Source organism: Eublepharis macularius, chromosome 9 (assembly GCF_028583425.1).
Source record: "Eublepharis macularius isolate TG4126 chromosome 9, MPM_Emac_v1.0, whole genome shotgun sequence".
Taxonomy (NCBI): domain Eukaryota; kingdom Metazoa; phylum Chordata; class Lepidosauria; order Squamata; family Eublepharidae; genus Eublepharis; species Eublepharis macularius.
In genome coordinates, this window is record NC_072798.1 from 43,922,186 (window position 1) to 44,051,205 (window position 129,020).

Here is a 129,020-nt window from a genome sequence, read left to right on the forward strand (position 1 = left end):
AACTCCAGCCCTTATATTTCTTTCCTTCAATAGAGCATGGGGTGGGAGAGGAGGGGTTTCCCACTAAATCTCCCTTGGTGTAATATAACTGGTTAAACCCTAACAAAGAAAAAAATCAACAGTGAGGGTTCTAATATAAGCATACTTCCATGAAAATTTAACTAGACAACTAGAATAACTACACAACTAGAATAAAATCGGTCATGGTATCAAGATATTCTAAGGGAAACAAGCCTGTTATATGAAATATTGAAATATTAATCTATGCCATATTTTCAGTAAAACTATGACTTACCTCTTATAGAGATCATAAACTGTGGAAATAAGATTTAGACTCGCAAGATGGTTATACTAAAATGGAAAAACGCTACCTCATATCAGGCCTCACTGATCAACTTGCTTATGATGTACTTCAGCTATGGTAAGATACAGCTAGTGCAAGTAATTCTGACTGATAGAGAGGGGTCTGAATACCTAACTACGTTAAGTCAAAAGCGTCTCAACGGCAGTCAATACAAAGCTGGCCAACCCAAAACATGACAGAATGTCACCATAAGGAAAGTGTGCTTAGAGCAATTACGGATCTACAGAAGTATTGGCCTTAACCAGTAAATCTATTTAGAATGGAGCTGAGGAGTAACTACATTTCAGCTCTCCTAGATGGAAAATTTAGAATTCATGCCTTTATGTTGTTAGTTCAATGAAAAAGAGCAAGTGTCCAGTAGCACCTATAAGACTAACAAAATCAGTGGTAGGTTATGAGCTTTCATGTGAAAGCTCATACCGTGTAACTGTTAGTCCTATAGGTGCTACCAGATTCTTGCTTTTTTCCACTGCTACAGACAGACTAACACGGCTACCCATCTTGATCTAGTTCAGTGAAAGCCATCCCTACCTTGTTACCTTTCCATTTCTGGGACCACAGACCAACACTTTTCAATCAGCTTATTGGAGGCAGCATGTGGAATCATAGTGCTTGATTAAAAACCTACACTTAGGAATTCATATTATATTATATACTACTATCCAACTGTAAGAATTTGCCAGAGAGGGACTGCAGTCTTGAAACAGTAGAACTGGGTGATTATTGATACATGCTTTCAAAAGGTAAAACTATCGATTGCAACCAGAAGGCTACATGTATATCCTAAATTTAAGAGTAAAGGTAGAAAAAGGAGCAGGGGCAGAGAAATCCCCAAATATGTTGGGCAAACTTATTGTAAGTCATGTGTGCCAACTGAATGGGTAATTTTTTCCCTGTAAAGTATGGATCAAATACTACAAATTTTGAACTTTAGATTACTTTTCAGTAGGAATCCAGGTTTTTAAAATTAAAATTTACTGACAACACAAGTGTATCTGCATATTTGGTGCATTGGGTCCTCAGACACTCAGGAGAAAGAAAGGTATCTACATATTTGAAATAAATAAAATAGTTTACATACATAGCTCTTGTATTAAAATCTATTGCTAGAATAAATATCAGTAATCTTAAATTACAAATACACTTGTGCTGGCAACAGATTTTACTAGAAAACTTGATTCCTACTAAACATACCTATGATCATTCACTGCTGAAGAGATCGATGTTAACTATAGTTTCAAATTTGTAGAATAGTTCTTAGTACTACAGCTGTATAAAGACTGTATAAGACTGTATAAAGACTGTTTCCAACTACAAATAAAGAATATTTTGCTAACCAAGTTTGTCTATTTTCAAGTTTTCCCCTTCTTCTCAGCTGGCAAACACTACATGTGCATGCTTAAGTAACACACTGGGGCAGCAGGTAACAGCCCTCTGGCTCTAGTACTGGGTATATTTTGTAATTATGTTTGAACAAAGCTACAGCACTTACACCTTTAATTTTATCAATTTTAATTTACATTTCATAAATTTAAAGTTTTCTGTGATTTCAAAATTTCTGGTCAGTTTTCATCTTTAAATTTCAGTACAAATTTAAGTTTTATTTACTGTAGTCGCAAAGAATTTTTATTCTAAGGCACAATTCACTGATTTTGGAGACTGCAGCTTTTGCAGCAGCTTCAATGCTTTTAAGTAGAAGATGGATCCCCAAAACCTGCCATTTTCTCCTTTGTGCGCAGCCCTCCTTGTCACAAGGTCCTTTCCCCCCCCAAGAGTGACTTTTGTGTATGGCTTGGGGATTTGAGAGATAAAAACCCTACCCTGTTTGCGAAATTCTACCATTATGAATATCCAAGTGCTTAAAAAAAATGTAACATGCCTTCTTAGTAGTATTACCCCATATTGCCGATGGGTGCAAAGCATGGGAGACAGTAGCTTAGTTAAGGCCATGAACGAACTCAGATTTCAATCAGAATTATGTTAGCTTTGTCGTCACTGTAACCGCATCAAGTTGAAAGATGCAAATAGTATTTACTCAAGAACAATTGCTAAGAAAACTAAATTACATGGTTAAGTCTCTTTGTGTATTATACAAACTGTGAAGACTGATTCAGAAGTAAAACTTTTAAAATGAGTGATAATTCCCTCCCCCCCTAAAAGCGCAAAAGAAGTTCTGTCTTCACTTGGTCAGCCTATATAAGCTACAATGTAAGTGATCTTTGCCATATATTCTTTCAATTTAGTACAAGCTGTTAAGAGATAGTAACCTGTGTTCTTCCACCTTCTGAGAATCCGCTATGGCTCAAAATCTTACTTAATTGGCAGTATAATCCTCCCAGCATCTATCCTATAGCTCTTAAATGCCTCCACTTTCTATTATTGTAACATTTCCATAGTCATACAGATGACAAAGCAAAAGCAAGAAGTCAGGGCAAGGCTGCAAAACTCATGACTTTCTTTCTTCTATGTGAAAAGATGGAGGTTCCAAGAATATAATCTCAGAAAGTTCAAGGATGTATCTATATAATATAAACATTCACTTGCTTCTATAAACCAAAGGTTGATTCTTCAAGTGATTTGAACCCTGCATGGTGAAAGGAATATCCAGGGACGCAAAGACACAAAAAAACCAGTTCGGAAGACTGAACTATTAATCCTGGAAAGAAAGCAATCTGTTCATTATATTACTCAGGCAGTGCTGGCTCTAATCTGTAATATGTTTACCTCCAGTTAGGAATGTAGGTAAAATGCACAATTTACTTTTTAATATCTGCTTAATATCATGTTCATTCTAATCTACCCTTTCTGAATGTAACATGATATTAATCAGGTTTCTATCAGACATTAATATTAGCCTCTAGTTTATACTGCTTTGGATTAAGAAGATGAGCCAACATGGTTACACAGAACTGGAACTTGGCATTACGGCTGTGAAAAACAAATGTTAGGTACAAGGTTAGATGTATGTGAACAGATTCTCAGTAACTAGAGATCGATAAGGTATGGGTTGGATGCAGTCTAAACTGTCAAATTTCCACTGATTTCCACTTCCTGCTGCAGATTATCTTCATGCTGTTACTGAGAGTCCCCTACTCCCCCACCCCTCCCAACAGCTTTTCATAGAGATCAGTGAGCTGCAGTAGGAGAGTGGAGGCAGGAATGTTCCATTCAAATGATGGAAAATTTAGTCTGGATTCAACACTTCGAATATTTGAAAATTATATAAAATCTGCTTTAGAAGTTTGTCTGAGTTTAAAAACAGTTAAAACTCAGGATAGAGTGGTGCTGAAAAAATAAAGGAAAAACAGAACGGGATGTGGCATATACTAGGAGTGTTGAAGGGAACAGCAATGATCCCTTACATCATGCATGGAAAGTTTCAAAGTTTACCATCAGCTGTATCACAGGTCCTGATAAAACAAAAACATGAAAACAAAACAAAACAGGAATAGTCGCCAAAAGATGTCATCAAGTTTTGTTTTATTTTAGATTTTAGTTTTTATTCTGAAGAAAGAGGTACATTTTCTTGGTTTTTTTTAGTTTTAGCATCAGGTTATAACCATGTTTATTTAAATCTGTTTCTTTTTTTCCTGTCTTTCAATACTGCACAAACGTCCAGAAACTACAAGGTTAAGTAAAAGCTGCAGGCAGAGGTCGTCAAAGGTTGCGCTCCGGATGGTGATCATGTGGCCCCAATGCAGTGCTATCCCAGAGTGCCTTAAATCAGGTGAATTAAAAAAAAAAAAAGAAAGAGAGACTGGCGAGGAGACAGAAAGACTGAAGTAAATATCACTCGTGTTTTAGCTGCTTATAATTATATTATGTATAATGCTAGGTATTAGATTTGTGAATATTTTTAAAACATTAAGTTTACTTGAAATCTAAAGCCAAAATTTAAAAATCCCCCTTTGCTAAACCACTTCTTAGCAACATGTCAGTTATTTCTACAGGCAAATTGTCCTTCAACCCACTTCATGACAAACCTGAAATATTGTTCCACTATTCCAAAAAACAAAACAAAACAAGGAATAAAAGAAGCTATTTCCCTGTATATTGACACACAGAATGCAAAATAAATGCTAGGCCTCTGCTTCTTTCCATATCCCGAATCTCTTGCTTAAATTAAATTGCTTTACATTCCCGCATTGATTCTGATTTTACATTATGTTTCCTCCTACTGTAGACTTGACACTTTTTTGCTAGGCTAAAATAATTAAGTGCAAAAGATTTATGAAAGTAATATTCTCTTTTTATGCATCAAGGCTGTACTTTGATTTCTCTCTCTCTCTCTTTTTTTTTAGTATGTTTAAAGAAAGTTTTTAAACAGTGTTTTAAACACTGGCTCAGCAGAAATTTAACATAAAGAGATATGACCCTGTGATTGCATTGCATTTGGGGGCTGGTAGGGAAGAAGTCTGATCAGGAACTGGGTTCTTCAGAAAGAAAGATATGAAGGGGGAACCACAGGAGGGTGTAGGAAGTCTGGGTGGGGCAATTCCTGCATTTCTAATGTTTTTAAACTCTTCCTAATGACGATCCAGCGTTGAGCTCTGTAGTAGATCTGTGGGGGTTTTACTGGGGGGTCTGAAAGCTGTCTGAAAACCTGGGGGAGGAGAGTGGAAACTGCCGGGGTTTGAAGGAGGAGAATAGGGATTCCAACTGGCTCTGTGCAGAGGAATCTGTGTGCTGAAGGGGTTATTGTGGGGGGTCTGTGTTGGGGCAGCACTGGGGCCATCCATCTCTGTTAGGGCCTGAAGAGATTTTAGCCAGTGTGGTGGATTGTCGTCTTGAAGGGACTCTAAACTGTTTCCAGCGGAGGCTGGGATACCTGGGAAGAAAAGAAAACATAGGGGGAGAAAAACGTTAAGTCAGAGGTTCAAAGACATGAAGTAGGTCAGCTTAAGCTATCCAATTGCAATGGCAAGAAAATATTAGTTTGTACAAATGCCTATCCAAACCATTTTTCAATACATCAAAAAGCTGATTTTGCAAGGAGGATTTTCCCCTTAGAAGATTTCTGCCAAGCCATTCATCCGCAGAGATTCACAAATCCAGTTTTACCAAATACTATGCTTTTCTTTCCTTCTCTGTCTTTCCAATTCATGCTTTAGCCTTTACAAGGAGAAACAAACAGCCTTATAAGAGAGAGCTTTATAAACAAGTGGAGTATGTCCCTTTTAAAGGTAGAAAAAAAGTCCAGTTAATGTGTGTCAGTGCCTTAGGAACTACATTGCACAAATTGGTGTACCTACTTAAACCTAAAAATATGCTAGGAAGATGGGCATGCAACAGAAAAAGGTTGTGGGAAACTAAGTCATGTTGGCTCTACAAGACCCTTGGGCCTCTTGAAAGTTTGGTGGATGGAAGCTGGAAGAGACCACCGCATAGAGTTGCTTTTTTAAAAAGGCATTAATTTGTGCCAAATACCCAATTTGATAGTTGTCAGTGGAGTTGAATGAGAAATTATTACCTGTGATGATTGCGGGGTCCATCCAGCTGCCAGGGCTGTCCCAATTCAGGCTGTCGGTGGTGGCAGTGTTGGACGTTGGTACACTGTGGTTGGCGTTGGAGGGGGAAGTAGCATTGGGCAGTCCACCAAAGTTGATGTTAATGTTCGGTAGAAGTGCCCTTAGCCCGTCCTGCCATTCCTTCATATTTAAACTCTCTACAGAACTGTTGTTGTCTGGGAGATTTATCAACAAAAAGAAAAAAGAAAATGAAAGATAGAAAATAAAAACCTGAAGTTAGAAACAGATGTTTTAGTGAAAGATGGTGGTTTTCTAAGCATTTAATACTGAGTCCCTATCAAGAGAATTGGGGCAAGGATGATAAATCAAGATGAAGCTTGAATGTTGAGCTACTATAGAGGAGAGCATTTTTAAGCAGATGAGGAAGAAAAATGTAACACTTTCTACATTATATTAAGATAGTAAACTCAAGTTAGTAACTCTTCTATTACTAACTTGAAAACTTGCTACATCTTTCACATGAAAATGCCCCCTGACCAGCAACAAATTCTCTAGTGGTACTGATGGCCAGAAGATTCTTCCTACTCAAATGAAGATGCAAGACCATGATATGGAAACTGAATAGGATTAAAGATTTGTGGAAATGTTACACATCATTTGTACTTCATTAGAGGCAAAGGTAGCAAGTGTTGGCTGAAGGTGGAAAGAACCCATTTCAGCAGAGAGCGCAAAGAAAAGGAAGAATTTCCTAAGCAATTTCAGAAAGAGTTCTAACATTATAATGTGCCCTACATGAATGACAATAATCTAATACACATACATACTCAGCCACTTGACATCAACGTTAAGTGGCTATTTTTAATAACATTGGGAATATTTCTATGCCTTTATATTAATAATGACAATAGAACATTATTCAGGATACAACTAACTTGTGGAATTTAAAATATGATTGTGGCGTTTATAAAGAATGAGACATTCCCGGAGAGTAGGCCTGTCAACTGCCAATCATGATAGTTAGGCAGATACTCCAATATTTACAGACTGTATACTTCCAACTACCAAACTCTCTAAACATCAGAAAATGGTCATTGCTTTTATTCCTACTTCTCAGCTTTCAGAGGCATCCAACCAGCCTCTGTTGAAAAATAAATGCTGAATAAATCCCTGACACTATATTTTATTCTATCTGCCACTGGAATCTACAAAAATGAACTGATCATTAGTTTAAAATGTCACCCTATAGAATAAATTTGATGTATTAGGTGTATTAACAATATAGTCTGCCATCTCAACAGCAGATATTTAACATGGCTCACAAAGTCACGTTTGCATAAGAGACTCTGACATTTTGTTTGCTTGATTTCCCATATGGGATCTAGTAACCTTTTGTTATTATAAAGACATGTTTAATTCTTGTGTGTGTGAGTGTAATAAATGACCTGTTTAAATAATTATATTTGATTTCAAGATAGAGATGTGAACTTAACCAACTGGTCATACACAACTTATCCTTTTAAATGTTTTTTTTCAAATGAGACAAAACTTGTTTAAAATGTCATCTATGAAGACTAGCAGTTATTAATTAAGTGTATTTTTAAATCTTCAAAGAATTCTTTATCCCTGCCCCTTCACTATGGCTCTCAGACTTTGTGCATGTGCAAGCAATAATATGACCCTCTTATAACTGACAGAACATCTTTCAAGTTTTACATTGCAACTTGAAAGATTTCAACCTGTTGGCAGTAACACCAGTTGTTAATGTAATATGAGATAAGTTTGACAAGAAGGGTTACCTTTGTTTAAGGGGGTCTATTTGTATTATGCACCATGGACATATTCTAGATTTTGCATATTGTGAAATTAATGTGAGTGTCCCTTCAGGCAATGAAAACTACATCAACACATATGTGAATAAAGAAATGGAAAAGGCATAGAGGAATGATGATTGTGATGTATATAATCTCTGCATTTATTGAAAGCAGAAAGCTGCAGTTACATCAAGCTTCTAACAGCAAACAGTTGCTCCTAAAAAAATTAAAATATTCAAAAGCAAAATCTGAATACAAAATGGACAGACAGATGCCCATTGTGAGATGAGCAAATATTCAAGATAAGTTAATTGCAAAATAAATGAAAAGGTCTGCCAGAGGAGAAGTAATTTTTAACAGATGCAGGCAACAATTTTTTAAAAGGAGAGATTTATCATGCAAATCACTCAGGTCATTCCCCATTTCACAGGAACAGGCGACCATACTTTAAGAAGCAAGCGGTGCCCCCATCCTGCCTAAGGAAAATAATTCTGACTTCAACAGAATGCTACATTTTAGTTTCAGTGTATGACCTTGAGAATTCCAGGTTTATCATTCTGACCCCCTTTTAGCAAACTACAACTAGTTGAGGAGAAACGCTTGCGGTCAAATAGATGCTCTTTCTTTATGACAGCTTCAAGGCTAAACTAAGGCAAGAATTTATTTTTGCAGGTGTTGTTGCTGAAAAAAAGGTAAGGTTAATTGGTGACAACCGGCCAAAGAAACAGACCATATGCAATGATTTAATTGAATACGTCAGAATGTTAAGAGTATTGTTTTTAAACATGAATTCTCCCCCTAGTCTAAAAAAGAACATCTGTATTTAAACATATCCTTCATTTTTCTCTTTTTGCATTGACAAGCAAGAAGTAACTTCTGTACAATAAGTTTAGTGCACAGCAAATACAAAAGCACAACTTTTAGGACAGACAAAGCATCAAAGCTTGTTTCCTCTCATGCAATGGATGGGATTTGAGAAGCCTGTGCTTCACAAATGGATGCATTTGTTTCGCATTTGCAACACTAGCGAATTTTCTAGGAAAAAGTATTTTGCCACTGTTCATAAGTTAAATTTGGGGAAATCAAGTTTTTGGGGGAGTTTTTTTTTACCCAGCGGCAAATAAAATAAAATAGAATTTATTAAATTGTAAAGACTTGCTGGAGATGTTTGAGGGCTGGCCGCTAAAGAATGTTTTGTCTCCACTGCTGCTATGGCTGCATCTATTCTCTGTACTCCAGCAGAAAGCAGCTGGAAGCTCACCATCACAATACATGTGAAAAACTCAAGGGGTACCCTGAACACACTTGAGATGATGGTTCTCAGTCTTAAAATTCACCTGCTTATATTTTTTCCCCCCTGAAGACACTGTCAGTTTGTTTCAGGCATATCACTTATCAATACAAAAAGGGATTTATTTTACAGGATATATTGATTTACATTATTTATACTTCACTTTTCTCTCCAATGGGGATCCACAGTAGCTTACATAATTCTTTCTCCTCTCCTCCTGTTTATTTCCACAGCAACCCTGTGAGGCATGTTACTAGACATAATCCTGAGTTTTAACATTTATTGAATCTAAAATGTTCAACACTTTTAAAAGATATTGTTGAAGAAAAGGGATTACATTGTATGATTTACTGTTACCAGCCTGTACCGCCAGATACTAAAAAACAGAACCAAATTCCTACTGTCAAGTAGTTTCACACAGGTAAGAGAGGGGAGACAAGGATTAACACTTTCACAGGACACATTTTATTTGTTATTAGACTGAAAGGAAAACACTGAAGATGGAATTTGTTTTTCTTCTTTGTAAACTAAAGGTTCTACTTATATATTGGGTTAGAGAGATAAGAACTATAAATGAACAGACTACTGAAACTTAAATTTTAGAAAGTATATCTTGTCTAACAACAGCCAACCTAGAACAAATACTGAAAAGTATAGTTGCTGCAGTACATTCATTAAATGAAAGTTAGTAACAGCAATGAAAAAACAAAGTGTTAATTCTATGCCCCATATCTTTAGTTGCATGTGTGTTTAGCACCTTTAAAGGATTTTTTTCTCTATAAATACCATTCAAATGTAAAGTGCACTGAGGTATATACACTGGTGTTACCTGTTTTAATCTATAAACAAACTTCACTGGACAAAATTTTGGAGCTGGACCCAAACAATGGAATGCACACCTTGCAATGGAATGCCAATGGAATATGCCTTGCATTCATTCAATGATGCTCCCCTGTAGATCCCTTGTCTTCCTCTTCAGTAAAATGAATGAACTAAACACAGAACTAACGGTGGAAACCTAAGCAGAGTTACTCCAGTCTGAGCCCACTGAAATCAATGGGCTTAGACTGGAGTAACTCTGTTTAGGATTTCACTGTAAGTATATCAAATCTGAACCTAGTCATCCCACAAGAATTGTTCTGTAAAGGAGAACCGTTTGCTATTATTTGTGTATGTTCAAAGTGGCTTGTGTAGTATATGAACACCTAAGTTAAATAAGAAGTTTATAAGAAGTTTCGTGCTGCTTCTTTTTTACTATAGTTTATAAAAGCAGGACACAAAAAGCTTTTCACCATAGGACCAAAATGAGTGGAATGAGCAAGTCTGTTTACCAATGAACCACAGAGATCTAAGAATAAAGGCAGAAATTCATACGGGAAGAAACAAAATGAAAGAGCATGTTTAATTAATGGCAGTCTGTACTTTGCTGGAAGAGAAGTCAAGAGAACAACTTTAAAAAGGATGTTCCTGATTAGGTTTTCAGCTGCAGACACTGACACAAAGCCCACTAAGACACTAAATTAAAGCTGGTATTAAAAGTAGCAATTTTTTGTATTTCTACCAGTAGAGGAAGACGTACACCCATACAATGTCTATATGAGTGTCACCATCATACCCTCAGAAGTTCTCTTTCAAACTGCCCCCCTTCAATGTGATGAGTTGGCATTCTTATTAGAATGAACTTCTCTTAATCTTGTTTATATTACAAGGTTTTGGAAACACTATAGACCATTTAAGATTTCATTAACTTTCTGACTGGAAACTCTTCATGGTCTAAAGGAATGCAGTAAAACTGAGGTGCCTAGTTCTAACAAACAGCCACTTAATTAGGTGGTAAACCTGCACCTGACAATACCACGTCAGACTGCAGGTGTCTGGAGTGACACGTGAATGTTCATACACCCCCCCCCCCCCCCCCGTAATCTGCACATAATAAATGAAGTCAGAGAAAAGTTATAGTACAGTATAGTCTCCCTGAACAGGATACTTTACTGCATGTGTGAAATTTTCTATGGAGAAGCATTATAATCATATGAACCTCCACATAAAGTAGTACTGGCTAGACACATTATCACTTATCTGGGATTCAGAACATGAGGTTTAAAATAACTCATAGTATACAAGATATTTAATGGAAAATAAACTAAGCTGGAAGAACTCTGCAATTCAAATCAGTGTGGCTTAAATTGCTTAGCTCTGATGGCAAGATTGCCACCAAAATTTAAAAAGGTATACAAGATGCTAGTTTATAATTTTGTATGCCCAAGGGAGTTTCCTGCAAGGCATACCAGCTTTATTCAAAGGTATTAAGTTCATTTATGTTCTATATGAATCCTATTTCATTTCTTGAATATGGAATGCAACCTCCCAAGTAAATAATTTAAAGAAAGAATGAATTAATAGGTATTCAGATCTATGCGTGCACGTATACTCATTTTTCATTTAGCATTCCAATGACTGCAGGGTGGCTAGGGAAAACATGACAGATTTATGATCCAGAGGAGTTAGCCGTGTTAGTTTGTAGTTGCAAAATAGTAAAAAGTCCAGTAGCACTTTTAAGACTAACTTTATTGAGGCATAAGCTATCGAGAACCACAGCTTTCTTTGTCAGTTGCATCTGACGAAGAGAGCTGTAGTTTACAGATTTATGGAGGACTGAGTAAAGTTTACTCAGGGATGAGGAAACCTCAGGTTATTTGCTTTTTAAGGAAAGGTTCGGACTTAGATTTGGGCTCACCGCTGAATGAAGTAGAAAAGCTTTCATGGAAATTAAAAGAAAGCAGGGTGAAACATATGCACAGATAGGCTGTTGTTTTAACAGAGTCTTAAACAGATGGGTTGAGGGAAGTAAAGTCCAGACATTTGAGGAATTGAAGCAAGTAATAGGCCTAGAACAGTTTTACAGACAAGTAAAAGTAAAAGCAGCAACTCATATCTGAGACTGCATAGTAGACTAATTGCCATTTTTCCATATTATATAATGATTTTTATCACATACTTTGCTGTAGAGAGGGGCACGCAATGGGAAAAAAACTAAACAAATCATGAACTTTCACGAAATTGTCCCTTTTCATGAAATGATTCGTTAGTTTCGTGATTCATCAGAATCCAGGGCACTCCTTCATACCCAGAGATGGCAAACTTGTAGGGAGACTTCAGCAGGCTCTCCTCCACCCACCCTCACCCAACAAGCCAGCAAGAAGAAATGCTCTAAATAAGAATATAAGCAAAGAAAATTAAAGAGAAAAAAAGGTAGGCCTCAGTCAAGGTAGGCCCCAGAGCCAGGCAATGCCCTGAGACTGGGGTTGGGTGGGGTAGAGGAAAGAAGGCACCCTCACCCAACAAGGCCAAGAGCTGAAAATAAGAAAGAGGCTTTTCAGTCTCTTTTAAAGCAGCAGCAAATTCAGCCAAAAGCTCCCAATTCCACTCTCTCATTACAAATCCCAGCAACGTCCTCCCTCTCCCTCTGTCTACTGGAACTGAAAAGCACGAGGCAGAGAGCTGCGCCTTATATAAGAAATGCTCACATAGAGCAGAACAGGAGGTCTCTGTTGGCAGACAGACCTGCCTAATAGGGTTTGGAGGGATGAGATTGGTGTTCCCACAGAAGGCCCATCTCCTCAGCTGCCTAAGGGATTAATCCCCCTGCTCCTTGCTGTATAGGGCAGAATGGAAGTTCTCCAGTTGGCGGGGAGAGCTGCCTATCAAGGTTATGTGGGCTAAGATTGGGGTTTCCAATGGCAACAAAAGGTCTGCACACATTCCGGGCCTATGTTGTGTAGGGAATCAATGGATCAGCACCATCCTGTCTGGCATCAAGAATCATTCACGATTCGCAAAATTAATATTGAAACTAATATAGTATGTATAGATTATAGAGTAATTAGGGCTTAGAGTAAGGATTGTTATGTAGGGATGCTTGACTGTTTAATATAGGATATGTTAAGTAATAAAGGGGATAGAGGGTTGGAAAGCTGTTGGAAGTCAAGGAGGGGGGAAAGGGGGGTTAGGTTAGATTTAATCAGATAGGGTTTAATTGAAATATTGTTTGAAATTATGCTCACCAATAAAAATTTTTTAAAAAAGAAAAAAAAAGAATCATTCACGATTCGAACGAATTGGCCCCAAAAGTCATGAATTTCATGAAAACCACGGCCCCACGAAACGCATTTCACAAAACACGAATCGGCCTGATTTGTCACGAAATTTGATTCATATTTCGATTCGTCCCCATGTCTACTTTGCTGTGGAGCCATTACAAATTCTTTGCCATTTCAGATACCAGTTTTTGGAAGGCAATTATTAAATTCCTATTAAATGTGCTGCAGTCCTAACTCCAAAATTCAAAAACCCAAACCAAAATCCAAAAACCTCTTACTGAACTGAGGGCCTGGTCATACATTCCAATATGCAAAAATCCATCCTCGCATAAAAGATCGATCACATGAACAGTGCAATGCTGGAGGCATTGCCTCCCCCATGACTAGAAAAATTCAGTATCTTTAATCACAGGAAAGAAGCTAGAATTTCATGCAAGCCCTCTTATACAATTTTTTTTCTTTGCTCAGGTAGACCACTGAAGTAGAACATGTTGCAAAAGTATGAAAACTGAGCCAAATATGACTGTTTAATGAGGAACATAATAAATAATGAGATAACTCAAAAATATGCGGATAGTTGTTCATTCTATTTACCTCTTCTTTGATACCTATATTAGTTATGCGATTCAGTGTTTCTTATCTTAATATGAAATTATAAAAGTTTAAAATAAAAGACAACTCAGGGTTGGTATGCAATAAAACAAACTCTATATGAAAGATTACACTTCTCCTCTGCATACTACAATAGATGGGCACAAAGAACAGGACCTGGGATGAGGATCTCAAGCAATTAGAAACAGGACAAGGGATTGTGTGTATGTAATGTAGTTGCTGGAGAGCCAGACTAGGATTTGGGTGACCCAGGTTTGATTCCCTGCTCTGCCATGGAAGCTTGCTGGGTGACCTTGGGGCATTCACATACTCTCAGGTGAACCTACCTCACAGGGTTCTTGTGAGAAAAATGGAGAGGAAATGATATAAACTACTTTGGTTCCCCACTGGGGAGAAAGGAAGAGATAAATGAAGTAAAATAGATAAATAAATAGTGCTTCCCCTCGTCTCATCTCCTTTTCCCTATCTTTCTGGAACGCAAGTTCTGCCTGCTCTTCACTAGAATTTGTGCTGGTGTGGGAAGAAAGAATAAAAGCAAGTGATTGTTAAGCTTGTTTCTTAACCATGGTTAAATCTTTAAGAGTGGGGTGCACCATCACCTTCTCTATTACTGCATCATTTTATTTACATCATGTATAGTTTCGCTTTTCTCACTAAGACTCAAGGCACAGTGTAAATTAGTACAGTCAACTTCAAGGCTATTTCAAGAAACAATGTAATGGGTATATAAATGTAAATTTGCGAAGATTTAAACCAGCAAAAATATAATACACAGAAAAGAAGAAAGAGTGTAACAGCAATGCTTGCTCCAGTGCATACTTAGAAACACTGGCAATTAATTCAAAATATTAACCAATTTGGATGGCATTTTGAATGATGTTCAGTTAGATGTATGTTACAAGCAAGCACTGTCTGGCATCTGATGCCTTCTCATCAATACACAAGGGCTGATTACCCAGAAAACATACCAATGACACTTGTATTTTATGCAAAGTCTAATGGAAACAGTCCTTCAAAAACCATACTAGGGCGTAGTCTCTCAATTTGAAAAAAACTAATACACGCCCACAGAGTTCTAAGCATGGTTAGTCTTCATTAGGCTGTGTGTGTGTGTTTTTTAAAAAAAAAACTAAGCCATACTTCCTCTTAGGGGGTGTGCGCTTTGGGTTCCCGGTTCGGGGGAAAAACCCGAACCGGGCCCGATTTGTAAAGATTTGGTATTTTCAAATCGGGGCCAGTACGATGGCCCTGATTAGGAAATACCAAATCAAAGCTTTCCAAAGCAATTAGGATTGCTTCGGAAAGCTTCGGGACTTTAAAGGGTGCCTGCCCTCCCACCACCACCACCCCACTTACCTGGAGCAGTCTTCTGACGGCAGTGCAAGCACCGGTGCTTGTTGCCGCTTTGCCGGCCGCCACAGAGGCATGCGCAGCGATGCTTGCTGCTGCCTTGCTGGCTGCTGCAGAGGCCTCCGCGGCAGCGTGGGCGCCAGCATTTGCTGCCGGCCGCCTCTGAGGCGGTGCAGGCAGCAGAGGCACCAGCTGCAGCCTTCCCCGCCACCCTGCTGGCCATGGCAGCAGCAGCAGACCAGCTGCAGTAAGTGGGATTGGGGAAGGGGGCTCAGGGGGGAGGTCTTTGGTATGCTCTGAATCATTTCGAAGCATACCAAAGCGATTTCCAAATACCCAAACCCAAAGAGGCTTGCCACTTCAGGTTTTGGGGTATTCTGGGTCATTTTCCTGCTTTGGGTAAATCTGAAGTGGGAAAACCTAATCTTTCCCCGCTGTACACCCCTACTTACTCTCCCTGCAAATATATATCTTTAGATGAGTAGCTTATCAAAAAAATTTCTGACTACTCTCCCTGGAAACTAAAATAATGAACCTGAGGCTATTGTACTTTGATCAAAAAATGAGAAGACAAGACTCATTGGAAAAGACAATAATGCCAGAATAGGTGGAAGGCAATAGAAAAAGAGGAAGACCCAAAATGGGATGGCTTGATGCAATAAAGGAAGCCACAGCCTCCAATCTGCAAAATCTGAGCAAAGTTAATGATACGGCATTTGGGGGGTCATTAATTCACAGGGTCACCATAAGTCAAAAGCAACTTGACAGTGCATAACACACACACACAGGTTTGGGACAAGGTATAACACAGTACATGATTATATCGCCTCCTCTCCATGTTGCACAGGTATGTTTGGAGGCAATGACAATTGGCAACACTCCTCAACTGTAATTTTATGCAATCTGTGACAGATTGCATTTTTAAAAGCCTGAAAGGGCTGTACACATACAGCTGCAGAACTGTTAAGGGTTAATCCCTCACAGAATCAGAGAGGTTTGAGTGACAGGCTACTTGAAGGGGTCTGATTGGGTAGCATGAGCAGGAAAGAGCAGGTTCTTTTTTCAGTCCTAGCAGAGAGTGAGTGTGAAGAGTTGGGAGATGAAGTCCTAACAGAGAGCAGTTTTAACACCAGCAGGTGAGGAAAGTTGGCAAGGATGTTTGGGAATTAGGTGCAGACTCCCAAATGGGCCGAAGAAAAGAAGATAAGATTTTCTAAGGAGAGGAGATTTTCCCTACCCAGTCAAATAGGGAGGCATCTCTGGAGAGTGAAGAGTTCCCTGGTCGGGTTGGAAACTGCCTGGGTTTCCAGATTCAGTTAACAAAAAGAAAGCACGAGGGTGTGAAGAGAAGGGGATTGGAGTACTAGAAAGTGGGTACAAGCATACCAGCAAACTAAAAAAAAGTATACTAGAGTGCTTGGGGAAAAACAAGGGAGCCAAAGCCTCAAAACAGAAACCTTTAACCATGTATGAAGAGCATAAGAAGTGAAGTCTGATTTTAACTCAGATATATATACGTGCTGAATTACCTCAGAAATTTTCAGCCCCTGATTTCACCTGATCTTTCCCCTCTAAAGTAAACAAACTAGTTAGTTATTTTTGGAATTTTAAAAATGCCTCTGGTACATTTATTTAATTTGTTTAATTAATATCATGATTAGTGGCAGCAGCATGATACTAAAGTAAAACCCACAACTAGTTTGTCCCACCACCGATACAAACTGAAATAAGAACATATTTTATAAATTTGTGAGGAATTACCACAAAATTCCTGTCAGAAATGGCACCACCACACAGACCAAGAGAGGCACATGAAGGTGAGGGAGAGGAAACATCCACTGAGAAGAATCCTAGTCAGGAGATAGAAATTATGAGGATTAAAACTGAATTAGCATAAATTGAAGCAGATAAAGAAAATGCCAGAATGGAAAGAACAGCAAATATAGTTGGCCAAAATTCAGGCAGATAAAGAATTAGCTAAAATGACACAGCAAGAGAGGGAAGCTGAGAGGGCACATGAAAAAGAAATGTATAATATGGAGATGAGGGAAATTCAGTTAAGGGCAGAATTGCTGCTTCCACTGAGAGGTGGGGAAATTACCTCAGTGGAACAAAAGAAATTTCCGCGTTATCCAAAAGGGGATGATATGGTGGCATTTCTCTTCAGTTTTATTTAATTTATTTTTATTATTTTACTTATGTCATTTATACTCCACCTTTCTCATTGAGACTCAAGGAGGATTACACAGTATGAGATTAGCAGAATCAGTATCGAGTACATTTCAATATATAGTATCAAGGACATTTCCATAAACAATGCCATAGGGTAAATAGATACAAGTTTAAAAGACATAGTATTAGCAAGAATCCAATACAGAGTAGAAAAAATTCTGAAACAGAACATAATCAGTTCCAGGACTGACATCAGACAACATAGAGCACAGGTGGTACATAGGAGTACATATTTAAAGCAACAGTTAATATGTAAGGCAAGATAGTGATGAAGTCTACAGTCCCTAACTCATTAGCGAAGTATCTGAGACCCCATCCCCACAATACAGTCCTCCCATTTGAGTAAAAAGGCTTTTTGAATAGTTTGGTTTTGCATCGTTTGTGGAAATCCAGGAGAATGGGGGCTCTCCTAACCTCCTCATGCAGGTCATTCCACAGGATAGGGGCCACCACAGAGAAAGCCTGGGTACAGGCTGCTCTTGATTTCATCCGTGTGCAGCCTGGCACCTGCAGGAGACCTTGTTCAGATGAGCAAAGCTGCAGTGGAAGAACATAGGGAGGGAAGCGGTCCCATAGGTATGCCGGACCAAAGCCATGAAGAACTTTGTATGTAATAACTAGAGATGGGCACGAACAGAAAAAAACCTGAACGTGATGTTCGTTGTTCGTTGCCATCCATGAACAGGGACTCATGAACTGCAAACATGGCCCTGTTCAGGAACATGTTCGTGGCTGGCTGTTCGTGGGGGCCAGCAGGCTCTCCTCCAGCCATCATCCAAGTTTGGTCAAGATCCCTACTGCACAACTCCCAGAAACCCTTCTGATGGCATTAGCTTTCTCGCTATAGTCGAAGACACCCACAATACGGTCCCCCGTCGTTCGTTCCTTTGGTCTAAGTAAATCTTCTCTGTAAGTAAATCTTTCTCGAGAAAGCTAATGCCATCAGAAGGGTAATCCTGAAATATTGGCCGCTTGTCAATGACATCCCGGGCTGTGGGACTCCCCCATTGGTAGCCTTTAGGAGGACTCGAAACATCAAAGACCAGATTATACATTCGGATTTAAATTATGATACTGACATTAGAAATACAGGACTACCAAGGGGTGTATACAAATGCGGGAGATGTAAACAATGCTCCCTAGTAATGACCACAGAAGATTTGAAACAGTTGGGATTGAAGACTACATGTGAATTCATCAATTGCGGTACTGAAGGGGTAGTATATGTTCTGAAATGCCCATGTGGTCTATTGTATGTAGGAAGTACCGTACGCTCCATCAGAACAAGACTTAGTGAACATCAGTCAAGAATAAAGAATAATGTGTTAGAGGCTCCTATAGTCCAACACTATTTAGACAAGAAACATAGTGATATGGAAATGTTATTCACCGTGCTGTTCAAGACTCGAAAGAGAGAACATATGGCTGCCACTAGGGAACTGCATCAAAAAGAAACCTATTGGATATATAAACTCAATACTCTCATACCTAATGGCTTAAATATAGCCAACGACTATACCTGTTTTCTGGGATAATTACTTATAGGAATACTATCACTTTAAGACAGAATAATTATGTGATTGGGGCGTGGATTGCTTTTGGAAGATAAAACGGTTACCAGTTAATGGGGTACAGATGGAAGTAATTGTAAAATTGGAAAGGGATACGGAAGGTTAATCTCAAGAATCTCTGAGTAAGTGCATTGTATTATGAATGTATTATTGTAAATATTAGATACTCGGGGGTTCTTTATGATTGTGTATGTTTTTCCAGCTACTGTGCTCTTTGAAAAAGAATCTTGGAAACGGACCCTATGAGGATCTGGACCGTCCGTTAGAGAATCCTGTCACAGAACTAACAACATATACCAGAAGAACATAGATCTACTCACGAGCTGTGACACTCACAGTGTCTGGAACCACTCTTGGACTATACCTATATTGTAACTGATTATAAGGCAAATTGGATTCTGTATATGAGAAATAGTGTCATAGGATGCCAGAAAGCAATTGCACTTTAATTGTAATAATTGTAGCACTTTGAGCATGCGACACTTTAATTGATTAATTACAGGATACTTGGAATGCCTATATGATTGAGGTCGAGGGAGATTGCAATATATGGTACAGTTCTTGAATGTGTTAGGAGAAATAAATTGGAATATGAAATCGTTTATCACATCCCTTATGCATTGTTAAATAAATAATTGTGGAAACAATATATTAAATAATACATGCTTTATTGCTAATTGTGGAGACATTATTATCACACGGGGATTTTCTTCTTGTTTGCCACTTTTGCTGAAGGCAAGTCTTAGTACATAGCTAATCTCTCTACAGGATAATATATACCTAACCCAGAGCAAAGCTGAAGGCCCTTTCAGGTTAAGCAGCCACAAGACCACGATTTGTTTACTATATTTATATCCCACCTTTCCTTCTATCATGGAACTCAAGAAAGTATACAGAGGGTTCCCAAGAGGTCTCCTAACAGGACCATTACCTGCTTAGCTTCAAAAACACTGTGTGTCTTCCCAACTGTTCGGTGGGCATTCAAGTATGTTGACATATATATCTATACACTCTCTCAATATCTTTTGAAGAAATCCAATTCAGCACACGGATTCAGCCTTAAGGATACATGTCAGATGAACTGTAAGGTAGCATACTATGAAGAACTGATACTTTCTTCAACACATACAGTTACTGAAGACCACCAAGAGGATAGTGGATATGAACAGCTGTTGTTGCTCTGAAAGAGTCATATACCTTCACATAACCTACACACATAATTTTTAATTCAGGCTCTTGTGAAGGATGCTCTGAAATATCTTCACTAGAGCCCAGAACAAATGAAAACATCCTGCCCTTGGTTTGTGCAATTACAATCTTACTGGTAGTCCACTGCAAAGCAAAGGTGGAAGTAGTTGGCTGTGCAGGCCCACTGTAAGAATCTGGATTCTTATGATTAGGAAGTAGTACTTCTTGCTGTAAACACTCCTCTTGTCAGGTTCTGTCTTGGGCGTCGTCCTGTGAGGTGCCGGCCCGCCTGACCTGGAGATGGGGATGCCATCAGAGAATATGCAGGTTCCCACTCTGTGGATGGAGGGTGGGTCTACATTACCCTCACTCCCTCTCATTCCCCTCACAGGCCTGCTCCACCTGAGAGTCCTGCCTGCCTTCCCTCCCTCCTCGCCTTCTGCAGCCCCCAGACTCCTTTCCCTTTCTCTCCTTCATCTTCCTCCTCTCAGCTTCTCTTGTTCTCTCTCTCCTCAACTCCAACTTTCCCCTATTCCCAGCTTCACCTGCTAGCCACGCCCTCCCCTGCACTCTAGCCACAGCCTTCGATGTCTCAGGCAGCTACACCTGGACTTTCTCTGCTGGCTGCCTTGATCAACCACAACTGTGCTCTCCTGGCTGGCTTCCAAGCTTTCCCTGCTGAGTGCCTCAGGTCGCCACACCTGGGATGGCTTTGCTCCCAGCTTTTCCTGGTCCTGGCTAATCCCCTCTAGCTTGCCTGGAGGCTGGGGCGTGGTCCTGAGCTGTCTTTGCGGCTGCTTTTTCTCCCCTGCCGGTAAGGTTGCTGGCTGGCTTGCTGGCTGGCTGACTGCCCTTGCTTTCTGAGCCTTCTCCCTTGGGGTTGTTCCCTCCCTGGTGGTCCTCACTCTCCTGGCCTGACCCTTGGGCCTTCCCCTGGAGGGTGCAGCTAGCTGGCTTCCACCTGCCCCGCCTGACTCTCTGGGGCTTGGGTGCTGCTCTACCCTCCTGAGACTTGGGGGCATCTCTTTTTCTCCTGTTGTTGGCCTGGTCAGGTCCTGGGTGTCCATTGGTGTGTCTGGGTAGCTGTCCCCCAGCTGCCTCCCATCCTCTTCTTTTGGCAAGTCTGGGGGCTGGGCCCCAGACTTTGGACACCTCTAAATGGGCTACTTGCCCAGTTGCCACCCCATCCAATCACTATGAGACAGTACACTGAATCACTGAGAATTGTAATAACTACTCACTCAGTACTTTTTTAAAAATCTGGAGAATGAGAATGTCTATGAAATAGGAGAGCTCCTCTCAGCCTTCAAAATATCAAATGGCAAATTTCACGACTACAGTTAATTTTAACTGGACAGTAGCCACTTGTTACATGGGAGTACTAAAAGGCATCATGTCCCAAGCAGAACTGCCACATGGGCTTCTTCTGCCTCTGGAATGTGAAGGGCTTTTAAAGCATCTTAGTTTGGCTTTGTTAACCTATAGGAAACCAATGTACCGTTTGTAAAAAAGGCATAATGTGATCCCTGCATGCAACCCTGACAACAGGTCAGCTGCAACATTTTGCACCAATTGCAGTTTGAGTCATTTTCAAGGGCTGCCCAGCATAAAGCATGTTACAACTAAGTGTGGCCCAGATCAGCAGTCCCCACATAGGGGAAAAGCTTACAGGTCAGTTGGCAAAAACTACTTTTGGCTATAGCAGAGACATGTTTTTCAAACCAAAGAGCTAGGTCCAATGAGACTCTCAAGTCCTCCACAGTATTCATAAGAAAAAGCTGAACTTCATAAAATGATGGGCGCGAACTTCCTGCAATGCAAGTGCCTGACTTACCAGCATCACCTCCATCTTGATAATTTAATGCCATCAGGGGGGTGTAAAAAGAAAGAATTTCAAAACTATGATGCAAAAGACATCACTAAATTGGGTGGTGCTGGTTGCACAAACACCTTTGGGGAAAGGAAGGAGAAAATGGCAGTCTCCATTTGAGATGATAAATGCCAGTAGCTCATGAAATGTCTCTCCAGCAACACAGAAGGTACAGATCCCTTAGAAAGCCAAGAATGAGGTACTTCTTTATACCAAGGAAACTGGACCTTTTGATTTCTGAACAAAAAGTTGCACTGAAAAGTTACTCATGAAATCAAATCATATCAGATTCTAAACAGGTAGCAAGGAGAGTTCCAAAGGCATTAGTTAAGCAGCTTATGTTTAGTTCCTGTAGCAAATGAACTGAACAGGCAACTGTGACAGATTGCATTTTTTAAAGGATTAGAAGTGCTGCAAAACAGCTGAAGGACTGTGGAGAGTTAAAGCTTCACAGAAACAGAGACCTTTGAGTGACAGGCTACTCTAAGGAATCTGATTGGGTAGCATGAGCTGAACTGAAAAAAAGACTTCTGAACTGGATGCTGGGGAGAGGGGAGGCTGATTTAAGCCCTAGCTGACAGTACTGACAGTTTCAAAATTCAGCCCTGACTGAGAGCAGTTTAACACATACAGGAGAACTGGGAGAAATCTGGCAGGGGAGTTTGGGAAGAAGGCACAGACTTCTTTATGGGCCAAGGAAAAGGGATAGATCTTCTAGTGAGAGGAGAGTTACCCAACCCAGAAAAACAGGGAGTTAGCTCTGAAGAGATCCCTGGTCTGGTGTGGTTAGGAAAACTGAAGTACTGGTATTTCTAGATAAGAGGTTTGGGTATTGGAAAGAGGGTATCAGCCTTCTGGAAACCAAAAAGAGTTTCAAAGAAACCAAAACTCAAAGAAAGTGTACTAGAGTGTTGGGAAAACACTGGAACAAAAGCCTCTCAACATAAAGATGTAAGTAACTGTGAAGAGCTTAAGAAACTCTCGAAAGTCTGAAACATTAGACCTTAAGTCTGTGCATGTACTTATTTTAACCAGATATCTATATTGAGTTACCTCAGAAACTTTCAACCCTGATTTCTCCTGACCTTTCCCATCTATGTAAAATAAAATATTTTGTTATTTTTGAATTTTAAAACGCCTCTAGTGCCATTTCAGTTGTTTAAGTCAAAAGTGGAGGGGGGCATGATAGTAACACTGCTTATCAAAATTCAGACAGCAAGCAAAACTGGGAGGGCTACAACTATATGAGCCTAACTGGGAGGGCTATATGATCACTCATACAGCCTTGAGGGTTATATGAGCCTAAAAATCCAACTGATCACAGAACAAAACCAAGTGTTCCTAAGTAAGTTTTGTAAAACTCTCATGTCTAAAGCCAAGGAAAACCAACATAGCACAAAACAGTATAAACAGAAAATTCTACTTCTCAGACCTACCTAAAGAAGAAAAAATTGATTCTCTGGGGGGGAAAGTACAAAATTAAAAACCACCCAGCTCAAAGTTTCTTGCCATATGAAGTGCCTTTATGCTTAAAGACGACCTTTGATGGGCCACAGTCACTTATTATCCTCAGCAATAACATGGTAGATGGTAGAGAGCGCTGAAAGCTATTAAATTCCTCCCAGAGCAAGTAATCTGGAACATCAACAAGCACATATCCTACCATAGGTATAGAAAGCTACAATATTTCTTCCAGAGTGTCAAGACGACAATGTAATGCATAGAAACTAAAAAAGATATTCTAACTACCTGAAAGCCATTCAGTGCAACGATTTCAGCATTTAAACATTATGAATACAGTAAGGGATGGCAACTAGGCAGAACTACATTCAACTACTGAATGAAGCTTTCGTTCTGCAATTAGATATTCATACAACATCCAAGGTGTATCAATTTCTCTTTTTTTAAACCTTTTAACCTACAGAACTGTTTGCAGAGGGAAGTTTTCCAATGTAAATTTCAATACCAAACCTACCAAAATCTGATACAAAATCTTCAGGAAGCTGTAATTAATGTTGTATCCTTTTTAGGCTTCAAATATCCTTAACAGCAACCATTTTAAATACAATATAATGATTGGTTTTGCTGCTAATTTCTTGCCTCAAAAATTAGGAATAGGGCAGACTAGAAATCAAAATAAATACATGAATGAATAGGTAGAGCACCAAGTTCAAGGCTGAAATGGGATATAATCCCTCAACTCCAACATTCCTCAATGAACAGTAGCCCAATATATTCTACATGTTCTACTCACAAGTATATATTAAATCCATGGAAAGATTTTTACATTTCACCAAGCTACACTTCAAAGCATCAAGATAAGTTTTAGCAATTAATGTATTTTCCTTCTTTAGAGGAGTTCTGAAATACTTGTTTAAAAGCATCTCTAAAGCTGAAGAACTAAGCATTAAACCAGAATCCAGATAGAGGTGTTTTAACCATCTTCTTCCAAGTGCAGCCCCCCCCCCCCCATGGTTTTCACTCAAAAGCACAGCCACAAGTCTCCCAGGAAGCTTTCATGGTATATTCCTTTTGGTGCCATTGAAAGAAGCATGATATTCTTCTTCCTTCAAAGAGTGCAGGCAGAATCATGCACACATATGGGTCTTTCTGGAACTTGCTCAAAGACAGTCTCTTAATTCACAGCCAAGAATGAAGTGCCAAACTAAATTGTACTTTTACTTTTAAGAAGACAAAATAAGCATTGTGACAAACTGCAGCTTCATAGCATACCCTAGCTTATCAGCAACATTAGCATTGCCAGCAAGAAAATGAACGAGTCCTTTAATAAGTTTGTATTAATTGAAAAACCAAGAAACATTAGAGAATTGAGACAAAGGAAAAAATGGAACCATCTGCAGTATACAGCTATAAAAGGTTCTAGATATTTTCAAGCTATTCTGCACATGATTTCAGTTTGTAATTAGCAGCCAAAAATCCCAGAAAAACAGTGCTCATGGAAGGAAAATGACCCAAAGTTTGTTCTAGACACACACAAAAATGGTAATATGATGGTGTATATACTACATTACCCCAACTTTTGCATGTCATTCCCAGTTGCTCATTTTCCTAGTACTGTCCTGGTTTTGTAAAACTAGTGTAATACAAGTAGTTGGGGAGCAATGACACAGGAAGAATAATTAAATTATTATTTTTTCTGGTCGCATGATGAAAGTAATAGTTCAACTGTCACTTGCCATCACGTTGGATCAAAGGATTTTTCATTTTCAGTGGTTACCATCATGTCACTGGTATTACAGATTGCACTGACAGGCCTGAAGTTTAAAATGTGTGTGGGGGGGGGGGGGTGAAGAGATCTTCCCTTCTTGCCACCCAGTTCATTTTAAAATCCATGTAATGGGAGACATAGATCCATTTTTTGTTGTTGTTTAAGCATTAAAATGCCCACTTCTTGGAGAAAAAACCTCTTTAGATATCAAAGCAAGAGTGCAATTACGGCTGATGACAAAACATATTATAAATCACTTTGAAATGTAAGTTAGTGGACACGGGATACTCCACCTGCCATATAAAGCTCAACATTACAAGGCTAAATGTTAAACTTATGCATAAATATTCCCCAGCATCATCATTTTATCATCAAGCATTCTAGCATCAAGCTACACCTTCTTGCTACTCAGGTTCAGAGAATCTAAAGCCATGACTGAAGTTCATATCTGAGTGCACCTACCTGGTATAGGGATCCCTCCTAGACCTGTGCTGTGTTGTGGTGGGAGGTTCAAGTCCAAGAAATTACTATTTGAAGGGGGATTTGCCGTGTGGTTCAAATGCATGATGTTATTGCGTGGGAAGGCCATCCAAGGATAGCGAGCTGCTTGGCCTGGAAAACTGAAGGAGTTGTAAACTGCTCGATGCTGTTGAAACTGCGGGAACCTCTGTGGCAAGACTGAAAATGTGCTACTGAGAGAGTTGGCATTTGTGGGCGCAGCAGGATGCAGAAATCCAGAGCCTGACCCTTTGGCGGTTGTAGTGTGTGGGGAAGGGTTCTGGAGAGACGTGGGCGAGAGGGAGGGTTGGTCTTGGACCGACAGTTCCTTCTCGATCAGGTCTGCTAAGGCTTTGCGGGTGATATCAAAAGGATCAAACCCCAAGTCATCTTCTTGTTGTTTGGAAGAACCAAACCCAAACGCCGCTTGCCAGTCTGTAGATGAGGATACTGGGATGGTTTCTGTGGAGTAAAAGAGTGATATTTGGATATGACAGTTTAGTGGGTTTTTTAAAAACATTTTACCTTTGTCAAAATACCTATTTATTAGCATATGAAATAAGGGGTTGGATCCAAAGTTTCATCAATGTATCCTGGTTGGAAGGTGCATTTTTACCAGTTTCTCCCTCTTCCACCCATCTACTATACCTCTGCAATGCCACTGCCTAAGGCCAGGAGAAGTTGATAACACTCATTTCCAGACTTGCCATATTCATGCAACTTTGGATCCAACCCAATTTCTTATCATCATGCTTGTAAGGCAATTGGTTTTTAGATTAGTTTCCTGTCCTGCATGAAGAAATATTTGTTCACCACTTTTCTACTACCAATAAAAATCTCTGCAGTGTATAGCTATCTTAAGATAAATAAATCACTGCCTGCAATTTTAAGCAAAGGTTGTTGTTTAAATCTTGACAATTACTAAAATCAAATTGCTTGCATCCAGGCAAAAATTAGGAATTCTGTATCAGTGATTCTCAACAAGCCCTTGGGGTCAATCTACAAAATGTGGGAAATAAATAGGGGCTACTTGAGATTTTAGGCAGACCCTTTTCCCTACCTGCAGTGGCTTCTGATAGCTAGAGGAGAGTTGTTTGCACTCTCACCCTGCACAAAATCCTAGCTCCTCAGTCTCCTCCCCTACCACCCCCCAGATTTAAAAAACTGATACTCAGCAAACAGGAATTACACTTATAATGAAGGATATTTATCAGGCATTTATCAGGCACAAGGGTCATTGAGATCTGTGTATCCTATACATGTAACATAAATATATCTATATGGAGCAGCCTTGTTCCGAATATTGGTTTTATGTCCTATTTTTTTCGGAAGAGGGGAATTCAATGGTAATACTGAGTGCTGGGGGGCAGTCGCAGATTAAACTTAAGAACAACTGTTCTACATTAAGCCATTAAACATTAACTTATTAAGATGTTATTATCATTATTAATTTATTATCAAGCTGCTATTATTACGCTGCTGCTCTGACATCCCCCCCCCCAGCTCCCAGGGCGACTCTGCTCGGGTTTTCCTCTGGGAGCTTGGGGGCAGGGACATGTCAGAGCTGCAGCAGGGCCAGAAGGATGGGAGGGAAAGAGTCAGTGAGCAGAGCCTGAAGAGAGCTGCGCCTAAAGCTAACAGGTAGCTAGCAGCGGCAGAAGAAGCTGCTGAGGCTGCCATTGCCGCCACCACTGCTGCTAGACTTAACTGCAGCTGCTATAGGGAAGTCTCCATCCCCTCTCTGTGAGAAGGAATGGTTGCGTCTAGCAGTTCCAGCGGCGGCAGGCTCAGCAGCTCCTTCTGCCACTGCTAGCTGCCTGTCAGCTTTGGGCTCCCTTCGCTGACTCTTTCCCTCCTGTCCTTCCGGCTCTGCTGCTGATGCTGGCCCGAATATACTTCCCAGGTAATCTTGCAGGAACCCGGCACATGTTGGGCATCTTGTGTAGTTTAGCTCTTTAACAAACAGAGCCCTACCCATGATGATACAACAGCTCACAAAAAGCACCTTTGCAATGAAATTACCAGGGTCTTTAACAGTTAGCTGCAGCACCAGACCACAGGCATTTTAACTGAAAAGCAGTACAGAGTGCACCATTAAGTTGACTCACTAAGTTGCAGGCATAGAGAAACTGAAGACAGCATATTATAACTTGAAATACAAGACATGGTAACAAGACTAGTTCCCAGATACCTGATGTGAAGAGGCTCTGTGGTTCTGGTGCCATGGGCCAGTCATTAGAAGTCTGTGGGGAGCTGGGAAATGGGGGGAGTCCACTTGGAATTGGGTTGGGATGTCGGAAGTTGTCTGAGAAGAGAGACTGTGACTCTGTTATCGCTCCTTCAAAGGGAGACCGTGCACTGTGATTGGATGAACTGATGGGGATGACTGGATTGGGTTTTGATAAACCGGGAGGTGGTGAAGGCGTGTCACTATTGGATATCTATGAGGAAGACAGCAAGACAATATAAGGCATGCTTTTCATTTAAATTATGTTTCAATTGTACAACTTAAAGACTTGAGTCAGGCTGTTCTATCAGCATGATATAGTCAATACAAAATTTAATTTTCTTTTAAAACAGACAACTTGGTTATTATGAAAAGTCTGTTTATACTACAGCTGATATAAGTTTTGCACCCAGAAACAAAATTAAGAAGCAGTAGCTGTCAAGTCATACCTGTTGCGAATTATCACAATTTCCTATACTGAGAGAATCTGAAGGTTTGTCGATAGGGCTAAAGAGAGAGAAAAACAATTAGCACTTGAAAGACAAAATGCAAAAAGAATTAGTCTGACAATCTTCACTCATTAAATTAAAATAAAAATCTCTTAAATTTATAGAGATTAAAAGAACTACCATTGACAGTTCACCTATTTGTCCCACATATACCATATTCCCTGTTGTACTTGTAAATTCTGTCCTACTTGTAAATTCTGTTCTTGCAACAAAGTATGGTTTGAAATGTGCAAACAGGCTTCTATCTATCCTCCACCCAAACAATCACAACTGCAACAGGCACCACACCAAGTATAATCAGAAATTGACATGGATGGAGCTCTCAGGAGACTCCTGAATTCAGTCTTGTACAAAGAGAGGCAGTAGAAGGAAGGAAACAAACAAGATGGCCAGCCTTCACCAAATAATTCACCACAGCTGAAAAGGAAACTATTTTCTTTATGCATCATTTCAGTTTCTAACCAGTGGGAATACTGAAGCAACTGCCACCACTTAAATACAACAGGAGACAAAATGGAGCTCCAGCAGTTTACATAAGCATCCACCAGTCAGATAAAGTCAGGATGACAAGAGAGTAACAGAAAGAGAATAAGACAAGAGCTAGGATGAGACCGTAAGACAGCAAAACCAGAGAATGGACTGAAGTGGGAATGGTGATAACAGGAGAGGCTCAAGATCAGGGGCTTTAAAAAGCTAGTGGATAAAGGGGGAGCAAGGCTAGGCATGCATGCTGCAATGCGTGGTTCTGGCTGGGGTTCAAGCATGAATGTATGCCCCCATCTCCACCTGTAATTCTAAACACGTTAGCATTTGAGACACAAAGAAATCAAGGTGCCAAACTCTGAACTGGCTAGCCTGAATGGTCAATTGAAGAAGAAGAACTTAAGAACAGTCCTGCTGGATCAGACCAGTAGTCCACTTCATCCAACCACTTGTTTCCCACAGCAGCCCACCTGTTGCCCTGGAGGGACAACAAACAGGCACAGAGGTAAAGGCCTGACATTGCCTCCTAGCATTGGTAGTCAGACTCTGCTGCCTCTGAACAGGGAAGTTCCCTTTACTCACCTCAGCTAGCAGCCACTGATGTACATGCACCCCATGAATCCACCTGTTCTCCACAAATCTGTCTAACTTCCTTTTAAAGCCATCATGTCTGTGGCCATCATGACATCCATTAGCAGTGAATCCCACAATAAAGTTACTCATGGAGTAAAGCAAAATTTCTTTTTGTCTGTCCTGAATCTATTGCCCATCAACTTCACTAGGTGCCCCCACACGCTAGTATTATGGAACAGAAAGAAAAAGTTCTCTATCCATTTCCTCTACCTGATGGATAATTTTATAAACCTCTATCATGTCCTCCCTCAGTTGTCTTTTTTCTGAACTGAAAAGTCCCAGATCCTTTGAGCCTTTCCTCAAAGGACAGGGGTGCCAGTCCCTTAATCATCTTGGTTGATCTTTTGTATACTATTTCCAGCTCTGCAATAATCTGCTTAAGACAAATCAGAGAATCCTGGATTTATTCAGCCCTTATTCCCTATGTGGAAAACTCTTGGGGGGCTATACAGAGGCCGGGATGGGAAGTCATTTTTTTAAAAAAAAACTTCACCAAATTTGCAGGGAACTTACTCCTGACTGTCTTCTAAAGACCATCCAAGTTTCAGGAAGATTGGACCCAGAGTACAATTCTATGGGCCCCTAAAGAAGGTGCCCCCAGCCACTCTCCGTTGTTTCTTACAGAGGAAGCATTTCCAAGCAGGCTCTCAGGCAGACACACAAGGGGCAAGGCTGTCAGAGGCCAGAGGCACACTCCCAAATGCAAGAAGAAACCCAACAGAACCAAACTGAAATAAGGGGATGGATGGCATCCCCCCAGAACTAAAGTGCATCAAGGGACCAACATCAAACCAGAGAATCATGTCAAAACAGAGAAATCCACCCAAACCAACTTGGAGCAAGGGATTCTGTTCCAACTTAGCTCAACTGAACCAGTGTTGCTCACAAAAGCCAGGCAGATAAGGAGAGCTCCTGCATGGATTGGCCACTCACTTCCCCCTCCCTGTCACACTTCCCTTCCCTTCCACCTCTGCCTCACTCCTCTTCCCTCTCCCCTCTTGGAACAAAAGCAGCAGAAGCTCAGGAAGGAGCTGGCCAGAGGCTGAAGCCACGTTTCCCAGATTTTCCTGTATTTATCCACGGGGCTGTATCTGGGTTCTAGATGGGATCCTGAATTCTCTGATTTGATTTGGGAAAACTGGATTTAGCCAGATTGGCAAAAATCTATTTTATCCTCAAATCCCAGATATGAATTGCACACTTCTAACATCTACTACTAAGCTTCAACTCCCAAGTAAGGAGGTACAACAGAAACAATTATGATTCTGCTGTGGTCAGTAAAGGTAGAAGAGGTGCCTGTATTATAGATATGCTTGTCCAACAAGAGTGGCCATATGGCAGCTATAGACACATTAATTTCTAACAAATTAATGTTAGAAAAGCATGAAGACTGCTACTTCCATTAATAGATAAGTGTTCAAGACACCAAACAAAATCCAATTGGGCTTAATAACTCTGAAGCGCCATTATTCAGGAAACAAAGAGTTCAGGTTTAAACAAGCCTAACAACAACAAAAAAATTCAGCCTGCAGACCATAATGTGAAGCTGACTTGCCAACAATATTCAAGGAAGCAGAAAGCCAGTGAGAGATGTACCATCTTCAGTTAGTAGTATCAGCTAAATTTAGCTATGATTTCTCTAGGCTCATTTGCTGTATTCAAATCACAAATGCCTTGACAAAAAGAAACTCCTGAAACAACTGTGGGAAGATGTTCCAGATAAACATGAAATTTGCTACCACACTACAATTACACACCAGCTGATAAGGACTGACTACACAGATTACTTTAAATTACAGTGAGATAGAACAAGCTTTTAGACTCTATTTTAGCCGTTTTTCATTTGCACTTCACCAAATATGCACACGCACACATATACAAGTACACATATACAATGTGTACACATATACACATATACAAGTACAATGTACACACACACCTGGGAGGCAGCAGAGGAAGAAATGAGCAATAGTTCTAACTGTTCTAATACTTCATGCCATGTTTCTCCAGAACAAGTTCAATATAACCGGCTAATAATCACCACACAACTTCATACCCATCTTCATATAGGGTGACAGAAAGGCCTGAAGAAAGGTAGCAGATTCCGAGGCCTTTGCAGTAACTCAGCAAAATGGCAAGTTCCTTTTCTTTCAAATAATGTCTGATATCAATTCAATAAAACTTAAAATTACACTAATTTAAGCTGAATTTTTAAAAACATACAGAAAACTGTATTAAACCATAAATAAGAACCAAAGTTATATACTAAAATCTCCTCACATATAATATTTGGATTAGAAGTAGTCAATAACAATCATTTTTCACTATCTTACTTTTCTCAAGTGGCTAAATCCATTCTTGAAGAGAGATAGTTGGGACCTTCGTACTTAGTTCTTAAGATTCTCCTTGCAGCACTCAGATCACGCATCTCTTCACATTTCTACCCTATGGTAAGCTACACAGAGGTATAATCTGTATCACTTCAGGATGTCCAGGACAATAACACAAGGATGAGCTTGGATACTTGGGAAAAAAGTTTTCTCGAGTCGGTGAAGTTGGCAGGAAGAATCTCCCAAACCTCATTTCAGTTCCAACCATCATTTCCATAATGATGCATATATTAAAAAACAACTGCCTGACTACCTGTTACATAATCTCTCAGATATTACTCAAAACAGAATGATAGTAAAATAAAACCCTTTGTCTTACCAGATAGAGGAAGATGATAGAGTAGCAACAAGTTACTATACTATACATAGATTCATGGCGGACTTGGAGCAACGCTTCCTCAGCGCCCATCCACTGGAACCACTGCTATACTTAAGATTCCTGGATGACATCTTCATCGTTTGGACCCATGGGAAGGAAGCCCTGGAGAGATTTCATCAGGACTTCAATAACTTTCACCCTACTATCAACCTTAGCCTGGACCACTCTACACAACAGGTACACTTCCTGGACACCACCGTACAACTACATAATGGACGAATAAATACCACCTTATACCGGAAACCAACAGACCGATACTCATATCTACATGCCTCCAGCTTCCACCCTAAACATACCACTCGGTCTATTGTCTACAGCCAAGCCTTACGTTACAACCGTATCTGCTCCAATGCTCTCGACCGAGACTCACACTTAAGAGATTTACAACAAGCATTTTTGAGACTACAGTACCCACCAAATGAAGTGAAGAAACAAATCAACAGGGCCAGACTAGTACCCAGAAACAGTCTGCTCCAGGACAAACCTAAAGGAACTAACAACAGAACACCACTGGTTGTCACCTATAGCTCCCAGCTCAAACCCATCCAACGTATCATCAGTGAGCTACAACCCATCCTGGAAAATGATACCTCTCTCTCAGAAGCCCTGGGTGGAAGACCTTTCCTTGCCTACAGACAGCCCCCCAATCTTAAACGACTTCTCACTTACAATCATGAATCGGCCAGCAGAGTCACCAGCACAGGTACCAGGCCCTGCAACAGACCCAGATGCCAGCTCTGCCCCTATATCTACCTAGGGAATACAATTACAGGACCCAATGGCATCAACTACACTGTCTCTGGCTCTTACAGCTGCTCATCCTCCAACGTGATATATGCCCTCATGTGCCAACAATGTCCATCTGCTCTGTACATTGGACAAACCAGCCAACCTCTACGCAAAAGAATAAATGGACACAAATCTGACATTAGAAATGGAAACGTCCAGAAACCAGTGGGAGAACACTTCAATCTACCAGGACATTCCACCAAAGACTTAAAGGTCGCTGTGGTTCAACAGAAACCTTTCAAAAACAAAATCCAAGGCTGCTGAATTGGAATTCATATGCAAATTTGACTCTGTCAAGATGGGACTGAATAGAGACTATGAACGGTTATCACATTATCACAGGTAACAGGTTTCCTTTACAGAGGCGTGGTCTGGGGGAGCCCAGGGTCGCCTGGTGTGGGCTTTCGGGGACCACAGTTCTCTTTGTCAGATGCATCTGGCAGGGAGAGCTGTGGTTATCGAAGGCTTATACTACATAGGAATTGGATACTTTCCAAACAAACACGGCAAACTGACTCCACACCAAAAGGAGATGTTTACATTTACTAGCAAAGGAATGTTTGGGTTGCCTCCACGCTAATTGCATCCTGTCCCCTTGTGATATATGTCCCCTTCTTTCCCTCTCTCCCCTCCTCTTCTGTATGTGGCCAGTTTGGATCAGGCATCTGACGAAGAGAACTTGATTCTCGAAAGCTTATGCTACAATAAAATTGGTTAGTCTTAAAGGTGCTACTGGACTCTTTTTGATTTTTATACTATACATACACATTCTAGCATTAAAATCTGATTTTAATGATATTAGAATTATTTAAAGCTTATATAATAGGAATAAAATAGTTTAATTCCATATTTCTTATTAGGACAGACACAGTAGATTTCCATTTATGACATCCAAAATCCATGGCCTCATTAATGAATTTTTAAAAAATACTCTTAAGTACCAAGAACAAGGTTTAATCAATGCTTGCTTTCAGGCAGTAGAAGAGCACTTCTAATGAGGGAGTCAATTTTTGCTAATTTCCTTCTCTCTCTGCAGAGTCAGACCCTCTACATCATGCTCAGGGTGCCCTGAACCCCAGACACATCACTGGGGAATGGGGTACAGTGAAGTGGGAAGTATACATTCCACAGACATAGCTCTATTTGAAGTTTCTTGGATACAACCTATAGTTTCTGATAACACTTCGGAGCCCGGGGAAGAGGAGAAATTAGAACAGTCTACAGTATACTTTCTAAAATATTAGCAGTCCACAGATAGAAAAAGATAAAAAACTGGGAATATTATGTCTTTGCAATGTGTTAATAATAGATTTAACAAAAGGTTGGAGCAAAACTTACAGTGCAATCCTGAGTGAGAGAGGGGGAAAGCACTTAGGGAGCAGACTAACTTGGACTTACATGGGCGTAACCCACCCAGTGCTGGCAGCTAGGCAAGGTGCACCCCCGCCACAGCCCAGTGGTGGTGGCGGCCAGGACAGGCAACCTGACGAAGTGTAAGTGCGGCGTAAATTCCTGTGCTGACGCCAAAAAGGGCAGACTGGGGTGCGGGCCAGGAGTTAAGTCGGCTCCCTAAGCCACTCTGGGCCTGGGCACGCCCCCTGCAGCGAAAGTTACACCACGGAAAAAGGTGACACAGCCCATAGGCACCCATTGAATGGGAAAACTCGGCTCCCCCACTCCAGCACCCAGCCCTGCCCATAAGGCCCAGCGGAGCATAGGATGGTGACTATCACAGGGATAAATCCATGTGTGCCCTTGTGGCGGCCAAGCCCCCCCTTCATGTGCCCAATCAGCTCACCAGGCACCCTATATAACTTCCGAGCAAGGTGCCCATAAACCCAAGTAAGTTGGCAGGCGGCCAGAGGCTCTACTTGGCTGTCCCCTACCGCAGGAACTTAATGCTGTGGGGACTTTGAGCATGAGGTGGGAGAGGGTGCTCTTGGTGGTGGGGCACAAGTGGACTTGGGGGACTTTGAGAAATCAGGGAGTACTTTGCACTCAAGGAAAGATGCGCCTAGTCTGGAATGTCATACTAACAAACTCCATCCAAGTTTCATTGCAGGTTATCTGACACCTGAGTCCCAGATCATGAAGGGGTGAGGGTGCTCTGACAGGTAAGAAGGAACTGGGGCGGCGGTGACCTAGCTCACTCGTTAGCACCAGTTGCCCCTCTCCCCTCACCCTCCTGAACACCAGCCTCTGCAGGTGAGGCTTGCTGGTGGGGGGAGGGCGGTGGCTGCCTCTGCCGGTCATGAAGGCAGTAGCCCAGGGAACCGTCCTCGACATAGCCATGGGGGGGGGGGCTCCAGCTTCCCATTTGGGGGCTCTGTTCAGACCCCCTCAGCTGGGTGCATCCCCTGGCAGTGGAGGAAGTGTGGCCGGAGGTCGGGGTGACTGGGTTTTCATAAATCCCTGTTGGTGGTGGGTGCTCAGCCTCTCAACTGTCTCCCTCACAGGATCAGACCATCCTGAGGCAGATGAGGAGTGATTTCTCGCCGGAGGTCTGCTCTTGCCCCCGCGCATGCGGACTGCAGGGTGGTGGGTGGCTGGGCAGGAGGGCTGCCTGCTCAGACTGCCCTGTGCTGCCGCCATTGGCATTTGCTCCCAGCCAGGCATGGAGGGTGGCTGGGGAGGTGCGTGTGCATCCTCCCAGCCCTCCTGCTCTGTGCATCACCCTGGACACCTGCTGCTTCCAGCCAGGGGTGCATGCTGGCAGCGGCGGCAGCACAGGAGGGCTGGGAGGCTGCACTAGCTGTGGGCCAGGCATGGCAGGCGGCCGGAGCAGCATGCGGGTGGCTTCCCATCCCTCCTACTCAGCCACACACACAGCTCTCCTGGTGTCTAATAGAGGACCTCTGCATGTGGGGAGCAAGGTGCTTTTGGGGGGGGGGGGGAGATGGAGCGATGTCCTGAGATCTTGGGGGCTCTTCCCCTGCGAGGCCATACCCGTCTCCTGTTTGCTCTTTATAGAGCCAGGGATGGACTCCGGGGATCTTGTACTGAGGAGTGGGATGGCAGCCCCCAGAGCAGGTTCTCTGTTCCCACAGACCATCATTCCATTCTGGGGGGCATTATCCTGGGACTGGAGCATGGCTCGTGAGGTCCACCTCGCATTCTCCTTACACCTTTTCGATGCGGTAACGTGTAATGGAGCCACTGCAAGTCGAGAGGCATTGGTTGCTCCCATCCCATCGAATGATCCTTCTCGTCTACTCAGCGGTCTCCAATGGGCAGCGGCGTCAGTTGTTGCAGCACCTGCCCCCACTTGCTTCTACATAGCTGCCTCTCCTGGACCTTGGGGGGGGGGGGGGCGGCGCTGATCCTGGGTGCTGGGCCCCTCTTCACTCTTTGCAGCCTTTCTGGTCCCACTTTTCAAGGAGGGGAAACCTGTTTCTCGTGGCAGCAGCGGGGTGGGAGGGTGGAATTTGCAGGCGCACAGAACTGCAGCCACCAGCCTGGCCCTCATCGGAAATGGGGACTGGATGGGTGAAAGAGTGGGTACCCTGTCTGCAGCTTCAGTGTTACTTCTGTCCTCCCCCCGGGCAGGGATGCCTGCTCCCTGATGGTGAGGGAGGGTGTTGGTGGGCAGGAGGGATTGCAGCCTTCCCACTGGCTGCACCGCTGCTCACCCCTCACATGCCTGTCAGGGGAGTGGTGCGGCCATTGGCTGGTGTGGGTGGGGTTGCCAGGGGAATGGTGGGCGGGTGCTCTTGGCAGCAGCCATACCTCGCTGAACTCAGACGCCAGCATGGCTCTCCCGCAAAAATCCATAGGGAGTGGCGGAGTGGCACAGCTTTTACGTCGATGTGCAGCCGCTGTTATACAAAGTATTTCCTCTAGAAATCAAATATTTTAAACCCAGTCAATTGAAACTTTTTTTTTAAAACAGTGGCTCTGACAGAGTAGTACTCAAATAATGTTCTAATCATGCCTTTTAATTTGACTAAAAATCCTAAAATTTGGATACAGGAGAATTTCACAAAAAGTTCTTCAGGTATTCAACAACCTTTAAAGACATGAGGCCAGAAACTGCTGCAGGTTGAAGCGAGGTCTGTCTCTGAAAAGTTAGAATTTGACCTAGGATACATTTAGAGGGTTTGTGATGCAGTATATTTTCACACACACAAAGTAGCCACAAAGCTTGAGTTACAGAGCACTATCACCTGTGAGCAGACATTTCCAGTTTTGAGGGAAAAGTGGTTCTATTTATTCTTCCACATACAGCCATGCTGAATCATGCCTGGGTGGGTTTGCTGAATTTCAGGAGCTGTTTTCAGGGATCACAGGGGACTGTGTATTATTTACTTATTAAAATATTTATATGCTGTCTTTCCCCTGTGGCTCAAGGCAGATTACTACTCCAAATTAAAACCAAACGTAATAAACCCCCACTTAACCCCACCACCACCACTGATGCTTTCAACTCAAACACCAGCAAATAAAATGGCCTTATAGCATCTTCTAAGGATGGCATGCTTCCCCTTGTCCAGGGAGTTAATGAAAAAGACCCAGCTCTGACAGGAGCTAAACAGACAACCTTAGGTGGGAGGACAATTAGAATGTGCTAGTAAGAGAACCATAGCCGGCATACAGAGACATATGCAAAGAGACTGTCCTTCAGAGATGTAATCCTAGACTTTAAGGGTTATAAATCAGCACCTTCAATAAAACTCTGAAACAAACTAGTACTCAATGTAGCTATTTTAAAATAGGTGAGATGCATTCACTAACCCCTGACAATAACTGGGCTGCTGCAATTTGGACTAACTGTGTTGTCTTCAATGGCAACCACATGTAGATTGTATTACAGTAGACCAACAACAATGTTACAGGAGCGTGGATTGGCGTGGTTGGGTCAGCTGAGCCTAAGAAAGGAAAAGCTAGTGAACCATACATAGCTGAATAGAAAACTAATATGCTTCTCTATCAGCAATGGTGGATCCATGAATGCTCTTAAGCTTTCAACTGTTCTGTGAATGCCAACTCTTCTCCACCCAAAACAAGTTAATCCTGTCCCCCCCCCCAGCCTTCTCAACCAGCCTTGCAGTAGGATGAGGGTCCAAAACCCTCCTCTGAATTTTACCCAGGACATACAATTTGCTTTGAAAGCATTCTTCATATTCTAGTAGCAGAAATATACATAAGGACCATCTAGCAGATGTGTGGCTAAATGAAATATAACGACAGTGTTTTAATAATGTCAAACTGATCTACTATGGCAAACCTAAAGCATATTACTCCTGAACTGGACTGCATAAAAAGTAGGGCACAATATATTTTGTTAGAAATCACCAAAGCTTCTTCCAACTGCATTAGACTTCCCATAAGTACTCACAATTAGAGATGGGCACGAACAGCAATACGAACAAAAAAAAAAAGCCACTAACAGCCCAATCTGCTGTTCGCAAACAAGCTGTTTGTGAGGCTCCATTCTAAACGAACAGGTGGTCGTTGCAAGCCTCGTTCGTTGCTGTTCATCAAGCCAGACAGTCTGGCACCTGTAATCAATTCCCTTGGCAACTTAGGCAGGGATTGTCTGAACTCTGTCTGAACCTCCTGCTGTTGCCCTGGAAACCCCAATCTAAGCACAATTTCGCTTGATAGGCAGGTCTTCCTTTCAAGTGTGGAGCTCCAAATTTGTTGCAACAAGGGAGCAAAGAGCAGGGGAGGGGGGCTCCCAGCTCTGACTTTGCAGACAGTTGGAGAGGGAGAGAGTTGCTGTTGGCATTTTGATAGAGTGCACTGGAGCTTGAATTTTCTTTGTGTGTGGTGGGATAGGGATCTACCCCTTCAAGTTCCAGGGCTGCTGCCAGGCTCAGGGGCCAAGTATTATTTATTATTGGTACCTTTCCTGGTGCCTGCTCAGGTCAGGTTTCTGGGAGTGGTGCAGTAGGGATCTTGACTAAACTTGGATGATGGCTGGAGGAGAGCCTGCTGGCCCCCACCAACAGCCAACCACGAACATGTTCGTGAACAGGGCCATGTTTGTGGTTGTTTGTGAGTCCCTGTTCATGGATGGCAACGAACAATGAACATCATGTTCATTTTTTTTTCTGTTCGTGCCCATCTCTACTCACAATGAGCTACAGTTGAAGCCTGGGATGTTAGCTCCATGTAAAAGCAAGATAAGGTATTAATTTGCTTCAATCATTTCCTATTAAGTTTGTCAGACCCAATTCATAAGTTACTAATGCAACACTGAAACGATTTCCTCATGGTTTGTTCCACATCAGCAATGTCTAAACACAAAGTACGTGAGACAGACAACTGAGAAGGCTACTTCCCATAGATTTACTTGGTTCTTTCTTATTAGACATTATTGATGTATTAGAGGACTGAACCACATGGAATCAGCTTCCACAATGCATATTAACCATGACTTAGAGTTTGTCTAGTTTGGGGCAAAACTGAAGCCAGCTCAGAGGTATTATTTAAGAGAAAATGTAATGTGCAATATGGATCTAACATGCAAAAAGCTCTCTAGTGATGTTTATGATGCAAGAGAACTGTTTTAGTATTAAACAAATCCAAAGACTTTAAGAAGGAAAATTTATTAGAAATATGTAGAGAACAGTTTGCTGCATTCAAGTGTTACTTTATCATTTAAAGTGGTAGTGCATATCAATTTGGCATGTTGCTGCAATACCAATGTATCTGGACAAAAGAACAGGAACGATTCAGATTTGCCAACCCAGTTCAAAGTATACAAACCAGTCAACTAAAGGCCTCCTAAGAATTACTACAATATAGGATTTTTTCCCTTTAAGAATACACTTGAAAGTTGTTTGTTGAAGTGAGTTTCTTGCTTAGCTAGAACACTGACCCAGAAGGCAATTGTTCAAAATCCTTACCTTTAGTAACCATTTGTTAGCCTAGACATGGGCTTTTCCTGAACAAACTGCCCATTGGGGAACAACGTGCAGTTTTTTTTAACAGGTTGAAGGAACTGCCTAAGTGGTTCAAGGCCAACAGTTTTCATTTGTAACCTTATAAAAATTTGAATCCAGCTCTCCCAATAGAGGCTAGAGAATCATCCCTCCACATCAGTGAGAGAGAAAGAAAGCTAACTAAAGTATAAAAGGCAGCACAATTACCCGAAATCTGAATCTGGACCATCTGGAGTCATGTGTTCTGGGTCTGTGCCATTTTCTAAAATAGGAGGCGTTTTCCTGTGTTCCATTGTTAAGCCGTTGACTGATTTACTTGAACTCTGTAATGATGGCCAGGCATCTTTGTTATTACTGTTGGGTCTGGAAAGAGGTGAGAGTAAAAGAGAGTTGAAGTTACGAAGAAAGTTTTAAATTGAAACACTGGGGAAAGTATTCCTCATGCCACATAGAAAGGTGAAGAGGAATAAAGAGGTCTTCAACACAAATTGAAGAGTCTGTAGTTAAGACAGTTGGAATAAACTTCACTTCTTGCACCAACTGTTTTTATCTACATTTGTGTAAATGATTCTGACCATGAAGACATAGGCTCCTAAAAACGTGATCTTTATCTGAATGATTTCTAGTTTTATGAATACTGTTATCCTTTTCCTTCCAGTTGATATGGTATATCACTTTGGAGATTTCCCCTCAAAGCATGGTAATTCAAAACTATCACCATACTGCAGTCCAACATTTCACAAAGGTAACCTGTGTTACTGGCTCCACTCCAACAATATACCCTTAAAAAATCAATACTAATATGTAATTTTCTCACTGCATATGGAGAAACCATTGAAACCAAAACAGGGAATTGCATTTTAATAGATTGCTTTATTTATGTATGCATACACTATTAAAATTAACCATCATCACAATTAGATGGTCCTTGATGCTCATTGGTCCCTTGATTTCATTATTTTGGAAAATACTTGCCCTGCAAGGAATGAAGGATATTTACTGCTTAAAAAGATAAGCTTTACACATTCTTATATTCTTTTGAAAAACAAACTTCTTTCTTTGCCATTCATTCCTTGTTAATGAAACAAATGTATGAATTCTCAAAATGGATCAAGACGAAATAAATATTAGGTTTGATCTTGCCAATTATTTCTACTTACGGAATGGGGCATTTTGGACAATTCCCCCCTCTCTCTACACCCCTCCAACTACCGCCACTTGCAGTTCTTGGGGATTCCCCAGGAGAAGTACTTTGGGGGCATTTTGGACTGTAGCAGGAAGGAGGAGGCAAGGAAGTTGTGCTCCACTGACAGAAATCTAAGTTTTTAGTAGGATCCAAGCCCTCATATACAATACCACAATATAAAGAAATTATATTTAATTTTCAAACATGATGCCGTTGTCTAACTCCTGAATATGTCAGTCAGTATGAAAAGGTAAATATGGTACCATGGTTTGATTCTTATCTTTTTTGATTCTTATCTTTTTTTCTCCCTTTCAAATATTCACAAACATATGGACTATGCTGTTTAAAACTTCTCAGATTTTAATGCAGAAAATGGGTAATTCAATTCACAGTTACTTTTTTACAACCCCTGTAAAACAATCTGCTTGCCACTTTCTGAAAGTAGGAATTTTGCCAATAGACTAATGGAAGATGGTCAACACGGAGGCTTTCTAAATACAGTAAATCTTGAAAAAATATTGATGAAATGTTTGTGGCCAGAAGTTATTTTCCCCCTTTTGACTGGAGAACTATTTTTCCTTGCCATCTAGATGTTACTGTTTTTAAAGAATAAAGCTGAATTCCAAAGCTTACATATTAAAAGCAGGATATTCACTCTCATTAGATTCACCACTGAAAGAGTAGCAAACAGTGGCAAACATCGAAACAGATGACATGAGTCAGGATGAGACAAGAGTAGTGAAAAGCTATCATTTTTGTAATTTTGTATTTAAGATTTCACGCAATTTAGGACCTTGCAATGTGTATCAATGGAAACTGAAAAAAACTTATTGAGGTAGCACAGATAGTTCAAATACACACCGATTCAAGCAGAAGTCAAGGGCAATCCTCACTTTGCTTTGCAAGCCAGATACAAGAACATATATACGGAGTCTACTTTCAGTCTTCAAAGATCCACTTGGGATCTTTTGGTTGAAATGGCCATAAAGCCCTAGATGAATTCCAGCAACTGAAACTGCTCAGCCTTAAACACCATTCTTAACTAGTAATAAACTATTTTCTCGTTTCTTCTCATCTTATGGTCTCAAACCACTCTCTCTGAGAAAGGTTTACTTCAATCTTATTGCATATGGTTTTGATTTGTTGCAACAGCAATACCCCTTTGAAACTCATACTAACCAAATAACCAGAGTACAAGGCATTATCCTCCAAATGAGATGACCCTAAAGACATAACTAAGTTGTCGTCCTGGTCATTCCATATCAAACTGTCCAAAGTCATATTTTTTGCAACAATGTAAAAAAGAAAAAAAATCTATGCCTTATGTAATGCTAGTTCTACTAGTCACTCTGCTTTTACACATGTCACTGTCAGCTTCACTGTATCTAAGATTCATTCATTTCTGGTGAAAGGATTAATGCTGCCTCATTAAATTTTAGTAGAAGGCAAGGTGGTGTAAGATCTTCCCTAGTAAGTAATCTTAAGAAAAAAAATCAGTTTGTTCCCACCACTTGTTCGGTATGGTTATCAAGCTCTGAAGCTGGTTTGTGGGCAAATTATTCTGTCATTAATTCAATAAGGTTTAGCTATTAAAGAGACTCAGAAATTATGGCAATTCCACAACATCTTAACTGAAGAAGTATATTGCAAGCAGCAACATATTTTCGTGTAGACCCTAACTACAGGCTGCTAACAAGTTAAAGATTTCCATATACAGAACACTACTTAAACCTGCAACTGGGCCTCTCTAGAAAGCTTTATAAAGAACAAGCCTCAGCCACATTATTTTTAACCAGACATATATGAACATAGTATCATGTTAAACTCTGCACCCTGCTTATTAACTAACACAATTAAACAGGAATAGCATGTGTATGATTCAATTAAAGTGCTGAAGTCAAACCTTCTATGTAAATGATTAACCTTGTACTTCAGTTGAGCCATTCATGGCATTCTCACCTTAAAAAGACAACGCTGAATCCATCTCTCCATACCTTAGTATTGCTTGCCTTTCATCCTACAGAGTTTCATATTTGAAAATAGGCCTCATATATTTCATAGCAGCAGATACTGTACTAAGTCAGAGATCATTTGCCAATAAATGTAATGCAAGAATCACACCATTTAGACTATTCCCATGATGTTAGGATGCAATATTTTCACTATGTACACAGTGTAGTAGAAGAGACAAGCCTTTCCTTTACATAAAGACATGCACAGAGATTTGACTGAAAATGCTGCATACATCTCTATAATGACACCACGATGCCAGAGAAGTAAGATGCTGTATGTGCTAGCTTAAGCAGTAAGGCAATGAAGCAGAGTGCTAAAGGTGAGGTGGTGGGGTGGAGAAATCTGATAGGAACTTTGAAAATGCACTGGCAGAGAACCTGTACTTACGCATCATACCTCTGCAGTGAAGTAACTTTGTTCTTGTTCTTGTCAACTGTATTTGTAGACAGCTGGAGGAAGTTGGGGTTTAACTTGTACAATTCTTGAAGTAATTTCTGTTCATACTCCTGATGCTTACCAGCCTGGGGTTTAAAAAAAAATTAAGAATCTAATGCAACCTAGCAATATAAAAAATACTTCCACCCAATGCAAAACAGTTTCCCAGCTCCAAATAATGTATTTTGAAGGACTCAACTGCATAATCAAAAAGTTTTTTCAAGGCAGCCTAATTCATGTTCTCTAAAAAACTACCATCATGGCAATAATGCTGCCTTTTACACAAATATCACATCACCTTTGTTGTGCCAGGAAACAGAAAATGAGGTTTGCTGTAAACTAGATAACACATTTCCATTTTAAATAAAAGCTTGTCTCAGTACAATCCAATGTAATGATCCCATTTCATACGTCAACTATGAAATGCCATAAAGAAAACTGTTCAGAAGATACTGAGTGATGAGCTGGTTATATTATCAGCCTACTTTTACTTCAAGATTTGGTGACTAAACCTGACAGACTCATAATTTGTGCCAAACAACCAATTGAAAGAAAACTCAATACAAACTCTTCATTTAACTTTTATTAAGTACCCTTACTGAGTACAGCTTTCCTTAGTGTACCAAAACAGAGAGACTTCACTTGGGAAGTGTACGGGGATGGATGCCAAGCTTATTTTCCACCAGAAGATGATGTCACTGGCAGAAGAGTGGAATAGTTTTTTGCTGTTTCCCTGCTTCACACTGCAAACTTATACATGGTACTCAGCACTGTTCTTGGGGTTCCCAAGACCTCAGAGGGCAATGAGAGATCCAGTTGTGGTACCTGGATACAGACAAAAGTCTATAAGTAAATAATATTACTAAATAATAATAACTATGCTTATATACTGCTCTTCTAGACAGATTAGTGCCCCACTCAGAGGAGTGAACAAAGTCAGTGTTGTTGTTATTCCCACAATACTCCTGGGGAGCTGGGGCTGAGAGGAGTGACTTACCCACGGCATCCTGCTGAGCTCATAGCAGTAGTGAGATTCCAACCAGCAGAGTGCTGATTTGCATCCCAACCACTTAACCACCCTGCTACAGCATGAAGATTCAAACTAATTAATGTTGCAAACCTAAGAAGAGTCACACCCTTATAACTCTATTGACTTCAATAGTCTTAAAAGGGAATAATTCTGCATACGGCTGATCGGTAAGTGCAACACCTAATACGCCTGTCTCAACGCTTAGTGTACCAGTGTTTGAGCCATCTATGTCTGCCTGACCTAGATGTTCTTCAGATGGCCAACTATGAACTCGCACAACTGCACAAATACAACAAATGCATCTCTGGAATTACCTGGCACACTAGTCAAGGAACAGGAGTTCTTGCTTCTCCAATCAGTACACTAGCTTTCTGAGGAGTGAGGCAAGCACATTCCTGCTCATTTCCTCCTGCCCAGCTATGCAAAAGCCAATTAACACACAACACCCACCAGAAGTTATAGATATTAACATATTCTTCCAAATTTTTTCATCAAGGAATGCAAGAAAATAAAATTGTGGGGAGAGCAGAATATAAATAAAATAAAAATAAATTAAAATCACTGATCCACCATAGCAATTCCATTGCTGATCTGTTGTGTGTAAGCAGCTGAAACATGGACTCTTAAGAAAGGAGACAGAAAAGCCTTCCAAACAGAGCAGGGCATACTCAGACATCTGATACAGAGCAGGATGTATAGTCTACATACACACAGAATTGTGACCAATTTACAAAGAATCAATTTGTCTATAAAGGCGCTCAACTGGGATGTATGCTCTACACCATAAGGCTGAAACATTTCATGGTAGGACACCATGGTGCATAATTCTCCCTTGATGAGCACTATGGGGAGAGGGAAACTCTAGATTAAAACAGCTTCACGAAACATGACTGATATAGATTATTCTGCTAGTTTTTTAAGCTGCTGTTTTGTTTAGTACATGAGCAATCCAAGACAGTGGTGGGAATGTATACACGAGGAGTGCTGCCCTAATGATCCTTTCGAGATTCTGCTCTGTTCCTGTCCGGCAGCAAAGCTTTTCACATAGTCATCACTTCAAGAGAGAGGCAAGATCTGTGAACTGTATTTCCGGGTTTCAAAGATTGTGTGCACATACGTTTCTCCAAAAATATGTATGGTTATCATATGTTTTCCAGTCCTGTTTAAGACACATAATGACTGCCTGTACTGGTAACATGGATTATAACTGGAGCAATGCGAGCACGTACAAAATAACCCCAGAGATACATTGGTTAAATATAAAGGATTCTGGAAGTTCTACCCCAGGCTTGTTCAATAGTATTTGATTGCAACATCCTTGACTGCAATCCACAAACTTTGGCATCTCAAGACAGCCAAAAATAAAATCAGTGTAAGTACTGCAGCCAATTCAACGAATTAAGGATGTAGACATATGAGATGCTGCTCAAGCCTCACTTATAGTGTCAACTCCAAAAATGGTCCTCAATCCAGGGAAGGTTGACTTAAACGAAGACTAACTTAAACAACTGAGTAAAAGACAAATCTGTTTATTTTTCACCACAGGGAACAGAGTACATCAGAAACGAGAGAGTACAGTGTATTGTTGGCCCTGATGAAACCACGGCTGCAATGAGAACCAGATTCACAAGCACTTCATCCTAAAATGAGTAACGTAAAACCCATGAACTCCATACGTCCTCTGAGGTCTGGTATTGGATTTTAAACATTGACTGTATTGGGTGTAGAAAGAAACTGGAAACAGTGTTGAGTACTTGGATCCACTGAAGGAAGGCTAACCTAGAATAGCCCAAATATTTTGGACATGTCTCATTCATCTGAAATTTGTCCCAGTGCACATAAAGATAAAATGATTCCAGTAAACAGAGTGCTATTATAAACTGTCATATCCAGGTAAGAATCTTCTACCAGCATCTGGAAGGCCAACGCTTTGCTGCAATTAAGGAATGCAGCTGTATCTGGCATTCTGTAAACACTCCTGGTTCTGAGAAGAGTATGAAGGGTAGTACCAGATGAATCATCTCTGATCACAAACAACAACAAAAAAGCCCCACCCATATTGTGAATAGATGGTCAAATGGAAATAAGTATCTTAAGATCTACAGATGCTAATCATGCAGAATTTTTGAGGAATGAAAACAAATCTATGAGACAGACCAGGCATGCAAGCTTGGAGCTGATAAAAGTGAGATCTCAAGGATTAATCTTTACTATCTTTCTCTTTCAGGACAGTGAAGCAGCAGCAGAACTTGCAATAGCATTGTAAGGCAGGATGGTTTTGACAGCTCTTTTGAAACTTCACTGTACTGATAGACCCTGGTATGAATATTTGAAACCATGAAACTTGATTGTGTAGCTTAGTCAAACAATAGTGAAGATTCAGCATTGAAGTAAGCAGTTCCTATCCCTCACAGAAACATTAGAGATGGCAAATGGAAAGAACTGTGATTTGCAGGAGGTTGCTGCTGCCAGAGGCCCATGTGAAGGTTGTTGATTTTAAACATGGAAGGCAGGATCTTGTGCTCGGGTTTTTAATACTTGGGATGAGGAATGATTGGGGTTTCATAAAAGGTAACTAAAGAGGTGGGTAGAAGGCCCTTATTGCGTATCACCCCAGTTCATAGGATAAATCTTAGGAAGTTGTAATTAGCTAGATAGAACAGGTATGAAGTGTATAAAATTAGCATTTGTAACGAGAGCAAAATGCTATGTTCTAATTCAACTCTTGGGGATACATTGTTTTGAATTTTCAAATATACTAAGTTTCAGTAATTTCTTGTTGTAATTTTCCTTTGAAGTTTCTCTGCTTGAGAATGGCTGCTCTTAGGTCATCAACGGAGTAGCCTGGCAGATTAAAGTGTTCTCCCACAGATTTTTGAATGTTGTGATTTTTGAGATCAGATTTATGTCCATTTATTCTTTTGTGAAGGGACTGACCTGTTTGTTAATATAGAGAGATGAAGGGCATTGCTGACACTTGATGGCATATATGACACTGGAAGATGAACAAGTGAATGAGCCTGAGACTGCATAGCTGGTGTTGTTAGGTTCAGTGATTGTGTTGTTGGAGCAGATATATGTCTGACAAAGGGAGCTTTGATTCTTGAAAGCTCACACCCTGGAAATCTAGTTGGTCTCCAAGGGGCTACTGGTCCTGAATCTTGCTCTTCTACTAGAGACCAACACAACTACCCACCTGAAACTATCTTAGGAAGCTGTAGGTGCAATTCTCAAACATTCTGGAGTGTAATCAGTTTGCAAGCTGAAAACGTTCCCATTTGACAGAGAATACATTTTCCATCTAATTGGAAAGTTTTGATCTTTAGGCAAGGGTCATGTATATAAGCCAGTGAGTCTGGAAATCAGCATTATATGGCAAGCTGTATTAGTCTTATTTGAAGCAATAATCCAAAGTCTGAAATATCTTCACCAAGTTTTTTCTGCCCTCTGGTAGAGAGTAGAAATAACTTTATCCCATAAGGAAATATTGGTATTACCATATATGACTGATAAATGGAGACATACAGTGCAAGGGCAGCTGAAGAATAAAATCTGAGTCATGACATGATTTTCTGTTCAGTGTATCATTCACAAATAATGGAGAATGCCTTATTTCTTTCCATGAGCACAATCCACCAACAAAGAATTTGGAGGTGGATGATGGAATTAAAATACAATCTAATTTCTGTACTCTGTTCAGATCTTCCAAGTGACAGAACATAGACTGAATAAGATTGTGGTTAGTCTCTTAAGTCCTCAGCTACTCGTAAAAATGAAGAGAGAGAGCAAGAGGAATTGCTGTATCTGAAGAGAGAAAGAGTTCAAAACTGAGTCAGTGCGGTTTGCCAAACCCAACGGATGATGCCATCTTTTAAATATTCTCTGAAAGGAATGGGAGGTCTTTAGTATGTTGGTTTAGTACGATCAGCATTTCAGTTTGGATTGAGTTCTCAGACAAGTTGCATATTCTTAAGAGAACACAGAGTCATCTTCACAGTTGAATTGGCAGAATCGTCAGAATACAGAGATTTATGTGCTTGGGCACTACTTATAACAGGTGAGCTGATATCTATGTTGGAACTTATGAAACAGATAATGAACGTAAGTATCATGACAGTAAAGTGAAGGAGGAGTCCCACTGCTTTTTTGGAACTGGCCACATGAGCTGTAAACATAGTATCTAATTGCAGGTTCAAAGTAGGATATAGTGAAAGACCTAATGAAGAGGCCACTAGAACTCATATTGGTGCTGAAGCAGGTAGGTGAAAAACAGTGAGTACGGTAAATTAAAAAGATAATGGAATTTCTCCAAAAAACAGGGAAATTGTCTCTATCATCTTGGAATCCTATATGCTGATTTGCAATAGTTATGATCAAGGGGTAACATAGTATCATCTAGGAAGAGCACGTCTTAGCTGAATTAAGTTGTGCTTACCATTCAATTTATCAGATAACTTCTATTCAGGAATGTGTTTCCAAATCCAAGCTTTGAGATTGAAGAACAGACTGGGCAAACAGAGTGCACCAGTCCAGAATATTGGCCAACTGCTACACGATTATTTAAAATAATTAATAAAGGCTTAGAAAGTATGCATACCTCTGGTTAGGTATGGCACCACCAAAATGTTAAAAGGATAGCTGTATGAGTAATGCTGTAAGTCAAGGAAACCATTAAAGGCAAAAAGTTTACCTGAATGAGGTATACAGAAAAGAGCAAAGATTCTGGGAAACAAATGTAAGTTTACAATAAAGCAAGCAAAGAAGAAGAATTGGATGAGCAGATGTCTTAATTTTTTAGCAAAGCAATAAGCATCTCCCCAAATGTATCAGGAAACCAGCCAAGTAGACAGTTGGGCTGTTGGATGCCAAAGTAGTGGAATTACTGCTTACAAAAGACATGGAGATGAAAGAGAAACTTTATGTATTCTTTGTGTTGATTTTCACTGCAGAACAAGTGAGAAAAATCTTCATACTAGGACTACTGTTTTCAGGAAAGGTGTCTGAAGAATTGAATCAAACTGAGGTGACAAGAAATGAAGCTCTAGCAGGCAAATGAAAAACAGCAAGTCTCTGGGTCTGGGTAACATATACCTAAGGATTATTAAGGAATTCCAGTGGGCAGTTGTTGATCTTCTTACCAGTGTATGAAACATCGCTAAAATTGGTCTCCACAGCACAAAACTGTAAGCTATTAGTGAGGATCCAGGAAATTACAGCCCAGTCAGCCTAACTTCTGTACCAGGTAAATTAGCAGAAACTGTTATTAAAGACAGAATTATTAAACACACAGAGGAACAAAGTCTGCCAAGAGAAATCAGCATGGCTTTTGCAAAGGAAATTTGCCTCATCAACTTTATGGACTTTTTTGAGACGACCAGTAAGTATGTGGATAAGAGTGATTTGAAAGACATTCTATACTTGAACATCTGTTATGTCTTGACAAAGGAACCTCATCAAAGACTGAGTAGACTTACATATCATGGGACAAGAGGACAGGCCTTCTTATGGATTAAAAAACCGGTTAAATTACAGGAAGCAGAGTGGGAATAAACAGACAGTTCTCACAATGGAGGGTAGTGAGCAGTAGAGTCTCAATTCAGCACTGGGGCTATTTAATTTGTTCATAACTGATCTTTAATTGAGGGTGAACAGTATACTGGCCAGTTTTGCAAATCCTATCAAATTATTCAGGATGGAATTTGGGGGTACCCAATGGCATTGATGGACAAAAGGAAATACTTTACTAAACAATTAATTGCAGAATTCACTGCCAGTGGACTTAGTGATTGCCACTAACACAGACAACTTTAAAAGCGGATTAGAGGATTCACAGAGGACTGGACCATCAACAACTACTAGACATGCTGACTGAAGGAAACCTCCACATCAAAACAGTAAAATCTATACAAACTAGTGCATCCGGAGGGCTGCTATGTGAAACAGGATGTTTAACTAGATGTACCATTGGTCTAATCCAGCAGGACTCTTCTTATGGCATAGTTTGAGCCACAACTGAAGTTAATGGAGAAGACAATTATCACTTCTGTCACAGAGCTTAGAATCTGAAGGTCTGGAGTAGGGGTATGTGATTTGGCTCACGAATATTGAATATATAACCAAAAACACATATTCTAAATTATTCGGGCATATCTGGATTTATCTGGCATATTTGGATATTCGGATAAACTGCTATTTACATTACTGAATTATCCTAATATATTCAGAAATATCTAGGAATCTCATTTTAAAGGTTGTAGCAGCTTGCCATTGCCAGATCTGCTGCCTTGGTATTACTAGATTGCTAGGTTGGATGCTGGGATTCTCTAGTTTGATGTTAGTTCTTTTTATAAAATTTTTTTATTGGATTAGAAATTATGTAAATATTCAATACAATCGTTTCCCTTTAAATACTTTCAATTCTAACCCCCTCCCTTCCCCCCTTTTATTGACTTCCAACAGTTTTCCAACCCCTTATCTATCTTTTTTCTTACTCATATCAAACTTACTTTATACTATTAAACCTACACTTTCATTCTCTTCTAAGCTTATATATTATATTATAACACAGTGCTACCCTTATTCCCTTCCCCTTTTACCTTATAAGACTAGCTATTACATTCCTAGCATATATTCTTTAATAATATAACATTTTATCCATTTACTATTCTCTTACTTAATCGCCCTATTCTCGTCAATATGGGTCAACCAATTTGACCCGTACTCCACATACTTCTAAATGCTTCTATGACACTGTATACATTCAATATAAATCAATCAATTTAACTTATATTCTATATGTTACTATATACTTCTTTCCCTTTTCCACATTTCTTATATTCAATCTATTTAAAATATAATTTATCTATTATACGGTTATCTGCCAGAAATATATTTAGTTAAGTTATATCCTTATAATTCTTATAATAACACCTCTATTATTTAATACTATATTTGGTAATCAAATAAAATAATTGCTTAGAACTTCTTGTTTAAATTCCCTCCCCCCGGTAAAGTCACTTCTCTCCTCTTTTATTGTATTTCAGTAATTTTCAAACTGCCACAGTTCTCCTCCCACCTCCCATTTTTTCCCCAGATATTGTTTCAGCTTCTCCCAATCCATGTTAAACTGTCCTGGATCGAGATCTCTCAGTTTCCTTGTCATTTTGTCCATTTCCGCCATGTACAGCAATTTATAAATCCAGTCCTCAATAGTTGGCACTTCTTGTACTTTCCATTTTTGCGCATATAAAAGTCTGGCCGCTGTTGTCATATAAAATAACAATGTCCTATATTGTGCTGGAATATCTTCCATTCCCAAGCTCAGTAGCAGCAGTTCTGGGTTCTTATTAACTTGAAATTGTAAAATCTCACTTATTACTTCTATTATTTTTCCCCAGTACTGCTTAGCTACCTCACAAGTCCACCACATGTGATACAAAGATCCTTCATGCTTTTTACATTTCCAGCATTTATTAGACATATTCGCATTCCCTAGCGCAATTTTCTTTGGTGTCAAATACCAACAATAGATCATTTTGTAGACATTCTTTTTAATATTGGTGCATGTTGTAATCTTCAACGTATTTTTCCACAGGTATTCCCACGCCTCCATTGTTATCTCTTTATTAAAATTTTTTGCCCACTTCACCATTTGAACTTTAACTGTCTCATCTTCTGTAAACCATTTTAACAACACTTTGTAAGTCTTAGAGATTTCCTTTTTATCCTCTTGCAAAATTACCTCCTCTAATTCCGAATTCTCCATTCTTATCCCTCCCTTCACACAGTCTGAATTATAAAGATCTCTAATCTGTCCATATTGAAACCAGTCATAACTTGGAGACAACTCCTCCTGCGTCTTAATTCTTAGTTTAGAAAATTCTGTTCGTGTTATCTCCTTATACGTTAAACACTGTTGTTCGTTATCGACAGTTCTCGGATCTAATACTTCATATGGAACCACCCAGGAAGGGATTCCATCCGGTAGGTAATTTTTATACTTCTTCCAAATTGTAAAGAGGCTTCTCCGAATATAATGGTGTAAAAACATAGAATCTGCTTTTACTTTGTCATACCACAAATATGCGTGCCATCCGAATATTTTTTTGTATCCCTCTAAGGCCAGTTGTTTGCGGTTTTTCAACTTCATCCAGTCTTTCAACCACACTAAGCAAATTGCATCATGGTAAAGTCTTAAGTTGGGCAGCTGCATTCCACCTCTCTCCTTTGAATCCTGCAATACTTTCATTTTCACTCGAGGCTTCTTGCCTGCCCAAACAAAATCTGATATTTTCCTCTGCCATTTTTCAAACTGCTTAGAGTCCCGAATAATTGGTATTGTTTGTAACAGAAACATCACTCTTGGCAACACATTCATCTTAACTACTGCAATTCTTCCCAACCATGACAAATTCAGTCTATTCCATTTAATCAAATCTCGCTCTATCTGAGTCCACAGTTTCTCATAGTTATTCTTGAATAGATCTATGTTCTTTGCAGTCAATTCAATTCCCAGATATTTCACCTTATTTGTTACTTCACAGTCTGTTATCTCTGTTAATTGCTGTTGTTTTTGTTTAGTCATATTTTTACATAATATCTTTAACTTCTTTTTATTTACATAGAATCCTGCCAAATCTCCAAACTCCTTAATTTTCTCTATTACCTTTGGCATATTCTCAATTGGGTCTTCCACAATTAACATTTTGTCATCCGCAAATGCTCTGACCTTATAGGAAAACTCTTTTATTTTTATTCCACGGATTGCATCGTCTTCTCGAATCTGTATCATCAATATCTCCAGAACCAAAATAAACAACAGTGGAGACAACGGGCAACCTTGTCTTGTACCTTTGCCTATAATCAATTTCTTAGTCACCTCGTCATTCACCACGATTGCTGCACTCTGGTCCCTGTAAATTTCTTTCACTGCTCTTATTAATCTTTCCCCCATTTGTAGCTGTTCCATAGTGGCAAACATAAAGTCCCAGTTCAAATTATCAAATGCCTTTTCAGCATCCACGAAGAAAAATCCAACCTCCTTGTCACAACGCTTGTCATAGTATTCAATAGCATTTATAACTGTCCTCAAATTGTCTTTGATTTGTCTATTTGGTAAAAAACCAGCTTGTTCCTCCGCAATAAATTCGGACATCCATCCCTTTACTCTTTCCGCCAATATTTTCACAAAAATTTTATAGTCATTATTCAGTAACGAAATAGGTCTGTAATTTTTAACATTAGTCGAGTCTTGTCCCTCTTTAGGGATCAATGATATGTTAGCTTCTCTCCAAGTATCTGGAGTCCTTTGGTCCTTCAAAACTCCATTGATCACTTCTTTTAAGAATGGCACCAGTTCATTAACCATTACCTTATAAAATTTAGCTGTTAATCCATCAGGTCCTGGCGCCTTTCCCAAATTTGTTGACTATATTGCCTTTCTTAACTCTTCTTCCGTCACTTCACTATTCAGTTTATCTCTCCATCCTTCCGAAATTACTGGGAGTTTCATTTTCTCCAAATATCTTGCTATTGAGTCTTTCTTCACTTCTTTTTTATTATACAACTTTGCATAAAATTTATAAAAAGCTCTGCTGATAGCAGTCTGTTCCAGGAGTACTTTGTTATCGTCACATATTTTATTTATTGTCCTCTTCTCCTTTCTCTTCTTCAATTGCCACGCCAAATATTTCCCAGGTTTATTTGCACCCTCAAACGACTTTTGATTCATTCTCTTAAGGTTCCATTCCAGTTCTTTATTGTTCATTGCCGTCAACTGCTCTTGAAGGATTCTAAAATCCTGATATATCTTCTTTTTCCCTGGTCTTTTCTTTAATTGTATCTCTTTGGCTTTTATTTTCTCCATAATCTCCTGTCTCTTCTCTTCTCTTTTTTTCCTGGCTCTTCCATTTAAGTCCATTAATATGCCTCTGATCACTGCCTTATAAGTATCCCATACCTTATTGGTTGGTACTTCTCCGTTCATGTTGTGCTGTATGAAGAACTTAGTCTCCCTTCTCAACGTCTCCATATTTTCTCCCTCTTGTAACAGATCCTCATTTATTCTCCATCCTCTCCTTTTAGTTCTTTTTCCGAACCTCCACATAATTGGGTTGTGATCTGAGCCTACCATAGGCATTATTTCCACATCCTTAGTCCAAAGCGCTAAGTCCTTTGAGGCCCAGATCATATCAATTCGTGATAACGTAGAATGTCTCGCCGAGAAAAACGTATATTGTCTGCATTTAGGGTTCTGTCTTCTCCATACATCCTCCAAAGTTTCTTGTTGCATTAATACAAAAAAAGTCTTTGGTAGTAATCCTCTTTTCTTTTGTACAGTTGCTGATTTCTTGTCCTGATCCAAATTAGTAACTCCATTAAAATCCCCAGCAAGAATTATCTGGTCATAAGAAAGTTCATCCAATTGCTTCCTCAAGTCCTCAAAGAAGCTTTCTTTTGCTCCATTAGGTGCGTAGATTCCAATCACCAACACTTTCTTTAAATTCCATATACATTCCACTGCTAAAAATCTGGCTTCCGCATCTCTCAGCGCTAATTTTGGCTGTAGCTCCTCTTTTATATACAGTACCACTCCCTTTTTTTTCTTTGTTGAGGCCGCTACAAAGTCATTACCCAATTTGTTCAATTTTAAATATTTTACATCCTGCTTTCTAATATGGGTTTCTTGTAAACACACAATATCACATTTTTGTTTTAATAGCCAGTGGAAAATGTTTTTTCTCTTATTAGGTGAGTTAAGTCCATTCACATTCCAAGATAAAACTTTACACTCTATATTCATGGCCTTATTGTTGGTAAGTCCTTTTCATTATCCCTAATGAACTTTTCCATTTCTAGTTCAGATCTAATGCGCTTTTTCACTCCACCAAATTCAAAGGACATTCCTTCAGGCATTTCCCATCTATACCTTATTTTCATGTCCTTCAGAATCTGGACTAAAGTTTTGTATTTTTTCCGGTCTAGCAGCACCAATCTAGGTAACTCCTTCATGATAATAACCGTCTTGCCATCAACCTCCAATGGATCTTGAAATTGCTTGTTCACAATCATTTCTCTTATATTTCTAGTCGTGAACTGCACAATCACGTCTCTTGGTAATTTCCTCTGGGTCGCAAACCTTGAATTTATTCTATACACCACATCTAGGATAGCCACAGTTTCCTCCTCCTCCTTCCCCAGGTACTCCGCCAACACCTCAGTGATCTGTTCTTGGGCCGTCTTTCCTTCCACTTCCAGCAAGCCACGAAACCTCAGCTGCTTCTCCATGTGTTTACTGTCCGCAACTGCCATTCTACCCCTCATCACCCTCATCTCAGTTCGTTGTGTGTCTGCTAGAGTCTCTACCGCATTTTCTACTACATTAACTCTTTGTTGTGTCGCTTGCAAGTCATTTTGTATCGTTTCCATACCTTTTTTCACTTCTGCCAGTTCATTCTGAAGTGTCTCTTTAAACTCTTTCACCAACTCGGGTATCATGTCCTTAAGTTCCTTAATCCCTTCTGAGAGTTTTTTGTCCAAGTTCTCTATCGCCGCTTGCCACTCTTTTTTCGACATCGTGGGGCTTGCTTTGCCTCGCTCCCACGAGTCCGCTCGCTTCCTTAGCTCCGTGGCGTTTAACTTAATATTCTCTTAGTTTAAATGTCCCGGTCTTGTTCCAAAAAAGTCAATTAAAGAGTCCAAAATGTCGGGCGTCTTTTCTCTATGGTTCCTCTATGGCTATTCCCCTTTATTTGTAATCCAATATGGCCTACTTCCTCTTCCGCTGAAGCCGCGACTCTTCCCCTTTCAAAAATGGCGATTCCCTTCTTCCTGTAGTCCAGAAAGGGCCGCTCCTCTCCAGCAACTCTATCACTGTTACGTACTTCCTGTTTCCCGGCCTCTCACAGCAATTCTCGCGATGGTATAACTTTCTCACAGCCCGCTATCTCTTTGTTACCACAGGTATGTAAAACAATTGTCCAATTTCCTTAATAACTTCGTTTTACTTAGTCCTTTTTTAAATACAGTTCTTGCCGGAACTTCCCCTCCTTATAATCAATCTGTTGCAGTTTTCCAATCTACTTTAATGTTTCTTTACTTTGAATAATCTGTCCCGTTTCAAGAGATAGTGATCTTTACCTTCTTAAACGCTTCCACGGGTTGTAATCACTGTTTCAATCTCCAATTCCCTTCAATTCTTCTTACCCCTGTTGAAGCTTGGGCATGTAGGTCTTATGCCAACCGCATTGGCTCCGGAGCTACTGCAGAGATCTTGGCAAAACCTGTCTTCGGGTGGGACCTCAAGGGACGGGAGAGAGTCTGTTGCGCAGGACCCCCCCTCACCCGAGATCAATGCGCCCTGAGGTTCTTGAGCGTACTAAGCCTGCTCTCCGCCTGAGAGCAGTTGGCTGCGGGCAGTTTCGGCCCCTCCAGCCCTCAAAACAGCAGTCCGGACAGCTCAGCTTTAAGAGCTGCGTTAGACCTCCATGGATCCCAAACCGGAAGTCTAGTTTGATGTTAGTTCTGTTGAGCTTGCAACAGTGTCCCTTGCTTCAGTTTGGTTCTGCTAGGATTCCCTGGTTTGACATTGGTTCTGTTGGACTTTGCTGGTTCAGCTTGCACTGGGACTGGCTTTTGGCCAGGGGTTGCGCCTATGTATTTGGTTAAGGTTTCTTTGCCCTAGAAAGCCTTGAGAATTTTTCCCCATAGGAAACAACGGAGAGTGGCTGGGGGGACCTTGTTCAGGGGCCCTTAGAACAGGACTCCTGAGTCCAACCTTCTTGAAACTGGGGGCGGGGGGGGGATGGACAGTAAGGACCCAGGTCCCTGTAATTTTGGTGGAGCTTGATGGATAGAAAAGTGAAGAAAATCTTTCCCACAGTTAAAAAAAATGACAGTACAGTCACAACTGTAAATGGTAAAAATTCCATATACAGAGATGATGAAAAACTATAAGTCTTTGTTTTCTAGTAAGTTCCTGAAAGACAGTATAAAAATACACTGGTGACTGAACCAATTGATTCTTGTGGTTACTCACATATTCAACTGAGTTCCCATTACCTAAATTCTAAGGCTTGGGTTTTTTGTTTAAAATAGAATTGAAGCAGAAGCTCAGAACAACTACATATTTATGTATATCTCGAAATTGATTCTCTGCTACATATCGATTCAACAGCAATGGTGCTGGGAGACATTTCTGACCAAATGGGACCACAAGGGCTATGGAATTTTATTACATTGTTACCAAATAATACTTGAGATTCACAAGTTTCTTCACGAGTGTCCAAGGTCTTGCGTAAGCTCAATCATATTCTTGACTTTTCTTATAATACTACCCTCCATGCCATATCACAAATAGCATCTGAAAGGCCTGTTAGTTTTAAAAAAGTGGCTTCCTAAGTGGTATGGAAACCTTCTGGTCATGAGAAGCAGAAGCCCAACCTTCTCTTGGACATGATACATTAGCAGAGCAATTCTTTGGAACCTAGCCAATGAGTTATTTGTGGTAGGTGGGAAGATTCACTCCATATATACTATAATGTTATATTATACTGCTATAAAACAGTATTAATACAATACTTTTATTCTAAGAGACAGCTTAAATACTACTTTATGGGAATAAGATTTTACGCTCATGGGGGGAAGGACTGCCCAAAATGCTTGGTTTTCTTTTTTCCAATGTACACAGTATAATATTATTCCCACTGTTTATCCAACATAAAATACCTTACCTAAAAACATTAGAATACAAGTTATTAACTGCTAACTCTTTATAAGAAATAATTCAACTATTTCTCAACTGCAAAGTGGATGACAATCAACACTGTTCAAGGAATTAGGTCATCGCTGTCCTCATTCTACAGACAGAGTGAAGTTAACGGTTTGCCCAAAGACAAGGTGAAATTTGAATCCTAGACTCCCAGACTCAAGTCTCCATCTGAAGAACCACACTGGCTGAAAAACTAAAGCCACTGGGAAAAAAACCGTAGGGTTTTAAAATTACCAGTTACCTGCATCTCCTCTTTTGTGAAACTAGCCGCTTCATCACCTAATTCATGTAGATACATACAGTCTGGTTTTGGACACTGCATATTTTTCAGAAAGTAACTGCAGTATTTTGTGGTACCTAGAGATGCCTGGTAAAAAAAAACAAAAGCATCAATAATTATAAAGGATAGCAAATTACAAATTACAGAAATGAACCCACTTTAATAGCTGTCTTAAGTTCATCTCTGAGATCAGTGACATATACTGAATTTGCACTTATTTTAAGTTACATGCAATCCATACATGTTACAGTTACTATAAATTTTATTCCTAAATTGTAATAAGAACACTGTTTTTATATTCCTGTAAATATTTGCAAAACATACATAAACCGATACTACCTTAAGTGTTCTTCCATCTACCACCACGTTATTGACACACTGTATGGCTCTGAGTGCATCTTCTGAGCGGATGTAGGTTACATATGCACTTGCACTTGGACCCTGGAATTTAGAGTAAAAGAAGCAAGCCTTTTTTTTACTTACAGGACTGTCAACTGCATATGTACAGAACTTCACAACATTCTAAATCACATTACAGGTTATTGTTCTTGTTATTATTTAATTATAGCTCACCCTCCTCGCAAGTGGGCTCAGGGTGGGTTACAACAGTGTCAAATGAAGATTTTTAAGGTTGCCAAATGAAGATTTTAAAAAATTATTTATTTATCCTGCCTTTGAATAGATTCGCACCCTACCCCTAGGAGGCATGCAAAAGATAAAATACTATGGATTCTGCTTCAGAACCCAGTTCTACTGATAAAGGATTTCTTGCAAAACATATGTTGGGCTATTTCACCCTGACCAAATCTCCCAAAGATGAGGGAAGGAGGAAAATCAAATGGGAAGGAGCTAAGGAGGTGGCCTGCTCAGGGCAGCAAGCTCCTGTTATCAGCTTGTTGCCCTGAGCAGGAAGGAGACAAGTAAAGGCCTGCTTAAGAGCAAGCAGAGACAGTATATTGGGCATGGCTAGGAAGCAGCAGATCAAAGACAGGGGAAAGGGGGGGAGTCCCAGAAGAAGGAGCTCCATGGAACTCTTGTCATAGAATGAACCATAAGCATAAAAGGAAGAGAAAGAGACAATGCATAATAGGAGCAACAAGTAACCTGCCTTAGAAATGAGGCTTACAAAGGCTTACAACAACTTTTACTTGAATGCTTTACACTGAATGTGCTCTAGTTGTACAATGTAGTTTCTTTTATTGATGGGTATTTTGGGTTGTAGAACATGTAGAAGAGAGTCTACGAACCCAGAAGAGTGAAACAAAACATCATCACAATATTAACTAGAACTCTTTTGTGCAAGTATGTTAACACTGAGTTGCCTACTTTCCAATGTAAATTACACACCAGCACTTATCTCTTGCTTAGGATTTGGAAAGCATCACTATCTCACCTGTGAGCCTGCATACGATGTGCTATTGTTGATGACAACTTTGTGTATTTTACCAAATTTCCCAAAATATTCAGGCCTTTTCAAAACCTGGATGGCAAAACAATTAACACAATATTAACAAGCTTCTCAGATGGAAATCACTTTATTATGTAAGAACTACTTAATTAAAACTAATGGTTTGGAATGATATTTAACTGAAGCTAATGAAGATACAGTTCTACTGCTACTATAAAAGAGAGATGGCTCTTGTCTTGATCAATTTAAGCAGACAGTACCTTGAATCCCATTACAAAATTTCTGCTAATGTTTATAGAGTCCCCCCTCCCACTACAGACCTTCACCACCACCACCACTACCCTTAAGCTGTTTCTAGAGCTTCCCTGCCCCCAAGAGAGACACTTTGGGGAGCGCTGTAGGAAACAGCAAAAAGGTGAAGAAGTCCTATTCTGCTGATGGAAGTGCTTTCCCTTAGCAGAGATTTACTGTAAGATTTACTTCTCCACTACCCTCTGTCAGCAAGGAAAGGAGATGGGTGAATACTTCAACACTACTCCTTACCAACATTACCTATATTTAGAGACAAATACAGTACTTCTTTCTTCTAAATCTGGCAATAAGTGCTTGCAGCAGCATTTACACGGACAAGAAGATCCACAGCCACTTGCTCCATAAGAAACAACATGTGACTATCCATACAAACTCGGTGCATGAACAAGATGCTCCGCAGAAATCAATTCAGTTGATGAAGCAGTGCTAGAAATGCACAAGTAAGCCAAAGCTGAAGCAAACGCAAATGCTGAATGATTGGAAACAGAAGAACCAATCACCACCTGACTTTATTTGACAACTGGGAGAACTAAAGCAAAGTTCAAATTCAGGTGAGACCACATTTGCTGTATATAAAGAGGAGGATTCCAATAGCTACTTACCTCTGGATCTGCTAGGCGCTGGGATAACCCTACTACAAAGACAAGATTCTTCTGTACAACCCGTACACTGGCCAGGTGTTTACGATTCTCTGATATCTTCTGTTTCCTCTCATTTTGCTTCTGTTTCTTTTCATTTTTTATCCTTTGCAGTTCTTCTTGAGAGAGTGGTTTGTACACTGCTGGGTCTTCTGGATATGGCTAGAAAAAAATTAAAACCTGATAAATTTCTAAGATGCAGATACGGAATTACGTCAATGCTGATTTCATTTCATTGGTACAGGAACACCATTTTTCTACCATGAAAAATGAAAGTCCTCGTTAACACCTTTAATCATTTTATATTTCCTCCAATAACTCCCTAATACCAAAATCATGTATATCTACGCACCTCAGTTGGAAGCTACATTCTCTCATATGCATTGCAATTACACCGTTTTCTAGTGTTCATTACTATCCCGCTCAGTAAACCATTTGCACATATTATAGAACCCCTGCCCATTTTAGCTAATGTTTTTTACGACTGGTGTAATGCCACATGTAATGCCACTGAACAATATACACAGATATTTTCAAAGAAACATAAACAAGAGGAGCAGGTCCCTATACTTCTTGAGTGCCTCTTTAGCCCTAAATTCATGCCAGTAAGAGCATTTAGACTTCACTGTCACCCTTCGCTATGTCCACTTTCCTGCAACTGTGAAGTTCAAATGAAGGTAAGTAATGGTATGCAAGCTGCCATTATTACTCATCTTTCCCCTGTAGAAGCTTCAGTACATTTCCAGAGAGTCCAAAGTATCTGTAGATCATAGTTTAAAAACTGCTTGTCATAAGCCATTAGCTATAAGCCTCTTACTGAAGTTGGTACCTAAAATAAGTTGTAGGAGGGTAGACACACAAAGCACAAATGAAAGCTTCTAGGGCAAAGATGGCATGCTGTAACAATATCAATGCCGCCACCTTAAATGAGCCTTAAAACAGCAAGTTTAAGGATAACTATGACAATTTCCAAGAAAGGGTCTTTTACAGCATTTCCTTCATGTATTATCAACAGAGGACTATGACCATTTTAGAAGACACAGAAGGCTCATTTGGTATTGTTACATTAAACTGCCAGTTGCTTTCATTATTATTGCAGAAGCTTCATAGCCAACTGAAGACATAGCTAACATGGCTTCAAGAATTCTACAGTTTGAATACTCCCTCTTCCCATACAGCAAAATCATTATTTCCGGTTTAAAGTAAACCCAGGTTTGCCATTACTCTTACCCTAAAACCAGGGTCCTAAACTGGGAGCAAACCATTGTTTGGAATCATAATCTGCAGGACAAGCACAAACCTTATTTCACTGATTTGGCTGTAATGACTAAATATGGTCTGCAACAAACCTGAAAACAATGATGTCAACATGCAAGGGGCAGGGGTGCAGCATGTGTGAGCCCAAGGAATGCCCCAAGTTCATTCTTGTAGTGGTAAATCTCAATTTGTTGTTAGAACAAGTTCTTCTAATGCTAAACAAACAAGTTTGTCAGACTCCACTGTGGGGGCATTGGAGCGTTTACAGCACCCTCACCTCCTCTCTTCCCTGTTGTGCTACTGATTCCTCGCTCTCCCTCCCTCCTGCACTCCACCCAGCTCCACAAACTACTTCCTCCCTGGCCTGCACAGATGTCCTGCTTCTACAGGGGACACACTGGGGAACTGCCCACCTCTGCAACTCCCCTGGTGACATTGGAGGAGGAAAGTCCAGGGGGAGGGGTTCCCATGTCCCTGGACAAAGTTCTTTACCTTCTCTTGTACTGTATACCAATGCAAAATTTAGGGGGGTTGATTTTAAATTCAGCACAAGCCTAAATGCCTGTAACAGCTTATAATTGCTTCAGACATCCCTATTGCTGACATAACAGATGTGGTCAACAGGGATATGATAAGGCATACAGCTACCATGGCATCCTCCCATACGCACTGTGACAGAAACTGCTATATTTGATATGTCTCGGGAGTGTCCCTTAGAGCATCTGGAATCTTGAAGCCCTAGGGTTTACATCAGAATAACCTCTTCATTTCCATTACACATTTGGCCATCTTGCCAAACTTAGTCTTTTATAGACAAAGGGCCAACCAGTTTGGGTCACATTCAGTATTACGGAAGTTTAGAGTCATTAACAGATAGTGTGTGGGATTTCTGATAATTTTCTAATTGGTAACAGTAACCTCTAACAGAGACAGGGGCTTTGCACTGGATTGGCTAAATAAGCTAGTCAATCTTACAGAGGAAGCTGGCTTAGGTCAGATTCTATTACCAATATCTGAGAATTTTGGACCTTTTTGTCTCCATTTGGAACAGCATGAAATCTGATGGCCCCAAGAACGATAAGCACAGGATAAGGACTTGTCCATCATCTTCGTACTGCAAGGACTATGTACATGCTTTGAGGACTCTGCTACAGTCTAAGTAATGTACTCTAAGATGAGTTAGATCAAAGATAATACTTTTTATTTGAAAGTCTGTGTACAGTGATAATGTATGTTCTTCCCTGTGTTGTGGTTGTCTCTTTTTTCAATTCCCTTTGGACTTGTATTAGACTTTAAAAAATACATTTTAGATTTTGTCTAGTACAGTGTATTTCTCTGGGATATTCCTCACAGTCTCCAAAAGGCCCCTGGAATTCCCTTCCAGCTTTATGATTCTACAATTCTTCACTACATGCCAGACTGCATGGGTGCAACATAGTTTGCTACAAAGTACTTTCCAAGGTTTACACCCAGTTACTTCTTATTGGTCTAGGACTGCACTACAAGGAAGACTTCTTAGGTCAATCTAGATCTTTTCCAGAAGTCCCTGAGTGGCGGCAGCCATTACCAGGTCCTTTTCTAAGGAACCCTTAGTCTAAGGATGGCCTCATCTTATGGAATGGCCTACTTGAGGTCAGGAAAACTCCCACTCCTCAAGATTTCTGCAAACTATGGAAAACAATTATTCAGGAAGGCTTTTTTACCTCAGGTAATACCACTGTGATGTAAGAAATAGCTCAGAGAGCTGCCTTGGTAAAGGGACCAGGACTGTGGTCTACTGGATATTGTCTTTTGATGTGGTCTACTGGGTATTGTTTTTTGATGTAGATATGCTCCTACTGGGTAGTTTCCACATTGTTAAAGATGTCATGTTTAATTACATGCTTTGTTTCAGTCATGTTTCATCTCTGTTTGAATTTATGCTGTTTTTCAAATTTCAACAATCTATTCCCTATTGTATTTGTTCAGTGAATGTCTTATCTGCTGATCTTATTGATTTGCATTGTGTATTCCACCTTGGGTCCCATTAAAAAAGGCAGACTATAAATAAATAAGGAAAAGGCACCCACCACTACACCCTCCAACCATCACATGTATGCTGTCTTCTTTAACAGCATTTTAACACCTGAACAGAGAACAAGTGCCGTAAACGCAGCCTATCTGCCCATGTTAATCAGTAATGCAAAGGCAAATGAGTCACATACATAAGACTGGAATTCAAAGAGACAGCTTGGACCATGATATGGAGGAAGTGCCATACAGTTCTACCCTCATATCAGAACAGGCACTTGATATGGTTTCAGTGAAGCAGGATAACTGCTGTTTGCTGAAGCACATGCAGAGGACACAGACAACTAGAACAGGGCTAGCCAAACCAAATTTATATAGTACGTTTCCATACTGTTTTTCCTTACTGCTCAAATAGTTCATGTCCAAACTATGTTTGTTTGAATATATGTACTGCCATTTCCAATGTGGTCTAGCATGATGACCTTAATATCATGCAATGTAGCATTAAATCTTCTTTGCATTCTTCCTTTTAACTACTTCTGGTGGATGATAAATATCCCACTTTAGGAAGGTCAATGAGTTCAAACAACTAAGGCGTAAGAAGAGCTCAAAAACAAATGCCCCAGTATACTACTTCATAAGTATTCATAACACAGTTTAATAGCAAGCCTCCCACAGATGACAGAAAAATTAAAGAGAAAGTTTCTTTGAGATTACACGAGTTAAAGGGGATGTTATGCCTCAATAGCAGAACACATGCTTTGCACACAGGGAGTTCCATGGTCAACTGCTGGAAACTTTGACTACAAGATCTCAGGTGGGTAGTACTGGGAAAGCTGTCTTGGTGCCCGAGACCCTGGAGAGCCCATCAGAGTAGACAACACTAAATGGACTAAAGGTCTGACTCAGTATGAGATGGCTTTATTATATTTTTTAAATGTATATTATACTACTGCATATTTATGCACCAAGTTATTTTAACCAGCTGTTTATAAAGCCAGACACAGTGGAGCAACTCCAGAATGGCTGGCATCACTTAAAATGACCTAACCATGCAGGCAGAGCCAATTGAACAAGTCCTGTCTACGGAGGGGACCCTTACCTCTCAACAGTGGTGCTTTGCTCAGTGAATGATTATATTGTATTTTCACTTCCAATATGTAATCCCCCTTGGATCTCAGTGAAAAAGGGGGGACGATAAATTAAATAACAACAACAATAATCCAAAAAAAAGGTTCACAATTGGTCCACCCTAGGTTTGTCAACTCCAGCTTTTGAAATCCCTGGAGATTTCCTGGAGGGGCCTGGGAAGGGTAGAGGGAAAGGCCTCAGCAGGATAGAATGCCACAGAGTTCACCCTCCAAAGAAGCCATTTTCTTCAGGGGACTGATCTCTGCCACCTGGTGACCAGTTATAATTCCGGGAGATCTCCAGACCCCACCTGGAGGATAAATTAAGGTATAATCACCGATCAGAATATCCAGATTTATAAATAAGCAATATAGCTGTACTAGTGTATAACGTGACATAGTGCATACATAAATATATAGCTACACTTAATAGTTCATACAATATCTGATATACAGCTAATAAATACAACCATTATAGTCAAAAATTCAAATTGCCTATAATACAAAAATCAGCCATGTAGTAACAGAGTCAAGTCTGTTCCTTTAAGAATTCTCTATTTCTTTTTGGTGCCGATTAGGAAAATGGAGCCTTCAGATTAGGTAAGAAGCAACCATACAGTCTATGTAAATAATACTGTGCTGTTTTTCTCTTTTCGGCTGGACCAAAATTAAGGTAAGTGGCAACCATATGGTTTTCGTAAAGAATTAATGCTGTGCTGTATTTCTCTTTTTCAGATGGACCAAGATAGAGGGGGTGCGGCTGGAAACCACACCTCTCTAGTCCAACAGGGGGCCAGCTATTTAGACCACTTGTTTAATCGAACACTTCTTCAGGGGCTTCAAAATAGATCCACAATCCTTCTCTGTCTGAAATAATAAAGCTATCTACTTAAAAACTTCTTCTGGTGCTTAATTAGTTATATAATATAGCCAAACTCAGGCACGCTTACCAGACTTCACAAGATGAAATTTACATGAATGCCAAGGTCCAGGCACCACAAGACACGGCTGCGTGTCTCTCCCTGCAAAACAATAATCTTATACACTAGTGGCCAAAACTGTAGAAACCTTTTGGAAAAAGTGTATTTTTGAGGTTTGATGGCTCATAACACCACTTTTTTTTTAAAGTAGTACCATAAAATTATATATCAATGGAAAGATAATTTAATCAAGAATGTAATGCAGTAACTTTTATGAAGGAATTTTTTTTAGAACAGTAGTTATAAAGAAAATTGAAACACACAGAAAAAATGAGTTATACAACAATTCTCACCATGTCAGTTAATACTTAGTTGGGTAACCTTTCCTTTTAATTATGGCCTTACGCCTTCCCATGGAGTGAACCAAGTTTTTTAGTTCTGCAGCTGTTATAATGTGAAACCACAATTGAGTTATTGCTTCCATTAACTGCGTTTTATTGCTGGGTTGCTTCTCACTAACCAGTTTCTTTAGTTGGCTCCATAAATTTTCGATGGGGTTAAGGTCTGGGCTATTCCCAGGCCATTCCAACAGTGGAATATGATTATCTTGAAACCACTTTTTGCACACAGCAGCAACATGACATGGAGCTGAATCTTGGAAAAGATCACGTGCGGAAGGCTTCAGTTTGGGCTCAAGTATTTCATATATGTATTTTTGGGCATTTATATTGCCATTTAGCATGCAAATTCTGCCCACACCTTTTGATGTCATACAACCCCATATCATAACACTAACTGGGTGTTTCAAGGTAGGTGTAATGCAATCAGGATGCAAATCTTCTCCGATTCTTCTTCTCACGTATTTTATGCCATCACTACCAAACAGGGAGATTTTGGTCTCATCACTCCAAATAACACTGTCCCATTGTTCTGCTGTCCAGTTAACATGGGTTTTAGCCCAGTTTAATCTTTTCAACCTTTGTTTGAGAGGTAACAATGGGTTTTTTTTGTGGAATTCTAGCATTAAGACCAAATTCCTCGAGTCTGCGCCAAACAGTCCTTGCACTCAACTTCACATTGAATTGCGCCATTTTGTTCTGTATACACCCCTATTATTTTCTTCTGTCACCTACGCTCAGTCTCTCAATTCTTCTATCATCCCTTGCTTGTGTGAACCTTTTCCTTCCTTTACAAGTCTGGTTTTGTAGTGACTGAGTTGCCTTATACCTCTTCAAAAATTTAGAAATGCCACCTTTAGTAAAGTTTTCACCAATTTTTCTTCTAATTTTTTCATAACTGTAGCCTTGTTCACTTAATAGTACTATTTTACATCGCTTTCTGGGTGACCAGTCAACTCTTTGTGCCATTTCTTTCATTGTATTACGTTGAATGGCTACATTCAAATGAAGGAAAGCTACTTCATATCAACCTAAGCAAGTTGTGCTTCCTTTTCCTGGTTATTTGGCTATAACATTTGATAGGATATAGATAATTGAACAAACTTTGTTGCATTACATTCTTGATTAAATTATCTTTCCATTGATATATAATTTTATGGTATTACTCCAAAAAAAGGCAGTGTTATGAGCCATCAAACCTCAAAAACGCACTTTTTCCTAAAGGTTTCCATAATTTTGGCCACTAGTGTAGCTCTTCAACAATTACAACTGGTGCTGCAGTTAAAGGAACAGGATTCTCAATAATATATATCAGACGTCAGCTGGATTTACAGACAAAGAGAAATCTTACAGGAAGCAAGACCAATTTAATTCATTATTTAAACCTGTTGGATATAAGCTTTCAAGACAGTGTATCCAGTATGCTTCCTTTTGGAGGAGTTCCCTTTGGATCCCCCAAGGGGACCCCTTTCCAGCTACATATAGCACACTCACCTTCCTTTTCATGATATTTCACAAAATGCTCAATAAGGGGTGCCTCCACATTCCTTGTCCTAATTTGGGGCATACGTTCCAATATGTGGACTCGAAAAGGGGGTGGTGCTGCCTACATACACAAGGTGGCACCCACATATTATTAAATATACCATCCCTGCGGTTTAACATGCAGGGATGTCAAACTGCAGGACCTTGACAATGTTGCACATGAAGGCCACGGCCAAACCCGACAATGTCCACATCTGAAGTGCCCAGTTGGTAATGTAGACATGTCGTGGTCAGTCCTCTGATCTGAATGACCTATAAGGTCTTTCAAACTATGGGTATGTTTAAACCCCATTGAGGGCGGTAGCTCACATTCCTCAATTTCCTTTATTAAGGGTCAATGTTTATGTACTATCCTCTTAATATTGTGGGCCAAGGGTGTATATTCCAGTGCCCATTTGATGTTAACCTCCTCTCTTTTACTCCTGATATTAAACAAGTCCCTTCGTAGCACTGCATCAGCCCTCCTTTGTACTGATGTCAAAATGTGTTCGGGATACCCTTTCACTGTAAAAACCCTGTGCGTAACGCCCTTTTCTCATTGGTAAGCTGTCGGTTCTGTGGAATTCCTCCTGAGCCTCAAGAACTGCCCCCCATGACTGGGTCATTTGAATGTCATCCTTGCTGTATGGAAACTACTCATGAAAAAGCTCCCAGAGCCAGAGTATCATTTCATTTCATTAGATTTACTTATTTAAATGCCTTTTCAATTTGCTGTACCAGACATGGAACCTTAAGGATTAAAGCATCTGACAAAGTAGACATATGGAACAGAAGAAACTGAAATATATAAACAAGAAGAAAAGGAAGTTATTGCTGAAGTAATACAATTCATCAAGTATTGATCAAGTATTTATCAGTGACAGTGTGCAACTTGAATATTAGGCAGTGACCGTGCAATGAGTTTTTCTTAAGTGTATTATGCTGCTGCACAGTGAAGTCCCAGCAGAAAGCTAGCAAAGAGTATTTGGCAATGAACCCTGAAGAATAATAGTAATTCCAGCTGCAGATAGTTTATGAATGTTTCTACCACAGTAAGGTTCTTTAAGGCCACAAAATACTCTGGCTTCATTCTGACTGAGCTGCTGAATTCCGTGGACTCCCATACTTCCTTTCTCTCCTTTTCTCTCTTGCACACATCCAGTTTTGATGAAATAAAATGTAGTTTGTTGTCTTGTTCACAAATGCAGATGCAAAGCACAGTTTAATCCGACTCTTCTCTACATTGCTGTCTCTGTGATTAGGCAACCACAAGGAATAATACTATTCAAACGAAAGCTGTTACAGGAATGTTCTTCTTTCTACTGAGTGTTAGGGCTTTACTTCTAGTCTGTACTTGTTTCTGTTTAGTACAGGTCTGTCTCTTTTCTAATTCAGACTTCATAACAATGAGTAGAAACTGGTGAAATCATCCACAAACTCTAATTTGAAATCAGAGTTATGTACAAACCAAAAAACTCTTGCTTGTCTGCACTCAGGTATAACTAATTGGAGCTTTATCGAGCCACGAGTTTAAAGTCTGCATATTTGCACTCAGGTGGATTACTCAGAATAAGTCGATACAATTAACAGGATTGCAATAGACAATGCAATAGGGTCTAACTTGCAGAAATCTGGGACCAACCAGAGATCTAGAAACAGAGGTGAAGCAAAGCATAAGCATTAACAAGTCACATTAAACAGTGCAAAAATTAATTAGTAGGAACCTACTAACAACAACAGATAGTACTAACTATACACAGTGGTATAATCTACTGTCCCTAGCCCTTTACTCCAAGCTTCTTTCTGAACCATTTTGTCAACAGTACAGCCCTGTTTCCTGCACAAAACATCCTCTTGAGTAATTCAGTTTTGCAGTCTGCGGACAGTCAGGAAGGGGGGAGGGCTTCCCCTGACCTCATCAGACAGGCCATTCCATAAGATAGGGGCCACAACAGAGAATGTCTGTGCACTGGCAATTGTCAGTTTTGCCCATTTTGTAGGCGGTACCAGCAGAAGGGCCTTGTTCAGATGAGCAAAGCTGCTGTGGTGGAGCATGGGGAAGAGTTGGTCCCACAGATACAACAGACCAAGACAATGAAGAATGTGACAGCCAATATTTTAAATTGAGCCCAGTAACTGGCAATCAAAAATGGAGTGACGGCAAAATGTGAGTAATATGCATGCTTTATATGGCTCCCTAATAGCCAAGCTGCAGCATTCTGCATCAACTGGAGTTTCCAAGGGCAGACCTACACACAGTGCATCGCAGCAGTCTAGTCTTGATGTTACCATGTTGTGGATCCAGGTGGCCAGATTGTTCTTATCAAGGTAGGGGACCATCTTCCGGGGTAGACTGAGTTGGAAGAAAGCATTTTTTGCTGCTGTATTATCTTGCTTCTTCAACAGTAATGTTGGATCCAGTATAACCCCAAGGTTCTTAACTGAGTGAGCAAGGGCCAGCCCTCTGAAAGTGGGGGTTCTGCCATTCCAACCCGCACTAGCCCTCTTTTTCCAGGGTTTAGTTTCAATTTGTTCACTCTTAACCATTTAACCATAACAGCCAGGCAATGATTCAGGACCTCTACCGCATATAGAGCAGAGCATCATCAGCACACTGATGACAGCCAACCTCAAAATTACAGATGATTTTGACTCATGAGCATCCGTAGGCACTGGAAGACACCAGCAGCACCTCATGGGATAGATCCCACACTGCTGATAACTGGTCTCCAACAGCAATCCTTTGAGTCTAGTTGGTGAGGAATGATTTGGACACATCCAACACACATCCCTAATGCCTATTTCTGCCTCCAAGGACCTGAACAAGATCACATGCTCAACTGTATCAAAGGCAGAGGAAAATTCAGTAGGAGCAACAAAGACACTTGGCCTTTACCTAATTCAGATGGAGTCTGTCAACAAAAGCAAGCAGGGCTGTTTCTCTCTCATAGCCTGGACTGAAACCAGATTGAAAAGGGTCTAGAGCAGATGAATTATCCAAGACGATCTGGAGCTGGTCTGCTACTGCTCTCAATCATTTTGCCCAGAAATGGCAGATTAGAGACAGGGAGATAACTGGCAACATTTGTCTGCAGGGATGGGGTTTTATTAAGTAGTGAATGGATAAGTGCCTCTTTGAGTGGCCAAGGGAAGGTGCACAATCTGTCAGATTCAGCATGAACTCTCCACCAGCACTGTTCTATAGACTTCTCCAGGCTGTCTTCAAACTGCTCAGCTCCATGGTAAACCCAGGTCCAGGTTTCATCCCAGGGGCAGCTCTGACAAAAGTTTCAAGGGGCTTCGTGTTCCACATTTTTCACAGCAGCCTCAACAGGACATGGATATGGAATCCTACAATCCTTCAGAACAGTCTGGAATCTAACAGGATTCATTTTAACCAAGCCCACTATTTCAGCTTTGCCTTGAGTGGGCAGAGATCAGACCATGGTTCAAACTGACTGTCTAGCTCCTAAACCAAATCTTCTCTCATAGGCTCATTATATCCAAGGAGTGACCTCTTTCATGTGTTGGGCCTGTCATGTTTTGAGAGAGTCCCAAGGCCGTCAAAGCAGCTATAAAATCCTGGGCTGGCCCCAGCATGAATGTTCAAGTCCCCCAGACTTGATCAGTTTAGGTGTATCCAGCACTGCATCCAAAAGTATCCTGTCAACTCAGACAAGGTGCCCACTGGGAAACTAGATGAACTGAAAACAAGCAGAATGCCTTATCTATCCTTAGTCGCTTATGTGAGTAGTATAGGGTCAATACCAGTGATAGTTTACACTGTAAGTCCATGAAAGCTGAAGGACTCATGGAAGATAACAGCCATACCTCCTTCCCAGCCAGCTGTGCTTGGCTGATGAAGGACTGCATAATAAGATGATGTCTGTTAGGCAAGACAAACTACATCACTTACTTATAACCATGTCTTTGTTATGCTCTTCCTGTAACTTCTCATAGAAGTATGTAGTTTTGTGCCTCACTAATGTGGTATTAGTGTATAGATGGGGAAACTGTCAAATCTCGGTGTTCTACAGAAATTAGATAGGCAGCGAATGACTTTACAAAATACTGGCCATCTTTCATAAATCCACCTCATGCCTACACCACCCATCTGCACTGAAACAGTACATTCAAGCATTCTCCTCCAGGTAAAAATTACTCCATGAACTACCCACACTCCCCACAAATAGCAAGCTACTGACTACAGAGAAACCGAACAACAGTCCAAGGGTCCAGTCATGAAGTGCTGATGTCAGCATTGGCCACCAAGTGTTGTTTCTGTCAGTACAGTTCTTGGTTACTAGGTATGTAAACAGTGTAATTCTCTCCAGTATAGGCTGATCTTCCACTTGTTACATGCAATGGTTGGGCCCTGGTTGTGAACTCCAGGTGAAGAGCCCTTGTGCACTCGCCCTTTAGCTCCTGATCATAACACTGTTAAAGCTGCAAATCTTCCCAAGAATGACAACAAGGTCTATGCTAGAGTTCCAAAGAGAGTACTCCACCGCCTTCCATGAGCTGGCATAGCTGAAAAATTCCTTCCCAGTAGTTCTTTCCACTCACAACCCCACCCCTATCTCACACATGGCTTAAGCCTCATACCGGGTATATGCAGAAGTACCAATGATTCTGGATCAGCAAATTAGATGGGCCTAGTTTGGTCCCCAGGCGGCTGGTTGCTGAATCACATCTTATCAGACAAGTGCTAAAAGATCTGCACTGGCTGCCCATGTGTTTCTGGGCAAAATTTTAAATTCTGGTTGTTAATTTAAAGACTTGGGGCTAAGATACTTGAAGGATCAACTCCTCTCACACCATCCAGCATGACAGCTAAAATCTTCACAAGCCCTATTCTCTGTGCCCCCACCTTCGGTGGAGAGATGAGTGATGACCAGAAACAGGGCTTTTTCAGTGGTGGCACCTTGCCTGTGGAATGCACTTCCCTTTGCGGACCATCTGGTGCATACACTACTTCCTTTTAGGAGTCAGGCAAGCCATCTCTTTCCGCCAAGGCTTTTAATTAAGAGTTGATTTTTAATATTATTTATATAGACTGCTTTTAGACAGAGAACTTCGTGATTTTAAGCTGCTCAACATTTTCTTTTTATGCTCTGACCGGGCTTGTAATGCTGGAATCAGATGTTAGTTAACATGCTTTTATTATGTTCTATTTTTTCATCTGTCTTGAGTAGGTTCCCTAGAGAGGCAGCATAGACATTATCTAAATAAATAAACCCTAAGATGGAACAAATGCATGATGCTGGTTCTGGGTATCTGTGCAAGGTCTACAGCAATCAATCTCCAAGGAACTCTAGGAGGCATAGATGGCTACCCCCTCCTCCATTTTATCCTCACAGCAATCCTCTAGGATAGGTTATATGGAGAGAGACTGTCTAAAGGTCATCCAGAAAGCTTCAGGATCAAGTAGGCACTTGAACCCCAGTCTCCCCTGTCCAACACTCTAACCATTATATCATACCATCTCTCCATTAAGGGTAATGAGCTAAACAGCTTGCATAGAAGATAAATCAGTAATTGTTTTATTTTACCACCTGTTTGCCAAGACCAATGTTTTATAGTGAGAAGAGTATTTTGCAGAAAGGCACAGAATAGTAAACAAAGCTTAGCCTCCAGACATGCAGGTATTTTCACATGGTATGACCACTGCCAAAGATGCAGTAAACTAACCAATAATAGCATATGTAGGCAAAAGAATGGGTATCTTGGAAGAATGAAAGCTACATATCTAGGCAAACTGCTAGTTTTCTACTACAGAAGCCTCAGAAGCTAAGCCAGGGCTTCATTAATTCAAAGCACCACAGCAACTAAAAATGCCATTGCGGCATGTAATATTTTAATCAGCCATTTAGTACTTCATGGTGATTCTCAGAAGTGTATTTAGATGAGGGACAGAGGTTAGCTTTTTGTTGCAATAACATCACAGTTACCCCATATTTATTTATACACTACAACACTTTTGTTACAGCTTTAAAAGAGTGGCAAGAAACTGAACAGTAGAAATTAAAGATGGGCACAAAACGAACCACGGAACAAAATTCCAGCTGGAACAGCCGGTTCGTAGTCAAAGAACCAAGCATTCCATGGGACCATGTTTTTCCAAACCAAATGAACTTTTCTTACAGTTCCAGGGCCGTTTTGGACATTTTTGGCACCAAACACTCCCTCGCCCAGGCAACAGTGGCAGTCTTTAGGTTGCCCCCAATCTGAGGTCTCTAGGCTTGACTGGCAGCTGTCCCTGCCAACTAGAGAGCTCCCACTCTTGCCCATCCAGCCAGGAAAAGGGGAGGGAGGGTTAGAATCTCTAGGGCAACTGAGGAGATGGGCCTTGAGCAGCCATGGTAACACCAATCTCTTCCTCCCAAACCATGTTAGGCAGGTTTTTCTGCCAACCAGAGTGCGCCTGTGTTGTTCAATCTTGGCTTTTTTCCATAAATAGGAGAAGCCGTGTGATTCCAGGTTTCAGTAATGTTGTCTAGATAGAAAAAAATACAGCTGGCTTCCTTCTAAATTCCATCAGTTATGCTCCACAACTCTGTCTCTCTTTCAAGCCAACATGCAGCACATATTTCAAGGACCAACAAAGCTTAAGGATTTTAACACTCAACTTATTTTTCTTCATGCTATGCCTGTTGAAGGCCCAGAGTATTTGATTACTGCATAGCTATACTGAAAGGAATTTAGCTTCTAAGTAAGTATCTAGAGCATCAGATTCTCAGGAATTATAATTTTTATAAACATATATTTTCCCCTATGGTTGTAAAAGAGTTTTAATAGAGAAGACAGGATACCACTGGAAAGATAAGACAAAAGGAACAGTACCAAAAATGGTTTTCAAAAATAGCAGGAAGCATATGATTTAGGCTTAGTAATAGAAAAATGGGTGGTTTAAACCCTCTTCTGCCTTAAATCCAGTCAGCTAGTAGGGTAGAATGTATGCTAAGTAAGTTAGTTGAAAAAGTTCTCTGAAAGTAGCTTTAGTTTAACTTTAAAAAGAAATACACTTCTATCATGAAAACTACTGGAGTCACCATGTAAACAGTAAATCGCAACAGTAAGGCTATTGCGCTGACCCTCTCCTGTTTCATCATAACATTTACAAAGCATTCCAAACTCAATGTTAACATTAACAATTACTATGAATATAATCAAATCGTAATAAATTAATGTAAGTCAAGCAGCATTACAACTTCATCCAAGCAATATAGCTTTTTGATTCAAGACTTAGAAAGCATTTTAGAAATCTTCTCCCTCTGATTTTGCAATACAAGTTTTGGCTTAACAGTAAATACTTTTCAAGGTGACTGAGGGATGATTCTAGCTCAGTTTGGAAGCAGTAAAGACTCTAGCAGTGGTAATTTGGCTAAGTGGTGTAAAAATAACCTTTTATCCAAATAGGACCCCCCCAGTCACCCCCAAAGAACTTTTAAAGTAACAGTGATGTGGATTTTCCAGGAAAGTTTTCTGGAATTTTAAAAAATGTTCAAAAAAGTTGAATAATGTTAGCAAGAGACAGCAAATGTATTCATGTATAAGCCTGGACCATGTATAAGCACTAGGGTTTGTCCAAACTTCGTATCACTCAGTTAGCCCATCTAACATGATCAATTTGCAGCACAACAGCCCTGACAACTACAGACAGATTGTATTTGCATATGTGACAAAGTTTTTCCACAGAAAAATGCACTGTTACCACATCATTGGTAGTAACAAATTGCTCTGAAGTTTCACACTATGAATAGTTAACTGCTAGGTTAATATAAACTAAAAGGATAAGTTGGTTACCATTATCTTCTATACACAGGGTGTATATATGTGTGTGAATATGTTTACACGTATTTTAATTTATGTATTGGGATGTTTTACGATTTTAAATTGTATATATGGTGAAATATGTTTTTAATCTTGGTTGTGATCCGCCCTGAGCCTGCTGATGTGGGGAGGGCGGAATATAAATTAACTATAAATAATAAATAAATAAAATAAAAATAACTGCTAGTGAAATTTTCGTGCACATACAGAAAACAGCATATTACAACAGATGAATACTACATATTTGTTTGGGGTCAATTTTCCCATTCATTTCAATTATACAACAGCATCTGGATATTTTCTTATTGTTTAAACAATAAAACTGGGGAATAAAAGGGTAGTGCACATTGCATCCCATCTGCGACAGACAGGACTGCCTTCAGCTCCACCTCTCCTGAGCAATAGCAGGTGGAATGCTGGGCCAATCAGAGTTAAAGTCCATCGGACAGAAAAGAGGGGTTTGAGAGACTGAGGAAGAGTAGGGTTTCAGGGTCTCTGTCTCCCCCACCATACCATCATTCTTAAGAAATACATGAAATTCAAAGTGGTACAGGATTGATAAAAAAGTTGGGTGTGTCTGTACATTTTCTGAGGGTCAAGTCATATAATGTGCTTCATGTAGAGGTCTCAAAGTTAACTGTGAAGCCTGAATTGGTAAAAAACATTATGGTTTATTAACTCCTATATATTGTTTTACTCACTTCACCTATTGTGAAAAGTCTACAATGGCTTCCTGTTTGTTTTCAGACTCTCTTTAAGGTCCTGGTATGAACTTAGGCTAGCAAGAGACGCTAAAAACAACAAAAAGGCATTCTTTGCTTATGTTCAAAGTAAGAAAAAGAGCAAGGACATGGTAGGCCCATTGCAGGGACACAGAAGTGAAATTGTAACAGGCGATAAAGAGAGGGCAGAACTGCTCAATTCCTACTTTTCCTGTCTTCTCCTGCAGGGAAATAGTGCTTAACATAGCAATAACAAAGCCAGCACGGGTTTCTCAAGAACAAGTCATGTCAGACTAACCTTCTCTCTCTTTTTTTGGAGAAAGTTCCTACATTGCTGGATCAGGGGAATGCTGTAGACATAGTTTATCTTGATTTCAGTAAGGCTTTTGGTAAGGTTCCACATAATATCCGTGTTAACAAGTTGGTAAAATGTGGTTTGGGTCCTATTACTGTTAGGTGAATCTGTAACTGGTTGACAGATTTGCACCCAAAGAGTGCTTGTTAATGGCTCCTCATTGTCTTGGAAAAGAGTGACAAGTGGAGTTCCACAAGGATCAATCCTGGGACCTGTTCTGTTCAACATTTTTATAAATGATTTGGATGAAGGAATAGAGGGAATGCTTATTAAATTTGCAGATGATACTAAATTGGGAAGGGTCGCAAATACAGCAAATACAGTAAGATACAGGATGATACTGACAACTGGAAAACTGGGCTAAAACAAATAAAATGAATTTCAACAGAGATACATGTACAATGTTCTGCATTTAGGTAGGAAAAATCAAATACATAATTATAGGATGAGGGAGACGTGACTTGGCAGTAGTATGCACGAAAAGGATCTAGGGGTTTTAGTTGACCATACGCTGAACATGAGTCAACAGTGATGTGGTAGCTAAAAAGGCAAATGCGATTTTGGGCAGTAAACAGAAGTATAGTGTCCAGACCACGCAACGTGATGGTATCGGTTTACTCTGCTCTGGTTAGACCTTGCCTAGAGTATTGTGTTCACTTTGGGGCACCACAATTTAAGAAGGATGTAGACAAGCTGGAATGTGTCAAGAGGAAAGCAATGAAGATGGTGAGGGGTCTGGAGACCAAGTCCTATGAGGAAAGGTTGAAGGAGCCTGGTATGTTTAGCCTGGAGAGGAGATGAATGAGAGGTGATATGATAACCATCTTCAAGTACTTGTCATATAGAGGATGGCAGGGAGTTGTTTTCTGTTGCCCCAGAGGATCAGACCAGAACCAATGGAAATCAAGAGTTTTTGGCTAAACTTTAGGAAGAACTTCCTGACAGTTAGAGTGGTCCCTTGGTGGAATAGGCTTCCTCGGGAGGTGGTGGGCTCTCCTTCATTGGAGATTTTTAAGCAGAGGCTAGATGACCATCTGACAACAATGCTAATTCTGTGAATCTAGACAGATTGTGAGAGGGAGGGCAGGAAGGATTACATCAGTGCTTAGTTCTTGCGGCCCCTTCTTACATGCCCAGGGTATTGCTGATCGCCACTTTGGGATCAGGAAGCAATTTTCCCACATATAACTTGTGTTCCTCTCCCCACTCTTGCCCAGCAGTCTCCTCATTTAGAGAGATGAACACAGCATTGGCCTGTAATCACTCCAGCATTCTGAATCAGTGCCAGCTGGGTGGTGCAGGCTGCCTCTTCACTGTCTGTTTTTAAGAGAGTATGCGAAATGGTTATGTTTAAGACAACTTTTGAGGCCCCCTGAACGTTTTGGTATTGGCTGGGCAGTTATAATCTTAGTTCATTGTTTTATGTATTTTATTAATTTTGTACTATACTGCCTTCTGTATAGAAGTAATGTAAATGCAGGACAGTGGGTTCTTCTACCAAGAATAGCCACAAGCGGTACTATTTCATTTCAAACCAGAGTGAAATGCTACTAATATTTCTGGTTTTACCAACTCCATTAATACTGCCACAAGGCCACAAATCTTCTCTGTATGATGCATTACCTTAATGATGCTTTATCCTCCCCAGCATAGGTTTCCCAAATTAATACCTACCTCAGAAAAAAAAATCAGGTCAATAGCATATCTGAGTTATTTTATTTATTTATTTATTCATTCATTTATTTCACAGTTCTATTCCGCCCTCCCTGCGAGCAGGCTCAGGGCAGATAACAACATATTAAAATACAATTAAAATTCTTCTACATTAAAACATCATTAAAACAGCAGTGTATTTCTATTAATACACAATTAAAACAGGATGGTGTACAGCCTTCACAGGGAGGATTAAGATTTTATACACCCCTTTTTTCAGGCTGGAGGAGGCCCAGTCTCAGCCATATGCCTGGTGGAACAACTCTCTCTTGCAGGCCCGGCGGAAGGATAGTAGGTCCTGCCGGGCCCTGATCTCAACAGACATAGCGTTCCACCAGGTGGGAGCCAGGACCGAAAAGGCCCTGGCTCTAGTTGAGGCTAGGCGGGCCTCCTTGGGGCCTGGGACCACCAACAGCTGTTTGTCCCCTGATCGGACAGTCCTCCAGGGAATATATGGGGAGAGACAGTCCCATAGATACGCTGGTCCCAGTCCACACAGGGCCTTATAGGTTAATACCAGAACCTTGAATCTGATCCGGTACTCCACTGGCAACCAATGCAGCTCGCGTAAGATCAGTGTTATATGCGCCTTATTTGGCACTCTCATAATAACATGCTCTGCTGCATTTTTACCAGCTGTAATCTCCGGGTCAGGCTCAAGGGCAGCCCTGTGTAGAACGAGTTACAGTAATCTAGCCTAGAGATGACTGTTGCTTGGATCACTATAGTTAAGTCACGGATTCACAGGTAAGGGACAAGTTGCCTGGTCTACCGCAGATGGAAAAAAGAGGACCTGACAACCACTGCGACCTGTGTCTCCATTTTCAGGGAGGCATCCAAGATCACCCCCAGGCTCTTAACCCTCAGAACTGGCACTAACAGTGCCCCATCAAGGGCCGGGAGCTGGAGTCCCGAACCTAATTCCCCATGGCTGAAGTACAGGAGCTCCATCTTCGTCGGGTTCAGTTTCAGCCAACTCTGCCTCAACCAACCAGTCATGGCTGCAAAAGCATGTTCCAGGACATCTGGGGCTGAGTCGGGCCATCCATCCATCATCAGATACAACTGGGTGTCATCTGCATATTGATGACACCCAAGTCCGAAACTTCGCACCAACTGGGCAAGGGGCCACATATAGATAGATGTTAAACAATAACGGGGAGAGTACTGCTCCCTGTGGGACCCCGCACATCAAAGGGTGGCAGGATGACAATTTCTCCCCAAGCGCCACCCTCTGTCTCCGACCATGGCGAAAAGAGACAAGCCACTGCAAGGCAGTCCCTCGTATCCCCACATCGGCGAGGCAGTGAGTAAAAAAATCGTAATTGACTGTATTGAACGCTGCCAACAGATCCAATAATATCAGCAGCGTCGAGCCGCCTCAATCCAGATGTTTACAAAGATCTTCTGTGAGGGCAACCAGCAACGTCTCCGTCCCATGTCCCGGACGGAACCCGGACTGGAAGGGGGCTAGGGCTGAAACATCCTTCAAGAAGCCCTGAAGCTGTTCCACCACCGCCTGCTCAATCACCTTTCCCAGAAACGGGAGGTTCAAAACCGGGCAGTAATTGACTAGGTCAGTAGTGGGGTCCAGCAATGGTTTCTTTAAAAGAGGCCTCACCACAGCTTCCTTTAATGGCCCAGGAAAAACCCTGTAGCCTAAGGATAAGTTAACAATGGCCTCCAGTGAGGACCGCAGCCCCTCGGTACTAGCCTTTACCAGCCACGATAGGCATGGGTCCAAGGGACATGTGGTGGACCTAACTGATCGCAGGGTCCTGTCAATCTCCATTTGATGGCCTCCCTCTGGCAAGACCACCAATGACCGAACCACATTAAACAATTTTGCCAGGTGTGAGCCAGCTGACACGATGGAGGCTGCATAAAACTTTCTTCACAGCCTTCACCGCCACCTCATAGGCTTTCATAAACGTCCTATAAGATGATCTTGCCTCTTCATCCCGAGATTGTCGCCACACTCACTCAAGCCGTCTTATCTCCCGCTTCTTCCATCGGAGCTCCTCTGTATACCAGGGAGCCCATCTTGCATGGGAGCAAAGAGGGCAATGGGTTGGGGGGGTCGATTTCATCGATGGCTTTGGAGAGCTGGCACTGCCAGTCCTCCACCAGCTCATCTAATGAACTGCCGTGGAGCACTGAATCCCACAAAGCATTCTGGAACCCAACCGGGTCCATAAGTCTCCACGGGCGAGCATAAATCAGCTCACTGCCCTTGCGAGGGGGGGGGCAGGACCGAGTGGTCTGACCATGGCATCGGTTCTACCACTTCCAGATCCACATTCAACCCCATCCCGAAGATCAAATCTAGCGTGTGGCCTGCTTGCTGTGTAGGGGTCAATACCAATTGGGAGAGTCCCAGTGCTGCCATGGAAGACACCAGGTCCACAGCCTGCACAAAGGAGGCATCATTGACATGGATGTTGAAGTCCCCCAGCACCATCAGTCTGGAGTACACCAAGGCCCACCCCACTGCCACCTCTAGCAGGCGCGACAGGGTATCTGCTGGTGTGCTAGGTGGTTGGTACACCAGACACATAGCCAAACTCTCCTTGGCACCCCACAACAGGCCTACATATTTAATGTCAGAGATCTCAGGGGTGGAGAGTGGCCTGAAGGAGAAAGGATCTCGGGTAAGGATTGCCACCCCTCCCCCGACCTCCTATTCGGGACTGGTGATGGACCGAATATCCGGGGGGGGGGGGGTCAGTTCTCCCAGGACAACTGTTTCACCCTCCCTCACCCATGTTTCAGTCGTGCATACCAGGTCCACATCACTCACCACAAAGAGATCTTGCAGTGTTGTGGTCTTATTGTTGCAGACCAGATACAGACCAGATACGAACAAGTCTCTTTTACCATACCAAACAGTAGCAAGGGCTGAGATATCTATCAAGGATAGCTATTACCATGCCTACTGCGTTTCCTTAATACATCAAATAGAGTATATAAATTTGTAACAAATCATAATAGCAGTGCCACAGAAAGTAACACTCAAATGCATGAGGTATAAGCAAAGCATTTTAAAAGGGAAGTGAGACAGGACATCATCCAACTCATCAACTCTGAAACCTTAACTCTACCATATGAAAATGGAAAGGCATGATAACCAGTTATATCATGAACCCTTATACCAATACCCGAAGCCTACAGTGGTACTGCAATTTGGCAACTTGCAACACTGGAAATACTTTGTCCAGTTTGCAGTAGCAGTTTAGAACTCCCAAACTGAGTAGTACAAGTTCTACTGAAAGAAACTCCACATTCCTTCCTGACAGCTTTCAGATATGCTAGGAGACTCAAAATAAGGCCCATGGGGATAGAAGGGACAAGGTACATCACAACTGGAAAGAACTTTATCACCAACAAATTCATTCCAGGTTAAAAAGAGATACTCACCTTTCTGCAAGCAGGACAAAGCCCATTCTCGTCAGTGCGAATACGATGCCAACAGAAGCGACATATCTGGTAACCACAGGTGCAAGGGAAGAAGTTTATGTCATCAATCTCCAGAGGTTCCATGCAAAGGGGGCATTCCACAGGGTCTTCCTTCGCATCTGGGCTGCGAGACATCTTTGTTTTCACACAGCAGCAAAAAAGTATATAATAACTTAAGGGAGGAATAAGGTCAGCGCAGAAAACTAAAATGACGAAACTTGAAGATCTGCAAGAAAAAAGATAAGTGAAATGCTTTAAGTGCTTTAGAACTTAACACAGAGTTTTTTCAATGAAAAGCAGTTCCTTAAGTTACAAAAGTAATCATTTAGATTACAAAAATCCACAAATCAGAAAAAAATGGTTTTTCAATGTTTTTGCTCAACTGCATACCTTCTATAATAAAATACTGGAGCATATCACTGTTTGTCCTTCAGTTGTCCCCTAGTTCCCCACACTCAGTTTGTGGAACAGTCTCCAATTCCCAAGGAATTGTGAAATAAGCCACATGGAAATGTATGGTTTTCCACTGTAATTTTGCTACCAACTCAAGTTATTTCACAGCTAAAATTGAAAAAAAACTTCACACAAACACACACAACCAACTTGGGTAAAGAGAGCAGGTGAATGCTTAGACATTTAAAAACCTTTCTCCATTTTTTCTGAGGTCAAAAAAATCTGACAGAAATATTGTGTAATTTGAGCAACCACCAAAAAGCATGCTATGAAATATTTTCCCTTTTGGAATAAGTGAAATATTTTTCAAGACAAGGTTTTTACACAAACTGTGTAGTATCAAAACTTATGTAAGACAATACAGCATTAGATCACATATGTAGACATAGACAACATACTTCCAGAGATATATTTACTGTATGAAGGTGACTAATTTTACCACTCTGCAAATTTTTTTTCTATTTTCAATTTTTATTTTTTCCCGCCTCTCAGATGACAAAAAAGAAGAAAACATGCTGAAGTGGAATAGGATATAGCAGTTTGCATCTCAACCATTGGCCTGCAGAAAGCTAAAGCATTCATATTTTTTCAAGGGGAGGGTGTCCAGGGAACACACAGGGGCATTTCCAAGAATCTATGTTGTGCTACCGGCTCCCACCCCACTGCCACTGTTCCCTGCTTCACTTTTCCTAATCCCCCCAACCTGCCCCCTAGCTTTGCTATAGTAGCAGCTCTCCACACTCACACATTCCCTGTTATTTACTTTTGGTGGTCTCCCAGCTTGGCCTGCCTTAGGCTTGCCCTACTGCAGCAGTTGTTGGGCCTGCTCAAGATTTGCTGTGCCCACAATAGTTGTCTCGTCTGGTCAGGACTCACTGCACTATAACACCTGCTGGGTCTGCCCAAGGATTGTGGCCTCAGAGGATTTGCATTTTACCACCAGCCTCCTCCCCCTGGCTCACAGCAGACAGGTGGAGTGGGTCCCACCACTCCATCAGCATCCTGGCACTTCCCACAGGCCTGGCCATTTTCTCTTTCAGGCGGCCCAGCAGTTGTGTCCCAAGTCACCCAGGTCTCTTGGGACTGCTCCGATGTTCACCTCCTTTCCCCCAGCCTATTCCCCCCCTCAAGCCTCACTGTGGCTTTGAAGCCTCTCCATGCCCAGCGACAATGGAGGAGGTAAGTCATGCATGCAAAGACAACATGCTCTTGTTCTGGGGTGATGGTGGTTAAACCTCCCCAATATATTTGTACAGGCTTTCCGATTTTTCTACTAGCCTGAGGGGTTTTCCAAGTTTGCAGAAACATTTGTTTTGTACCCAAGTAGACTCAATCCAAGTATCTACAGGGGGGGGGGGCACTTTGGAATTAGTATATACAAGTGGGGAACCCACAAGAACTTGCAGGGGGGCATCTAGTTTCCCCCTCCCCCATGTCCTCTTTTCCTTCTCTACCTCCTATAGCCTTTCCTCTTCTCTTTCCTCCTTCTCTCCTTCCACCCACCTTTGTCTGCCCCATGTCTTCATCTTCCCCCACTGCTGCAGCCTCTCTCCTATGGCCCAATTACATGGTGAAGAACCTGCAAGGGCTTGTGGGAGTACTTTACTTTTCCTTGTACCCCCTTCCTCATGCTATTTCCTCTTTCCCATCTCCTGGCAGCCTCCATATGCTCACCTTTCCTTATGTCCTTCTCACCTACAAACCCATTAGACAACTTATCTTTTACCTGCCCGTCTTCATCTTTATTTATTTTATTTATATACGGTTTCTCACAATGGGGTCCCAAAGGAGCTTGCATCATACTCCTCATCTCCATTAGTCTGAGAGTAAGTGACTGGATTAAGGTCACCCAGTGAGCTTCCTCAGTAAAGTGATGACTTGAACTTGAGTCTCCCAGATCCTACTCTCAAACTCTAACCACTACACTACACTGGCTTTGGCGGGAGCTGTTACTGAAAAACAGCAAGTAACATTTCTCTTTCCATCTACAGTTGAAGTGTATCTAGATTGCTGTAATTTCTCTCAGATGGGAAATTCAAAGGGTCTAGCAACAAACCTATCCAAGTACTTCCTACTACATGGCTCACCTGAAATGTTTAAAGGGGTTATCTAAGACAGAATAGTTATTTTACCCAAATGCACCTTGAAAACAGTTCACAGCAATGTGCACATGAATGTCTACAATACCAAAGACACCAGAACATTCAACACACATTGAATGCCCCATTGTTTTAAATATTTATAGTACTTAGGTGATTTTATTTCTGTTTTAAAGTGTATATATATATTTTCATGTTTTATATTGTATGTAATCCGCCCTGAGCCTGCTATTGCGGGGAGGGCGGAATATAAATTGAATTAATTAATTAATTAAACAAACAACCCATTCACCATCCACGCTCTGCCAGACTACACTGAATAGGCACAATAAAAGCAATGCTCTATTAAACATCATCAAAACCATAGCTATTGCAACATTTGGTCAGATTTGGCAGATGTTTTCCACAACCTGTAAACTATTCATCTCTTTAAATTGTTTCCATTACTTTATCCATATACCATGGCGTGATAAGATTGGAGCATTCATGGCAGAGCAACAGATAAACCATATTATAAAGAACAATGCACCAGCATCTTCAGACCAGCCATAACAATGCCCTCCGATTTTATGATGATTCAGCCTTTCACTGTTGATGATAATGTACTTCTCTGGTTATAAACAACCGTTCTCTCATAGATCAAGGGGAGAAACCAACATAAATAGAAGGAAAGAATTCTTATGAGCTATTCTATTGATTTCCCCAAGCAATTATCTATTCAACTGTCAACAAAGCCGCTGACAGCACAATTAATCATCAGTGACAGGTAGAAAGTTGCAGCAACAAGCAAGAACCATTCATGTCCAAAGGCAGACCATTCTAACTGGTCAACCATCTTTTCAGATGCTTGGAGCTGTGGGAACTTGAACCCTTAAATAATGACTTTAACTTAGGTTAAAAGTGAAAAACTGGTACGTTAGAGAGTTTTTTCTAAAATTGTACTCACTATGCGTTCAGGAGAAATTCTCCTTCGGTGTGTTCTACCCAGAGATGGCCAAATTATCAATACTCCATTCCAAGCGTGTCTGCTGGCACTCTCCAATATTTGGGGGGGAGGGGGGGGACTTCTGCATCAGATGTTTCTTTGGCCAAAAAAAAAGGCTCAGGTATAGCATGCGAAGTTTCAAATTTTTAGAAGTAGTAGTGTCAAATTTTAACTACTACAATGCCAAAGATTACTATGATTCCAGCATCAGTATTAGCTCAAGACCTGGATTAACTACTTGAAGTACTTGTTACCTGAAGTTAATGAATATTAACTTCAGGTAATTATTATTACCTGAATATTAATTATGCCAATATAACCAGTATGATTACTGCTACCTTTTCTAATGATTACTCAGTTTTCAGTTAGCGACATTCAGTTGTGTGGTGAACAGGTTACAACCTGACAACTAATCATTTCCTAATTTATTCAATCACAAGAGCCTACATCACTACACAATCTACACACTATTGGGTGCTCTGCAACAGTAGGAACATATCATATAGCGATTTCCACCAACAATAAGCGGCAATGGCCAATGATTCTTAAATGCAGTCTCCATTTAACTACCATGAAAACACAAGTAAAACTGGTAAACATCACTGTCATTACACAGAAGTAGGGAGGGATTAGCATTAAATGTAAGATAGTTACCTGAAAGTTCCCCATGATACTGCACAAGGCAATGTTAAAACTATTGCTGGGAAGCCTCATGTGGAATAGACAGTACAAACAATTCAGTTGATCAAAGCATCACGTAAGATTAGCAACACAAAAAATGGCTGCTTACTGTTTCCTCCAGCTTGCTGAGTATCTTGGTGGGCACCACATATCTAATCTGAAGCCCCACCCCTGCATGCGGATCCTTAAATCCGCAGATCAGGTCCACTGGGGAATGGACTATTGGATATTTACTGTGAAGGGTCCTTCTCCTCTAAGGAAAGATGGACATCTTGATGGGTGATTCCCACCCTCCATTCAGGGAGGCAGGAACAAATTCTTTCCTCTTCTTGTCTTCTTGGTAGAAGAAGTTAACTGTAAAGGTCTTTGTATGTAGCTGCACCCACTGGATGGCGTTGATGCTCAAAATGAGTAGACCCATCAGTTTCGCAGGTATGTCATCAATGATGAACTCCTGGCCTTGATCATTTGTGACATCTCCTTCACTTTTTTGCCACTGTTGCAGTTAGGAAGAAGCAATTTTATGCTGTGTCTAATAGGACTCCCAGATGTTCTAGTCTGTTTGGGTTGTAAAGAACTGTACTGAAAGTTGATCAGGAAACCGTAAGCTTGTAGACATCGGATAGTTGTTTCTGTGTCTTGGTGAGACTTAGTTCAGAGCTAGGCCTGATCAACAACTCATCCAAGTAAGGGTGTATGTAAATGCCTTGCTCCCTTAGTTTTACAATGGGCTGATCTAAACCTTCATTAAGACTCTTGGTGTCATAGAGAGGCTGTAGACAGACCCCCCCCACACACACACAGAAATGGAGAAATCTGTGCCCAGAAAAGATCGGAATTATGGAAGTAATGAAGTAAGGTACTCCTCTGGTAGCAGGGATTCTGTTATGGATCTCAGAGACTCCATTCTGAAGTGCCTCAGTTCGATGAACTTGTTGATGTACTTTAAGTCTAGTATTGCCCTCCAATCTCCATTCTTTTTAGGTACCATGAAGAATATGGAGAATACACCTTGTCCTCTAGGTCCAGGGGAGTGGAGGCAGAGAAAACAGGGGTGCACTTACCTGTAATAGGAGTGTTGTCTACCTGGACTGAAGAATTCAGAGTCCCTGTGTGAAGTCACAGTAGCAACCACTACTAAGCTGTTCAGCTCCAGATTCAAGTAATAGACTCATCACATACACTACAGTTATATGCTGTGAAAGTTTGAGCGTCAAGGACTTCTTGTCCTGGGGCATCCTTTCTGAGTAGAAAGATGGTTGTGAAGTTTATCTAAACCCCACCTTCCAGCCCCAGTGGCAGCTCAAAGTGGATATAACATTTTATACCTTTCCATTCCATCCACATAATGACCACTAAGCAAGCCAGGCTGAGAAAATGTGATTGGCTCACATCCACAGGCAAACCTCTCAGGCAGAATGGCAACAGAAATCTGTATCTCCCAAATCTCAGCCTAGAGCTCCAACCACAACTCCCAACTGGCTCTTGTTAGAAATGGTATTATATAGGAATGACCCCCAGAGACAGGACAAACACAACTGAATAAAAACTCTCTCCAAGCAGTGGCAATTGTAATGCTGTGGAGCTTGTTTCATGTTAGTCCCAGGATACTAAAATCTGGTTGAAGGCCTGCTTGGGAAGGCCTGTGCTAGGCCTTGTGCTCTTCTCTTTGTTTCTGCTGAATAAAGTTACTCTGTGCTGACAAAAAGAGACAGAGAACCCTAGGGAGAACCAGCAGCATTCTCTGGTAGGAAAAGGGAGTGTGGTCATATATGGAACCAACAGGAACAAAAAATCTTCACTATCTGCATACATTTCTGATTCATCTTGAGAGTTAGCACTCTGTATTTTTCTGGTAAATGTTTCTTTTCTAGCTGCTTTAGTGTGCCAGCTAAATTTCCCTTTGTATACAATTGCTCCTTCGGCAGTTCTCTGTAACAAATAATTTAATTGAAGGGACAAGGGATTAAACCTGGGCCCTTCTGTATGCCAAGCAGACACTCTGCCACTGAGCCACAGTCTGTCCCCTTTGTGGGGGGAGCTGAAGGATGAGCCAAAGGGAGATGCACCTCTTCTCTGATGGCTCTGAACAAAAACTGGCAATCTAGTCACTCATAGTTTGTCTATTCAAGTTTAGAAAATCCAGGAATAGCATTGCGGTGCCCAATCCCATCACATCAGTTACAAGTAGACCTTCATCATCCACACTAGGCCCTGGGGCCGTTGCTATTCATCGGATTGCCAGACTGTTTGGGGGGCTGTCACTTGATCTTGCACCCACTGATTGGCTTTTTGGATGTGGGAAACCACTCCACAGCCATCACCCATTCTGTTGGCAAGGTTGCCATTTGCTGATTTGCCAGACTATTTGGCTGGCTCTTGCTGGGTCCTGCACACATTGATTGGCTGTTTGGATATGGGAAACCACTCCGCAGCCACCTCCCAGTCTGCTGGCAAGGTTACCAGAGTCGGCAGGGCCAGAAATGGCTGCTGCAGTTTCTTTAGGTAGGGAGGAATGACACCTCTTTTTGGCACACTTTGAGCCTCTGATTCTTTCGCGCTGGGACTAGCAGCGATTGTGGTCTCTGAGCGATTTGTACCGCTTGCACCAATGAGACTACTGGAAAAGGTGGTGAGGGGGTCTTCTAACTCTCCTGAGAGAAATCCGTTGTTGCCCTCACTGTTTTCCATTTTAGAGCAGCTGAGAAGCTTGTTCTGTAATGTAGTTAGATTTGGAGAAAATGGCTGCTGTGGCCAATAAGCTCTCTTGACTGAAGAAAACTTCCCCAAAGTTTCTTCATGTACATAACACGAGACAGAGATAGATTAGTGAATAGATTCAAAAGGAATTGAAGAAAGGTACAAGAATAAGAATCTAGAGATAGAACTGGTTAGAAAAGAACGACATAAAAAGGGAATAGCCTATTCTAAATAGCTCTCCCTGTCAAGGCAGGAAAAGAACTGAGGAGATAGGTGACTCCTACTAGGAAGACAGGAAGTAGAAAAAATTTGTTCCAGCCTCCATCACCAAGATGTCCTTCGACTCAAAGGGAAAACACAACTGAGCTTTCTACTAACTGGACCTTCCTCATGCTTGCAGAAAAATCTTAAATGTTAACAAAGTACACTGGAGAGGGTTTTACCCCCCCCCCAAGAAACACACTCCACAGAAGAGTTTTCTTTACATATTCAAAAAGCGCACTCCCCCTCACTGCAGCAGCTGGCCCAGTCCCCCTGGGGGAGCCCAGCACCACTAAAAGTAAGGGACAGGGAAGGGAGGGAAATGGGTTTTTGGAGAGAGGGCAGAAAGGGATGTTTGGGAGGGAGGGGAACACAGGGCCAGGGTCTGGGAGGATCAAGGGAATAGATGCTTCCTCACAAGGGAGGGAAAAAGCAATGTGGTTGCCTGCAATCCCCCCATGAGTTTCACGGGCCACCCAGCTTGTAAAATAAGATTCTGATGTGACAGTAATATCTTAAAACACATTTAAGGAGGGCGTGGCGTCGCAGCGGAGAGGAATGGACGCATGTTAAGAGCGCTCCGACCCTCCTGATCCCAAACCCTGCTAATAAACACCACAAGAAGGAAAAAGTAAAAGAAAATAATGCTTACAAACCCCATCAAGAAAAAGAAAAACAACACGAAAGCGGTGAAAAACTTACAAGCATTCTTCGCGACCCCGGGAGAGCCGAAGGGGAAGGAACGCGGCAAGACAGAGGAAGCTAAAATGGCGGACCTCATTGTAAAAAACGGCGCGACTGAGGTAAATCAACCAGAAAAATATTTGGACCCCCAGCTAGCACAATTAAAGCAGGACATTATAGATCAAATGGCCAAACTCATTAATCCGATCACAACACAACTCACGGACATAAAACACGACTTACAAACAGTTAACCATAAAGCTGATAAAGCTATGGAAGTGAGTGTGAAAGCTCTACAGGACGTCACAGACATGCAAAAACTAATTACAGAACAACAAGACAGACTAATGAAACTCGAACTAAATGCCAGGCAAAATCAGGTTAAGATAAGGGGGATAGATGAACAGCATACGTATAACACAGATCTCACAAGCTTTATTGCCAACTGGCTAGCTAAGCAATTAAAGCTAGAGGAAGGAGTCTATCCCTATATCACAAAAGCCTATCGTGTGGGACCCTATCACCAAAATAAAAATAAGGACCGCCCGAGAGATATAATTATCGAGATACCAGATCAAAGAACAAGAAGAAAGATAATGGAAGAAGCCAGAACACGAGGATCATTCAAATGTGAAGGCAAATTGGTATATATTTTTGCTGATCTACCAAAGGAAGTACTTGCCAAAAGAAGAGAACTCAAGCCAATTTCTGAGACTCTGCAAAGAGCGAACAGAAGATATAAATGGCTGGATCAATGCAAACTTATGGTCTTTCATCAAGGCAAAAGGTATACAGCAACAGATATAGACACGGGACTGGAGTTACTAAACGCAGTCGGGCTGGAAACGCCGATGGAGACGAACAAGCAAAACCAAAAAAGAAAATCTTCTGAACTACTATCCCCTCAGAAAGGGAGCAAGATCCCCATCAGAGACACTTGAATTATCTCATCATTGTCTCTCAACGTATTGGTAAAATGATTGATAGTATAACAGCCTGTTTAAATAAGAAGTGGTGTAACTGTAGATAGAAGTACAAACTCAGAGGTTTTTGGGGGAGGGGGGGCTCTTAACATAGCTCATATAGATCTGTTTAGCTCTCATAAGTGGATAAGGAGGGAGGTTGATTTCCACAACCGGTGAGTGAAGTTAACTCATCAGTTTGAGAGGGCTAACCTTGAATAAATTTTAATAGGAATATAGTACATTGATAATATAATCAACGAAGTGATATGTTTAGTTCATTACGGTACAAGGTGGTAATAGGGAGGGAGTGAGGGTGGGGGTGAGGGTGGGAGGGAAGAAAAGGGGGAAAAAGGGAGGGTGTTGGAATAGTTAATTAGTTGCATATACCAGTCATATAGATTTATATAGTTAGCAATCTTTATATCAAAAAACAATACTTGTTAAAAAAAAAATAAAAAAAATAATAATAATAATAAAAAAGAATATTTATATATAAATATTACAAAAATTAATAAACAAAAAATAACAATAAAAAAATAATAGCAATAATTTAAAAAAAAAAGTAAAAGTAATAAAAATTTATATTCTATAGTTCATTGATATAGTTCATTAGTATAGAAGGGGAGAGAGGGGGTATAAGAAAGGGAGGGGGGTTAGGGTGGTTACAGGGAGGGGGAGGGGGAAAAAAAAAAAACGAATACAAGCAGTTCAAAGTTCGCAACGAAGATAGGAAACCAAGAGAAGGAAAGGTCATAAAAGGGAGAAAGAACAACACTACGAGGTACTTACACAGAGAGGAATTAAAACAGTACTAAGAGGTGAAGAGATACAAGTGGTTTTATTGGACTGTACTCTAAATAATTTGAAAGGTTTATGATACAAGGAGAATAAAGAAGAATTGTATTAATAATATATATACACCGATTTGAAGAGAGTGGTTTAAACAGAATATCTTTGAAACAGCATTCTAGGGAAAATATTGTGATTATAGCAATACCTTTTTAAATAAGTTCCCCTTTTTTTTTTCATTTTGAGACGGATTAATCAAAAAAACCGGTATTATAATGTATGCTTGTTTATAATTGGGAAAATCCAACTTGCAGTAGTAGTTTATACTTCAGACTATAAAATATAAGCCAAGTCGGAAAACATAGAGTGAGTCAACAACAATATAGAAAACAAGAGTAGAACTTGAGTAATTATTACAATCAAGGATAGAAATGTGTTCTAAAATCAAAACTTTATCTTTCAATGTTAGAGGTTTGGGAAATCCTGTTAAAAGAAGGAGAGTGATTTCGAATTTAGCTCATACTAAAGCACAAATAATTTTTCTACAAGAGACCCACTTGCGGTATAATAATACTGATTCATTGAAAGCTAGGTGGCTACAAGCACAATACCATGCACCTGGTAATTCCAAATCAAGAGGAGTAGCCATCCTAATCGCAAAACATATACAATTTCAACAAACAAAAACTCTCAAAGACAAAAAAGGCAGATACATCTTTGTTAAAGGGAAAATAGGGGAACATAAACTTACACTAGCCTCGTTATATGCTCCCAATATACACCAATTAGACTTTATAGAGGAAGCATTGCAGAAATTAACTACATTTCAGGAAGGAGACTTAATAATCGGGTGTGACTTAAACTACATAATAAACCATCAATTAGATAAATCGAACTTCAATAACCAAAACACAAAAAATATACACAAAACAACAAAATTAGCAGCTATTTTAAAGAAATATCATTTAATAGACACTTGGAGACACTATCATGAAGGAGAAAAAGATTTTACATATTTTTCACAAAGACATAACACATATACAAGAATAGATTACATATTAAGCTCCAATACTATTATAGATAAGGTAGAGGAAATAGAAATTGGAAATAATACAATCTCAGACCATGCATGGGTAACAATGACACTCAACCTAGATGACAAGACACAGAAAAGCAATCAATGGTGCCTACCAAAGCATTTATTATTTAATCAATACGCAACTAAGGAAATTGGGAAAATAATAGAAACAGCTATTGCAGAGAACCTATCTAATGAAATTGGGGCGCACATACTTTGGGACACAATAAAAACAGTGACCAGAGGTCACATAATAGCTCTTACAGCAAAAATCAATCGAGAAAAACTGAAACAAAAGCAAGAGTTAATAAATAATATTAAGGCTCTAGAAATCAAACACAAGTCAACAGGTAGTAAAAAAACATATAGTGAGCTCCTAACGCAAAGGAAAATCTTAGAGACCTTGGAAAGTCATACAATATATAAACAGCTGCTGGCTGCTAAGCAGACACACTGGTCCAACTCTCCCAAAACTCTTCGCATTTTAGCATACAAAGTAAAACAAAGAAGGTCACAAAATAATATCAACAGAATTTATAACAGCAAAAATGTCATACAATATAAATCAGAATCAATCCTCAAGGTCTTCAAAGACTATTACACACAACTATATTCTTCAAATAATCCTGACCCAAAGAAAATAGCCTATTTTCTAAAATCACTAAAAAGTCTCAAGAAATTAGAGGAAGTACACAGAACGCTTCTTGACAAACCCATCACTATACAAGAAACAATAAATGCAATAAAAAATGCTAAAAATAATAAAGCAACAGGACCGGATGGCTATCCGGCAGAATTTTATAAAAAATATACAAATTTATTAGCAATACACCTGACTAATTTGGCCAACTCAATTCTAGATGTAGGTAAAATGCCTCCTACCTGGGAGAGAGCTGACATTATTGTGATTCACAAACAGGGAAAAGACCCTTTGAAATCAGCATCCTACCGCCCCATATCGTTGCTCAACCACGACTATAAAATTTTCACTTCCATCATAGTGAATCGTTTAAACACATTCATATCTAACTACATACATACAGATCAATCAGGATTTATACCAAAAAGAGACATTACAGATAACATTTATAAATCACTAAACCTTATAGATCATTGTACTCACAACAGCATGGAAACTATTTTGTTATCATTAGATGTCGAAAAAGCTTTCGATTCGGTAGAACTATCATACCTCTTAAAAACACTGTCATACATGGAATTTGGAGAAAAATTTTTAAATATAATTAGAGCAATTTATCATCAACCAATAGCAAATATTAAAGTAAATGCTATGCAATCAGAAAACATATATATAAAAAGAGGCACAAGACAAGGATGTCCCCTATCTCCCCTATTATTTGCTCTTGCCCTTGAACCCTTCGCGGCTGCCATCAGAGAAAATGATCAAGTAAAGGGAATAAAGGTTAATTCCGCAGAATTCAAAATTAGCTTGTTCGCAGACGACATGTTGTTATACATAACTGACCCATTAAACTCGCTGCCCTATCTCTCAACCCTACTTACAAATTTTGGAGCAATATCAGGATTAACAATTAACCAAACAAAATCTTATTACCTTGCCATTAATATCCATAGTAAAATGATCCAACAAATAAATAAATTATATAATTATCAGTGGTCTCCATCATACATAACTTATTTAGGTGTTAATATCTCTCCTAACCTAAATGAACTGGTAAAATTGAATCATCTTAAATTAACAAATCAAATTAAAACAGACATTACTAACTGGAACAAATTAAAACTCACGTGGTATGACAGATTTCATTTAATAAAGGCTTTTATATTACCAAAATTTCTCTATATGTTTAGAGCGATCCCTCTTACCATAAACAGATCGCTAATAGTACAATGGCAAATACTGACCAATAAATTCCTATGGCAAAACAAACATCCGAGAATTGCGTTTAATACTATGAGGAGGAAATCACTAAATGGAGGTTTCAACTATCCAGATTTATCACTATACCAATCAGCAGCAAGACTGGCCAACCTCTTGCAAATAACATCTAATTCAACTCTGCCGGATTGGATTAAAATTACGCAATCCTCATTAAGGCATCATGACATCACAGACATAATTTGGAATAAACCAATTAATAGACCAAAAAATATTAAAACCGGTCTTGTGATATCGTCTATTTTAAAGACGTGGGACCAAAGTAAGAGCAAATTAGTCCCAAAACTATCCAGATTCTCATCATTTATAAATCAAGAATGGTTCTTACCGGGATGGGACCGGCCCCTCATTCTAACACTGCGACAGGCAAAAGTAACCAGACTAATTGACATCACCACACAGTCAGGACTATTAGAGAAGGTAGATATAGAGAGAAAACTAAAAAGTAAACTACAATGGTTTAGCTATCTACAACTTTTGCACATGACGGAGAAAATAAAACTAAGGAACATCATGAAAGAACCTCTGACTGAATTTGAACAAATTTTAAATTCCTCCTCACAACAAAAAAAAGGGATGATAGCTCGTCTATACAAAATACTATTAAACGCAACGGAGAACAAGCAATTAAGTTGCCAAAATAGCTGGAGTAAGGACTGCTCGATTGAGAAATCCTCAGAGGCTTGGAATGAGGTATGGTCATCTGGCATATTTACCTCAAAAGTCATTGTAACAAAACTTCAAACATTCAAAGTGATACATAGATGGTATCTAACCCCCCAAAAGTTAGCATTGATATCTAATAAATCGTCCCCTAAATGTTGGAAAAATTGCGGTGAAAAGGGAACCTTTGCCCACTGTTGGTGGGAATGTAAAAAAATTAGACAATTTTGGGAGGAGATATTAATGAAAATTAAAGACATTACTAATTATGAACTTCCTTTTGACCCGAAAATGATTTTTCTAGACCTATGGGGAAATTTGCATATCCCTAAAATCAGAAAGGAACTCATTGCATCACTCTTTATTGCAGCTAAGAGTACTATTGCAACAGTCTGGAAATCAAAGAGACTACCAACAATTGAGACTTGGTTCTCCAAAGTTTGGAATCACTTTATTTTAGAAAAAATAAGCAACGATATACAAAATGCAGAGCGTTTCACAGAAAATACCGGTTTTATTGATAAATGGCTCCCTTTCTTGGAATATATAGAAGAACACAATTTGCAGCCCAACTCAAAAATTTTCCAAGTTATAACAAACAATGGTTACCTCTCGTTCTACTAAACTAACTGTATATTTGAGTCATCATAAAGAGTTATTATTGTTAATTCTCAAGAACACAAGGTTAATAATGTATTGTAAACTAAACTTTTGATCTGACTTGAAATGATGTTTATGATTGTAAGTTATATGTTGCAACAAAATTCAATAAAAATTAATAAAAAAAAAAAAAAAACACATTTAAGAATACCTACTGAATTCATTTTATAAGACCTTAGACTGCAAACATATAACTGCTATATTTATTTGCATAAGATGCACCTGAAACTATTCAAAAGTGGTCCAAAAATGAAAAACTTACTAAAGAATTTTTTTAAGTTAATGTCAAACCAAAGAATTAGAACATACTTTATTCACATTACTTTGACACATTTGTATCTTTCTGTCCATCTGAGGCACTCAAGGCAAGATGCATAGGAGTTTATCACTCACAACCACACTCTGAAGGTTGAGCAAGCATCACTGGTCTAGGGTCACATAGCAAGCTTCACTGAGAAGCAGAGATATAAACACAGATCTCAATACAGTACTTTATCTAGTACACTCTCTTGGCTTTCCAACAAACCTGAACTGAAATCAAATTTGTATTGGTTCTACTGCCATAGATTTGAAAACCACCAAGTCCTATTACAATCTAGCCATTATTACACCTAATCCTATAACACAGAGCGTTGGCTTAACACCATCTCAGAACACACCCTTCAGACCTATATATTATTCCTAGCGTGCCCACAGTCTCTTCTGAATGAAATAAGATACTTCAACGGGACCTCCCTCAGTTTATTCCCCAGACACTATTCTTGGCACCACCAAGTTAAGTAACCATCTTCTACACAGCAACTATCTTCTTTTACAAACTTCATTGACTCAGCAGTCATAACAAGCCACACCCCTTCATGAACAGTAACAAGGCATATTCATGAAAGTTGTATATTCATTAAATACCCAGTTTTCCTGAAAATGAACAACCTGTTCTAACAATGAACCAAAGCCAAGCATTTAATTATTTGATTCATACAAACACAAGGAAAGGGTATGGGATCCAACATGCTCTACAAATATTTTTGTGCAGCCCATGGCCTAGAGATAAAATTACAATTTCACCAATACATGGAAACTCTTAAACTGCAGCATCCTAAGTGACTAGGGGGTTCTCAACTGAGCAGTCCCAGTTAGCATGTTACCACTAGTAACATGCTGGACTAGTTTCAAGTTCTGCATACACATGTGATAAATGTATGACAATGGATTTCAAAAAAGTAAGAGCTTTCTGTAAAAAAAAATGGGATTGAGAAAACTAAAAATCAGAAATCAAATAAAGGAAATCCCATGTTCTTCAAGTGAATGATGATTAAGTCACTGTCAAGATTAAACACCAAGATGGAGAGACAGAAGTTCCAACAATAACTAAGCCTTACTTCAAGACAATTGGCTGTCTTGGTGCCAATTCTATAAAATTGTAGAATTGAAAATCTGAGCTAAAGACGTAGAACCATGGGGGGAAACTGAAATTAGCTGTCACTTGGTGTCATTAACGGAAGTCTGTACTAAACACAGGAGATGGAGAGATATGCCAGAACCATAACACTCTCAGTCATGAACACATAGTCCATAAAGGTAAGAATGAGTTAGAAAAATGGGAGAAGTAGGTGTTGTCAAAGGATTGGGTACAATGGAGACAAATGAGAGATTCTATGAAAGATGCATGAAGCCTGCATGCAGGTTTGTTGTACAAGCCTACATGGGTTTGATTCTGGCATAGATTTAAGCAAGTGGAAGAGAAACTTCCTGCTTCCCTATTCCACTGCAGCTCACTGATCTCCACAAAATGCTCCCAGGCAATGACACGGGGGAGGGGTTTGCAGCAGGAAGGGGGAAATCCGTGGACACTGCTAATTTAGACATGATCCATCCTAGAATCCTTTGCTGTATACACACACACACACCTTGCAACATGTTCACAGAGGAATGTGCTTATACATTATTTCCTAACATTTGAGGAGACTACAGACTTACTAAATCCAAAATGCAAATACCTCATTACTAAAGAGATAGTAGCAGTTTATGAACTGCCTGACCCACAAGCACTTGAAAGCAATGAGACAAAACCTGCTGAAATACAAGTATTCTACAAAAACAATTGAGACTGACTTCCCAGTAACCTTATTAGGATAGGGATATAACCTAAAAGCATTAGTTTCTTCTGTTCTTATGGTATACGCAGGCTTTTCTTAGAATTTTCTAACAAAGGTAAGATCTCCTTAGGCAAATCTGGAACCAACGGTATTTAATCTGAATCAGATTTAAGCAGCAGACACAGATCTAAACAAACAGAAAAAGTCTCAAATTCTGTCTGAAGAGAGAAAGAACATAGTAATGGTCATAATGCCCTTACATAAATCTATATTGGAGTGACATTTATAATACTGTGGGTAGTTTGGGGCACTGCCACTCTCACAGAATGTGAAAAAGGATAAAAAGAGGTAACTAAGATTACCAGAGAGCTAACAATTGGACTCAGAAAATTGTAAAAAGGACGGGGCATTGAGTTTAGCAGCTTCAATCTTAAACTGAACCATTCAGTTCCACAAAGCCATGGGATCTTACTTATGACATGCCTACAGAAGCTTGGTTAGCTAGCATGTACACAGCTTTCAGGTCAGGTCACAATATCCTCTCATTTAAACGAGAAAGCCCATGCACAGCATACACACAAATCAATAGATTCAGAGGAGTGAACCGTGTTAGTTTGTAGTTGCAAAACAGTAAAGTCCAGTAGCACCTTTAAGACTAACCAACTTTATTGTAGCATAAGCTTTTGAGAACCACAGCTCTCTTCTGACAAAGAGAGCTGTGGTTGTATTGTCGAAGGCTTTCACGGCCGGAGAACGATGGTTGTTGTGGGTTTTCGGGGCTGTACTGCCGTGGTCTTGGCATTGTAGTTCCTGACGTTTTGCCAGCAGCTGTGGCTGGCATCTTCAGAGGTGTAGCACCAAAAGACAGAGACACTGAGAGATCTCTGTCTTTTGGTGCTACACCTCTGAAGATGCCAGCCACAGCTGCTGGCAAAACGTTAGGAACTACAATGCCAAGACCACGGCAATACAGCCCGGAAAACCCACAACAACCATAGAGCTGTGGTTCTCGAAAGCTTATGCTACAATAAAGTTGGTTAATCTTAAAGGTGCTACTGGACTCTTTACAAACCAATTGCTACATGTTGGAATAATCCCAGTACAGAAGAAACAAGCTGTTGTAAATGATAGTACTGTAAATTCTTATCTACACTGTAGATTTGGTTCTAGAAATACTTATGGTGATCTACAGTGACTACAACAATTTAGCATACAGTATGCAGAACACAGTTTGCAACAGTTAATACCACCATTTTCTCCAAACTAACTTTAGTCTTAATTCAACCCTGACATATCACTCAAAAGCAATATTCAAGTGTTATATCCTCAGTTTGAGATGCAATTATGGCCCACATAAGATCTTTTCCTCCCCTTTTACTTCATATAGATAACTTGTTTTTTCCCTCCAAACCACAACAGTGTTTAATAGCATATTTCACTTATGTCTTTTGTTGCTTGTTTTAACCATCTTGCAAATTCACTGTTACTACCCCAGAACTGTTACTGAAGTCACAAAAAGACACTAAAATGTTCCACGTTAATCAAGTTAAAATCAGATATGGAGATAAGACAACAGACGCTGTGTACAAAAGTGACATTGAGTCCAATGTTTTAATGCATGTATTTGCAATTCAAATGTCATTTCAGGCCAAAATATTGAAGTATGTTGGGGAGAATTAAGACTGGCATTTATTCTTTGAGAAGAAGTCCAGCAGTATGAGTTAAGAGCTATTTTGAACTTAAGCAATAGTATTAAATACAAACTTTGAAGTTGAACTGCTTTAAAAATGTAAGCTTTCTGTCCTTTCAATGACCAAATGCCACTTTCAGAAGTTCTGTATGCTGAACATTCACATGTAGGAGTTTGATGATTCATTTATACAAGCAACCAAGCATGAACTAACCTCAGCAGAACCCAGATTGTTTATCCTATAAACTCCTTGAAGATATACTTAACCCACGAACACTTCTGGAAGACTGTTCCCAGATATTTTTCATACAAATAGGTAATTTTTCCTTATGAAGAACCAAAACATGTAACTCCAGGGTATGTATTTTCAAATAAAAGTCTACACACATCTGCTGTGGAAAAGCTATACAAGAACCTGCACAGCAATAGAACATTAGTTATGTTTACATATTTCCTGGGAAAAGTTCTAAGGTAATGGTCCTCTCATCAAGTTTCTTCTTCCTAGTAGTAGCAATAGCAGCAGCATATTCACCCATTCACCTTTACAATGGACTGCAGTAACTTGCACACAGGCGAAAACACTGATTTACAACTATGAAAGTTGTTATTCATGAAGCTGCACATTCTTTCTTGTAAGTGAAGGCAAGCCAATATTCCCAGGAAATTTCTATGACAAAATGTTCCCTAGTATAAAACCACAAGGCTGGAAGTTCAATCCTCATCTTGAAAAATGCTAGGATGATATTAAATTATACACATTTGAAGGATATCTTTCACAGATTTAATGCTAAAGTTATCACACACTGACATTCAAGTTCTACTGGGATCTGAAGAATCTGCAATAAACTCATCGTAGATATTAAAGAATCTCTTCTGATACAGAATTACTAAAAGCTATATCACATACCTTATTTTTGGAAGGAAAGGAGCCTACAAATAAGATTTCATCTTGTCTAGTATAAAATCAACAGCCAGACAATCCATATCTATCTAAACGTGTACTTTGCAACAGAACAATCCTACTCTAACTAGTAAACAGACCCAAGTAAGAGAGATTAGTTTTATTTTAAGGAAAGCAAGAAAGCTGACAGATGTTCACATACCAGAGGTCAGATGAAATATTCTGCGGCAGATCTATATCTAAATATTTTCTGAAATGCATCACTTGAGCATATAATGTTTATCATTTAATTGTAGAAGAAAAACCAACATGAATTACACATAAAATTGAAGAACCAGAGTGATGTAACTTCAAAGTAGCTAATCAAAATATATGGCATAGAAAGGTGACTACTCCTACCTTAGTATCAGAGAGCTACATTTACAGATAGTCAGAAAAGAAGCTTCATGTACCATCCACCTATGACTGCTAGGAGAGTACAAACTACATCTGGGAAAAAGGCTGGATTTTTGTCCATCCAGCTAAATCCGGCTTTCCAATTTCAAATTAGAGAATGCCAGACTCAGCCTGAGAACTGGGACCCATATCCCCAGGTAGATCTGGGTAAATCTGGGAAACAAAGCTTCAGCCTCTGGCTGGCTCCTTCCTGCACTTCTCCCACTCCCCTCCCCCCCCCCCCCCCGCAAGAGGTGAAGGGGAGGAGGGAGGCAAGGGCAGGAGAGAGGCAGAGTGAGATAGGGAGAGAGGAGCGAGAGCCCAATCCATGCAGGAGCTCTCCTTGTCTGTCTGGCTTATGGGAGTGACAGTAGTTCAGACGGGCTAAATTGCAATGGTGTCCCTTGCTTCAATTTGGCTTGGGTGGAATTCTCTGTTTTGACATGATTCTCTGGTTAGATGTTGGAGCCCTTGATCCATTTGGGTCGTGAAGGGATTCCATTCATTCCCTTGTTTCAGTTTGGTTCTGTTGGTGTCCCCTTACATTTGGGAGTGTCCTTTGACCAATGGCAGCCTTGCTCCTGAGTGTGTCTGTGCCTGAGAGTCTGCTTGGAAATGCTTCCCCTATAGGAAACAATGGAGAGTGGCTGGGTAGTTTGTCCAGGGGGCACTTGAGTTTTGAAGGGACTTCAGTTTGATTCTGTTGGGCTTTCTGTGATTGATGTTGCATTTGAGAATGTTTGTCTTGCTCTCGCTCTTGGGTGTTTCTGACTGAGAGCCTGTTTCCCCATAGGAAACAATGGAGAGTGGTTGGGGGCACCTTTTTCAGGAGCCCACAGAACTGGAACTCAGGGGCCAATCTTCCTGCAAGTTGGGTGTTCTTTAGAATACAGTCAGGAGTAGGTTCCCTGCAAATCTGGTGGAGTTTGTTTGAAAAATGCCACCCTCCCAGCTCCCCCAAATAGTGTTCCCCATAGGGAATAATGGCTGGATAAATCTGTCTTAACCAGATCAGGAATCTGGGATTTAGGGGGGGGGGGAGCCCTGAAACACAGATCTAGATTACTCAGGTGGTTTGTGTTTTTTTGGTACACACCCCTAATGACTGCCTTCTTCACACTTCTCTATACCAGAAATGTGTGACACACATTTCAACATGCATGTGTTTTTGTTTCTAAATTCCAATATATAGTTTTTCTTTTCATTTAACTATAGTGTTCATTATATTTAACTTTTTCATATTTGGGAAGTTACAAAAAGATGTTTAGACATCTTTAGGTTCAGCAGTTTAATTTAAATGAGAATTAATATATTTTAAACAACTGATCTTTGATGTTAATGCTTTTATTGTACACTTCGCTGAATAATCAGCAAAAAAAGCAAATTAAAAATGTTAAAAATAACTAAATCTCTAACTAAGAATTACTAATGTCCAGTATTGAACACTAAGAATTTACACTCTTACACTTCTTAAATATACCAAATTTCAAACTTTGTTGATTTAAACAACAAATAATGGGTTTGCTCAGCTAAGGGTGTCATGTTTTTATCAGCACACGGCATGGTTCCATTGATACAAATGACATCACTGCTAGCAAGACGCACTTTGGGCTGACAATGCCCTTAGCAAAGCAGCAGGATACAACTCAGTGTTCTTAAAGTAGTAGAAGCAATTTAGGTTTGAACTATCAGTATGGTATATACTGTAGTTCTTTTTTTTCCCCCAGAGTTTCTTTTTACTTCTCTAGAAAAAGGAATTTCCCATGATTTCAAATTTCCAGGAACTTTACATCAATGCAGAGGGTTTTAGCTCACACAAACTGAAACATTAGCTCCCTCCTGTGCTACACCAAAGCTTCAGACAACAAAGTGATACACACTTGCACGTATACATATAAGAGAGGGATTGTGGCACTGGTAAACTAGGGACTCAAGGCTGAAAACTAAAGGCTGCACATAAAGCAGTCCAAGTTAACTCCCAAACCAAATTAAGGAAGGGATACGCTCTGTCCTCCTCCAACCTGGTACACAATCTTCAAGTTATAATCCCTGGTTTCTTACTGCATCATTACTTCTTTCATCTATATGTTATCTTGATGTCTGAAGTCTTGGTTGAGGGCAGCAAAAATAATTGTAGAGGAACTGATGTAATCTTAGTTTGTGTGAATATGCAGAGATGTAAAGATTCCAAAAACACTGAATATAAATAAAATCTCTCTGACAAAAGGAATCATTGGGAATAAATTGAAGTGATTCAGTAGAGATGTAGACAAATCAAAAGTAAAGGAAATGCATCCTGTATAACACACCAATCAGAGCATAACGTATCAAAGGTAGTTGTATTTATAAAGGTCACAGTAATTCATGTAGGTGCCAGATTAACCTTTATAAATTCTTAAATTCTTAGCAAATCCACATGGGAAGGTTAGAGAAGAGGGGCTGGCATATATTAGTACAGAAGACTAGTACAGTGGTTCCCAACCTGTGGGACATGGATCCTGGGGGACTGCAAAATTATTGTAAGGGATCCATGAATCCATCCAGGCGGGGCAGGTTTCCACATTCCTCACCTGTGCTTCCCCCCTGGGCTCACCTCCACAGCTGCCATGTCCCCCCATTCTGTGTTGGGCCAGCTGAACTTCATCCATCAATCTGCTTCTCACAGCACAACCACACCTATCAATTGTGTCTACCAGCTCCAAGCACTCATCCAAGCAAGCAACATCAGGCCAGCCTCATCCAGATGCCCCAATGGAAAACTGCTCTCATGAAAGGAAGTGCAATCGCTAAAGCTATGGGGGGAGCAGCCAGGCATCCTTTGATCATGGCTGGAGCCTGTTCAATTGAGAATTCTACGCATAAGGGCAAGATTCAGGTCCAGTAGCACCTTAAAGACCAACTGGATTTCCAGAGTATGATTCAACAATCAGAGCTCCCCTCTTCAGATAGGTATTCTTGTAAACTTATACCCTGGAAATCTAGATGGTCTTTAAGGTGCTACTAGACCCGAATCTTACTCTTCTACTACAGATCAACACAGCTACCCACCTGAAACTATCCATATGGGACATTTTACTTTGTACTTTAATCGTTACTTGCATTAGATTTCAATTCCTCTGAGCTCCTTTGGGAGCTAGCTTATCAATGAAAAGCAGGGATAAAATAAAAATAAATAAGCATCTGCCAATTGTTCTATCAAGGAGTGAAAGTTCAGTGTACATCCAAGCAAATCCCCATGAGTACAGACTAACTGTTAACTGTTATCAAAGGGATCTGGACTACAATATATTCATATACACGTTAAACAAGGCAGGCACTTCTATTAGAAAAATGCATCTGCATCCACAAACAGGCAGAAAAAAAGTATACAAATCAACTGCATGGATTAAGCAAAAGGAAAGATAGCCCAAACTGCGTAACTTAAGTCATTCACAAAATACATAACATGGGTTTCTTTGTTCAAATATAAAATAAGCCTATCCCAACAAATGACATTCAACTAGATAAAACACGCAACTTCTATGTCACCTAGCCAATACAAGTTGTTGATATGACTTACAAAAGAGAAGATGTTGTATAATTAGAAAATGTACATTTAAAAAAATCAACCAATAAAAACAGAAACTCAGAATGGCTGGATAAACAAATAAGTCTTCATTTAGGGCCAAGCAAAATAGATGAGAGAAGGGCATTCTCTATGTGGACTGCCACAACTGAAAAGGCCTTTTCTAGTTATGGTTCTCTTTATGTATGATAATGGAGGGAGATAAAGCAGGGCCTCAACCAAAAATGTTAACAGATGTGCAGGTGTCAACAGAAGAAGGCTGTCCTTTGGATACTCTGGTCCCAAGCTATTTATGCCCTTAAATTTAACACCTAGCACTTTGAAGCAGCTTAGCAATTCTATTATTCAAACTTGCCAACTGGTAAATTGGTCAGAACACTTCAGTTATCTTTCCTTTCAGCTGATTTGCTAGTTAGATAAAATGCCAACAGAAAAATATCTTCAGCTTTTTATTATTCAGATCTATAATTTAGCATGGGACAGTCAATTAGGAACATTCTCATACTGCCAGAACTAAATCTGTAAATCTAACATTATGACAAATTCAGAATAACTGCACCACCACACACTGGCAGATAGGTGGCAATCATACCATATTTATATTGCAATGCCAACATCATCATCTGAACATCTTTCTAAGAAATCTTTATGAAGAATAAATGATTAGGTTACTACGTATGTGCACTGTCCCATCCCCCCTTCCCTCACGAAAACTATTATAGGTTGAGAAAAAAAACTGAATAGCAATTCTATCAAGTAATGCGCTAATTGACATTTCCTTAAGTTTTGCTAAAAGTTCCTTATCTGTACTTACTATAGCCCATTACTTGCTTGTGCACAATATATTCCAAGAAAAATACTCAAACTGAATAATACACGTTGCTGCACTGATCCAATAAACTAAACAGAGACAGCACAGGTTTGTTAAGAGCTGTTTACTGAAATGGAAACAAGTCACCCTAGTTGCAGTACCATGGACAGGGTACAGAAAAAGTACACCCCCACCCCACCCCCAAGCTCACACACTACATTGAAAATATGGCTCTGGCAGTTAAGAGAGCTGCTAGGAGAAGCAAACTGGTCTATTACCAAAGCTTAATAATAAAGTTAATTAAAATGAACTGAGTGAGTTCTAAAAGCTGGGATCACTTCTTCCTGTCTGGGGATGTCATCATGTATTTTAACTCAATGGATGACCAACCATTTGGTCTGGTGCAGTTCTTAGCACAAAATCCACTTGGCATGGATAACATTCTAAAAACATTGTAGTGACAGGCAGAACTGAAGCACACCTTGCAATATTAAAGTTACATTAGAGAACAATACCTTTGATGATTTATTGGGAGGGGGCTGTAGGCAAACATGACTACAACAAGACTCCCCTTATTGGTAAAACTAACAAAAACAGCTACTTTTGTTAACTTGTTAAGCAGATTCTACGCTACTTGCCAAGTTAAAGCAATGTTTTTCTTTTAAAGTTACTTACTAAATATACAAAAGCCTACAGAATTAAAAAATGCAGTAACTATCCCAAACTATCCCTTCTACTATACTACACAGGAAACAAAAAAGTTTGTATTGAAGTCTACATTTCATCCTTTCAGAAAGTACTTGCCATCCAATATTTTCTGCCAATAACTAATCTAGACTACCACAACTCATAACAATTAGTAAGCACCTGTCAACTTTATTATGCTGCCTCAACATGCCCAGCATTTTAAGCCTTAGAATCAAACTGTTATGGATGACATTTTAAACCCAAAGAGGTCAAAGCATTTCATTAAGCTGCCTGATACAAAGCTTGCCCCTTTTTTACCTACAACACTACCCTCTCCAAGGTCTCAGGTGAAAATATTTCCAAGTCTGGCTCTCCAAAATCCTTCTACTTGGAGATATTGGTGTATATCCAATCAAGTGTCTGCAGAGTTCATTTCCAAGAAGGTAGTGTTTCACTAATGCAAGAGTTGTTGCTCAACTGATAGTACCAGACATGATTCTTGTGCCACTGTGAGCAATTACCACATCCCTCTTTGAAAATGCACTGTTCAACTGCATTATTGCAGTTCAACTGATTTATAAATTACAATTACTATATAAAGATACATTTTTCTATCGCTGCTTGCACAAACAGAAATAAGTTATTGGATACAGTGTTCTCTCTATCTCTAAGCTCTGGCCATTCCTAGTAGATGTAATCTGCCTTAAAAAGTTGGACTATAAATGAAGAAAATCATCCAAAATAGTAAAACAATGATCAGATACAAGGTACAAACTACCTGTATACCTATTCATGTAACATTACACTTTTAAAAGCTTGAACATATCACACTAACACTACAGTATTTTAACAAGTACTCACTTTCTAGATTCACACACAAAATATGTAACTGATAGGTACTTTTGTTGGAAACTAATCTTTAAGGGGAATACTTTGCACTACACAAAGCCAGAAGGACCAACAATATTGGTTCCATCCATGCCTTGCTTTCACGAAAGCCATGTCAAAGGCAAAGAGTTCTTTAACACATACGATGGATGCACACAGCAACGAGCTTGGCAGAGCTCTCCTGTTATGCACACTAACAGGCAAATAGGAACAGTGATGAAGAATTCTGTTAAACTGTTTAAAAATCTCCAGTGTCATTTGCATTAGAGACAAAAATAAGGAAGACACAGCCCAGTTTGAGACTGAAGGTAATGCTAACGCCTAACATAAAATGTCTGTTTAACAGAACATTTCAGAAGTTTTGTAAAACCTTCTATTACATTTCTAGAACTGGTGAAATACTGCAAAACTTCAACGACACCCTGAAAAAGTACTACTCCACGCAAGTCAGGTTGATGCTATAATGAGTGATATTAGGACAATTTTTTTTCTAAGCAACCAACAGGAGAATATCATCCTTCCTCTAACATCAAATACTGAGTTATAATTTTAGAGTTGTGTATTTTATTGTGCAGGGTTACCTAGAGAAGATACTACTGTTGTCTGTGTGTTCTCTCCTTGAAAAGAGACATGTTTTAGATGTGTAAGTGAATGACAAATAAACATCTCTCCTAAGCATCAATTCCATAGCAGATGGGCATTTAACTCTACTAATTATATTCAAAAGATACTTCCTGTGACAGGGAAAGGATTCAGTTTCTATTTCCCTAGTGTTCTATTGGGGGAGAATGACTGGATTACACTTGCTTTGAGTTTCTAACACTGCTATAAATCCCATTATGCTTCCAGCAACCAAAAGAAGTAATGAATTCAACACAGCATTATTTGAGAAGACTTCATGAGTACAGAAGGAAAAGGCTGCTTAGAACTCAAGCACTTTTTCCAGTGATGGACTGGTTAAAAAATCCAGAAGTAAGAGAGCTGCATAGTGCTGATTTATGGACCACTTGTATTGTGCAGGATGACCAAGAGAAGAAGGTGCTAGTGTTTTCTGAAAGTGTTCCTCTCCAGCCTTTTCCAGTTGAAGAATCATTCAGGTGAGAGATGGCAGGAAAGATGCATGAACTGAGTGGTGAATACTCTGAAAAAAATCAGACACTTTCCAAAGGTTATTTTTCCATGTCAGCAATTGTTTCCATTCTAACAGGACACTGCAAACTTTCAAATAGAATTAAAATGGCTGATTTAAGACTGCCAATCTACTCTTGAGTAGGCAGATACCCCCTGAAGTAACCTTGAACAATAATTTATTATGAACCTTATTGTTCAGCAGTACTGCTCACTATAAAGCTTGCATTAGAATTAAATTCTCAATATAGACATTTAAAAACAGCATATATGATTTGGATATATCCTGTCTGGCTTTCAGTTAATTAAAAATGGAAGCACATATTTTTAAAATAAGATTTCAAGTAAAAAGTGATGCACCTTAAAAATGATCATCAAAAAAGATGTAGAAATATTAGATAGAGGAAAAACATGGTATATATCTGATTAATCATGCTATGAAAAATGCAAAAGCAGTGTATAAGTTTATTCTGCACACTAAAACCACAAATTGTATTTTACTTCTGGCTAATATGAACTGATTAGACTAAAGATGTTCGCGGTACATATGACCTCAAAGATACAAATGAAAAAATTGAGCAGCCTTTTAATGTTTAAAATATTCTCAAAAAGTAGCCAAGAATAAAACAATACTTTTCAGTCTTTGTGCCCCCATACCACACAAAGACCATTCATTCTCTTTCAGAACAAACTTTGCTTGTATTTCTGCCAAGTCTAACGGGAAAGTGTTTCTAAAGGAATACATGTGTTACTTGTGTTTATGAAGTCAAAATCAACAGAATGATCAAATCACTAAGCTATAACGCATCTGAGTACTACATTAAGTATTTTTTTTAAAAAGTCAACTCTCTAAAACTACAGGATTTGAGTCCAGTGGCACTTAGAGACCAACAAGATTTTCAGAGTGTAAGCTTTCGAGAGCCAGCACTCCCTGCTTCAGACACCATTCTACCAACTGTAAGCTACAGTGTACCTACATTCCATCAAACATGGTATATAGTTTATTCCATTATTCCTTTCATAAATTACAATTTCAAGACAATAGTAATTGTATAAAAATATAATTTCAGTATTCCCATTTGTTTTTACTGCATCTATAACCAAGCCAATCTGAATGTGGTACCAAGAATTTAGTGAAAATCATCTGATTTTTTAAAGTAAATACAGAAGCACAACTATAACATGCATATCACCACTCCTACAAAAGTCTATATAATCTGAGGTCATAAGTAACATTTTGAAGTCACCAAGATTTCATTGCTTAATTCCATGTTTAGCAGCGCGGAATAGAGTCAGTACACCAAACAAATACCAGATAGCATTCAGGCACTGGTTACTAGCTTCAGTATTTTTCTTGCTTACATCAGACACAGGATGTGTCCTTCCCTGGAATTACCTTCTCTCCTGAAAAGCCTGTATCATTATAAATATATATGCTAAGAAAACCATCTAATTCTTAAAATGAAAAAAGGGACAAACAAAATGAGCATATTAAAGTAGAAAGAACTGGGGACTTTCAACAGAAGGAGCAAAGCCCTGTAACTTAATGTTTACACTCAATAAAAGAAATAGATTTTTTAAAGACAGGAAAGCCATAAACGAAGGGAAAGTTTCCCAGGAAAGCCCAAAGGCCTACCAAGAATAACGCAAAGGGAACGCGCACACAGTTGATCGCCACCCCCCACCAACACACGTGCTGATCTTGAGGAACCTGGGCATCTTTTTCCGCCTCTTTCAGCGCACGAAGGGAGAAAGGGAAAGATTTCCAAGCATCCCTTGTAAAAGATCCACCAAAGAAGCGTCGCCTCCAGCAATAGGCTCGGTTCACTCTCACTATACTCCACAGACACGCCGGTCGCAAGGGGGATGCGAAACTCCTGGGCCGGAGCTCTCCGCCCCTCTTTGCTGCCGGGCCCCCACGCTGAAGACCCTCAGCCTGGACTCGGGATCCCCTACGGGCCCCGTCCCTCCAGCGGTCTCCCGGCCCAGACGACCAAGCCCCCGACAAGCCCCTTCGGAAGGGCCGGTGGGCCCCGACTGCGGGCAGAGGAGCCGCCCTAACTCGCCCGATCCCCTTCCTTCCGTCCGGCCCTCCAGCGGCCACTGACGAGCTGAGGCAGCTGGCAACGAAGAGGGGGCCCGAGGCCTGCAGGCTCCCCACGAAGCCTCCGCTCTTTCGTGGCCAGGCAGCCCCGGCTCCCCTAGCCCCTGCTATGGCTGCTGCTCCTCACTCACCCGCCTCGTCGTCTCTGCTCCACGGCGACCGGCTGTCTGGCGGCGAGGGCGGCGGCAGGGCTCTCCGGCACTCTCTCTCGCCCTCGCTCTTCTGTGGCAGCGGGAAGGGGGCTCGGGGCAGCGCCTCCGACGACCTTTATGGGAGAGACGGGTAATCGGCAGGCTCTACGCGCTCCGCTGCCAGACCGGCCACCATCTTACATTAGGGAGAGACTGCCTGCCTGCCCCGGACGCGGCTGCCAACGCGCGTGCGCACGGTCCAACGGAGAGGCGGGCGGGGGAAGGAAAAGGTCGGACGCGACGGCAGGGAAAGCATGACGGGACTTGTAGTCTTAGCGAGGGGAGGGAGCGGCTGAGCGCCTGCGGGGCATCTGGGTTGGCCGGCCGTGAGCATGCTTTCGCCTTTGGATAAGCGAGAGTCGGGTTCAGTCGTACCCTAGAGACTAACTAGATTTACAGAGTAGGAGCTTCCAAGACTCAGAGCTCCAAGGGAGCTGGAGCCTTGGAGCTCTGAGTCTCGAAAGCTCATACCCTGGGAATCAAGTTGGTTTCTAAGGTACGACTGGATTCGACTCTTGCGCTTCTGCGGCAGACCAACACGGCCACCCGTGTTCTTTTGTGAAACTATAGCAGAACAGCAAGATTCGCACCCAGTAGCACCTTAAAGAGCAACAAGATTTCCAGGGCATGAAATTTCGAGAGTCCATCTTCTTGAGAAACTTTCTCCCGAATCTTGCTTCTCCTTTAGTTTAGAGATTCAAAAGGGAGGCTGACAGCGAGCTGCTTATGGTGCGATTCACAAGCTGCTGAAGTGGATGCGTTTGTTCTCGTGTATTCCAAGAAACCCATGGGGCTGAACTAGCTTGGTGGCGCCTTCAAGGCTTCCAGGTCGCCTTTGGGGATTAAATCCTCCGCTTTCCGTGGCATGTTCCCGAAGAAGCATCTCTTCCTCGAAAGAATAGACCCCCCCCCACCCACCCACCCACCCACCCACCCACCCACACACACACACACACACGCTGATCTCAAGGATTGCAAGGGGGAAAGGGTCGTGGAGAAATGGAATGGGCAGGATGCGATAACGCTTCGGGAGCGCTGACCAGCTGTACGCTCCGAAGGCTGTAAAATACGCTCTTCCCCGTGCAGTCCTCTACGATCCGAGCATTCCCCGCCTTCGAGTCCCCAGCTTTGAAAGCCAAAATTATATTTCAGTATCATATCGCAACATTTCAATATTTCAATGTTCAGGTGCACTTGTAGTGATACATTTTGCAGGAATTTTTCTACTCCATGTTCGTTACTGTGTTGAGGTTGGGTTTTTTTGCTGGGGGCGATGGTTACAGACATAATGGGTTAGACGTGAGTCGGTCCCAGAAGCAGTTGCTTCAGGAAGCTTTGTAAGCGTGGGATTTTACTGTTGCTTGCTTGGAGTTTTTAACATACTAGAGATAACACAAATAAGGTATTTTACTTAGGATAGATGGTTAGTCTTTGCATCCAATAAGTGTTGGCATGCATAGGTTCACGAAATTAATCTTTTGTGAAATCAGCTTTTGTGTTTGATTTGATTGCTTTTGCTAGAATAATGTCTCACATCAATTGTGGAATAAATATTCATTACCTTTAACCATGCTGCCTTTCAGTTCCATTTATTTATTTACTTCATTCATACCCCACTTTTCTCCCCAATGGGGGTCTCCCCTATTTCACTTTATCTTCACAACAATGCTGTGAGGTAGGCTAAGCATAAGTGGCTAGTACATAAGTGGCCCAAGGTAACTTAGCAAGCTTCCATGTCAGAATGGGGTTTCAGCCTTGGGCCTCTCAGGTCCTAGTCTAACCACTATAATATGCTCTCTCTTTAATGCTCTATCAGCTTATCCCTGTTCACTTTTCCAGTTCAGCCATAATCTGACACTTCACCACATCCCCACTAACTACTTTCTGTTTTTAACCAGAAAACTAGAAAAATACATTGGATGGCCCCTCCAGCATCACTTTGCTGTATCCTATACTTAGCAGCAACTAAAAAACACACTAGCACGCCACAAGAATAAATGCTGCAATAGCCCATTCTCAAATACTCAGCTCCTCATCCATCATAAGGCTGGTAGATAGCATTCCTAGCAGATGGAGAACACGCTTAGCAACTGCACAGTCTAGGCAAACAAATGCACAGTGAAAACATCACTCAGTCAGCAGAAACCATATCACAACAGCAGGGTTGTTGGTGGAGAAATAACATTGCCCTCAGATTTCTCTCTTCTTCAAGCAAGAATAACTCATTTGACTTATTTAGTAAAGTGCCTCATTTTTCTTGTCCAAGTTTATCGAATTTTGAGCTAGGTATAGTTACATAGAGGAATTCTGCACAGCACCATACAGATATCAGTATTTCTTTATCAATCTCCATACAGATATTAATGTTAACTAAAATAATTTCAGAGGGGTTGCTATGGAGGTCTTCAGTTAAAGAGCAAGATCAGGGTTCAAAAGCACTTTAAATACCAACTAGATTTCCAAGATACGAGCTTTTCAGAGTCAAAGCTCTCTTTGTCAGATATCTTGGTCTTTAAGGTACTATTGGACCCAGATCTAACTAAAATAATGCCATGGTAGTGTAAAGTGCTGCCAAGTTGCAGCTGACATGGCAAACCTGTAGAGTTTTCAAGGCAAAGAGACGTTCAGGGGTGGCTTGCCAGTGCCTGCCTCTGCATAGCAAACCTGGACTTCCTTGGTGGTTTTCCATCAAAGTACTTGCTAGAGCTGACCCTGCTTACTTTCTGACAGCCAATGAGATCAGGCTAGCCTGGACCATCCAGGACAAAATGATACTATGCAACTTAAATATTTGCCATATTGACTGAAGCTCCATTGAGATTTTGTGGGAGTTTAATTATGCACCTTTGTGTACTTTCAGTGCCACCTTAAGCAGAGTTGGACCCTTCTAAGTCCATTGATATCAATAGAAGAATGTAACTCTGTTTAGGATGGTGCCGTTTATCTGACAAACATGTAAGACTTCAGCTTTACTTTTCTGGTTTTTTGCCTAAAACTGGGAAATTACTGCTGGACTCTTGGTATTTGATGGAAGTTGCAATATTAGCTGTGGCCTTGGAAAATCTGAAACACACTCAATTGGAGTACAGAGTTGAGATTTTGAAAATTCGCTTTAAACTTAAATACAGGGTAACTAATAGATAAGAGCATTTCATAGGGAAAATCATGCTTATAGGAACAGAAAAGAGATTTGACACAGAAAGAATGGGTACTGTCTCTCAGCTAAATGCTTATTTCAAATTAACCTAACCAAATTAACAATTACCAAACATCCATGCCAAGAGATATGCTAGATGTACCTATTAATCATTCAAAAACATATGGTAACTTATCTGTTGATTACATTTTAGCAGAATGTGATACTTTAATATCCATTTTGATAGATATCAATTTTGTTTTATAGATGCAACCAATAGAGAAGAAAATAGTTCAAAGGAGAATTTTCTTAAGCCACATTGACAGAGAAATTAGTTAAGGGAAAGGGACAATGAAATATATTAAGCAAATGTTGTGTGACCTTAGTGCTCAGCTTCGATTAATCAGTTCAGTAACCTAGTAGGTATAAATAAATGTAAATGTATAGTAAATGTAAAAGACTGGAGTAAAACTTGCATCCTCAGAATATGCTTGTAGAGAATGATGTTCAACAACTCTGTCTTTGAAGATGTTTTACAACAGAAGATAATATTTGATTTATATACCACCCTTCAGGACAACTTAATGCCACACACTCAGAGTGGTTTACAAAGTGTGTTATTATCTTCACAACAATCATCCTGTGAGGTGGGTGAGGCTGAGAGAGCTCTGAGAGAATTGTGACTGACCCAAGATCACCCAGCTGGCTAAAAATAGAGAATCAAACCCAGTTCTCCAGATTAGAGTCCTGCCACTCTTAACCGCTACACCAAACCGGCTGTCTCACAAAATAGTGCAGGATCTCTTGGGACTTAGTGAAACATTGAGAAGCTGGGATTGTTGCTTATATGGTGGTGGAGGAATCATCTCACATGTTAGTCCTCCACTCTTAGCCCCACCTTCCGGCTGCTGGTGGCATTAGAAGCTAAACCCTATGATGTCCCTGACCAATGATAAGGGCTTCCATTATGGAAGTGCAGCCCAGCGGAAATCACCTGGGACAATGCTGATAGTCTTCTTCAGGAGAACACCAGTAGCTCTTAAGGCTGAATACTGAGATGCCTGGATTGCGGTAGAAATTAAGGTGTGGGGAAACATTCCAAAAATTAGTCCTCCTACTTCACTCCCATCTCCCCACTGCTTGCGGCCTCAGTAGCTGGATCCCTGTCCAGTGCTAAGGGAAAGCAGGGAAGTTTGAATTTTTAAAATTATCCTGCCAAAAAGCCGCGTGACACTGGCATTCCCAAATTCTAAACACAAGTATTGACAATTGAAATAAATGAAATTTATACCCATGCAAGACTGCACCCACATATTGTTGGATATTGCACAATGGTTGTGCTATAGCTATTTTCCTGTGTGGACAAAATAATCCAGTTGCAAATTATTACTATAGGGCAATATCCAACAATGTGCAAAGGATGCAGCCCAAAATGTGTGGTGGGGGGAGGAAGGAAGGACCACATTAGCATAATTTGCAAATCGGTGCCAGATTTTCAAATTCTGTGCCAGATTTGCAAATTAGCATAATTAACATAATTTACAAAACATTTTTTAAAAAATGATTAATTTAATATAAAAGCTACTCCCTTCTGCTTTCCATATGGCACTAATGATACTAAGTGGCCTGCCCAGAGGAGATTAAAGATGTTCTTGGCATATCTTTTAAGAATTCCTCTAGATAATTCTATCGGGGACCTATTTTGTAATCTAATCACACCCGTGATTGTATCCCCTTCCTGAAATTAACAGTTTAAGTTTATCTAGTAGAGACCATAAAGTCTGCAATAAGATTGGCAGTGCAGTCCTATGCAGAGTTCGTCCAGTCTATGGGAATTTTTGATTCTGCACAGACATAACATACAACACCAGCAACTGGGCAGCAGCTTAAAAAAATAATTGTAGAATGTGCACAGGGGGAAAAAACAGGGAAAAGATGGACAAAAACTGTTTCTGCTTCCCATTACTTCCTTGCATGTGTGGAACTCTGGAGAACATGGCAAGCAGAATGGATTCTGAAACGCTGTAAAGCGACCGTGTGGCATATGAGGCAACAACACAAGAGTTTTGTGAGAAACTGCTCCAGTAGACAGCGTCGTGTGAGGAAAGTGGAGCACTATTTTTTCATCTCTGGCAATCTGTAGGCCCCTGGACAGCGGTGTTGCTTTAGGTTGAGCAATGCTCATTGAACGAGTTTTCTAAGAGAACTGTGTGGAGCATGGCAAATCTGTGGGAAGAGGTGCACGGAACTGCTGGCGGTGGTTCTGCTCTGGCTCCTTCCTTTGTCCAGCAGCATTCACCTTGGAAGCCTAATTAGCCTCTTCCCTTTCCCCAATAGCGTGCTATTTGAAGTATATTTGAGGTATTTGAAGAATAAGGTCAAATTAAAAAAGTGTCAGAAGCTTCACCTTTGAAACCCCATATAACATTTTCTGGAAAAAAGTGATGCACACTGATACTGCTAAGCTTGCAGTGGCTTCTCACCATAACTGGCAAAGATTTTCGGCTAAAGCCACCATTATTTGTAAGACCCGAGACCAGATCTCCTAATCTTAGCAAAAAAAAAAAAGCCCCACACGAATGCTTCTGTATGAGCATACAAGGGCAAGAGTGAAGGGTTTCCTCTGTGGTAGTTTCCTGATTAAAACTCTTTTTGCAAAAGAGGAAAGATCAGAGTAGGAAAATGGTTAACCCCCCCGCCCCCCCATGGACGCATTATACTAATAAAAAAGGATGTAGGGTAGAAGAATGTCACAGATCTCCTGCATCAAAGGTAGATAAAGCCTTGCTTCCCTGTAGTGTTCTCTCCAAAGGAAAATCTCACTCCAAATCTACTCACAATGGATCAGTGGTACAGTAGCTGTTTTGTATCTGTAAGACTCCAAGTTCAATTTCCATCTTCTATGTAGCAAGCTTTGGTGATCACCTAGCTGTTCCGAAGACCCACTTCCCTCTTTCCCAGAAATTCCTTCTGAGCCTAGGAAAGTTAACACAAGGAGTAACAGCTATTGAGTTAGTGGGCTGCAGGAAGGAGCCAAGTCACCCTCTCTGCCTTTTCCATCAGTAGACTGGGAGGGGGGCAGGTGATCTATGACCATTACTGCCATCTACTTTTAAAAATTTACATTATTTAGTATTCTTTTCTCACTGAGATTCAAGGCAGATCACCCAGTGCGAGCCAATCTCTAAGTTAACTTAGGGGAAGACGTATGTACTGTACATTACAGTAGTCGTATCTCAATGTTACCATAGCATGGATCCAGGTGGCCAGATGTGCCATGTCAATGTCGGGGCCATCTTTTTGGCAGCTGCCTTAACTTACTTTTCTAGTACTAGTGCTGGATGCAGTATAACCCCTAGGCTCTTAACGGAGTCTGCAAATATCAGATGAATTCATTGAAAGTGGGGAGTACAATGTCTTTAAAGATCCCTACTAGTTGATTGCTGAATCCAATCCAATGTTGTACAAAGTGTCAAAGGCCAAGCACTCTGACCACTGGAGACTTAGTTCAAAGCTCGTTAACATTTAGCCAGAGTTAGCACTTTATTTCAGAGCCATCTTTATAACCACAGACTAAATAAATGCAGGTAAATGTTTATGCGTTTTAGGTGTCAGTGGTACTTTATTCAAAAAAAGGTTCTGCTTACTGAAAAGAATTACCAAAAGGAATTACAACCCATACAATACTGTATGTACTCAAATACAAACCTTTTTTTAAAATTAAAAGCCAGATATGGCAAAAAAAGAGAAGGGATTATCTTCTATTTGCATAGAAGTTACAGGTATGTCCAGTAATTTTGGGGTGGGGGGGTCTTACATTTAGGGCTATCTTCTTTTTGAGTAAACATGGTAAGTGCAAAGCACATATTCAACTGTTCTCCAGTTACCATAACCAAGACTCTCGTTTGTGCTTAAAAGTTTTTGAAGTAACATTGACAGAGCCATTTCTAAAATCATCCAGCCATCACTACATAGTATAAATACAAAAGGAAAATTTATTCTCAAGTTTTATTAGGATTTCAGTTGAATGGAGTCTAAGGTGCTTCAGAGGAATCCTCACAAGGATATCCTCCCTTCAGAAACGAACTCAGCAATACCACATATGATAGAGAAATTGGTTATTGATGGTAATTGTGGGCACCTGGGAAAGAACTGATCTCTTACAGGCTTCAGTCCTATTTCAATGCTTCTCCAATTGGAGGTGATTATTTTTTAATCAGAAGACAGACAAATTTAGATGGGCCATCAGCCTTCTAGTTACTTTCAGGAGGTTTCGTCTACTGAAAACAATACTACCCACCCAAATCCATGCAGCATCTCAGCTAAACATAATGGCAGGTATGCGTTTTCCCAGAAAACAGTATGACTAGGAAGGGTAGTTGTTTAGGGTTCTGTCAGCCACATTTCAACCTTCTTATGGGCCAGGTCCCTGCCCAAGTGTTCCTCACCAAGGCGTGTCAATCTTGAAGGGACAGCTGATTGCTAACAGAGGAATCTTCAGCCTAAGGGAACAAACACACTCAATGGAACAAACACACTCAAAGCGAGGGCCAGATTTTGCAACATCTTCCCCATCTCCATCACATAAAAAAATGGAAAATGGTAGTATGAAATACTTCTCTCCTCCAAGCACTCTCCTTGAGAATTATTTTGTGTATCCATTTTCAACATGAGGCACATTGCAATTTTTCCAGGCTGAAATCTTGTCATAAGAACTTTTACCCAATCCCACTAATCAGAGGGATCAGCCCCTCCTGAGTGTATGTGGTAGATTGTTCTTCTGTGCAGTTATCACACTAGATGCTCCCACTCAGATGCTTTCTAGATCTAGGCCAGCTTGATGTGGATCCAGTGCAAAGCAGAAAGCAAAGCTTTCAGGCCACTATCTAGGCTTTTTCAGCTTGCAAAGTTTCTTAGTGCAACGAAGTTTCTCTTATTGGTTAACTGTTTGTCCACCAGGATAGCAGGCCCAGACCAGGTTCACTGATTGATCCCTGCCCAGAGAAAGAACACAGAGGAAAAATTTAAAAACATACACTTTCAATATCCATTTAGCCTTTCTAGTATTTTCCTGTATTTCGAGCATTCATTCAGTAGTAGTCTACAAAGATCACTTAAGAGTTGCATACTCAGTCTTAAAATAATGACTGATTGAAAGAGCACCCCTACCCCTAAGGACATACAATAGTTTGTATGCTTAGTCATAGGTTTAAATTTTGACTGCATACCATACTCACAAATTCTTCGAGAACAACAGGATCTGAGTCCAGTAGCACTTTAGAGACCAACCTATCAATTGTTGTTGGGGTCTTCTGTCATTCTCTTGTGGGCAACTACCATAGTATGATCTTAGCTTGGGCCTTAGGTCTTTCAGGTAGTGCTAAGGATCCTCACTGCAAATGGTTGTGTAGAGAGAAACACTGTTAAGTTAGTTACCACAAGAGTATAGGGAGCCTCCTTCTTCTGGGCCTCCTCTGCAGCACCAGAGGTGGATGGCTCTGCAGAGCTTGGGCCTGTTGGGGATGTATCAATGAAGGTCTCATCCACTACACGGAAGCGGATCTCCTCCCCTGTATCCATATACAGGTCATGGGCTCCTTCTTCAGTCTCATATTCCCAGACCCACACTTGCTCAGCTTCATCACTGGGCAAATTAAAGGTTAAGGCAGAAATGCAGTAACAAGGCATTGAAGTTTATAACATGAAACTCTTTCCATATTTTAAATCCTATCTCTTTCTACAACCCTTCCTCACACTGCTTCGCATACAAATCATGCTGGACCTACTAACACCTGTCTTGGTTTTGCTGTACTGCAGGTCTCTTGGAAGACAGTCAGGAATATCCCTAAAAGGAACTCTTGCTGGAGATATCAGAACATATGATGGAAGCAAAGTAGCATTCTACTATTTACTAACCCTCAGCTAATGTACCCACCTGTACTTACCTCCCTCTATTGCCCTCTACTATACTTATCTTCACAGACTACTCTAGAAAAATTCTGCATATATTTTTTTCTGGTGGCTTATGTTACACGGATTGACTGTTCTTTAATGCTAGATAGGTCTGTTGTGGCCATAACATTTTACAGCATATGAACTAATCTTGTTTGTTGAACACATGGGATCATTTTAAGGTCAGCACATTCTTATACATTAATCACTGAGAAGCTGTTCAAAAGATACAACTTGGCAGGTTGCTGTAGAGATTCTGGAGGAATGATGATGTCATCAAAAAACCCAAGAGAAACTGCAGAAAGAGGGAAAATTAATACAGAGACTATTCAGGCAAAATATGATACCATTTAAAAGGTTTTCCTAACCTATACAGGGACACACCCAAACAAGCATTTGAACACAGATTCAGCATTCTGCCTACTATCACACTTTAAACCACAAGTGATATTCTTCTCCTCTTCCTCTCCCACTACTGTTTGCTTTAAAAAAATAAAAAAATAAGATACCTGTGCAGAGATCTTGGCAGAGTCTAACAGCTACAAAGGAGTGATTCTAGTTACCAAAGGCAACTACAATCAGTTAAAAGCAAACACAAATGGGACAGAGTAGCTTCCTTTGAACTGATACTTTACTAAAGTCTCAGGAGACAGATTTCCATACTAACATCTCACCTCATTTGTATATAACCCAATGGATCTAGTTCTCACAGGGCAGGCAACACGGAACAACTGGATAATCCAAGTAGTTTACATACCTAAGATATATTGCATTCAGCACCAAAAGAGGTCTCAGTACCAAGGTGATAGCAGCACATTGTCTTGAGTTCAAAACAGTTGGTAGCTGCATATTCAGGGCCTTGTCCTCAGTCCTCATGGAGAGAAACATAATCCCCACTCTTCTCCAAGTGGATTGGTTCAGCAATCTGGTGATATTAACTGGCAGCTCGAAATCAAGCTTTAGAGACTACTGGGGTGGGGGGAGACACTCTTCAATCAGGCAGCTGAGCAACTATACCAGTCATTTTCAAGAAATATTTTATTCATCTGTAACTATATTCATTTCAGGAATTACTCCCTAACAGCTCCAGCCTCCTCAGTAGTAAAAGTTTAGAATTACCATGCACTCCTTCCAGGCTGCAGCCTTTTATCTCTCCAACCAGAATTTCATCCAGAAAGGGGTGAAACACAACATACCGAAAATGCACTGAAAACAGTAAGGATAATCAATCAATCAACGTGATTTCTCCTTAAATACATGAAAACAAAGCAACCATGTACTAGCATTCTCTAGAAAGCTATGTTCTCTGTAAGCACAGCTGGACATAGACAGATATCAGCATAAGGTTTATGGTAGTATTCCCTACTCGTCTATAAACTAAAGTTTCAATACATTTTGGAACTGTTCTTAGCAGGCTAATTTTTTTAAAAGAAGAAGGGTCCAGGCTCACGTCTGTGTGGGAAAGTAGCACCATAAAGCGTAAACAGATTGCATGGGCCTGCAAGAGACATTTTTATATTTTCACCACTAACAGTCACACTTCCCTCAACAAGGCCATGGACAACTCCCTGATAACTTTCATTTGTCATCGCTGTGATGTGCACTCAGTTTACACACAACACACACTTCTGATTTTGCCCTCCTCAACTTGGCTTTTGTCACATTATAATAACTTTGTGCTTATATACCGCTCTTCAGGGCAGATTAGTGGTGCACTAAGAGCAATTAATAAGTCAGTGTTATTATTATCTCCACAACAGACATCCTGTGAGGTAGGTGGAGCTAAGAGAGCTCTGAGAGAGCAGTAACTGACCCAAGGTCACCAAGTTGGCTTCAAGTGGATGAACAGAGCACACGAATGATGTGCTAAGTACAAGAATCCAGTTTCTGACCTGCTGGATCAGCTTTTCATGATTCTGCAAGTCTCTATGTATAAAACAGTGTCAAGTTACTGCCAGCTTATGGTGACCACTTAGGGGTTTCAAGGCAAGAGACAAACAGAGGTGGTTTGCCATTGCCTGCCTCTGCCTAGTGACTCTGGCATACCTTGGCAGTTTCCCATCCAAATACTAACCAGGGCCAACCCTGCTTAGCTTCTGAGATGTCACAAGATCAGGCTAGCTTGGGTCACCCAGTTCAGGGTTTCTGCAAGTCTAGCAGATTGAAAATAACTGGTTTTGATCTTCAACTAGAGCAGATGAGATAATAACTAGATGAAGTGCAACAGTAAGGGAAATGAATATAAGACTGCCTTGTTTGCACCCAGGGAAGTATACTTATTGATTTCTCTTGTTAAAAATTCCATCTGCAAGATATATGAAAGTAAGGTCACTAGCAAATACAGGCATGGGCAAATCAAATATACATTGGGATAGGCCTTTTGCCAATAGTTCTCTTTTTCCATTAATCAGTGAATGAAAAATAAGAGTCAAGGAAAAAGATGACAAACATTATATATACACAACTGTACTAAGCTATAAAATTTAAAATAGCATGTCACTACAGCATTACAGAGAAATAAATTGTCACTCCTATGTAAAACTGTTGTACTATTTACATTTGTAAATGTTGGCCATCTAAACTTAGAATTTAAGGGCTGCTCTCTGTTAAGCGCATCCTCGAGATAGTCCTATACCATTTCAGCAGGGGGAGTAATAGAACATACTTGCAATTAGAACACACAGGTTAATTGTTTGCAGTTTCTTAGGCATATCAATGTTTGACTTATATAGAGACACCAGTTTAATTCTCCCATATTACAAATTTAATTATCCAACAATTTGCTGTTACACCCTTGAGTGAAAATTCTTAACATGCATGGTTATGTAACGTTGTCTTAATTCTCCACACAGAAACATTCAGAGCAGATACACATTCTTGAAAATATCAACAGATAAGAAAATGTGGAATTGTTGGCACATATAAGAATAGTCACCATAACTCTGTCCCAAGGAAAGATGGTACTAAGGATTAAACAGAATCTGCATTCCTCAAACTATTTGGCTTTAGGATGCTGTTAGCTATTCTTAAGATCAATATTAAAAAAAAAAAAGAACTGTTGAAGTCTTGTAGTTGTCAGCATTTGCAAATCCTCCTCAGCTTTGCTAGTTTTAACTTCCCCAAGAAACTAGATTAAGATAAGTAGTTGACAAACCTTTTGTGTGTGATGCACCATCTCCTGGAAATATGTAGGAATCTTCCAGCTTTGTGATGTCATACAGACAAATACAGAGGCCAACATTATACACAACCTGTTTGGGAAAGAAGCCTACATAGCAATAGGTTCCAGTAAGAAGGAGAAAATGTGTTAAACTTTCTTTAATTAGTGTGTCAATTTATGCACAAGAAAGGTTAAACAGATTTCCAAAGAGACACTGCTGTGTGTGTCCCAGAGCAACTAAAAAAGTTCATTTTTAATTCCTCTTTTTCTGCTCTCCTGCATTTTGTTACATTACCCTTAGTCAGCAAGTACTATAAATGGAGAGATAGAACCTAATTTGCTACCAATTTTATCCAGTCTGTTAAAATTAGTAATGACTAGGGACAACTGTTTGCTCATTACACTTAATAAAAACAAGAATTTGCACTACGATTAATATTATGGGGAGAGACTAAGGCTCAGTGATAGAGCAGAAGTTATCAGGTTCAATATCAAACTTCTCTAGTTAAAGGATTTAAGTTGGCAGGTTGGGAAATAGTTCTCTCTGCCTTGAGAACTGCTGCTAGACTAGCTAATACCGACAGATATTTTAATAGTAAGACTTTGTATGAGGCAGCTTGATAGGATCACACTAAAGGACCACATTGTTCACTAACATTACTGAATTTGTACCTAAAACTCCAGGACTTTGGAATATATATTCCTGTTACTGCAGGACACTCTGGGGTGGGCCTCTAGAAGGATCATTCCCAGGTGTCAGGTCACCATGGCACTTAAAAATTTCATCATGAGATCATGGATTTTCAGCAATGATTTTATCATAGCACAGAGTTCCCCAATGTGATACCCGTGGGTGCCATGGTGCCCTTGGGCAGCTTTCCTGGCACCTGCCAAATGTTTTTAGAAAGTAGACAGGGCCAGGTGGGGCTTTTGCTCAGCCGGGCTTCTGATTGGTCACTAGAGATCTGATTGGCTATGTAGATTTTTAAAAAGTTACTTTGGCAGCAGATGCCACCACAGCACAAGGATCTCACTTTATGAGTATAGTTAACCTGTGTGTATGCAAGAAAATATTTTTAAACAGTATGTTCATTTAAAAAGGCATCCTGTTAAACAAAGCTTTGCCTGAAATGTTGCAGAGTTACTATTAGAGTTATACATGACCTCACTCTGTGAGATTTTGTGGTTGGCTGGGCTTTGACTTGTGGCAGTCATTTTGTGCTTGCGCCCACCATCCAATGTCAAAATTCCAGAGGTGCCTGGAGGCTGAAAAACATTGGCAGACCCACTGTTGTAGTTTCTTTCAGTAATCCTTGGTAGAAGCACAACGCTTTTTACCATTTCACATCAGTTTGTTTTGTTGTATGACATAAAAATGCATGTACATGCAGGTTTTGTCATTGCTTGTTTATCTGTTAACCATTCAATGGTGGAAGATAAATTCATTTCTTAATCAGTTGCTTTCTATACTGGCTCCAATATTCAATTAAATTGAGCTTCTTCAAAGTTCTAAGAAACTGGAGAAAAGCTAGATTAGGGTTAGCTTTTGTTGTGGTGATAACAACCAGGATTACCCCTATATTTATTTTTATACCACAACACTGTGATCAACGGCTGGCCTAAAGCACTGTAAGCTTTACCTTATTTGCTAGTTTCTTATTTAATTCTTCTGTGATGGCATCATTAAGCTTCCTTTCAAATTGCCACGGAGGTATTCGCACAGTATCTGTCATTTCCACTAGCACAAACATATTGGGAACCAAGAGCAATGCTATTGGAAGGGGAAAAAAGAGCATGAATGTTCTGCAATTATTTATTTGAAACATTTGTATGCTGCCATTCTACACAAATAGGGTCTCCAAGGTGACAAATGTTAAAAAAATTTAAAACATTTTAAACAAATTCAATTTAAAACATCTAAAATAGTATAAATAATTCCATAAAAACATACACCCAAACACAAAACACCTAGAAGAGGGATGACGGCAATAGCTGTTGTTGTTGGTACAGTGAACCAAACAAAAAAGAATTCACTTGCTGGTGGAAGACAGCAATAAAGGGGGACAGATAAATCTCCCTAGGGTGGGAATTCCAAAGTTTTGGCACAATGACTGAGAAGGAGCTTTTTTGGTTTGCCACTTATCTAGCCTCAGATGGCAGGGACAAGTAGGGCCTCCAAAGATGTCACTTTCAGCCCCTACAACTGTATGCTTTGTTAAATGTAGACATTCAATCATTTGCAGAGCACATAGTACCTAACAATTTTCTCCAATAAGAAAACACTATTTGAGAAATTGCCATAGCAGATGCAGAAGCTTTACTGCTGAAGCCAAACACAGATATTCTACTAAATGAATCTCAAGAAGCTGTGTCCACACAAAGGTTGGTCCTTCCTAGGCTCAGATGTTAGAGAGGTTATTCATAAAGGCTTTAGAGGAATGAAACTTGCAGTTTGTATTATTTAAGATTACTGGGTCTTTTTCCATGGAGTATCAGATACTAACAAATGTATCATTCCTTTTTTCACAATGGTCTCTTTTCTATCCTCCAAGGTAAGTTTAAGGAAGTTTTTTGACTCAGGAATCACAGAGATCACTTTAACTAGTCATAGAGTGAAGTATGCTCACGGAAAGGTTTATTTATCCTGCCATGTTCAAAAACAATTTTGTCTTCATCAAAACCAAATGGCTTTCCTCTACCATCAACAGAGAAAAGCAACAGTGGAAAACACTCTCTTCCCCACCTACTCTCACCATAACCTTATTTTATATTTTATTGCAGGCACTGTAGCGGACCTAGAGACTGACAAAATAGTACAGGGAAGATCCAAAGCTGCATGCCTCCATCTCACCCACAATGAGCCCATATGCCTTTTCATTTTTATACCCTCTGTAATGTATTCTGTTTTCAAGAATATGATTATTTATGACTACCAAACAAACAGAATGGAGACTTCCCATCCTCTCTCTGTTTTGATGTGTTAATTACAAGTCGGTTCTGGAACATTTAAGGTGGTTACAGCCCAAGCTACTGCAGGTATACATAGAGCATCCGAGACACCTTTTGTATCTAAGCATATGCGATTCAGCAGTTCCAAGGCCAAAGGCTTTTGGTTTGCAGCATGCTTGTAAGCAGGAAGCCGTCTTTGTTTAGTTGCAAACCAGCCTGTGTGAACTGTAATCACAGTCAGGAAATATACATGTCCATTTAAGAAATACTCAAACTTCTAAATGCGTAATTCAGTTTAAATGATGACTGAAATCAACCCATCCTGCCTTCAAAAAAGCGCCTAAACAACCCCAAATAAAGAATTAGGGATGGGAAATACCCGGCACTGAACCGGATTTCCAGCCACTCAGCCGGCCAGCCGCGTCGAAAAGTCATTTGCAAGTCGGCCGGGACCGAAGCTCCATCTGGGCATGGCCCGCTCCCTCTCGGCCCACCCCTCCAAAGCTCTCGGAAAGAAAGCCCTTTCGCCTCCCAGGGAGGAACGGACGGGCCCCGCGCCATCGCCCAGGCTCATCCCAACCCTCCCCGGCAGGCGCTGCCTCAGCGATCCTCACCCACCAGCCTATCTGCGCGGCTCCTCGATCCAAGCGCAACCGAAACTCAGCCAACAATGCACCAACCACACGAGGAGGAAGCCGCTCAGGCCCCAGCCGGATGGACTCAGCTTGCATAGGCTGGAAAACCGGCGGCTCCTCCCTCTCCTACTGCCGCGTCCTGTCTCTCTGGCGGGGTATTTATTCTTCTCTCAGCCTCGCCACTAAGGGCTGGCCTAGCTGGAGGCGGCTCTCTTGGCGCAGGCTCTGATGGCTTCGAGAAAGGGAGCTTGCTGGCTTATGGGGGGCGGGGGCGGGGGCGGGGGCGGGGGAGAGTCAGATGAGAACCAGAGGAAGAGGAGGCGATTTAACCTCGCGCCACTTTTCCTTCACTTATAGAGTCTATAAGTGAGTCACTGAGACTCAAGGCGGGATGACACAGTGTACCAGAGACCGTAACAATAGGGCATTACAGAAAACGTGCCGAAATTTGAAAACAAGCAGAGATCTGATGCAGAGCATAAGCAATTCTAAATCTGACATATATTAAACCACTCAAAAACTACTTAGTAGGCTCATACAACAAGAGAAAGTACATAGCAGTATAGTCTATAGACCCTATTCCTTTACTAACCTATCTCTTTGAAACCAATTCCTCCTGAATAATTCACTTTTGCATAGTTTGCAGAAAGCCATGGAAGTGGCAGGCCATGCCATAATGTTTGGGGCACGCAGACTAAGCTCTCCCAGTCCCTTTTCCTTTAGCTAACTTCCAGCTGTTCTCATGTTTCCTGGAGCATGTTCAGTCCTCATCAGGACATTGCCCCCCTTAATTCACAAAGACACATTAGCCCTGTTTACATGTTACAGTGAACTAGAGTTGCCAGCTCTGGGTTGGAGATTCTTGGGATTTGGAGGTAGAGCCTGAGGAGTCGACTCAGTGGGGTCTAATGCCATAGAGTTTATCCTCCATAGAAGTTATTTTCTCCAGGGGAACTATCTTTATCTCTTGGAGATCAGTAGTGATTCCAGGAGAACTCCATGCACCCGAAGGTCAACTGTACAGTGAACGTACATAATGCTTGTACATGAGTATATGTTTATAAGAAAAAGCCAACATGGGTTCACTTTTCAAATGAAAGGGGACCAGACCAGTACTATCCAAATAAATGTGGGCTCTACATCACACATTCAGCAGTAAGTGCCTTGAATCTACATGTGAATTACTCGACATACATATAAGTGCTTTTTTTCTTAAAAAATGTTTAGGGGTACTCTCAGTTTGACTCAAGAAAATCATCATTTTACAGTTCAAATCGGAAAAAATAAATGCAGTCAATGGACAAAATTACAAACAACATGCTCACTCTTCATGTGGTCAACAGAAGACGGGGCCGAGTGCCCACTCTCCACGTGGTCTACAGCAGACACTGTATTACACAACACCAGTGTCGCATCTTTTGTTTTTACAGAGTCATCATTCACTTTACACTTCTTTGCTGGCTGTGATGTAAAATAGTAATTTTCCCACTCATATTGAAATACTGCCACTCAATGAGGTTATAGGCCAAACTTTCATCAGTAAAACACCACACTACTTCACAGATTAAACACTCACTTCCATCTGAAACTCAGGAAACACCATGAAAGGAAATGATGTCAGAAGACTGTCAGTGATGAGAATTATGGGTATTGCCAACCAAGCCCCTCTATAGTAACGCGTGTGCACAACCAGAGAGTTTCGGTATAGACAAACTCTTTGCACACTTTGCGCAAAACGTACACAAATACACAAATTGGTCACTGCCATTGGGGGTAGCAACATGACTGACCAATCACCGTGCTAGATTCCAACTACCAGAGCTCCACGTGGCTTAGAGAAGACTTGTTTGTATTTCTCCGCACCCTAACAATCACCAATTACGCCAGGGATCTCGGTGGCGTTCCATGCTCAAAGACGTTCCATTTTTTGTAAGACAAACAGCGCTTCTAGTGAGTTTAAATATAACTAAACATCTTTGTTGCCAACATATGCTACATAAAACTTAACAAATCACATAAATAACCGTAATATGTTTGGAGTTGGTTTAGCAGGAATTCCAACATTTTAAAATTTTTACTCTGTCCCATTAGATTCACAAAATGTTTAGGGGTATGCATACCCCTGCGTCCCCCAAGGAAAAAAGCACTGCATATAAAGAAAAACCAAATATATGCTGTGAGCGGACTGCTCGTGTGTTTGCTGTAACTTGTGAATAAGCCTAGTGTTCTGCGCCGTTAGGGAGTCCCAGGAAAGTGCTGAAACCTTAAAGTAAGAGCATTGTTTTGGGTGCCTGCCCAGTACAGATTTGCAAGCATATTGGCTGCGAGAGTCATGTAAGGAAACATGAAAACTTCGGCGCCACCTAGAGAAAAGAGTGGCGCTGTGGGTGTTTGTACGCGACTTAGCTGGCCTCTCCTTCAATTCCTTCTTTGAACAAAGCAGAAGTTGCTTGACAGCAATTCTGTAGCCCAAGCTTTCCCGCG

The 129,020-nt window shown here is 40.5% G+C and overlaps 2 protein-coding genes across 10 annotated transcripts; both read right to left on the bottom strand.

The window, feature by feature from the left end:
- Positions 1–3,827: 3,827 nt before the first annotated feature.
- On the bottom strand, positions 3,828–110,833 carry CNOT4 (CCR4-NOT transcription complex subunit 4). 7 transcript variants are annotated; one of them, XM_054989091.1, is made up of 13 exons: positions 110,645–110,833; positions 82,231–82,495; positions 60,916–61,113; positions 59,987–60,073; positions 58,933–59,034; positions 58,555–58,680; positions 43,468–43,601; positions 40,089–40,244; positions 28,261–28,318; positions 27,776–28,025; positions 25,549–26,046; positions 5,835–6,047; positions 3,828–5,192 (listed from the first exon to the last, which is right to left on the bottom strand). In XM_054989091.1, exons 2-13 carry the CDS (start codon positions 82,402–82,404, stop codon positions 4,891–4,893), a joined length of 2,298 nt encoding a protein of 765 aa, XP_054845066.1. In that variant the 5' UTR covers positions 82,405–82,495; positions 110,645–110,833; the 3' UTR covers positions 3,828–4,890. The 7 variants fall into 7 exon arrangements, with proteins under 7 accessions (XP_054845066.1, XP_054845061.1, XP_054845063.1 ...); XM_054989086.1 differs by having other exon boundaries at positions 43,477–43,601; positions 110,645–110,725; XM_054989088.1 differs by lacking the exon at positions 40,089–40,244 and having other exon boundaries at positions 43,477–43,601; positions 110,645–110,725.
- Positions 110,834–117,456: 6,623 nt separating this feature from the next.
- On the bottom strand, positions 117,457–126,598 carry POLR3H (RNA polymerase III subunit H). Of its 3 annotated transcripts, none has more exons than XM_054988592.1 (7): positions 126,520–126,598; positions 124,593–124,723; positions 122,947–123,043; positions 120,912–120,998; positions 120,024–120,087; positions 119,277–119,484; positions 117,457–118,834 (listed from the first exon to the last, which is right to left on the bottom strand). In XM_054988592.1, exons 2-7 carry the CDS (start codon positions 124,701–124,703, stop codon positions 118,781–118,783), a joined length of 621 nt encoding a protein of 206 aa, XP_054844567.1. In that variant the 5' UTR covers positions 124,704–124,723; positions 126,520–126,598; the 3' UTR covers positions 117,457–118,780. The 3 variants fall into 3 exon arrangements, with proteins under 3 accessions (XP_054844567.1, XP_054844568.1, XP_054844566.1); XM_054988593.1 differs by having other exon boundaries at positions 126,516–126,585; XM_054988591.1 differs by lacking the exon at positions 126,520–126,598 and adding an exon at positions 126,281–126,509.
- Positions 126,599–129,020: the final 2,422 nt, after the last annotated feature.

Excerpts from the sequence above, each read along its gene's own strand:
- POLR3H (XM_054988592.1), bottom strand. The coding sequence starts at position 124,703 with ATGTTTGTGCTAGTGGAAATGACAGATACTGTGCGAATACCTCCGTGG. Across the intron at positions 123,044-124,592 it reads ATAAGAAACTAGCAAATAAG|GTTGTGTATAATGTTGGCCT; the intron begins GTAAAGCTTACA and ends TTTCCCAAACAG. Across the intron at positions 120,088-120,911 it reads CAGCCTGGAAGGAGTGCATG|TTTCTCTTGGGTTTTTTGAT; the intron begins GTAATTCTAAAC and ends CTCTTTCTGCAG.
- CNOT4 (XM_054989091.1), bottom strand. The coding sequence starts at position 82,404 with ATGTCTCGCAGCCCAGATGCGAAGGAAGACCCTGTGGAATGCCCCCTT. Across the intron at positions 59,035-59,986 it reads CATCGTATGCAGGCTCACAG|GGTCCAAGTGCAAGTGCATA; the intron begins GTGAGATAGTGA and ends TCTAAATTCCAG. Across the intron at positions 28,026-28,260 it reads ATTGTGATAATTCGCAACAG|ATATCCAATAGTGACACGCC; the intron begins GTATGACTTGAC and ends TCTTCCTCATAG.